The sequence below is a fragment of the Lygodium microphyllum genome, chromosome 14 (assembly GCF_053477565.2).
Source record: "Lygodium microphyllum isolate KBCC chromosome 14, Lygodium_microphyllum_v1.1.10, whole genome shotgun sequence".
Lineage (NCBI taxonomy): Eukaryota > Viridiplantae > Streptophyta > Polypodiopsida > Schizaeales > Lygodiaceae > Lygodium > Lygodium microphyllum.
Genome location: NC_141148.1, coordinates 84,316,173 through 84,460,351, shown reverse-complemented (window position 1 = coordinate 84,460,351; position 144,179 = coordinate 84,316,173). Strand labels below are relative to the sequence as shown.

Sequence of the window (144,179 nt, the reverse complement as noted above, 5' to 3'; positions counted from 1 at the left end):
GGAAAGACTATTAGCTTTACAGAGCTTAGAAGTAATACAGAAACATCATAAGGCATGGCATGATCAGAACATTAAAATATGAGAGTTTAAGGAAGATGATTTAGTTTTATTATATTAAAGTCGCTATTACAAATTTCCTGGAAAGCTCAAAATTTGTTGGTTAGGACCTTTTAAGGTTGTTAAAGTTTATGATAATGGTTCTCTTGATGTACAAGATATTAATGCTAAAAATGAGAAATTTAGAGTTAATGGACTTGCCCTAAACATTTTGTGACTTAGTTTAGTTAGGTATAGTTAGGTTAGTGGTTAGAATAAACCTTTAACTAATCTATATTTGGATTTCTTTTCTTTTGGGGGTTTTTAATGGGATGCAAGTATAGCTTTTCTGTAGATGGATGTGTTTTACCCTTGTTTTGATGCTAATAGCTCTGATCCTATTCATATCGGGCTTTATAGTATTCCACATTTTCAAATACATGGCAAGTTCTTATATGCACTAAGAGGAGAGGCATGTTGCGGTTCTTCTTTTGTGATCATTTTTTGTTTGCAATACCATCCACCCTTTGGTTGTAGGTAGTATCAGCAACATCTTTATGTGCATGCACAACTCTTGTGTTGGCAGTGTCGTACATACTTTCAATGCTATGGTACCACTGTAATGCAGGATGCTATAGGTTACACTTATCAACGCCACGATTATGAAAGTGTCTTCTCAGTTGAGCGTGGTGTTGCTCAGTCTAAGGTGGGTAGAGAGCAGCAAGAATTTTCCCGATATCAAGCTGTTGTTTACCGTTTTACTCCATCATATTCCGATGATCGAGTAAATGTTAGTTGTCCCTGTTGGGATTATATATGTTGGTATATGGATACGACTGAGGGCTACCTATGTTTACTAGTGGTTAGGATGTTTACCAGTGGCACCTATGCCCTATTATGACGATGCAACTACGGCTTGACTTCATGATGTGATGGAGATTTTTAATGATGCACCTTATAGCCGGTCTATAACATCTGATGTGTCTACATTGGAGGCTATTCATGAGCATCCTATATCTGATGGTTTAGTTGATAAGCTTGACTTAGATAGTGTGGATGATTTTGGATCAGGGTTATTATTTGTAATAGAAGATCTTAGGGAGTTTGAGGATCTTATTTTATATCTTCTGTTTTCTTAGAGTCTTTTGGGGTTCTTACTCTATTATTTGTAATAGAAGATCTTAGGGAGTTTGAGAATCTTAGTTTATATCTTTTGTTTTCTTAGAGTCTTTTGGGGTTCTTACTTTATTCTACATATTTAAAAAAAACATACCAAAAAATCCTTTTTATAAAAAAAAACTTTTGGTTTGTTGATACCTTTACATTTTAAGTTTTAGCACACTTTACTTTAGTTAGTCTTCACATGGTTAGGCAGTTAGTTGCATGCACGATTGGGATACTCCTTCAATGTTGGGAGCTCATTACAAGGAAGTTTGACTAGATGGCCAGTTTCTAAAGGAGTTTCACTCTTTATTGATCTAACATATTAATGTTTTAGTGGTTAGTGGTTGAGTTCTGTGCAGGTTTGATGATTGTTGCAATTTGTAAACCACTATGTGTTTATCTTCGCATTATTTTGGAGTTGCAATATCCATGTACATAATAGGTTGTTTCATACCTAATCTATCTATTTATCTTCATTTGAAATAAGAGAAAGTTAAAAATATAACTTGATGGAAATCATTTAGAGTTTTCCAAACCTAAATACCTACAAAAGAAACACCAAACTTAATTTTTCAAACACAAATAAACTGAAAAATATATAACCAATGTAGTTTATATGAGAGTCCACCCACATGGGAGGGGACTTAGCATCAGGGAGTGATTAAACAGGAGGTGATAGTTGTGCATGACATAGTGAATTTCATTGTGTGGAAGTATGATTAGGAATCCAATAGAGTTTTTTTTTCCCTATCTTTTTGTCGCTTTTCTAGCAATATGTGGGGTAGCTGAACATTAAGGTTCTCTCCATGAAATTTTGACTAGGAGTAGCGTGGACGAGAGATGCTAAGCTGATGAGTCTCTTTACTGTATCATTTTCCTAGTCCGGGTGACTAGTATTATGTGCTAGATTAGATTCCTCAAGCAAAGTTGTTAAGTTGAAATGTTTGACCATTCAATTAAGTGATGCATTCTTAGCCTTTTAGTTGATCCTTAAAATTTTTTTCTATATATTTATTCTTCGAAAGACAAGGAAAAGAAAGAAGAAAAAAAAAACACCTTGAGACTATCAGGTTAAAGAAAGATAAACAAAAAAAAACAAAACACCAAAAGAAGATAACCATCGCCTATGAGGTCCTGGTAGGCTATAGGGATTTCCTTGACGAGTGTCTTGTGTCGTCCGATGCCTTGCATCTCTTTGGGGTGGGACCTTTTGGAAAGGAGAATAAATGTATATACTCTTTTGGCATTGAAAGAAAGGCACTACTATTTTTTTAAAAAACAAACAAACAAAAACTTTGGACAATTGGAAGTTAGGGACCATTGACTGGTTGTTCTAGTAGAACATGGAGAGTTAGCAGCTAAACCATAAGGGTCCTATTTGGTGTCATAATATTAGTTTTCTTTGTTTGGGTTCTTTGTTAGTCATGGACTTTATCAGTGAGGCTATTTTAGAAGCAATATTCTTAGTGGTATAGTAGTGTGGCATTTTCTTGCCTAGAGGGATTAGTGTTGTTTAGCAACTCTAGAAATCTTCCTAGCTGGTATATTCTATGCGTTGGATGAAGCTATGTTATGCACTTAAGTGGGGAGAGTGAGTAAGGGAAATGTTAGTCTGCACAAGTTTTTATATAACTTCACTGAAATATTTGTTTTGTTGGATTTATAATATGACACCAGTAAATGTTTTTCTATCTTTTCAGTGTCTACTAGTTTTCCATGTGTGGTTTTGCAATTGTTGTAGCTGTGCTCACGAGGACGCTTCGCAATTAAGTGATAGAGAGTTTTTTTTTTTTGAGGTTGCATAGCAATGCTTGTGGTAGCTGTGTTTGCGATGCTGGATGTTCGTGATGTAGCTGTGCTCGTGAGGACACTTCGCAATTAAGTCGGGAAGAATGACGACACCTAGAAACAATGCCTACTATTGCAAAAAAAAAAAAAAAAGCAAAATTGTACACAATTGGCACATTGTTACCACCTTTTTACATTCATTTAATGTAGATGCGGTGCTCCTTGTCGCTATTTTTGGAGGACGTGTCTCTGCACTCCAAGAGATGCCGATACAAGGAAGTTCTTGTACGAGAGGAAGATGGAGTGTAGTGTTCTGGCCCTTTTGAGCATGAAACAACTATTGAAATACATCCGCAAGAACTAAGTGTAGAACCTCCAATATCTAATTGTTCAGAGGCATGCTTACAAACGATAGTTTATAGATCTGATAACAAAGACAACTACATTTACTGTTCAACTGAGTAAATGGTTAAAGAAGAAGGTTTACATCATTTCTAGAAACACTGGATTCGAGGTGAGCTAGTTATTGTTAGAAATGTTCTTGTTGGAACCAAGGGAAATAACCAAAAAACAAATTTTTAGCAAAGACTAAGTCTATGAAGGCTTTGGACTATCTTGAGTGGTGTCAAGTAGAAATTAATATCCACTTTTTTTTTTAAATAATCAAGAGGGACGAATGTACAAAAAAAAAGGTTGGCCTAAAATATTGAAATTGAAAGACTTGCCCTATGCAAACTTCTTTGAGGAAAGACTTCCACGGCATGGAGCTGAGTTCATTAGTGCATTTCCTTTTCATGAATACATGCACCCAAGCATGGGATTATGAATTTAGCATCTAATCTTCAAGAGTATGTTATGCGGCTAGATCTTGGCCCTAAAACATACATTGTGTATGGTATGGAATTGCTCCATGAAATAGCTTAGCAATTATGAGAGCTTAAAGGGGGGAAGTCATATATCTAGTGCAAGTGTTTTCATAGGGGTAATTACCTTGTGAAATCTATTCATAATATAAAGAAAATTAAGCAAAACGGTTATATTTTTTGTGAATGATTGAATGGGGGTGGCAAATACAATACAGAGGGGTGTGAATGAAGAAGGAGGAGGCGTGATCGAAAAATAGTGCCTTTTGGTTGCAGGAGAGGAAGCCATAGTTGTCTAAAAAATTGAACCCTACTTGGAGCTTGTATCGATTCTTTTGAAAACTGGATGAAGTAATCAAAGCCTGTAAGAAGCTGGGAAGAATAAGGATTCAATGTGCAAATAATATTAATGTTATGCCATGTCACACTGACATTGGTATAAAAGAAGAGGACATGTATTTTTTCTTATCTTTTTGACACATTAATACATTACTATCCTTCTCTCTCATCTTGCTCACAACTTCTATGGCTTCTTTCTCTTTTATGTCTTTCTCTCTCCAATTCTAGTCTCTCTCTCCTCGTCACTCTCTTTCTCTCTCTTCCTGCAATCTTTCTCTCTCTTCTACACTCTCTCTTTCTCCTCTTTCTCTCTCTCCAGTCCACTTCTTGACAAGTGGTATCAAAGCTTTGGTCTTTGGTCCATTTTTTTCTTCTATTTTCACTCCTATTTTTCTCCATCAAAATCAATTTCAGACAAGTATTGGACAAGATAGTGACTAGTGGAGCGTTGCAGACCATCTAGATTAGTAAGAGACTACATTTGGAGATCTCCAAGGCTAGATATGGCAACAGGATGCTAAAGTAGCAGGTCGTCATCAAAATTTCATGCAATTTGGAGGTAACAAGGCTAAATGAGAGTTAACTGGGCTTAGTTTGGGGTTAAACTGTGGTTACTTTTCAAAAGAGGTCTTTCTTTCCTCTTCTTTCAAGCTTTGGAAAAGCTTCCATTGAGTTGTTTAGCAGAGATCTTCTCTTTCTTCACTGGTCCTTTCTCCTCTTCAATAATGGCATGCATAATGGCCTTCTAGGCATTAAATCCAACACGTAGAATACCATCTCCATGACAATATGAACATCCATGTGTGCAGGACAACAGCCCGAATTTTGTGCTAATTTTTCCAGCCCTGTTCTTTATCAATCTTCAGTAAGTATTCAACACTAATGCTTCTCAATTATCTTTGGCATTGTTTACTTCAACTCTCTTATGTGCAAACTCTCAAATGAGGCTATATTCTTCATCATTTCACTCTCTTGAAACCCTAGATGAATAGTCCATGGGCAGCCATGAAAGCTTCAGCCCAAGCTTTCATTCTTCAACAATTTCTTGAGGATTCTTCATCAATTCAGCCCGTAGTACCATTTCAATGAGGATTCTTCAACAAATTGCAAAGTTTTTAGCTCATGGTGGACATTGGAGTTCATATTGAAGCTTTATTTTTGGGCTTTCCTGCAAGAGGCTTGAATCTTTGGTATTCAAGTGTTCAAGCAAGCTCGGGGCTTTGATTCTTCATGGACTTGATCACATTGGAGCTCATATGGACTGATTTCATGGATATTTCAAGCTTTATGGTGGATTCATGGTGGATTATGGGGAATTCTTTCATTAATGGAATTGAAGCTGACATCTACCATCCTCTTCAAGCTTAATTAAGGTATTTCTCTTGCTTAATCTCTAAAATCTCTCAATAATCCACTTGCTAATGCTTTTCCACTTGTTGATGAGAGATTATTGATCAATTAATTCTCTGAATTTATCAATAGATCAGAGATTAGTATTATTCCTATCAATCTCAATCATTTCATTGAATTTCAGCATTGATTCAATCATAATCTCATCATAGGAATCATTTGCCAAGTTTGATGCATAACCTTGATTTGTTTAGTTGAATTCTTTTGCCCAAGCTAAAAATTTGTAAAAGGATAAGTACACGCAATCAATGAGTCACTAATTTGCATCGGTAACCCTCATCCTATCCAAATTTTCAAGAATTCATCCAATTGCATCTCATGAAAGAAGCTGAATGAATATTTCAGAAATGCATTTCATGTTGGTTGATTAGAATAGAATCCCATTGCCATGTTGATATACCCACCAAGGAAAAAGGTGGATGCCAAGGGAGATAGTGGGACAAAAGAGAGGTGACCCTCCCTCACTATCGAAGATCCCGAAGGGGTGCAACCAACTAATCCGAGGGGAACTTTGTCCACCTCCCAATGATTCGGAGCCCGTGTAGGGAGCATGTCATGCTATTTTATCCCTCACACAGGTACAACAAGTAGATAATTGAAGATTCAAGTGCTTCCAAAGGCTCAAGTACCTTCAAGAGCAAAACAAGGTAAAATAGGGACTTTACAAGACACTACAGGGCATTTACAGTTCCTTACAGGTACAAACTTCATAAATAAAATACAGTTGCAGGTACTACATGGTACCCACAAGTCCTACTTAGTCTTCTATAGGGTTTGGTAGCCATTTGGGTTTACTATTTTACCTTACAAGGTGGAAACAGGGCATTCACTGATTAAAATAGGGTGCAAGTCTGGACAGTTCAGACTCAAAGATTGAGTTGCATAATTTTCTATCCTAAACATGTTATAGCGTGCTATAGCTCATCTTGAAGAGGGCATTCTCAACTTTGATTTGAAATAAAAAAATTTGGAATCAGAGTTCCCTGGCCCAAGTTATAGCCATTTTTCTGACAGGGGGTACTGCAAGACTACACTATTATGGCAGGGCATAAATGTGAAAATAAGGTCCAGGATGATTATCCTCAACAAATTAGAGATTCTATGTTGGAGAATACACCCCAAGAGATCCCTATAGAGCCTCAACAACATGGAGAAATTAGTGCACTTAATAATACCTTGTGTGCACATGAACAAAGGCATCAACAATGTCATATGGACCTATTATCAAGAATGGAGCAAATAGTTTTATCTACTGATCAAATGAAGTCTTGTATTGAGAAATTAGTGGATTCAATGACTCAAAGAAAGGCTTCTATTGACAACTTGGTGGAATCTAATGCTCAAATTATGGCTCAATTCTCCCAATGGATGAAAATGCAAATGGGATCTAAAGAAGCGAAGGAGAAAGCTTGTTCAAACAGTGAGCCTTCAGTTCCACTTCAACCACCTAACCAAAATGGTCATGGTCATAGAATTATTGGACGAAGAGGCATCCCAAATAGCCAATATGAAGTAGGAGATACTTCACAAAGACATGATGACTATTTGGGAAGTTTAAATGGAGCCAACTCTCAAGCTTTTGAGATGAATACTCAACTTCCTAGGGGTCCTCTACCAACGGGAAGATTGCATAGTGGTTCTCAGTCACCTATTGGGAGATTTCCATCTCATTTTGGAGGTTCAATGCCTAGCACTCATGATTAGTCTATTTTGGGACAGTAACCATTCCATGAAAGAGAGCTGAAAGACAATACCATTTTAGCCAGGTTCAATGGTTAGTCATCTTCACCATCTAATTTAGAGAAGTGGACCTCTAAGATGGAATCTTACTTTGACATATTTCCCAAAACTGATGACATGAAGATTCATTTTGCTTCCTTGCATTTGGAAGGATTTGTGCATACTTGGTGGAGGTATATAAAAGGGGAAAACATACTTGTAGAGAATTGGGAAGCTTTCAAGGCACTTATGGCTGAAGTATTTGTTTCCCCTCTTGAAAAAGAGAAATTGGCTCGAAGATGGTATGGTTTGGAGCAAAGAGGCCTAAGTGTAAGAAAGTACACTAACCAATTTCTCAATCTAACCATGTATGTAGAGAGCATCAATGATGAGGCTAAGCTCCACAAGTATATGTATGGCTTAGAGCCATCTTTATCAGCTGATGTCATGGCACAAAACCCTACGTGTATTTTTAAGGCTATTGAGCTTGCGGAGCGCTATGGAAGGAAATATAGAAGAGAATCTTCATTTCAGCTTGGTTTTGGACAGCCAAGGACTATTTTAAAACAAGGACAGATTGGTAACATTTATGGTAGCAATCATGTGCCAAATGGGGGCTTAAGAGTGCCAATTTATGCACTGTTCAATGCTTCAAGTCCTCAAAGCAATTTCAGAATAGCAAGCAGTCCTAGAGTTGACTTCAAACAAGGGGACAACAAGCCTAAATCCATTTCAGCCAACATGAATCCTAAGTCTATCTCTATGGATCTTTACAAAGAAAGAAAGGAAAAAGGCTTATGTTTCAAGTGTGGAGAAAAGTATATACCTGATCATGCTGCAAAGTGTGTATACAAAAATGTCAAACCCAAGCTTCAGAGTATGTTAGTCTTTGAGGATCTTGAAGATGAGATTGATGAAGCTAATGCAATCAAACCTAATGCTGAAAATGATGATCTTGAGGAAGAAGTTGGGCAAGAGTATTTTTATGATCCAGGCAACTCTTTTTGGGCTCTTTTTCTTTTGATCCAGGTGGGAGTGTTACTTTTGACCTAGGTGGGACTTATGATGAGCCACTTGTTGCCACTAGTTATTCCATTTCCATGGATTCTTGGACAGTTTCTAAGATCCCTAATGCACTTTGTATGAAGGGTAACATTCATGGAAAGGCAATGTTCACTCTGATAGATAGTGGCAGTACACATAGTTTTGTGAATAAGTCCATTATGGACAAGCTGAATTGTATTCCCAATGATTTATAGCAGCCCATTAGAGTTTAAGTGGCCAATGTTGAAGAAGAAATGAGCACATAAATATAACCACAGGTTTCTTTACAACTGGCTGAAATTTTTGAAGCAAAAGTAAAGCTGATTACTTTGGAAATGGCGACTGTAGACATTGTACTCGGTTGTGATTGGTTGATAACATTAGGCAAAATCACTATGGATTTCTCACAGTTGTATATGGAGTTTATCTTCAATGGACAGCTCATCCATTTACAAGGAATTCCTAGTAGATCATATTTTTAGCTTATCACTATTCAATAACTCAAAAGGGATTACAAGAGGTGTTCACAAATATTTGTTTTGCATTTGAATAAAGAGATGGAAGATCAGCCCAATAATTCAGAAAGTCATTTAGCCTTGACAGCTCTTCTTGAGGAGTATAGGGATTTGTTTGAGGTGCCTACTTCATTGCCTCCCAAGAGAGCACTAGATCACCCTATTGATTTGGAGCCCAACTCAAAGCCAATCAATAAGCCACCTTACAAACTATCCAAATGTGAGCGGGAGGAAGTAGTTAAGGAAATCAAAGAACTTCTTGAGATTGGATTCATTGAACCAAGTTCTTCACCTTATGCATCTCCAATTTTGTTAGTAAAAAAGAAAGATGGATCTTTCAGGATGTGCATTGACTACAAGGATCTTAATAAGATCACAGTGAAGAACAAGTATCCAATACCTAGGATTGATGATTTTCTTGATGAGCTCAAGGGGGCTTGATTCTTTATGAAGATTGATTTGAGTCAGGGTATCATCAGATTCGCATGAGAGAGGGTGATGAAATCAAGACTGCTTTTAGGACTGTGATCGCAGGCTCTACCATTTCTTAGTGATGCCACTTGGGCTTACAAATGCTCCAGCTACCTTCCAAAGCCTAATGAATAAGATTTTGCAGCCTTTTCTCTTTTAGTTTGTCTTAGTCTTCTTTGATGACATTCTGATTTACAGCAAGACTCTACAGGATCACTTGTCACACATGAGGAGGGTTTTTTATGTATTGAGACATCATAGGCTTTTTGTTAAGGAGAAGAAATGTTATTTCATGCAGACTAAAGTGGAATACTTGGGACATATTGTCAGTGAGAAAGGGATACAGGCTGACCCTAAGAAAGTGCAATGTATAAAAGATTAGCCAACACCTACTACTACTACTTCTCTTAGAGGATTTCTTGGTCTATCTTCATTCTACCGTCAATTCATCAAGCATTATGCGGCTATTGCAGCTCCTTTGATTGACAGGTTGAAGAAGGAAGCTTTCTTTTTTGATGATCTTGCAGATAGTAGCTTCAACCAGTTAAAGGGACTCCTTACTTCTACTCCTATTTTGGTATACCCAGATTTCTCGAAAGAATTTATCATATAGTGTGATGCCAGTGGCAAAGGCATTGGGGCTGTTTTGTTACAGGAGCATGGAGCGATTGCCTTTGAGAGCCGTAAGCTTGCAGATAAAGAAATGGCCATGAATGTTTATGACCAGGAGATGACTATTTTTCATAAAACAAAGAAATGGCACCATCACTTGTATGGCAGCCGATTCAGAGTCTAAAGTGATTATAGGGTTCTTACGTATTTCCTTACTCAATCCAATCTTACTCCTAAGCAGTGTAGGTGGGTAGCTACATTGCAGAATTATGATTTTGACATCACTCATACAAGGGGTAAAGACAATATAGTGGCTGATTCTCTTTCTCGTAGGTGGGCTTGCAAAGTTTCAGCAACAATGACTGAGTTCAATATGACTAAATTGAAGAACTACAGGAGGCTTATCTTTTGGATGAAAAATTTATAGCAAGGTCTCATGGAAGAAAACTCGCATTATCAGCTTAAAATGGCCGTATTTGGTTAAATGGCAAGATTGACATTCCTTCTACCTCTTATTTTATACAAAAAATTATGGAGGAACCACATTCTTTGCCTTTAGCTAGACAACTTGGAGTTTTCAAGACCTATGACAGGATCAGCAAAAGTTACTATTAGAAAGGGTTGTGGAAAGATATCAAGGACTTTATCATGAGGTGTATGCCCTTGGCAGCAGAATAAGGACATCACCCATAAGCTAGGTGGTTTGTTACAACCATTACTCATTGCTACATGCAAATGGATGCACATTACCATGGATTTTATTATTGGCTTACCTACTACCAAGAAGGGATGGAATAGTATATATGTGCTGGTGGATAGTCTCGCCAAGGCAGCCCATTTCATTCCAACCAAGATCCAGTTTACTGCTTCTCAAGTGGCTGGAGCAGATTTTTAGACTACATGGATTACCGCAGGTGATTGTTCATGATAGAGACTCAAAGTTCATGAGTAACTTTTGGCAAGCGGTATTCACATCTATGGGCACTAAATTGGCTCCATCTACAGCCTATCATCCACAAACTGATGGACAGATAGAAAGAGTTATAAATGGTTGGAGACTTATCTTCTCCATTTCTGTTATGATGTCCCAAATTCATGGGATTCTTGGAACTTACACTTGACTGAGTTTTCCTACAACAACTCTATTCGTGCTAGTATTGGAGTTTCACCCTTTGAGGCTATATATGGCTATAAGGTGCCCTTTCCCACAGTCATCTTTCATGAAAGAATTAATCCTCATGGGAAAAAAGAGTTGGAAAGAATGCAAACCATTCTTCAGCAATGTAAGATGAATTTGAGGAAAGCTCAAGACCAAATGAAGACGTATGCCGATGAGAAAAGGTGGCCTTTAGAGTTCCAACAAGGAGAGTTGGTCTTATTGAAGGTGCCCAAGTCTAAGTATTCCACTTTGAAAGATGGATCTAGTAATAAGCTTGCTCACATATTTTATGGTCCCTATCGGATCCTAAATCGCATTAGAGACTTGGCATACAAATTGGAGTTGTCCTCTTCCACAAAGATTCATAATGTCTTCCATGTTAGTCAACTTAAGCCTTTCTATGGCAATCCAATTGATACAATTGATGAGTTGCCACCTATTGATGAAGAAGGTCTTATTCACTACATCCCAAAGGCTGTCATAGGTCAACGTGAGAATAAGCTTCGATCTCGTTCTATCATGGAATATTTGATCAAATGGAGAGGTTTACCACCTGGGGAAGCTTCTTGGAGGCCTGATTCTATATGGGATGAGTTTCCTTTCTTAAGAGACACATTAGTGGCTAAAGCCTATTGACTATGGAGCTAGTTTTGATGCAGACACGGTCAAGACAGCACGTTGTTTTAGAATAGTTTTTATTGTGCTTAATTTTCACAATTCAGCCACCTACATAGTCAAAGTACTCTTCAAGAGCTACGTTTTGACATGTGGTACGCCTCATTTGGACACTTCTACTAGAAGTTATAGCAGATTTGGTCCAGTAAGGTTTGTTTACACAGCAAGCTATCTACTTCATTTTGAGTTCGTCACTTGAAGATTTTATGGATCCATATACTTTTGAAGCATTCCTGATCATGTATATAGCTGAGGATTACTCTGTTCTTCCATTTTAGTCCATATATCGGTCATTTTTCATTCATTTTCCCATTTGTAAAGCTGTAAAAGACAGAGTGGTACTCTATTCTATCCATCCTTTTCTAGTCTTTTAAGTTTGTTTTTGAGGGCAAAAACCTTTGGGATGGGATGGATTGTAAGAATTTGGGAAGAATAAGGATTCAGTGTGCAAATAATATTGATGTTATGCCATGTCACATTGACATTGGTATAAAAGGAGAGGACATGTAATTTTTCTTATCTTTTTGGCACATTAATACATTACTGTCCTTCTCTCCCATCTTGCTCACAGCTTTTATGGCTTCTTTCTATTTCATGTCTTTCTCTCTCCAATTCTAGTATTTCTCTCTCCTAGTCACTCTCTTTCTCTCTCTTCTTGCAGTCTTTCTCTCTCTTCTGCACTCTCTCTTTCTCCTCTTTCTCTCTCTCCAATCCACTTATTGACAAAGACAAAGGAAAAGACGAGAAAGAGGCTTATGAAGATGAAGCTTTTGGTGCCGACGAAGAAGATTTTGTCATTGATACCTTCCTTAGATGCCTGCTACTACATAATCTTGCTAGAGAAGTCCTTCATGTGATGTCCGATGATGAAGAGGCTATGATTATTCAAGCCATTCTCATTGCTCAAGACCTAGACTCACCACAAGCAGAAAACACAGGAAAGGAGTAACAGCATTCAAAGAAGAAGTCACAGCCTTTGGGGGATCCCATATGTTCTAATATGCAGTAGTATACATCGCCATGATGCTAGTAGTGCAGCGCCATTGCCAAGAGGGATGTCCTTGGCTCAATTCTGATTAGAGTGTGTATGGGATTATCATCGGTGCCTAAGGTGAGCGTTTTCGGTAGTGGAGGCTACTCATACTAGGGGTTGCTTTGAAGAGGCATTGGAAGACCATGGTGATTATCAAAGACACTGGCTGCCTTCAGAAAACCCATGCTTGGATCAAGAGGTTGCAAGACAAAGCTTCCTGAAGCTAGGATAAGACTTTTAGACCCTCCTTGGCATAGATTTGAGTTCAATTTCTCTTCTACTCCTCCATCGCTCTCCCTCCCCTATAATAGCCAATTCCAAGCTTCAATGTACCCACCCAAACAGAGATTACAGGCTTGGAGAAGAACTTTCTCCCCTCAAATCACCCTACTTCACCCGTAATTTGGTGAAGGGATGGGCCAGATATGCAATTATTTCTCTACTTCTCTATAAGTCGTCGACTATGAAGAGGGCATGGCCATGGGTTTAAAGCTTTTAATTAAAGCTTTATAGCTCAAAGCTCTTAAAGGATGTTCCTATCGTGATAAGTCAATCACTTAGCTAGGAAGGCGAGGAAGTAAAAAGAATGATGATCTCGTGTGCGAGACAACTAGGCGGAAGGTAGATCTTGGCGAGACTGCAAAGGACACAGCCTTCAAAAGCGCAATTTTGATTCTTATTGTCAAGTAAGCATCTTGTCTCATTTAACAAAAATAAATGGTGTGACATGAATATTTTCCCAATTTAGAATTTTTATAAAATTTCTTAAGACTAAGTTTCTATGCTATATAGTTGTTTGTATTTATGTGGGTCTAATTCTATTTTTTGAAAATAAAAAATAGCCAAAAATGCTTTAAAATGGCATATATCAATTTTTATAAACTTTTTGGTTGCATAACTATGAGTTATAATATTTTTCCCATGAAGTCTATAATGCCAAAGTTTACTTAAATGTTTTGATAATATTTGGAGATCATTTAACATGTTGGAAATTTTTAAAATGGTTATTTTTTAGTAAAAAATTCAATTTTCATTTAAAAATTTTATGTTTTGCATCAATAAAAATTATGATCTTTCCATGGAGAAGCTGAAAGTCAATTTTTTTATGTTTTAGTCAAATTTCCAAAATTAATAATAACAAATATAATGAAACAAAAGTATAACTTGGAAGAGAGAGATAGAGAGAAACCACAAACTTGGACAATAGTTGTAAAAAATTGCCCAAATGACGAATCCTCGCAAATAAAACTGTACCAAGCAAACCAAAACACCAACAAAGAGCAAACTAAAACATTAACAAAGATCAATCCTCGCAAACAAAATTGTACCAAGTAAACCAAAACACCAACAAAGAGCAAACCAAAACATCAATAAAGAGCAACATAATAAATTAAAGTGCACTAGGCAAATAGACCTACCATCTCTCTCTCTCTCTCTCTCTCTCTCTCTCTCTCTCTCTCTCTCTCTCTCTCTCTCTCTCTCTCTCTCTCTCTCTCTCTCTCTCTCTCATAACTAACCTACACTCTTTCTAGCATAAATAACAAATAAACTAATAACTAAGATAAGCTAAAAATTAAATCAGCTAAATTAAATTTTATTATTCTATCACCATCTCTCTCTCTCTAACTAACCTACTACCTAACTAACTGACTAAGCTACCATCTCTCTCTCTCTCTCCCTCTCTAACTAACTAACTTACATAAACTTACCGACTTATTATTAATAAAATTACCAACAAAACTCTCTCTCTCTCTCTCTCTCTCTCCAACTACCTACCCTACTAACTAACCAACTAATGCAACCAACATAACTAACCTAAGTCTCTCTCTCTCTCTCTCTCTCTCTCTCTCTCTCTCTCTCTCTCTCTCTCTCTCTCTCTCTCTCTCTCTCTCTCTCTCTCTCTCTCTCCAACTACCTACCCTACTAACTAACCAACTAATGCAACCAACATAACTAACCTAAGTCTCTCTCTCTCTCTCTCTCTCTCTCTCTCTCTCTCTCTCTCTCTCTCTCTCTCTCTCTCTCTCTCTCTCTCTCCAACTACCTACCCTACTAACTAACCAACTAATGCAACCAACATAACTAACCTAAGTCTCTCTCTCTCTCTCTCTCTCTCTCTCTCTCTCTCTCTCTCTCTCTCTCTCTCTCTCTCTCTCTCTCTCTCTCTCTCTCTCTCTCTCTAAGCTACCTAACTAACTAAGCTACCATCTCTCTCTCTCTCTAAGTAACCAACTAACTAACTTACATAAACTTACCAACTTATTATTAGTAAAATTACTAACAAAACTCTCTCTCTCTCTCACCACCTGACTAACTAATCAACAAAAAATAACCTATCACTAACATAACCTCTCTCTCTCTCTCTCTCTCTCTCTCTCTCTCTCTCTCTCTCTACACTAGATAGAAAAAGAAAGCTTGCCTACCTAGCTTTGGAAAGTGTTTCCCCATAGCCATGATCATGATGATGATGGCAACCTAGGACTCCCTCCCTCCCTCATGTGTGTGTGTGTGTGTGTGTGTTTATGTGTGTGGAAATGCAAAAGCTTGAGGGATGAAGCAAATGCCTTTCATGTGCTCTATTTTCTAGTGGCTGCTCAAATGAGTCATGAGTTGATGTAACACCTAGCAAAAAGGAAGCAAGCGATAGGGCCATTCTATGCATGGATAGAGAGAGAGAGAGAGAGAGAGAGAGAGAGAGAGAGTGTGTGTGTGTGTGTGTGTGTGTGTGTGTGTGTGAGTGTGTGAAGGAGAAAAACAAAGAAGCTGCAAGCCCACCCTCTTTTTTGCAAGATTTCTATATGGTGCACAGATCGGATACTGTATGTGTGCGTAGTGAGTGCCGAAAGGTCCCCAAGAATAAAAGAACTCTACTTTTGCACAAAAAACAAGAGAGAAGACTTGCACGACATGAAGCAAAATACTAATTGGGTACAATCTGTCAGGATTGTGGGAGAGAAGGAAGGAGTCTCACTTGTAGCTTTCTTGCTTGCACAATGGGGGAATACACACAAAGATGGAGGCTAAAAACAGTTTTCCTCTTCTTAGTTATGTAAGCCAAAAGAACTCAAGTACATAGAAATAGAAGAACCCTATATATGGGTCTCAAACCAAACTCAACTAACTAAGGTGGTATACTAATTGAGCCATGAACTAGAGTAGATAAGGATAGTTGTCATCTAGCTATTATTCATGGGCGGTGTACCAACCGCATTTGCAACTGACAAGTCGGTGACATAAATGCACAACAGTCACCCTGGCATATCACGAGTGGAGCTTGATATCTCAACACTCCCCCTCGAGCTCAATCCCAATTCGTGCACACCAAGCGGGTCTCTGAACCTGGCAGCTTCTCTGCGCCCAATGCCTTCGTAAATATGTCAGCTACCTGATGCTCTGTGCTGACATAAACTAGATCAATAAGACCTAGTAAAACCCTCTCCCGCACATAGTGATAATGCACCTCAATGTGCTTTGTTCTAGCATGATAGACTGGGTTATTTGCCAAGTGTATACTACTCATGTTGTCACAATAAATGACAACTGGCCCATCTGTAGGCTGATGCATATCATAAAGTAGCTTATGCAACCAAGCTACCTCACATGCAGCCATTGCTGCACCCCTGTACTCAGCCTCTGTGCTCGACAAGGCAACTGTAGGCTGTTTCTTGCTGCTCCAAGTGACTGCAGCACTCCCAAAAGAGAACACATATCCACTGGTAGATCGTCTATCAGAAATACTACCAGCCCAATCAGCATCAGTGTATCCATGCAACTGTATCTGAACCCCAGTCTCATAAAGTAGTCCATACTGCAATGTGGACTTCACATACCTGAGTATGCGTCTCACCGCATCCAAATGCGGTTTCCTTGGAGCCTGCATAAACTAACTTACCAATCCAATAGCATAGCTCAAATCTGGCCTAGTAATAGTCATATAAATCAAACTTCCTACTATGCGTCTGTACATAGTAGGGTCTTCCAGAAGCTCACCTGCATCTACGCTCAGCTTCACATTCTACTCCAAAGGAACTGAAATAGACTTACAGCCTGTCATCCCATATTTGGACAGCATGTCCAATCCATCCTGCCTCTGCAAGAGCCGTATCCCACTTGGTGATCTAATCACCTCAATGCCCAAGAAATAACGCAGCTCTCCCAAATCCTTCATCTTAAACTTCTGCTTCAATAGCATTTTCACATGAAGGATATATTCATTCACTGTCACCTGTCATAATCAAATCATCAACATAAATGACAAGTAGCATAATACATTTCTCTATTTTTCTCACATAAAGTGAGAAATCTGCCTTGGAAATCTGAAAGCCAATAGTGACAAGATACTGTCCTATCTTGTCAGACCATGCTCTAGGTGCTTGCTTCAAGCCATACAAGGCTTTCTTCAACCTACAAACAAACTCACGATGAACAGCATGCACATAACCTGGTGGCTGCTCCATATATACCTCTTATTGCAAATCACCATGCAAGAAGGCATTCTTTACATCCATCTGATGTAAAGACCATTCCTTTGATGCAGCCATAGCAATGACTGCTCTTACGGTTGCCATCCTTGCAATCGGACTGAATGTTTCTTCATAATCAATGCCATATGTTTGTGCATACCCCTTGACTACTAATCTTACCTTGTATCTGTTCACAGAACCATCTGCATTGTGCTTCACCTTATAAACCCACTTACAACCAATTGCATTCTTACCTTTAGGCAAAGGTACCAATTCCCATGTAGCATTTGCTTCCAAGGCATCCATTTCTTCATCCATGGCTTTCTCCCATTTTTCTTTTCCCATGGATTCCTCAAAAGAAGTGGGTTCTGGTTCCTGTATCACTTTGACCATATAGGCATAGTGAATGGCTGTAAATCCATCATATTTTAGCCTGTCCACAGGATACCTAGCTCTGGTAGACCTGCGCAAAGTAGGTTCACTCCCAGGTGCTCTCAAAACATCCCTGGTCTTCCTTACTCCAGGTGTAACAATAGAAGGAATACCCAACTCATCATCAATGCTTTGTTCTGAGCCACTAGATTCACCATCCACATAAGAGTGACCTGCATTCACATCAAACATGGGCTGATCTACCTTCTCTTTTCCTTTTCGTGAAACCTGCATACCGCTATCAGCATTGTTTTGAGGAGATTCTCTTGATCTCAATCTGCCTGCCCATGGCGAAGAATGTGAACCACTGCTAGAGGACACTCCAGGTCCACTAATATTTTGTGACTGCTGCTGTGAATTCTGTGCAGCATTACCATTTTGTGCATCTACATCATCAATCACATTTACTGGTTTATACCAGCTACTCATCTCATCAAAAACAACATCTCTGATCACTGTAAACTTACGAGTAGAAGGGTTATAGCATCTATACCCTTTCTGCTGCAGAGAGTAACCAATAAAGATGCACTTCTCAGCTTTTGGATCCAACTTGGATCTCAACTCATCTGGCACATGAACATAGGCAATGCAACCAAAAATCTTCAAATGAGAAATATCTGGTTTCCTACCAGTATACCTCTCCTCTGGAGTCATCCCATGTATTGCTGCAGTGGGAGTCCTGCTCATTATGTAGACTGCTGTAGCAACTGCTTCAGCCCAGTAAAAATCTGGCAAGTCTTTTTTGTTGAGCATAGCACGAGATACCTCTCCAATATGCCTGTTTTTTCTTTCTGCAATTCCATTTTGTTGTGGGGTATGACTCCATGAATATTGCTGCTTTATGCCATGCTCCTGCAGGAACCTTGCAAACTCATTTGAGAGGTACTCTCCCCCTCCATCTGACCTTAGGCATTTTATTTGCATGCCTGTTTCTTTTTCAACCATAGCTTTAAGAGTTTTGAAATGCCCAAATACTTCACTTTTCTTTTTCATAAAATACACCCAAACTTTTCTGCTATAGTCATCAATAAAAGTGACAAAATAATGACAGCCTCCAAGAGATGCAGCTTTAGTAATCCACACATCAGAGTGGATTAATTCCAATGGCTTCTTACTCTCTTGAACATGTCTAGGAAATGGTTTCCTTGCCTGTTTTCCAAATTGACAGGCTTCACATACCTTATGCATTTCTGCAACCTTGAATTTAGGCAATCCTGCAATAATATTTTGGGCTTGCATTGATTTAAGTCACTGTACATTAACATGACCAATGCATTTATGCCAGATATCAATATCTGCAACTACACCGGTCCCATGTGCAAACATTACTGCACTCAATTCAGGCATGTCTGCATCCAACGTAAACATTCTACCCTTCTTCTTTCTTTTTGCTATCAAGCGACCTTTATTTTTCATATCCTGGACAAAGCATCCATGAGAATTAACTCTGACCTGCAAGCCCTGCTCAACCATTTGACCAATAGAAACCAGGTTCTTGGTGATATTCGGGACATGAAATACATCTGACAGGTATTTCTTTTTCCCATCCTGCATAGACAAAGGAAATTTTCCAATCTGCACAATAGGATGTGTAGTATCATCACTAGTCTCCACAAATCCTGGTTTTTCCATTTTCCTTGCATCCTGCATCCATTCTGCATGACTGTCATGTGGTTTCATGCACCTGAGTCAACATACCACACATCATTTCTTTCTTCTGCACTTGTCACAGAATTGGTCATGTGCTGCATCATAAACAAATGCTCATTTCTGTCATCACCCTGTCTGCTAGAAGATGCATAATTCCCTTGTTGCAATTTTCCATTCATGATGTCATTCTACTTTTTATAGCAGTCTTTAGCCATATGACCCATTTTACCACAGTAGTAGCATTCAACATTGTTGTTTGCATTTTGGCCTCTTTGCCATCCACCACGACCTCTTTGGCTCCCCCTGCCTCTAGAGTTACCATGTCCTCCTCCATAGGACTGGTTTTCTTGAGTTTGTTGCATATTATGATTTCTACCATGGCCTCCAGATCGACCTCCTCTACCTCTGCCTCTACCTCTTCCAGCATTTGACTAGAAGACAGCTTCTTTTGAAGTTCCTCTTGAAGAAGATGCACCACCGTTTCTCTGCTCCTCAGAAATTAGAAGAGCAATCAACTCCTCAAAATCAGGAAATCTTTCACGGACAGAAATGGATGTTCGGAACTGTGCATAATCCTTTCCTAGACCATTCAAGGTCACAGAAACTAAATCATCATCTTCCACTGGCGACCCAATGGAAGCAAGTGCATCTGCAATCTTCTTCACCTTCATGTGGTAGTCATTGATGCTCATACTTTCTCTTTGCACATTGTGCAACTCTTGCTTGAGCTGCATTTTCCTGGCTTGCGTATTTGTGCTATACATTTTTTATAAAGTATCCCATGCCTCCTTTGGCATACTTGCATCTTGAATATGCATAATCATAGAGTCTGAAATGCTGATAGACAGCCAGTACATAACTTTCATGGCTCTCTCATGCCATGCTTTAAATGCCTGCATTTGCTGTTGATTGGGAACATCAGGAAGAACTGGTTCTTCTTCATTTCCTGCAACGAATTCCCAATATTCTTTTCCCATAAGGAAATTTGTCATTCTAAACTTCCAAGCTTGAAAGTTGTTCTTGTCAAGCTTTTCAGTGACAATCTGTGAAAGAGAATCAGACGCCATTACAGAACACTGCAAAAAATTCTGTCACTGCAAAGAACACAGCTTCAACCTCACAAGGGCAAATCTGCAAAACTGACAAAAGTGGTATTTGACCACACAGTCACTTCCTAGTGACGATTTTGCATCAACAGGCAACAAGGATGATTCTGTAACTCCTAATGTCTCTGCGCACAAGCATACGATGCAAATTCTATTGTAACTTTTCACCAACCTGTAGAACAGTGGTCGCACAACATAAAACAAGGCCTTTTCCTGAGTGCGTGGAGAAAACTTCTGCCTCCAAAACAAGCCTTGAAATGGCCTCAAATAAAAAAAACAGAGCAACCAAGGGCTAAAGCCCTTACCTGCAGCATATACTGCCCTCTTGCTATACCGCGAAGGGTGTCTCAATCTAAGACAATGCACTCTTGCACTTTCCGGCTGTGCTACCTGCAGAGACTTGCTCCCAAAACAGAAAAATGAAAGCAACACTGGTCCTCTTACCAGAACACCGCGAACTTGGTTTGCTTTCTTGAGCTCCTTACCACGAACAAGGCTCTGATACCATGTTAGGATTTGGGAGAGAAGGAAGGAGTCTCACTTTTAGCTTTCTTGCTTGCACAATGGGAGAATACACACAAAGGTGGAGACTGAAAACAGTTTTTCTCTTCTTAGTTGTGTAAGCCAAAAGAACTCAAGTACATAGAAATAGAAGAACCCTATATAGGTCTCAAACCAAACTCAACTAACTAAGGTGGCATACTAACTGAGCCACGAACTAGAGTAGATAAGGATAGCTGTCATCTAGCTATTATTCATGGGCGATGTACGAACCGCATCTGCAACTGACAAGTCGGTGACATAAATGCACAATGGTCACCCTGGCATATCACGAGTGGAGCTCGATATCTCAACACAATCTCCCCCCATACCTTCTATGAGCGCTCTACAAAGCATGTATTTGATATATTATTCATCTCCAAGCTCAAAAAATAGCCCAATTTACAATTAGCACGCTTTAGCTTTTGTGTTTGATTTTGTCCCACTAAAGAATTAAAGCTATTCGGCGCCCAAAGAGTTGGGCGGTGCCCAAATACAATGTCTAATAACAAATATTTAAATCGTGCGCCCATGCACATACAAAATAATAAATAAATATCAGGCGCTTCAATAAATAAGCGCGTCAAAATAAATATTGGCGCCACGCCTAATATGCACGCCCATCAAAAATGATAATTTCTTCTAAATAACTTGAATACACGCTATCGCCTAGTGCTTCCCAACACCATTGCTGCCTGCTCTACACATTAACTGAAACATTCACAATTGTTAGAAAATAATAAAATTAAATCGACAAAAGTGAATACCTAGCAGTGTCTTTAGCTACAAAATAAATAAATTGGTTAGAACTCAATCCTAACCTTAATTTATTACGAGTGTGCACTCTAAACTCATAAACGTCTATTAATTTAAATATGTATTTTGCGGAATCACCTACTATGGAATCACCCACTTGCACATTAAATTAACAAGACGCCCGAAAAGGACAGACGTCCCCATCAACTTTTTGCACAAGGAATCCACCTTGTGTATGAGCCCCGGTAATAAATAAAATGTTACGAAATCCACCGCAAAACCTCACAGAATCCACCATGGAATATGCCTCCTGGCATCATACCCCCAGGGTGGGATAGCAATTGTCCTCAATTGCTATTAGCTCAATGTGGAGCCCGCAGTGAGGGATAAGCACTTAGGTCTCAAGCGTGCATCCATTGGGCCTATTCAACAGGATGATTTTTTAAACTTAACTAGATATCTAGAATATCTACGGCTAGTTCTAGTGGTCATAAAGTCAATATCTAGAATAGTTTCAAGCTCAAGGATTTCAGTTTCTTCTTCTAGCAAAGGAGGGTTTTCATAAACAGGATGTACAGGTAATTGGTCTCTAAAAGGTCGTAATAAACTGATATGAAAAGTGTTGTGGATTTTTCAGTGTTGTGGTAATTCTAGTTTAAATGCATTGTCATTGATTTTGTGAATGATCTTGAAAGGTCCATAAAATCTAGGGGCTAACTTCACAACAGGGTGTTTGTCAACACTTTGTAATCTTCGCTTTTCAATACGTAACCAAACATAATCATCAACTTTGAAACTCATAGCTTTTCTTTTCTTGTTGGCTTGTTTTGTGTATGATTGCTGGGCTTTAGACAATCATATCTTTAACTTCATAAAAAATAGTAGCATGCATGTTAGCAATATCATCAGCAGCTTGAACTTTGTTTGACAATGATGTAACAGGTGTAGGTAATCTATATCCATAAATAATTTCAAATGGTGCTTTCTGTGTAGCTGTATGTGGTGTGTTATTGTATGCAAACTGAAGTAAATGTAAATGTGCATCCCATCTTTGTGGTTTTGAAATTGTGTATGCACGCAAAAGATCTAAAATGGTAATGTTAGTAGCTTTTGTTTGCCCATTTGTTTCAGGATGAAATGCAGATGAAAAATCAATCTTTGTTCCTAAATTAGCAAAAAAAGTAATCCAAAAATTATTGCAGAATCTAGAATCACGGTCAGAAATAATAACTTTTCGCAAACCATGATGAGTGAAAACAGTTTTCAAGAACAATTGAGTAGCTTGAGATGCAGTTAACGTTTTCTTGCATGGAATGAAATATGCTTGTTTGCTAAACCTATCGACAATAGTCCAAATCATGTCATGATTAGCTTTAGTGTTAGGCAAACCAGTGATAAAATCCATTGAGATTTGTTCCCATGGTCGTTCTGGAATTGGTAAAGGCATTAATAAACCATATTGTTTACCATGGCGTCGTTTAACTCTTTGGCAAATTAAGCATTCAAATACAAAGTTAGATACATCGGATTCCATGTGTGGCCAATAAAAATCTTCAATCAGTGTACGCAAAGTAGAAATTATTCCTCTATGACCTTGGTATAGGGGACAATGAATTTCATGCAAAACAAATGATTGAAATGGAACAGTTACACATAATCTTTTTTCATAAAACATAAATCCATCAGTGTAGGACAATGAATCAATGGGAATCCAATTATTTGCAACTAATTTATTCCAATCAGCTTGAAAAGTAGGGTCTTGGTCATAAGTACCTTTCATAGGGAGAAGAGAGTCAAAAGATATCACAGAAACATTATGAATAGTCGGTCTTCTACTTAAAGCATCGGCAACAACATTTTCTTTTCCAGGTTGATATTGTATGAGTGGATGAAAACTTTGAATAAAAATAGCCCATTTAATGTGTCGGTCAAATATTTGTGTTTGACTAAGGAGATGTTTAATGCTTTGTTGGTCTGGTTTGATCATAAATTCAGATCCCATTAAATAGTGTTTCCATTGACGTAAAGCTTCTACTACAGCTAGAAATTCCTTATTATAGGTAGAATACTTAAGTTCGGAAGGTTTAAGTTTGCAGCTAGAGTAGGCAATGGGATGAGAATCTTGCATAAGGACTGCTCCTATTCCAGATCCACTAGCATCAGACTACTAGGAAAAATGGTCTATTGAAGTCAGGTAATTGTAATACAGGAGCATGAGTTAAAGCATGTTTCAATAAATCAAAGGACTTTTGTTGATTATCAGACCAATGATGCACAATGCCTTTCTTTAATAATTTTGTCAAAGGTAATGCAAGCAATGAAAATTTTCTCACAAAATTTCTGTAAAAGCTAGCAAGACCTAAGAAAGAATGTAATTTGTGCACATTTTTAGGTATGGGCCAATTCAAATTTGCTTCTATCTTTTTAGGGTCAACTCTAATACCTTCAGATGAAACAATATGTCCTAGATATTCAATTTGTATTTGAAAAAATTCACTCTTTTCAAGATTAGCATATAATTGATTCTCTTTCAATAATTTGAAAACCAAAGATAAATGTTCATAATGCTCGTTCTCATTCCTACTGAAAACCAATATGTCATCAAAGAAAACAATGACACAATGCTGATGCTTCAAAAATATGTGATTCATCATACGATTGAATGTGGCTGGTGCATTAGTTAAACCAAAAGGCATAACAAGGAATTCATAGTGTCCAAATTGTGTTCTAAATGCAGTTTTGAATATATTAGATGTGTCCAATCTTACTTGATGGTATCCACATTTAAGATCTATCTTGCAAAAATTTGCAGATCCTTGTAGCTTGTCCATAAGATCATCTACCCTAGGAATTGGATATCTATTCTTAACAGTGATCTTATTTAGGGCACGATAATCAATGAACATGCGATATGTATTGTTTTTCTTCTTTACTAATAGTACAGGTGCACCAAATGGAGAACTACTAGGTCTAATGAGTCCTCGGGTTAACAATTCTTCAATTTGGGCTTGAATTTCTTTCTGTTCAATTTGGTTATGTCTATATGGTGCTTTACATGGTGGTTGTGATCCAAGAATTAGGTCTATTTTGTGATCTTCAGGATGTATAGGTGGTAAGCTAGGTGGTAAGTCAGCAACAAAACAATCTTGAAATTGTGAGTGCTTAGGATGCATTTGATTTTCTTTAGCTTTAATTTCATTCACCCATATTAAATAAGATTTGCTACCTTTTCGTAATGCACGTTTAGTCTAAGTATGACCAAGCAATGAAAAATTATCGAAAGTGCGCATACCATGCAATGTGATTTGTTTCCCATTAGAATGAATCTTCATTGAATGTGTGAAATAATCTATATCGGGATTGTACTGATGACGCCAAGGCATTCCTAAGATAATGTCACTAGATTGCAAAGGCACAACTAAGAAATTTCTACGTTCAACATAATCACCAATTTTAATTTCTAAGTCATGCACTTCTTGTGTTCCATTGTATCTAGTGCCTAAGAATGCAGCCTTAATGCGATAATGTGTAGAAACAGTATGTAAATTCAATTATTTAACCAATTTTACAGAAATAAAGTCCTGTGTGCTCCCCTCATCATGTAAAACAATCTTTTCTTTACCATGCACAAGCCATTTCATTGTTAATAAAGAAAGGGATTTGGCATACTTAGTAAAGTATTTGAAGTAGTACCAATATCGTCATTGTCTTTCGTAAAATCTGGCATTTCTTCATGTTCTTCATCTTCTATCGCTCCCAAATAATTGATGTGTATAGTTGGCTTTTTGGTTTGACAATTCACCGCTAGATGTCTAGGTTGATGACATTTGTAACAAACTATGGGTTTGACTTTAGATACATTATTGGTAATCGCAAGAAGTTTAGGAATGTTGGGATTTGGCTGGAGAGATGGCTTAGGGTTTGGATTTGTGTTTGATGGTAAAGCAAGTGGTCGTGTCCAAGATTTATGGAATGAAGATGGAAGGAAACGATTTTGATTGAATCTTCGAAAATTTGAATTGAATTGTTTTGAACCAAAGTTACCATTAGTTTGAAATTGTTATGGTCGCTTCTCTCGTCCTTGAATTTTGTCTTCAGTGTCATGGGCCAAGGAAATTGCATCTTCGAGAGTTGTTGGCTTGAACATGTTGACCTCCGCATAAAAATGTCCAATTAAGCCAGACATAAACTTGCGTTTATGGGTTGCCTCAGGTACATCTTCAAGCATTCGTAGTTGCAATAAAGCATTTCAAAAACTCTCGGTATATTGTGAAATAGGCTCACGATCCTTCTGTTGCAGAAGATCCCATTGTTTGATTGTTTTTTCGTGGAATTGGGGTGGAAGGAAATTCCGCAAAAATTTTCTTTTGGAAAGTCTCCCAAGTAGTAGGACAATCAATGCTCTTGCGGACAACAGTCCACCATAGGGATGCTCGGTCCACTAGATGATTAGTGACACACTTAATTTTGTGTTTCTCAGCATATTGTTCTTCATGGAAATAATCATCAAATTGATTGATAAAAGCAAGTACAGCCTTTCCATCGCGTGACCCATTGAAAGTACGAAATTTGAAATTTCTTTTACTTATCTTTGTTTCTTTCCGAATAGATTGCGCTTCAAGTGTTGCATCGATCATACGTCGTATAAGATCTTAAGATTGCAGTCCATCTTGGTCGGCTGTAGATCGTTGCAGATTGGCCAATTGAGCTTGCAAGGTTTGACATTCTCTTCGTTCCTCTTGAAGCTGCATCATAATCAAATCCAGTTTTTGCTCCATCGTTGGTTTGAGTAGGTCACCTTCAGCCATAAAATCTTCCATGGTTTGATCGGACATCCTGCAAAATTTCAAAAGACCTCACACACTCGAAATCTTATTAGCGGGATGAGCGTAGCTTAGAGTCGGGTTTACAAGGCTTATTTCTCTCTTTTTTTAAAATGGCTTTTTTGTAGTATTTCTCCTTTGCGGATGCGGAATTTGATGTCACGGTTGTTTTCCAAGAAGATAATTCGTGCGTGCAGACTGCGTGTTGCAAATTGTTTGCTGGAATCTGGCTCTATCACAGGTGTGAACAGGGGCTTGCAGAGAGAGTTCAAGACGAGTTCAGGATTGACCCAGTGTGAACGCCTGCTAAGGAGGGATTTTATGATTGACTTTGAAGCTTTAGGAACCTTAGAGTATTAAGCTTTATTTAAAAAGCTTAAATTTTTTTTCTGAAACGAATCGGAACAAGAAGACGTTGACAAAGGAATCGGCGCCTAGGAGTACACACCGCCGCCGTCGTCGCTGAGATTTAGGAATTAAGCTTTACTAAAAAGCTTATTAAGCTTTGAAGCTGAAATTCACTTATCTGTTTTCTCTGGTCTTGAAAAAAAAAACGTGTTGATGAATAAGCTTTCCGCGTGGTCCTCTGCCTGTAGAGGCCGGTCCTTCACGATCCAACAGTGTAGCAAGGGGTTCTTCACTGCCAGGAACACGCTGGTATTGACGGATTGCCGCGTGACTGACTGTAGAGCTCGATTGTTCTAGGAGTTGCGTCTTCACGTGAGATGGTAAGCGATTGGAAGCTCTCGATCTCAGCTTCGCTTTGATACCACTGGTGCACAGATCGGATGCTATATGCGTGCGTAGTGAGCGCAAGAAAGTCCCCAAGAACAAAAGAACTCTACTTTTGCACAAAAAACAAGAGAGAAGACTTGCACGACATAAAGCAAAAGACCAATTGGGTACAATCTCCCCCCATGCTTTCTGTGAGCGCTCCACAAAGCATATATTTGATATATTATTCATCTCCAAGCTCAAAAAATAGCCCAATTTACAATTAGCATGCTTTAGCTTTTGTGTTTGCTTTTGTCCCACTAAAGAATTAAAGCTATTGGGTGCCCAAAGAGTCAAGTGGTGCCCAAATATAATGTCCAATAACAAATATTTAAATCGTGCGCCCATGCACATACAAAATAATAAATAAATGTCAGGCCCTTTAATAAATAAGTGCGTCAAAATAAATATTGGCGCCACGCCTAAGATGCACGCCCATCAAAAATGATAACTTCTTCTAAATAACTTGAAAACACGCTATCGCCCAGTGCTTCCCAACGCCACCGCTACCTGCTTTACACATCAACTGAAGCATTCACAATTGTTAGAAAATAATAAAATTAAATCGACAAAAGTGAATACCTAGCAGTCTTCAGCTACAAAATAAATAAATTGGTTAGAACTCAATCCTAACCTTAATTTATTACGAGTACGCACTCTAAACTCATAAATGTCTATTAATTTAAATATGTATTTTGCGAAATCACCTACTACGGAATCACCCACTTGCACATTAAATTAACAAGATGCTCGAAAAGGACAGAGATCCCCATGGACTTTTTGCACAAGGAATCCACCTTGTGTATGAGCCCCGTCAATAAATAAAATTTTACGAAATCCACCGCAAAACATCACGAAATCCACCTTGGAATATGCCTCCTGGCATCACTATGTGCTTTCCACCCCCCTCATAAGGGCTTTATGGCTATACCATGGTGTTGCTACCAGAAACACCTATATAGGGAGTAATAGTGACTTTGAGCCTTGCTTAATTTCCACTCTATGTGTGATTCCTTATACTCAATGGCAAACTCTCACATGTGCAGCATCACGAGGGTGTAGTCCCAGGATATGCCTATGTTGTACCGTTTCTTTTATTGAATATACAAGAGTATACCTTGCTATCACATATCGTTTTACCTTTTTGTGCCATGTTGAGTGAGTGACTGAGTGCAGGTGCATCCCCCCTGCTTGCAAAAGGTCGATGATAACGATGTCAATGATAGCTTGCAAAGGTGGTTGCTTTCTCTCTCATCCCTTGAACCTTCTCGCTCTTTTACTACTTTCGAAATAGAGTTGTTATGAACGTTGATGAAGACGATGCTTTTCCATATGAACATTGATAGGAACGCTAATGACAACGAATGAAATAGAGTTGCTATGAATACTGATGACGATGATGCTGCAACAAATGGTGGCGTGGAGGTCCAGAAAAAGCTGCAAGAAAGGAGGAAAGCTGGAAATAGAGCACATGGAGAATGATGACGATAATGCTGCTACAAATGGTAACCTAGACTTCCAAAAAAAAGTCACAAGGAAGGAGGAAATGTATACAAGCAAGTGGCAAGGCCTCAATTAGGATCACATCATTAAGCTAAGGCTAAGGTATCTTAGCCACTCAAATTGACTTCGAATGGAGAGAGAGAGAGAGAGAGAGAGAGAGAGAGAGCTGCTCGTGCTGCCTTTGCTCACTTAACTCCCTTAGGTCCCTTAGCTCCCTTGTGCATGCCTTTGCTCCCTTTGTTAGAGAGAGAGAGAGAGAGAGAGAGAGGAGCAAAGAGACTACTTATGTTTCCATTTGCTCCCAATCATGAGCAATCACCCCTTGCCACCTTTCTACCGTTTATAAACGAACAATTCAAATTTGGTTTGGTGGTGTGGGAGCCAGACCTGGAAGCTCTTTGGTGCTTTGACGCCTTCCAAACGTGTAGTTCAAATAATAAAATAGTATAGGTTAATCAAGATTAAGAGAATTTACAAGTGGCATTGGGATGAGTGAAAATTCGTAACTAGGCCAACGTGGTATTGTTATCTTCTTTTCAAGAAATAAAACTTCTTCGCTCGACCAGCGTGTTATTATCTTAGTTTAATTCGAAAGAAAAGATTGGGGGAGGCCTGCCAACCTGTGGATACTCCTCAACTGAACAGAAGCCATGGCCATGAGGATAGAAGGCCTGCAGGTTTCTCTCACATGCTCCTCAGCATCATCACTGCACCATCCGGGCAGAAACACTTCCTCCAAATTCATTAGCTTGCATCAGCCAAGAAATTCTGTAACATTTCTCCCTCGCCGGCGTGCTCTCGGTGAGTCCTGTGTGTGTGACATTTGCCGCGAGTTCACGCTCTGCATTTCATGAAAGTTTTGTCATCCTCACGAGGTTATGCAAGCTCTCTACAACCAGCATCGTCCAATCTATCACCTGCTCGTCAATCTCTCTATTCGCAAGTGTCCGCAGAGTGTTGCTATGGATTGGCTGACCTTTAGATTTTTAAAAATCCTTTTCTGCACCTTTGTCGTTACTCACTGCCATAGTTAAACCTCAGCTATGGGTGTCCATCATCATATTTCGCCCATGGTGTCACTATGTCCGTCTCAGCTGTTGCGATAGTTTGATTTGTTAAAATCTGTTCCAGCTCGGTGCTGTTGAATATTCATTTTGACCATGGCCAGGGAGCCTGTTATTAAAAAGTTTTGACCACAGGCATATTTGCAATTTCAAGCAATGATTTTAGGATTGGAACTACTATAGAACTTGATGGTGCACCATGGCGTGTTCAAGGTATGGCCTCGTTATTTTCAGATTTCGCTCTCCTTTTAACATCTCTGAAATTCCTCTGAATGTCTAATATGATAATTATTGTAGAATTCCTGCACGTGAAACCGGGTAAGGGTGCTGCATTTGTTCGGACAAAACTGAGGAACTACGTAACTGGTAACACTGTTGAAAGGACTTTTCGAGCTGGAGAAACGGTACATCTCTGCAAAGGATTTGACTTGCAAGGGTATCTGCTTCAGAAGTGTCATTTTCTCACTTGTTGGCTAATACTAGTTTCCCTATTTTAATAAATTTTATGCCCCTCATTTATGTCCGGTTCTAACAAACCATGCCACGCAGCATGATTGTAAAAATTCTGTTAATACGCCAGAGCCTGTGAATAAACCTATCGCACCATTCACTCTGAGAAGTGATTGCACATAGTCACTAGTGGTGCTCTTGACTCAGCTATCTGTGGGGTCTTCTGTTGCATATTCTTTTGGTGTGTGTCAATTCAGTTGCACTTCAGGTAAAGACATCCAATAAATGGATTTTTCTACACTAATTGTGACAGGACCCTAATTAGATAACTTAAGAATGCCTCGGGTGTGTGTGTGGGAAGCTGGTGGGCGGTCTCCCCTGATGAAAACATTCTATGGATGGGCGGATCTGATTATTTTGGTAGCTTCTCAAGGAGTTTAGGTTATAGAGCTAAGATGTTAACTTTCCTAGGGTCCAAGTCTTAGATCCTGGCATAGAACCATTTTGGAGGGCTGGCGTGAGACTATGTGAAGAGGTTAGATATCCTCCTCCCCCTTGTTTTTGACTTATTTAATATGCGAGAGCCTATGAATACACCTATCACACCATTCACTCTTAGAAGTAATTGCACATAGTCACTAGTGGTGCTCTTGAGTCTTGACTCAACTGTTTGTGGGGTCTTCTGTTGCATATTCTTTTGGTGTGCGTCAATTCAGTTGCACTTCAGGTAAAGGCAGCCAATAAATGGATTTGTTTACACTAGTTGTGATAGAACCCTAATTAGATAACTCAAGAATGCCTCGAATGTGTGTGTGGGAAATTGGTGGACAGTCTCCTGCGATGGAAACATTCTATGGATGGGCGGACCCGATTGCTTGGGTAGCTTCTCAAGGAGTTTAGGTTATAGAGCTGAGATGTTAACTTTTTCTAGGGTCCACGTCTTCAATCCCGACATAGCACCATTTTGGAGGGTCGGTGTGAGACTATGGCCCATGTGTAGAGGATTGACGTCCTGCTTCTCCTTGTTTCTCACTTTCATTGAAACAAGTGTGGTGGTTGTTGCTTGGAGTTTTGATTTATCACACAAGTGGCCTTATGAACTTGACACTAGAACGCTGTTTAGATGACCTCAATTAAGTCTAGGAACTTCAGGTTGATCTTTGTGGGTCAAGTTGGGTACTTCCCCTGTGAGGAAGACCTAGAAGCTATCTAATAAACTAAGACCATGCATTTTATTGGATTCGAGTGGTGTCACTTAGAATACGCAATTGGGCGACTACCAAATGTTACACCCTTGGTTTTTCCAAGTAAGTATATGTCAAGGAGAGGTCACTTGGCTATAGGGCAGTAGCCAAGTAGACAGCAATCAAAAGCAGGGCGCTTTGGACTGATGATGCCGTGGCAGCAGTGAATTGATGGCTGAACTTGCAAAAGAAGGGATAAAAAGAGTGGTTGGGTAGCGTCCTATTGATAGATATGGATCCTCCCAAAATTAGGGTTTTGGCTTATGGGAAATAGAAACTTTGGTAATCTTTGAGTTTTGGGCCTGTTTTAATGAGCCATTGAAGGTTTAATGTGTAATGCATTGTTTTAGCATAATACTAGGCACTTGCTTCAACCCTTCATTACCACTGTGTTTTGCTGCACATGACTTGTACCAGCCATTCTGGAGTTGTCCACTCCTAGGTGATTGCTGCTAGGGCTGTGTTTGGTGATCAGCCTTGTTGTAGAGCTGCTGGTGTCATCAGATCTGCTAGCATTTGGTCATTTACAGTGTGTGTTTGCTGCCTGCAGTTGCCACCCCAATCACACATTGCCTCCAACAGCTAACGATTGCTGCATTGTTGCTATCAACTTCATTAGAGTAGTCTTCTTCAGTCTCAGCCATGCGTTTTGAGACAATGCAGCCTGCACTGCTGTTTTTCAGTCATTTACAGCAGCTGCCTGCTTCAATTCTAGATCTGTTTAGAGTACAATGCGATTCCTCACTGCATAAGAAGACATGCTCACTAAATTTTACTACAATTGAGAATAGGGACTTCTAGAATTCAATATCCCTGACCAAGATTTGACTTTGGTACCCCATTGGCACCTATCCATCACAACTTTTGCAAAGCTAGGATTATTTGTTACCGCTATTGAGGGGGGTATGTGTTAAGCCACAAACCATAGCGGTTTAGAAGCATAAAGAAGATGGAAGGAAGAATAAAAGAGAACCAAAAAATGCTTTGTATATTACTTTGCAAAAGAATTTGTACATTATAGACACCCTCTTTTGGATTACAAATACTTTTTTGATAACCCAAAGCATTCACCAACAATAGACAAGTAGAAGCTTTAAGGAAGAAACCCTATATCCAAACTCCGAGGAGTACACTCTTGTCCCAAACTTTCTTCAACTTGTTTTCGCTTTAACTTTCTCTTCGGAACTCAAAATATGGTTGTCTGGGCACTCAAATTGACTGGAATTGAAATAGTACTAACTAGACTAATTGCTAACAACCATGTGGCATAATCCATTGTAAACTCTTGTCAGAAGTGGTGCAATAGTGGAAGCATAAACATGTGCTGAAATAAACTGTTGAACACAAGACAAAAGAAAAGAAAGAGATAACACAATATAGATGAGAACTTAGATGTATGCTCAGGAAATGGAATCCATATACCAAGACATGAGACAGTATAGATACAATGTGAGTCACCGGTTGTGGAGGCACTGGCACCTGCTCTCTCTTTCCACAAACTGTCAAGTGATGAATGAATGTGGAGGAGAGAGGCTGACAATAAATAGGGCAAAATAAATGCCTAAAATATGACAGGTCGACCAACATTAAATGCTGGTCGACTGGCTACAAACAATGGCAAATAAAATGCCTAAATAATCTCTGATGCCAGCCTACTGAACCACAAGTCCAGACTCAACTTGACTAATCTGCTAACACACTCTCTCAAATCATGGGTGATCTGATACAATACAATATACAATGATAATGTCGCATCATAGTACACACAACAATGTCCATCATAGTAGAACCATGGATACCCAAGTAGTGGGTGCGCAAGCCACCACCAAGGTGCCTTGGAGAGAACCTGATGTCGATGTCGATCGTACCAGCTAAAGATAGAGGAGATCATAGCAGCTCTCAATGTATGCCAACAATGCCTTTGATGTAGCACACGTGACCATCTTGTCACCAATGCCGTAGGGTAGAAATGACCATGGATTCCCTTTCTTTGGCCAAAGTGTCCCCTCGTGCAAGCTCCAGACGAAAGCCACCCGCTCTCTTTGTCAAGTAATCAGCCCATCATGAACCTCGATGTCAATCCCAGCTCTAGGATTGGTACCTGCTAGACTTCGGTCGATGCGTCAGGGATGTCCCTCTCTGGATCCTGTGCATCTGTATAGAAATATAGATGAGGCGCGGCTGCCCCATCTCACCACCCTCTCACACTCCCTCTCTGGCACTGGAGAGTCGTGAGGGATGACTGCATCACCACCACTAGAAAGCAGCCGAGGAAGGGGCCACGAAGCCCTTCCCATGATCCGAAGAAGAGGATCCCTTTCGCGCCTTGGACTTCGCCTGGGTCGGAGGATTGGAATCGGAATCTGAGGCAGATGATGACTTGTCGGAGGAGTCCACATCCCGCTTCGTCTTCTGCTCCTTTTTCCTCCCGGAAGCCGCTAACTCTTTGCAGTCCTTCCTTAAATGACCCTTCTTGCCACAGTGGTAACACTGGGCCTTCGACTTCTTCGTCTTCGAACCCCTCTCTGAAGCTACAAAAGCCTCACTGGAATCTCCATATAGTGTAGCATCAGTGGATGTGCAGGGAGCGGTCATCTGTAGAGGATTTAGAAGAGAACTAGAGAAGAGAAGGGATTTGGAGCAGGAACACAGCCAAAACACGGGCATAGACTGCAAAAAACAAGAGTTCACATATAGTATAACCCAAAATCTGATCAAAATAAGACAAAAGCTATTGAAAAAAGTCAAGAAATCAGTCAAAAACTGCCAAAAACAGCAAAAACGGCGTGATAATGTAAGCGCCCAGCTAGAAGGAGATGCTGAAACATCAATGGAATCCATATACCAAGACATGAGACAGTACAGATACAATGTGAGTCACCGGCTGTGGAGGCACTGGCACCTGCTCCCTCTCCCTAGAAACTGTCAAGTGATGAATGAATGTGGAGGAGGGAGGTTGACAATAAATAGGCCAAAATAAATGCCTAAAATATGACAGGTCGACCAACATTAAATGCTGGCCGACTGGCTGCAAATAATGCCAATCCACAATAAACAATGGCAAATAAAACGCCTAAATAATCTCTGATGCTAGCCTACTGAACCACAAGTCCAGACTCAACCATGAGCTGACTAATCTGCTAACAACTCTCCTATCCAACAAGTTTGTTAACGTGAGAAATAAATAGGGAAATCGTATTTGTGCAGATTTCACCAATTCCTTGTATAATGCTAAAACAATGTGCTTCCCAAAGCAACAAATGTCACAATTGTAGTCACAAGTGCCAACATAGGGAATGGAAGCTCATTCCAAATTCCTTTTGATGCAGGAGATGCATGGGTTTGACTCATTGTAACCTTTGATAAGCCACAAATCATGTTGTTACAAGCCTCCTTACAAAGGTGAAACTGATCTACAAGCCATCACAGACAGAATTGCAAAAATCGTCCTAGAATAGTCAAAGAAGCCACTTTAGGTAAAATGTGTTGCTTTTCTATATTTTTTGGTTTAGATGCCTTGTAGTACTTAAGATAATTCCTTGTGTGTGTTTATATCCACTCAAAATTATCATTAACTTAATAGAACTCAATAATGGATTTCAGACTATTTTGGAGACTAGTTTTGAACCTAGAAAATTTGTCAGAATCATGTGTAAATATCCCATAGGCATATATTTGGAATATGTATATGGATATCTTTTTCTTGTCTTTCCTTCTTTGAATGCATAACCATACGACATCCATTCCCTCTAAATATGCACATTCTCTGGATGGGCCACAACTACCCATCCCTCTAGGATAAAAAAGCCATCTCATCTTCACCCAAAGTATCATGCCCATAGTTATACTATTGCAAGCATCATAAATCCAAATCATGGTCATCCTAAAAAATACATAGCTATTTGAAGCACTACCACCTAGATCATAAGGCAGCGAAAACTCATACATCCCAAATAGCATGTATCTCTTTGCATCCAATCTTGGCAATGATAGGTCATCAAACCTTTACAACATCCCAATCGCTATAAATCTTCCTAGGTCATATGGCATCCCAAGTTTGTATGTCGACTCATACCCTTCTTTCTGTTCTTCATTTGTGTCAATTTGCTTATCTTCCAACAGGTTCTCCACTTCATAGGCCTCTTATGTATCTCTTTTCTTGCATATCTTGATTCTCTTCCCTGCCTTGGGTACTCTCAAGTCAGTCTCAATCATCTCAATCAAAGCATATGTTGCACGCAATAATTTATATCCATTGGACTTAGTTCTCTCTATCAAGAAAATTGTCCTATAGGGCCACCGTATAGAAAACTATACATATCTTTGATGCGTAACTCGGATCACCAAGCTTTAAAAAAGTAAAATGTAGGCCTGCTTGCGATCTACAACTTTGTTAAAGACACCTGGACCGAATTCCAAAGATTTTCAACCTCTAAATTTTTTTGTGCAACTTGCAACTGTTCTTTATTGCATGCAGTCCCATTCAAACATCAACCTTCCTAACCTTGCAACGTTTGCACATGGACCCGCATGACAACCAAAAATTTTTAGGCCTCTTTTGAGACATCAAAGCCCATTTTGGATGCATTGGTAACCATTAATTCTCTTGCAGTTAGAACAATTTTTGATCACTTCAAATTTGCCCTGCTTATCCACTGCAGTAAGCTACAGCTATATTGTCCTCTTGGATCATAGGGTATCAAAGATCAAGTCCAAGTGACATATATCTAGCTGCATGCTGCTCTTTGGAATCAATAGAACCTCTTGGATTAAATGGTAGAGGTAACCCATTGAATATATTATAGCTTGTGAATCCTCTTGGATCATATGATAATTGCAAGGTTTCTAGCATTACTTTGGCAGTGTGCTCAAATTCTTGTAATCCATATAATCCTTTAGCACATACTTAAAAACATACTTTCCCTCGGTCCAATATCCAAGTCTATAACACAAGCAAAGTAATGCCACTCCTGTTGAGCTAAAAAGGCATTGGCCTGACTTAAATAGCCCCAAAACACACTTAATTAATGAAGAAATCTTATTAATTTAAAAAGAAACGCGATTCTAGAGAGTAATCGTGTTCTACATGCAAAACCCTAACTTGGATACCCCAAACTTTCTATAAATAAGTTTGCAGGCCATCACTTTGCCTCAATCTTGTTTTCTGTAGGTTTCAGGAGTTGTATCTTTGTTGCCTATACCCCGTTGGTGGAGGATATTGTGGTCAAACATTCCTCTTGCTATATGCTACCATTTGATGCCTGATTCTAGCCTTTGTCTCCGTCTGTTGGCTGTCACTATCACCTTGGAGCTGTCATCTAGTCCTTTGGAGCTATGTTTATTGCTGTCACTACTTGTTGGAGTTGTCACCATCAGTCTCTAGTTGTCGTTTGGTCATTTTGCATTTGTGTTTGGTGTTATCTCTCTTTTCTGTGTGTTGCTTGGCTTCTGGTGGCCATGTTCACACTTATTTGCTGTCACCCAGTTTTTCTCTCTTCTCAAGTACTTGCACTTATAGTCTTTGTCTCTTCTCATTGCTTGTTTGCATTAGATCTAGCCTCCTAGGCTGCCTTTGTTGGTGTTCGACTTAGAGAGGTTGCCTTGTTGCATTTCAAGATCCGTTTAGAGTACGACACACTCTCCAACTCATAACCTTTGCTTTAATGCCAGAGATACGAGAGTTCAAGGTTCTGTATTCACAGCATAAAATGTGTTTGCTACACGAGCATTGTATATTCAATATTTATTCACTTCATTATTCATTATGTTTATCGTCTCTGAATTACCCGAAACCTAATTGTATTCTGTGTTATCAGTTTGTGCTTTGTTGTACGATTGGTTTTGTATTTTTTGTGTTTAGGGTATTTCTTCACATGGTATTAGAGCTAGATACTCTTTGAGAAACCTTGGCCTTTGATTGGAAAGCTCATCTGTAGAAGCAAGAATAATAGAAGAGTTAGATAACTTCGAATGCATTTACACTACTGCTCCAGTCTCCACAACAAAACATGGATAGGAACATTTAAGAGTGGGCCTTAGGGCTTGCTACTATCTAGTATTCAATTTGACATAGGCGAAGAACCATTGCAATACCATGTAGTCCAAAGACCATATCAGATTTCGGTCATTAAGTATGATCTCATCCTTATACACAGGGCTCAATAGGAGGTTGAAGGTAAGCTTGAGTTATCTCTTTTAGATTCAGTGCATAGAACTAATGATCTTGCAGGACCTTTAGAATCTCCACTACGGACTACACATCCGCAAGTGGAACTTGGCTTGGATTACACTTCACTTTCATAGTACTTTTTTTTTCCAATGCCAGGTATGAACCCATTATGTTAGAATCTATACCAATTGATTCTGTATTTTCTGTTGGATCAAGGGATGCTCATTAAGAAAGGACTCTTCGAAATAACCTTTGGTTTGTGAGTAATGAGAAAGACATGTATTTCTTAATGAACTCAAAACTAGGTAAGAAGCTGAAAGAAGAACATGCAAGTATTCATTTTCTTTCTTTTTCTTTAAATAAATTTGTTTCTCATGGTCAATTTGGAGTAGGTACATCTTCATCCAATGCATTTAATGGACAAAAAGAACCAACCATGTTTCCTACAACAACATCTATTACTAATCTATTTGGGCTCCCACCCATCCCTACCTCATCTTATGCTGCACCTTTTTTTCCGCTTCCTTTAAGTGCGTTACATTTATCACCACACACCACACACCACACACCACACTAGGGGATTCCTTTTACTTAGGCACAGCCTTTAGGATCTTTATATACTCGTTTTCAAGTAGTGTACATGTGATGGAGGCTCAACCTCCCACATCCACACTTTTGGGTTATCCCTCTGGGAGTGGATGCTAAACATATTGGAGTGTGGATTATTTGGTACCGTAGTCCCTCCGGGAGTGGATGCTAGACATATTGGAGTGTGGATTATTTGGTACCGTAGTTTGCTATTATGCTATTACCTAGTGGACCATTTATTGAGCTAATAATGCATTAGCTTTACTTAAATAACCCCAAAACTTGCTTAATTAATTAAGAAACCTTGTTTATTTAAAAGAAATGCGATCCTAGAGAGTTTTTGTGTCCTATAAGCACAAACCCACTTGGGAGGGGCCAAACTTTCTATAAATAAGTATGCTGCCCTCCATTCAACCCTTAATCTCGTTTTTGCAGATTTAAGGTGTTTCAGCTTGCTGCGCACACTCCGTTCGCGGAGGACATCTCAACCGAAGATGTCCATTGTTGTCTACATCAGTTGGCGCCTATTTTTCAGCCTTCTTCACGCAATTTGGAGCTGATCACCAGCCACCAATCAATGCCTCTGATTTGGAAGCATTCTGTCCCTTTAATTGTTCCTCCTGGTCCAAGACCGTAGGAACCAACTCTTTCCACCAAAGAGTCGACTCCCGCCCTGAAGCAATAAGAGCGGAATAAAAAGTACCGAATCGTGGTGGCAACTGGGATAGTAAGGTGATCGCCATGTCTTCGGAGGAAACAGGCTTCCCCGCATTTTGAACCTACATCTGAAGTTGTCGAAGCTTATTGATGTGTTCCCGAAGCGAAGAAGACTTATTCACGGACAAAGTCCACATCTGCACCTCCAAAGAAACCTGCTTGCCTTGATACGATGCGCAGCCCTCCTGCTCGCCCTCGAAACCTGGAAACACAGGCTTGTGTCGTGCTGAAATCTCCTCTTCAGATAGGTTCAGCCCTCAGTCAGTCCATCTTCACTGCTCTGATACCATGTCAAAGTGCAGCGATGTGGAAGCGTAGGACAAAGACTGAGAGAGAGAGAACACAGAGAGAAGAGAGAGAGAGAAAATGAGACAGTGTAAACGTAGAAAATCTGCGGTGTAGTATGCTGTATAAGAGTGCAGAAATACACAAGGGGGCAGAGGAAATATCTCCGTATGTCTCCGACTTGATGATCTCGATCTCCGTCAGTCCGAGCACAGTCTGTGTCAGCCAATAGATCTTCAAGATCAGAACTTGAAATCACTGAAGAGTGAATGATAAAGTGTGCCACAAGAACCGGCTATTAAATAGCCAGGAAATAATAAAAAAACAGCATCAGGTCGACTGCATTAAATGCAGTCGACAGCAGAAATCTGGCCGACTGTTTAGTCCAAGTGTATTGCTGATGTGGCACCTCCTTTGCTATACTGCACTGACTGTCCAGGAAATGACTGGCTAATAGCATGAGGAGTGATAGTGGTGGTGAGTTTATCTCCCACAAGTTTTCCGAGTTTCTACTAAAGAATGGCATTTCTCGCTAGCTCACCTCTATTAACTCCCCGTCTCAAAATGGAGTCGTAGAGCGTAGGAACTGGACAGTCATGGAATATGCTGTTCGCCGCCACAGAGCATCTTGAGCGCCATTAGGTCAAGGCTGTTAACACTTCGGTGTATATTCTCAATTGATACCTGATTGTGGCTCTTCCTAAGAAGACCCTATATGAGGCATTTTTTGGCTCTCGGCTTGTCATTTCCCACTTTAGAGTCTTCGGATGTCGTGCCTACACACACATACACGCTTGATAAGATAGGAAAGTTCACTTTCGGAGTTGATCTCCTTATTTTTGTTGGATATTCCTATGAAGCGAAAGCCTATCGTTTATTCGATCCTCCGATAAACAAGGTGATTGTTAGGAGGTGATTTTTGATTCTATTCCTTCTTTCACATCATCGGAGATCGTGCCTCCTGAGCCTAGTGGTCTACTTCCCGCTCTTGACATTCTTGCAAATTCTTCATCTCCCAGGCCTCCTCCGCGAGACCTGTTACCTCAGTGGTACCAGTAGACCATGCGGGATTCGGGGATCCTACCATTGGATTTCACTCCGGAGGGACCTAGAAGATTTGCCTAGTTTGCTTCTCAAGCTTCATTTGCGTCGTTGTTTACAACTGATTACATAATGCATTTTGAGCTGGATACATGGCAGGAGGCTCTTCAGTACCCTCAATTGGGAGAGGCCATGGAGAAGAAGCTAGAGTATTGACCGATATGAGACTTGGACATTGGTGGATCATCGAAGCCACAAGAAAGTCATCGGAACAAAGTGGATATTCAGGACTAAGCTAAAAGTTGATAGGACTTTATATAAGTACAAGGCTCACCTTGTCCTGCAAGGGTTTCGACAAAAGCATGTCATTGATTATGAAGAGAACTTTGCTCCTATTGCGCAGTTGACATCTTTTTGGTTGCTTCTCGTGCTAGCCGCTCACCACGGTTGGCCGATATATCGGATGGATGCCAAGAGTGCTTTCCTGAATGGTCATTTGGAGGAGGAAGTCTATGTGGAGTAGCCATTGGGATTTTCTTCAGGGAACTCGAGGGATAAGGTATTCCGCTTGCAGAAAGCTCTTTATGGGTTGAAGTAAGCACCGCAATCTTGGTTCCATCGCGTGGATGAGTTCTTACAGACTTATGCATACCATTCTACCCCTTATGACCCGAACTTATATGTTCGATCTACTGCAGAGGGGGTTAGCTATATCCTGCTATATGCTGACGACTTACTCATGACATGCTCAAATTTTGCTGTCATAGTGGACATCAAGGTAAAGCTTAGTGCTAAATTTGAGATGACAGAACTTGGTTTGTTGTCTTATTTTTTGGAGATGGAGATATTTCGTTCTGGGGGATGCGTTTTTGTGTCACAATAGAAGTATACACTTCAGCTAGTGGAATAGCACGCTTCGGATCAGACACAGCCAGTGGCCACGTCTCTTGATCCTACTATCCACTTGTCGAAGGATACCATAGACTAGCCCTTCGATGCACATACCTATCGCTTTGTTGTAGGAAAACTTCTTTGGTTAATTCACACTAGGCCAAATTTAGCTTACTCAGTAAGTATTTCACAACACCTAGGATGTCACATTGGATTGCATGTCTTCATGTGTTGTGTTATTTACGGTGTACTTATTCTTATGGCGTGACATATGGTTCTAGTTTATGTTTGCAGGGGTACATTGATTCTGATTGGGCAAGAGATCTTGACACTCGACGTTCCCATGGCGGCTACCTCTTTACCTTGGACACGGCTTCTATTTCTTGGTCTAGCCGTAAGCAGGAGACGGTGGTGGCTTCCACGACTGAGGTTGAGTAGCAAGCTCTCTTCGTTGGCATCATCGAGGCCATCTACCCGAGGAGTTTATTGGTGGCACTTCATTTCGCATGCGACTCTCCCACCGTTGTCTACCGAGACAACCAGAGTGCCATTGCCCTTGCGGGCAATCCGATCATTACACCATGGATGCGGCATGTGGGAGTTCACTTTCACTTTTCTAGAGAGTTGGTTGAGCTAGGCACTATCCGCCTAGAGTTTGTGCCTACATCCGACAATTTTGCAGATATTTTGACCAAAGCGGTCAACCGGTCGATTCTTTAGTACTTGTTTCCCAGGATCGGTTTGGGTACACCCTCCCCTACTTCTTCAGCTTAACGGGGAGAGGATGCTTGTCTCTTGCTTTTCCTTTCAATTTGAGAGGGAGACAACTTTTACTCTTGCCAGTGATAGTGATGATGCTTACAGTTTTTTAGACATTCATTTATTTATTCTTCTGTATTGTATTATGGACATTTGTAACTTCATCTGCATTGTCAAGATGACATGATTGTAAAAGGGTGCTTGGGCAAGTGAACAATTCCCCTGTGAGGGTACTGTCCAAGTGGGACTGTTGCATTGCCTCTTGCGTGAGCATGACATCTTGCATCTTCCTTTGCATACCCCATGCATTGACATTTTGTTCATGTAAACATGCAAGTGTGTGCATTTATCCCTTTTCAGTTTTTTGGAGTGGTTGACTCTGGATCCACCATATTTGTGGCCTTGCCTATGGTAGTCTCCAAGGCAGTTTTTCCTTAGCTTACTTGCTTGCTTTCCATATTTGCTATATTCGCACCTTAGCCTTATTCTTCTTCACCTACAACCAGTAATGGTAGGGATAGTATGCTTGTTTTGTAAAGGTCTTAGGTCTGACCATCCTTTATCATTCTCCCGTTTGGGGCACGGATACTCAATAGGATGAAAACTGATTTGAACCCCCACTTAATGCTAAATCTTTAAAAAAAAAAAAAGAGAAGTCCATAGCTGATTCCATCCGCCTTTGTAGGGCTTGGTAGGCCACTTGGCAGCCGACGTACACCCTTTGTTCGATGCCTTGTCCTCTTTGGGGTGATCACTTGGGCTCCCTTGGTAAGATAACCATCGCCTTTGTAGTCTAGGCCACTGGGCAGCCGCGTGCGCCCTTTGTCCAATGCTCTGGCTACTTTGGGGTGGGATGCCTTGGGATAAAAGATCTTTCTCGTGGTACCGTTGTTGTGCCTAAGAAGGAGTCTTGAGCTAAAAATACATTAGCTTTACTTTAACAGTCCCAAAACTTGTTTAATTAATGAAGAAACCTAGTTTATTTAAAAGAAACGCGATCCTAGAGAGTTTCTGTGTCCCATAAGCACAACCCCACTTGGCAGGACCCAAACTTTCCATAAATAAGTATGTTGCCGTCCATTCAGCCCTTAATCTCGTTTTTGCAGATTTCAGGTGTTTCAGCTTGCTGCCCCACCCCCGTTTGCGGAGGATATCTCAGCCGAAGCTGTACATTGCTGTCTACATCAGTTGGTGCTTGTTTTTCAACCATCTTCACGTAGTTTGGAGCTGATCCCAGCCAGACAATTGCTGTTCCTGCACCAACTTGCTGTTGTGCAGCCTGCCACGTCATCACAGCCCTTGTGTTTGATATTGCAGCTGTCGTATTGACAGTTTTCTCTCTTCTCTAGTTGCTGCTATCTCTTGCAGGCTGTTGCCAAGCTGTCTTGCCCTGCATTCAACAGATTTTCTCTCTCCTCTACTGTCGCCCACCATCTCTGCCTGCGTTTGGCAATTTTCTCTCTCATTAGACCGCGTTTACTGCACATTCTCTCTCCTCACTGCTGTTTGCATGAGATCCATCTTTTCACTGCTGCGTTTTCAACATCCAAAGGTTGCCTTGCAGTGATTCGGGATCCGTTCGGAGTACGACATACTCTCTAGCTCATTATCCCTGCCCTGATTCCTGAGATACAGGAGTTCGAGGTTCAGTATTTATTCACTGCATAGTGTGTTTACTGCATGAGCATTGTATATTCAGTAGTTATATGACTTCAGTTATTTTCTGTGTTCATTGTCTCTGAGTTACCCTAACCCTAACTGTGTTCTTTTATCAGTCTGTGCTTTGTTGTACTATTGTTATTTGTGCTTCTATATCAGAGTATTTCTTTACACCATCAGGTCATTATGTTGTGTCTCAGCTGACATTTGGACAACACTATTCTGTCCTAGTACCTTCACCTCCACCTATGGTACCATATGGACCTAGGTCAAATTCGGTACCTCTACATCAATTGGCACTCATTAGACATCAGCAGCCTATTTCTGTGTATCCACCATTGCCCCCTCCTCCTCCTTATCCACCACCATCACCACCATTTTATTCTCCACCCTACCCTATCTATCCACCTTCACAGACACCTCATGGTTCTAGCTCCTCATCCGTCAAGCATGCTTTTAATGACAAGACTCATTTCAATGGGTCAAACTATACCACTTGGTCAAACTTGATGAGGCATATCTTAGATTCTCAGAACCTATGGGATTTAGTGTAGGGATTGGAACCCCAACTTGATTCTACACTTGTTCCATACTAGGTTATCCGCTCATGAAAGGCTCGCAGAGCCTTCGCTATTGTCAAGCTTATGCATGGCTTATTACTTGAGTTTCACTCTTAGCTTCGGCATTTCGACTTAGCATTCAAGCATTGGGCACACTTGATTGACTGCTATGTGGCTCGGGATAAGACTCATTGCATTAGTTTGGATCATGAGCTCCAAAACCTTAAAATCATAGACAAGGATGACTTGAAAAATCAAGTTAGCTAAGTATGGGTGTCTCCTTGCTGAGTTCTTAAGTATTGGGCCTCCTAAGTACTTTGACAATCAGATTACCGTGTTTCTTAACAATCTACTAAGAAAACATTTTCATTTTGTATAGTAGGTGATTTCAGAGTCTCAAATTCATAATACGTCCTCGATAGAGAGGGTTGTTGTTGCATCTTCTTAGAAGGGGCAGTAGGGCAAGAGTAAACAAAATTCAAACTCAAATCAAAATCAAAATCAAAACAAGGCTAGTGAATCCCAAGGAACCACACAATCAGCTCTTAAACTTGGTCGGTAGAATGTACCTAAGAAAAATAGGCATTGTCAATATTGTCAAAAGGTTGGCCATTATGACGATCATTAATCTAAGCAAGAGGCATACAACCAAAATCCAAGAATCAGACCTCGACATCCCATTTGGGTAATTCCCAGTAGGGGAAGTAGGGTGGTGGCAACCTTTAGTAGGAGTAGTGGCGAGGCCAAACCCACATTGCCACGGTCAAGCCATCATAGTTAGCGAACTACTCAACTCTAGAGTCTCGTTCACATTTGTAAGTTGCCTCTCAACGTGGTGACTGTAGAGGCCCACTCATCACAGTTGAGCACATCTATACCTGTTTGACTTGTGGACAGTGGAGCCTCCATCACAAGACTCTCTCTTATAGAGGACATTTTCATTTCTCGAGTCCTTGCAGCTGGGAGAGTTTGTGTAGGAAATAACTCCTTGGTTAAGATTCAAGTCAACTTGTCCGTTCAGTAGCTTTGCTAGTTGGGGCGAGCAATTTTCGTCACAGTGACTATAGTCGAGATTCTAGACTCTTAGACAGGTTTAATAATTGCTCTCAACAAGGTAGAGCTTGATGGCCTTTAAGACATGACCCATTTTCTTATCGAGTAGCCGACCACCGATGATTCCGAGTTCTATCGCTTCCCGGCTTTGGCTACCACTCAAGAGCTCACGGACTTTGAGCGTCTTTGGCGTTTTCGCTTAGGACATCTTGACTATGACTCTCTTTATGAGCTGTCAAGGGATGGTTGAGGGCCTTCCACGCCTAAAACTAACATGAGAGGTCTACAAAGTATGTTAGCTAGGTAAGTAGCATCGGACACCCTTCCCTTAGTAGTCTACCACATGTGTTGTGGAACCCTTTAGGTTCATTCATGTAGATCTTTGTGGTCTCACGTCCATTGCCACCTTGAATGGTGTGATGTACTTTGTTTTGATAGTGGATGACTTCTCTAGATACATATGGGTGTATTTCCTCAAGCGTAAGTTAGATGCCTTCCATCGGACACCCTTCCCTTAGTAGTCTACCACATGTGTTGTGGAACCCTTTAGGTTCATTCATGTAGATCTTTGTGGTCTCACATCTATTGCCACCTTGAATGGTGTGATGTACTTTATTTTGATAGTGGATGACTTCTCTAGATATATATGGGTGTATTTCCTCAAGCATAAGTTACTCGTGTTCATGATAAAATGGCTGAAACTTTTTCCAATTCAGACATCAAGAGTTTGATGGAAATCAAACGGTTTGATGATCATGGCTTTGACCTTTGGAAAGACCGTATGCAGGGCATTTTGTTCCTAAAGGATTGTGAGGATGCTTTGCAAGAAGATAATCCTGCACTAATGTCTGATGCAGATTGGGCCAAAGTAAACAAAAAAGCTATGGCTTACATTAAGATGGGTGTCACTGATGACATCTTGATTGACATTAAGAGTTTAGATACATATGCAATATGGGAGAAGCTGAAAACTACCTATGAGATCACCACACCTCTAAATCGGGGGCATTTAGTGCGCAAGTTGGTGAATATGCGACTGGATGAGTCAAAGCCTGTAGCTGAGCACTTGAGTGCATTTACAAGGATTCTAAATCAATTCAAAGATGTAAATTTGGACTTTCATGATAAGTTGAGGGTGATCTTTTTGATCATGACACTGCCTCACTCTTGGGAGACCTTGGTGGTTTCACTCAACAATAACCCCAATCTCTCATATGATGGGGTGAGGGGTTCTATCTTGAATGAAGAAATTAGATGTATGTCTAGTGGAGAAGGCAGTAACTCAGCTTATAATGTAAGAGGTAGGGCTGAAAAGAAAAATGCAAATGCAGGACAGAGAAATAGGAGCAAGAGCAAAGGAAAGGAAAAGAGTGACATTACTTGCTATCACTGTGGTCGAAAGGGCGACAAGAAGCCTGATTGCATGTATTAGAAGAAGGAACAAGAGAGAGAAGAATGCAGGAGATAAAAAGACGAAGGAAGATAAGATAGATGCATCTGAGGCAACCAAAGGCAAAGAAAAGGCCAATGTGGCCTCTAGTGTGGTCATAGAGGAGCTTTCAAATACAGAGGTTGATGTATTATGTGCAGTTGATTATGATGCCCTTGTATGTCACACGTAGGATACGCAGATTACCAAGACTGATGTGATTGATGCATTCTTGTCAGTTGATGATGGTGTCACTCAAACTTGGATTGTAGACTCTAGTGCCTCTTTCCATGTAACTACTTGCTTGGAGGGTTTTGCTATGTTCAATGCAAGCAGTTATGGAAAGGTGTATCTTGGAAATAACCATGCTTGCAGCATTGATGGGATTGGTACTATACACTTGTCTTTAGACAATGGTCAAGAGCTTGGGTTGAAAGATGTGAGATATGTGCCTGGCATTAAAAAGAGTTTACTCTCTGTTGGTCAGTTTGATTGCATGGCTACACCACACTGTTTGGTGGTGGTTTGTGCAAAGTGAAAAAGGGTTCCATGTTGATTGCTAAGGGACCCAAAAGGGCACTTTGCATTGTTTGCGCTGTAAAGCCTTGAATGACAAGTTTCTTGCAGTTGCTGAAATTTGCAGTCACTTGGAGTTATGGCATAAGAGATTAGGCCATATGAGCCAAAAAAAACTTGATGTCCTTACCTCTTTGCAGAGGGTTGATGGAAAAAGAAAAGACTCTAAACTTGACTTTTGTAATGAGTGTCAGTTTGGAAAGCAAATAAAAATTTCCTTTTACTTTGGTGTCTCTCATAAGTCCAATGTCGTGACTTAGTGTATTCTGATGTATGTAGTATGCCCGTGAAATTGTTGGGTGGTGTTGCATATTTTATCTCCTTTATTGATGACTATTCCAAGAAGATTTGGGTATACTTGCTGAAAAAGAAAAGTGAAGTGTTTGCTATTTTTAAAACTTTTCATACATTTGTGACCACTCAGATAGGTAGAAAGTTGAAATGCTTGAGAACTGATAATGGGGGTGAGTTCACATCGACTGAATTCAAAAGCCAACAGCCCAAAAGATGACGTGGAAGCAAATGCTATGAAGGGAGTCCCTTATGCATCAGCTTGTGGCTCTCTTATGTATGCTATGGTTACTACTCGTCTAAACATTGCTCATATAGTGGGAGTTGTTAGCAGGTTTATGTCAAATCCTGGCAAAACACATTGGGAGGTTGTCAAGTGTATTCTTTGATACCTTAAGGGTACACAAAGAAAGTGTATTTGCTATGGGCAGGGTGCACTTAGTTTGCGGGGTTATTGTGATGCAGACATGGTAGGTGATTTGAATACTCGTAGGTCCTCCAGAGCGGGTATGTCTTCACAGTTGTTGGTGGAGCTGTTTCTTGGTGTTCCAAGTTGCAGAACATCGTTGCACTGAGTACCACTGAAGCTGAATATATATCAGCTACTGAAGCTTCTAAGGAAACTATATGGTTGAGCAGACTTGCAGAAGATCTCGGCATGTGTATGGGTACTGCAGTTTTGGGATGTGATTGCCAGAGTGCTATGTATCTGGTTAAGAATGCCATGTATCATTCACGCACAAAGCATATAGATGTGCGATATCACTCCATTAGACAGATTTTGGAAGATGGTTAACTCACATTCACCAAGATGAAAATGCAAGACAACCCTACAGATGTTTTCACTAAAAGTCTAAGCAAAGCTTAGCACGAGCATTGCATACGACTAGTGGGAGTTGGCTAGTTAGAGGTCCACATCGGACCTTTAAGTGGGCGGTTGTTGGGATAAAGGCCCTGTTTAACCCTTGTGTATAGTACATGCACATTATACATGTGAATGCACCCTTACGTGCCCTAAGTATAAATACATTTTATTCTTTGTGTACGAACACATTGTTGGTACACTCTTATCGAATTGTACTTGACTCTGCTCTTTTTTTTTTCCGTAAAAGGTAATTGTATTAATTACGAAGAAGGTATAAGTTTTCATGATTACAAGATACACGATGGGTCTACCCCATCGTGTGTAAAGAGGACACTATCTCTTTACAAGAACCAGATGACCTAAGAATTACAAAGTCATGGCAAAGACGTAGAGGAAATTGCCATATGCCAGGGATGTAAGTCCTCCCGAGAGAGCATATCAGAGTGCCAGAGAAGATCTATCTGCCAGTACAAGAGACCCTTAAGCCTAGCAATATGCCGCTAAACATTATAGGCAGAATAAAAAAGAAAAGCATTTTGAATGGTCCAGTTATGCCAACAGCCCCAATATCGCAGAAAGTGAAACATGATCTTCATATGTGGCTGTGTCGGTGTGGGGTATTTGGGCTGCACAAAAACCCAATCAAACGGGCGTAGCACTCAACCAACTACCGCTCGCCAAACGGCTAACAAGAATGACCAGATTTTCTTAGCAATGGGGCAAGAAATAAATTGATGACGGGCGGATTCCACACTGGTGGTGCAAAGAAACAGTTGCCGTTGGAGATTTGGCGCTTGGAAAGGGCTGAAGCAAGCGGAAGACCACCAATCCTCCTCCTCCAAAGAAAGACCTTATATTTGAAGGGTGTCTTGTTCAACCAGCCGTCCATCACAGTTGCCCTCCACCATGACCGGGATTTACGCAATCCCCATAGAGTATTAGCTTTAGTAACCAGCCATTGATGATCTTTAATCAGAAGATGATACACCTAGTTAGTTGAAGCCTTTTCTAAATTCAGCCGGCCTACCAAGTCCCAGTCCTGCCAGGGACGATCCGAAGCAAGGGCAGGAAAGGGGTGTCTGCTTTGAAGCACCATCAAAAGCTGTTCCCATAAATGCCTGTATCCACGAGGGATCGTGAAAAGCCTTCTAGCTGTACGAAAGGATATCAAGACATTGCGATTGGCAAGGGTGGCATCCGTAACTGAAGTTAATCCCAAACGTGCCATGCGGTTGAATTTTGGTCGAAGCTCATGTTTACCTTCCCACGAAAGCAACCGCGAGACTGCCAATAATTCCAATTAAAAAGAATTAGTAGCCAGGCAATTCTCTGCTGGATGCCACTGAGCCTTCCGAAGGACCAGTCTCCAGGAACATACCAAATGGGCAAGCAGGGATGAGGAAGAACTGGAGAACCGAGAATCAGCATTAAGAACGTGCCACCAAGAACTCCGGATTTGGGTATTACCATGCAGAAGCCCATGATCCTCTAGAAAATAACGGGCTATAACGACCCACGGATGATGATCCAAGCACATGGCGTGGAAAAGAGACCAACGGAGTGCTAGTATATGAGTTTGGGCATCTAAAATAGCCCCTCCACCCATGTGTTTGGGGGTGCACACATGCGACCAAGAAATCCAGGAAATGCCTGCATGCAGGGAATCCTTCTTCCATAACATGAAGCGAATAGACTGAGTAATAGCGTTCAGTGTAGTAGCAGTCCAAGGCAGCAATGGCAAGAAGTATGCGAGCATTGGCAACATAATTGTCCGGGCTACTTTGAGGCGAACATGGAAGGGCCAGGCCTGAGACTTCCAATACAGAAACTTAGCCGACAGTTTCTGTGAAATCCACTGTAGTAGCTGCTTTGGGGGAACATCAACACCCAAAGGGTACCCAAGATGCCTGACAATGGAGCCACGGGGAATAACCATACCCTGCCTGTCCAATGACTACAAATCCGACTCCGTGCAGCTGAGAATGGCTGATTTCAAAGGATTGATGCGAAGACCGGAAGCCTGACCAAAGAGAGCCCAAACATCTAATGCTTTGCGAAGGTTATCCTTGTCCGCACGCAGAATCATAAAGCTGTCATCAGCCAAGGATTGACTAATGAAGTGTTGTCTAGAAGGAAGCGACAATCCAACCAACTGAGTAGAAGCTGCCATATGAGATAACATCGAAAGAACTGGATGAGTCGCAAGGGCAAAGAAGAGAGGACTCAAAGGGCACCCCTGTCTGACAGAGCGGGCAAGGATAAATGGCTCGATAACGCCGCCATTCAGCATGACTCGCGAAGACACCGCAGCATTGATGGTGTAAATCAGACGAGACATCCGGGCACCAAAGCCCATAATAGACATAAGTTCTACAATGAAAGACTAGTCCAGATAATCAAAAGCCTTTTCCAGGTCCAATTGAATCAGTACGACCTCCTGATTAGAATGTTTTGCATAATCAATCGCCAGTTGCGCATTTAATACATTGTGCAGAATGTTTCGGCCCTTAATGAATCCATATTGGAGAGGATACACAATGGCAGGAAGATGCTTATGGAGCCGATTCGCCATTACTTTGGAAAAGATTTTATACATAGAACGCATCAAAGAAATTGGGCGCCAATGTTTCAACATAGACGGCGAAGGAACTTTTGGAAGCAGTTTAATAAGTCATTCTTTCCAGGAGGAAGGCATGATCCCCGTTTCCCACACCTGCTGAAACAGAGCCGTCAATGGTTTTGCCAATTGGGTAGCAAAAACCTCAAAGAACTCATTGGTGAGACCATCCCAGCCAGGACTTTTATCCTTGGGCAAGTGTAACAGAACATCCATAACCTCCGCCTCACAAATATCTGTCTCCATAGTAGCTTGCATGTCCTGCGGAACCTGATTGCGGACCAGATCATAAAAAACTGAACGGGCATGAGTAATTTGGCCTGAAGGGGGAGAAGTGGAACCAAGAAGGTCGATGAAATAATTCCTACACATATTGGCAATAGTCTGGGGATCAAGGACCATTTGACCTTCTGCATCCTGAAGTCTAGTCATATTCTCTCGAGCAGGAGAGGCATGGAGAGCTCGAAAGAACTTATGAGTCTGACAAGCAGTATCTTGCAAAGTCTCCGTCAGATGTTGCAATTTGGCCTGCTGATAAGGTTTCAATTGAAACTCTTTAATAAGATCGGCCACAGCCCACACGCATTGCCAGTGACAGCAGAAATTCATCATGTGGAGTGTCCACTAGCAGTAAACGAACCAAAGCCAACAGGTCCTCCGCTGCTTGTCGACGCCGGCGACAAAGAGATGCATGATGGATCCCATACTGCTGAGCCACCCGCTGCACATTAGAGAGCAATCATTCAAACGAAGCAGTGCCCTGAGAGGAGAAGTCCAATAGGAATCTATCAATCAATTGCTGCATATAGCCCTGAAAGATTGCATGCTTCAAATAAGACAAGTTGAAACGCAAAGGAAGTCTCTCTAGAAATTTCTTATAAGGTGCAATGGGTTGTGCTAGTAGCTCAAGCTGTAGAGGGAAATGGTCCGACAAGGCATATTGCTGCAACACTTTCATTTCAAGCATCTCAGGAAGGAAATCATCATTCTGCATGATGTATATGCGGTACAACCGCGACCATGTTGTTGCATACTGGGCAGAATGGTAAGTAAACCCTGTAGAAGAAGGGTGTAGCCAAGACTAGAGATCTTGCTTAAGAACGGAAAGAGCCAACTCATGCCACATACGACTTTCGGGCGCGTCCATTACCGAATGCTCTGATGTGGACTGCGAAGAATTGACACACACATTGAAATCCCCCATCAAAAAACCCCGTCTGCCAAGTGACAAGGAAGTTTGCAAGGTATGCCAAAGCTCCCGGCGAGATAAAGGATCATTCGGAGCATAGAGCCCAAGTAACCATAAGATCTCTCCTTCGAATAAAATTTCAATTACCACAAAGTGGCCATGCACATCATTTTCAATAAGAGCAGGCTGATATTTTTCATGGTCAATCATGAGCACACCAGAATAATGCATGGCATGTGTCCCTGCATAGAACAGACGAAAGCCATGGCAATCCACAACTTTACCTGCTTCTCCGTGACTCTTGTGCTCAACAACACATAAAACATTCCACTGATTCTCATGCAAGACAATCCACATGGCATGTTGCTTGTGACGAGAACAAATTCCTCGCACATTCCACGTGGCTATTTTCATGTCTATTCAAAAAGAAAATCAGGTACGAGGCACGACTTGCCTCGATTTGACCTTTTTTGCAAGAATATCCAGGACCCCCTCATCCAAAAAATCAGCTAACACGATAAAAGAGTTTGGACGACCAGATTTGGAGGTAGACGGCATATCCGCTGTCTTGGGGATGGAACAGGGATAACGACGATCCCATGGGGTAATGACGTTACCTCTAGTATCAAAAGCCAGCTTAGCAGGTGGACCCTTCGGACCATCCGAATACACTCTCCTTGTGGGTTGTTGACGGGGAGCAGCGGAAACCATAGCAGGAGCAGAGTGTTCTGAAGACAACATCTCTTTCCTGCGCATATAAGTACGCATGGAATCTTGTGAGGCAGTCGGCACAGTATCCACCATGCTAGCAACAGGCGTGTTGCCTTTTTTCCCGTGTACATTGACCCAGTCATTGGCATGGGAATCCAAACCCGAAACCTGTTGTTTACCTTTATCCAACACTTTAGATGGCTGGGTGGCATCCTGGGACGGAGCATCACACACCATATCTTACATGGGCAGCGCAACATGCTCAGGTTCTGAAGTGTGGGGCTTCTATGGGCATTCAGCCATAAAATGCCCCAATTTACTACACAAAAAACAATGTCCTGCAAAGTTGCCCCATTTCAAACGAAAGTGTAAAGGATGCATGCCAGAGCAATTAAGACGTAACCACGCAGGCCTTTTCCTGGCAGTGTCCCATAACATACACAAATGGTTACGATTGACAGCCCTCAGGCTTGGGGGGACCAGAACAGTGCCCACAACGGCCATAGCGTCCTTTAACAGTGGCCAATAGACAGCTAGACAGTTTTCCACTTCAACCCAGACAGGGCATTCACATTGCAGCAGACGCTGAAAATCTGCCATTGGGCACCATGGTACAGCATGGACTAGACGGCGATCTAAGAACAAAGGCAGTTTAGACAGGAGAACAGCACGGTGCGTCTGAGATTTCAACAACACCTCAAAAAAACCTCAGGGCCCAACAAAAATCTCTTCCACACATTCCCCTTGTAACAGACTGTGCAGCCACTGGCGAATACGGGAAAGCTGTGGGATCTGACCAGTGAAGAAGAGAATCACGGCGCGTTCATAGAACACTGAAAAGGAGCGCAAGACATTTTTCGGGTCCACAGTGGCCTCCAGAACATCTTCAGTTGTAGAATCATAAAAGACTTCTTGATTATGTTGAACATAATCACCAAGCAGAGTGTTGGCAAACTCTAGCAAATGCTCCCAGTCAACCTCCTGAGAGTCCACAGAATCAGAAGCAACTTGAGCATAGGACCGATCCTGATGATCCATTGTCTCTTCCGAAATATGCTTGGTGCGTTTGCCTGCAGGCTGGAAGTCAGGACCAGGAGGCACCTCTTCTGTGCACGGAACCATATCCTCTGGTTCCTTGGTATCGGAATCCGGACCAAGAGCTGCCACCGTTTGGTCTATAAAAGCCAGATCCAGACCAGCCATATTGTATCACTGCGTATGCCGGTCCGAGGCCGAGTGAAGAGTTGCACTCTCTCTCTCTCTCTCTCTCTCTTTCTTTGTACAGATCAGTGGGCACTCTGGCCGAGACCCTGTCTCTCTGACAACTGACGGGCGTAGGGTTCCACAGCAGCTGGACGCCTCAGCAGAAAAGGACATGCACGGGCAGGCTGAGCCGTGAACATCAGCACAGACGAAGGCAGCGGGGCGACTGGTGACGTGGCAGCGCGTTCGGGCAGGGGACAGGACGGGACAGGCAGCGGGACACGGGACAGAAGGCGGAACAGGAGACAACAGCTCTCTCTCTCTCTGACGCTGCAAAAGAGGCAGGGACGATTCAGACCTGGCAAGCACGTGTGGCGTCGGCGAAACCTGAGCCTCCACAGGTAGGCGGCCGCGTGCAGACGGACGTTCGGGGGCAGAAAACGAGGACTCGCAGGCAGAAAACGACGACTGGAGCGCTCTAGGGTTTCTGCTGGCGGCGCAGGGACAGGACGTGGATGGCAGGCGAAGATAGGCGGATCTGTAGGCATCGACGGTGCGGACAGGACGTGAACGACAGACGAGCAGAGGCGGAACGTCAGGCGTCGACGGTGCGGACGCGAACGAGTGGTGAAGACAGGCGGGTCTTCAGTCTTCGACGGTGCAGGTCGAGGCGACGGCAGGGCGTGCAGTACTAGGCGATGGCAGGGTGTGCAGTACTAGGCGACGGCAGGGCGGCACGAACCGGCGGCACCATCGCGCTTCTCTCCGCTCTCTCTCTCTCTCTTTCTCAGGTCTCTCTCTTTGACTTTGCTCTCTCTCTCTCTCCCCCCAGCCAACACACTCATACTCACTCGAACTTCCATCTCTCTCAGCTGAGCTCCCCAATAGTCGGATGCAGAGAGAGAGGGTAGGACATGCACCTTTTCAGGAGATGCCATCAATGCCAATTGGAGACTGGAAGCCTTGGAAGAATATAACAGGAAAGAGTGATAGGATGGTGGTCGGTTTGAATCCTCCCGAACCACATGATCCCCTATAGTATACACATCGGCCATAGATGTCCTTTAGGAAATACTTGCAAGAAAACAGAGAAGATACTGCAATTGGATTGTCCTCCCCTTGTATGGGGTTTGTCGATATGTTGATAAGAGAGCAATGTAGACGGGGAGTATCTGAGGTGAGAGAGACAACTTGGAGCCAAGCAAAGAGGGGAAGATCTGCAAAATGCAAATATGGCTGCAATAAATGCAGTCAAAATAGGTCAAAAACTTGTTGCACTGCCAAGAAAGAGGCCGCTTGGCAAAGAGAGACTGTCCAGTAGAAAAATACAGCAAAGGAAGGCCTATCTATCTGTAACAAACAGGCCACCCAGCATAGAAAGGTGCCACCCAGCCTCGAGAAGGCAGCTGTCCACAATAAATGATGGCACCCAGGTCTGAAAACTGCCCTGTACAAATTGCAGGTCTGCTGATCTGACTTGAGGTCGCCAATCAGGTGAGAAATAGGTCTCCCAGCCAGCTATGATGCTACCCAGTAGAGAAAATTGCTGGCCAGCAAGAGGAGGGTGTTGTCTGCCTGAAACACAGGTCTAAACCTGCTGCATGTGTGCAGGGAGGGGGCGGGGGCTTCCTGCAAAATGCGAAAGAACAGACCAGAAAATAGACCGCCCAGCCTGAATAATGGCCGCCCATCACTGAGAGGAAGTGCCCTATTGCAAAACGCAAGGTGTTGATGCCAAACACAGCCTGTTGTGGGCTGGAAACAGGCCGCCCTGCACTATTGGATGTCAAAAGCAGGGACTCAACATGTGTGGATGGCACCTAGTTGGTTTGGTTGTGGACAGCATGCTCCTCTTTGAGATTTCTGGCTCCCACGCATGGCTCTGGTACCATGTAAGAGTGCTCAACGGAAGGAGGAAAGCGAACATGGAGAGGAGACAAAGAGAGAACATAGGAGAGAGAAGGAACAATGTGATTGCAATGGCTGAAGCTACAAGGCTGCAACAATCATCCCCAACACGCATTTATATGCGTTAGTGTTGGCGCTAGACAGTAGCAGGGGGATGATAGAATGTGGAGGGCTAGTTGATCACGAAGGATCCATGATGGATAATGAAAGTGGGAGGGCAAGCTGCCTATATATACGCCAAAAAGTGGCAAAACCTTAAATATGGTCAAACCCTTAAAAATGGACAAATGCCCGAAAAGAAATGCACTAATGTGCCCTCCATCTAAAGTGTTTAAAACATATAAAATGAAAAACAAATACAATGTCAAAGCTTCTAATGTCCTCATCTGACTGAGACAGAGGCTCACAGTTAGGAGATGACCACACAAGAGACACATGATTGCTAACAAGTGTGTGGTGCACGTGTCAAAGAATGTAGGTTGGCTTGCTAGGCATTGATATGTTGGCAAAGTGTGTGGCTACTTGAGAATAACGAAGGGAACTCCCACCAATGTTCCAGCAATACTATTCGTTTGTGCACTCCAAAGTGCTTCCAAATTCATTCACTAGCTTTAGTGTTGCATTAAAGCTTTGGTAGGGAGCTGGAGATAGGTGGACTCCAAATTCTCTTGATTATTTCAGATCACCAATACGAAGGGTTCTTTATCACAGTAGCCTTCTAAGAAGAGCTGGACACTTTAGGTACATTTAATATGGATGCCCAAACATTGTAGGTGCATTTAACCTTTGAGTTTTGGAGATGTTTAATGAGGTGAAAAAGTGGATCAAGGCTAATTAAGCCTTTGTTGCTTAGCACCTACCACAATTTTTTGGTGTTAGATGTGCCATTATAGAGGGTTTGAGATTGGAGCAAAGTTTGAGGAATAATGTTTTTGTGTTGGTGTACTTGTTTGGCACTTTTAACCAAATCCTTGCTGCTTGTAGCATTTCACAGAGTGTGTGGCTTGCTAGTTTGTCAAACTGTATCTTGATACTAACACCTATAAACTAGCGGTTGAGGTATGTGAAACAGGATGTCAATTAGGCATGCCTGATGTGAGATTGTAGCTCTGGAGCATATGGTTGGGTGCTAAACTAGATATGCACTCGTTTCTGCTCGTATTGTTTTATGCCATATGGGTTGTTTTGGTGATAAGAATTGGTGATTGGGAGTGCACGCAGCTTGTTGGATGTATAATAGTGCTATGTGCCTGCAACATATCTTGTTGGTTGCACTACTACGTACCTTAGTTCTTCATAAGGGTGTCACAATTCAATATTGCTCTGGAAAAGACATTATAAAACTGAATATATCTCTTTCTACATCCTTTCTCTCCTTGTCAATTTTGCTTGCTCATACAGATGAAAAGGTTTTGTTTGAATGTCATATCTTGACCTTTGGTGGATTTGACTTCATGTAAACTTGTGTATTGCTGGGTTAGTCCTCCAGTGTGAATGACCTTCATTTTCTCTGTCTTCATATACCTAAGTTGATTTGTGGTGCTTTGCTCTTAAATAAATGCATACTTTGTTTCAAATATAGACATGGTCTGGAATCAGGATATTCTTGCTGCATTGACTTGTGGAAATTCTAGGTTCAAGAAGCGAGGGTTGACAAGGATGTGAAACAATTCACATACAAAGATGGGGAACAATTTGTTTTTATGGATATGGTATGTCTCATAGCGTATTTTGCATTGATATTGTAGATAAAGTTTTTGTCTCAAGGTTTTTGGTAGCAGTTGCTTGGCAAATTCCAACATTATTCACTATTTCAACCTAAAATGTGAAATTCTTTTGGAGTAGCTGCTTAGTGTAACCAAAAAGGAGCTGCCTAAGAGGTATGAAGAGGACTGCAGCAGCCAAAGGGGCTGCATTTCTATGACAAGCTCTGATAGTGTTGCAGCAGCCAAAGGGGTTGTGTGTTTGTGACATATTGAGCCTATTCAAATATGGTGGCAGTTGACAGCGGGTGGCAACAACTTCCAAAGGAGCCACATCTTTCAGAAACGTGACATTTTGAGTCTGGCCACAGGTTGGTACAGCTGAGAGAGGGTGGTAGCAACAGCTAGAAGAGCTGCATCTTCAGTGTTGGGATAGTTGGAGTTTGTTTAGAAGCTCTTGAGGCATGATAGGGAGGCAGCCAGCTCATGGGTGGTGGGGTCCTTGAGTAGGCATATGACGAGGATGTTCTTACAATAGCCCTTTTTGCTTGAAGTGGAGGCATCTACTTGAAGCTTCTATAGAGATAGAATGTATTTAGGAATCCACTGTAGTTTAGTAGAGTCTATAAGGGATCCACACTTGATTTATGTCAGATGGAGGAGTTGATTTCAGTCTAGGAGGTATGGTGTTTGATTATATTTTTGATTGTCACAGCAAATGGTACTTGTGTCTTGCATGCTTGTTACTTTTTCAAAATGCCATTTTTAATGGTCACATGCTTGAGGATGCTACATATGGCCATGTTTTAGAGGATTTGTCACAACTCAATAGAAAAAGAATTCAAATTTTAAATTACAATTTTTGTATTCAATAACAAATTTGTTTGTGTCCATAGTAGTAGAAGTAGGACCACTTTGTAGAGTGGTATAGTGGACATTATTTGCAAGGAAGATAACATCTCGACCAACGGTGTTGAGGGGGGTATGTGTCAAGCCATAAACCGCAGGGGTTCAGAAGAATAGACAAGTTGGAAGGAAGAATCAAAAGAATAGACAACTTGGAAGGAATAAAAAATACTCTGTATATGACTTTGCAAAAGACTTAAGGCACTGTGGACACCCTCTTGGATTACAAACACTCTTTTGTTCGCCCAAAGCATCCACCAATAGCAGGTAAGTAGAAGCCTTAAGCAAGAAACCCTGTATCAAAACCTTGAGTATAGCAGTCTTGTTCTAAACTTGTTGCAACTTGTGCTCTAACTCACTCCTTCGAACTTAGCATATGGTTCCGATTGGAATAGATCTGGTCTACAAGGGTACATAGGTAGATTTGTGAAAATCGTTTCAGAATAGTCGAAAAAAGCTACTTTTCCTAAAATGCGTTGCTTGTTTGTATTTTTAGACTTGGATGCCCTATATCACTCAAGATAACTCCTTGCATGTGTTTTATATCCACCCAAAAATGTCATTAAGTTAATAAAACTCAATCACGGATATTTAGACTATTTTTGAGACTAGTTTTGAATCTAAATTTTTTTGAGGATCACGAGTAAGTATCTCATAGACATCTATATGGAAAATTTATATGGATGTTTCTTTCTTGTTTATCCTTCATTAAACGTGTAACCATATGACATCCACCCCCTCCAAACCTACACATCCTCTGGATAGGCCACACAGTGTAGTCCACCTAGATCAAAAAGCCACATATGTGTTTCCCAAAGTATCATGCACACAATCATTTTGCCACCGGGATAAAAAATCCAAACACTTTTCATCCTCACAATCATGTAGCTAATCCCACCACCTCCACCCGGATCAAAAGGCATCAAGAGCTCAGACATCCCAACTAGCATGTGTCTCTCTGTATCCAACCCTGGCAATGATAGCTCATTAAACCTCTATAGCATCCCAATCCCTATAAATCCTCTTGGATCATATGGCATCCCAAGTTCATATGTTGACTCGTACGCTTCTTCGTCTTCTTTATGTCTGTCAATCTACCGATCTTCTGCTAGGTTCTCCACTTCATAGGCCTCTTCTGCATCTCTTTTCTTGCATATCCTGATCCTCTTCCTTGCCTTGGGTACCCTCAAGTTAGCCTCAATTATCTCTATCAAAGCATATGTTGCATGCCATAATTTACATCCATTAGACTTAGTTTCTCTCTATTAGGAAAACTGTCCTACAATATCATCCTCCTTGATCATAGGATATGAAATGATCAAGTCCACACAACATGTATCCACTATCTTGCTCTATGGAATCCATAGGTTCTTCCAAATCAAATGGTAGAGGCAACCCATCGAACATATCATATCTTGTAGATCCCCTTGGATCATATGATAATTGCAATGTTTCGTCTTCTTTTTACAAACAACCCTCAACTTACATCCACTCAACGTGTGTGTGGTGATCTTTTTGCATACGGTGTGAAATCGGGCTTTCACTTTAGCAATTTGCTCTAATTCTTATAACCCATATAATCCTTTAGCATATATGTAAATCATACTTCCCCTCGGTTCAACATCCAAGTTTGTGACACAAAAAGGGTAATGTCATCCTCTCTAGATTTGCAATCTGCACTGAAATCCATAGTATATATCTTTGTGTCTGAATTGGGAAAAATATATTCGAAAGTCTCTGGCACTAATTTACAAAATAAAAATTTTGGCAACTGACGAAAAGTGTGAAGATATGCTAGGCTTTGCACTGAGGAAATACATCATGCACGACCGAGACTGAAACACAAAGACTCAGATAGAGACAAGTAAAACTCAAATACAAAATGCAAAACGCAAAACGCAAAAACTCAAAACTCAAACACAGAGAGAAGAAACTTTGAAGTGAACGAATGCTATAAATGAATGTAAGAGTGTATAGAATGCCCAAGGGCAGAGCAATGTAGTGTTGGAGAGTGACGTCTGGCGAAGACAGATTTCAAGTGTAGTAACTACTAGTTGGAGACGAGAGATTGCTGAATAATGAATGGCAGTAGGTTGGTCACCAAAACATAGCAATCGGAGGCTGAAATCTAGTAAACGTACTAGTGTACCACCAGAGGAAGGCTGAAAACTGATTAGCCGAGGTAGAGAACTGTTAGCTGACAATAGGAGAGGTGTTTGTTGGTGTAGATTGCATGTTGGACAACAAAAACGTAGGTACTGCAGTAGTCCCTTGGTGGGACAGATGGCAGTAGCTAAACGCAGGCTTGTTAGGTGCTATGATGACACAATAGATGGAGACCGCCAAACAACAGGGTGATGATTGAAAACAGGCCGCCTAGGGTTGGATAGTGATGGATTGTAGTCAACGATGCTTGGACAACAGATGGTAGGTGGTTGATGGCTGAAATTTGCATGGTAGAGTGAGAAACCGGCACAAAAGGATAAGATTGAATGATGGGCAGCTCATCTATTTATAGATGTTCAAGGGTGTTCCAAAAAATTAGGGTTTTGGGAGACTACTGAAACTCTCTCGAACCATGCACTAGATTTGTGTTTTTCATTAATTAAGCATATTTTAGGGCTATTTAAAAATGGTAGTTTGCTATAAAGCACATTTTAGATCAATGTCCCCTCTCAGGCCCAAAATTGTGCCTCAATGGGAAGGCTCAAAATGTTTATCCAAAGGTATGCCACCCCTAAGTAGTGTTGGGAATAAAGGGCCATCGTGCCTTTTATATGTGCATGGGTGTGAACACACCCTTAGCACAATTGTACTTTCACACACACACACACACACACACACACACACACACACACACACACATATATATATATATATATATATATATATATATATATATATATATATATATATATATATCTATCTATCTATCTATCTATCTATCTATCTATCTATCTAAAAAAACCTAAAGAGGTTCACTCGTCATTGTACCCAACAAGTTGTGCTTAATCTCCTCTCTACTTTGCACACACACACACACACACACACTCTCTCTCTCTCTCTCTCTCTCTCTCTCTCTCTCTCTCTCTCTCTCTCTCTCTCTCTCTGTGTTGTGAGAAAGCATTGTGTGTCTCCATCCTCGCGCTCTTTGTCACAACAAACTAGTATCAGAGCTCACAGGTCATGCACGCTTTCCGGAGTTGGCACCAATCGTCAGCATTTGGCAGGTGTAGGAGAGGTGTCACTGGCGAGGAGGAAGTGTTGCAGGGTTGTAGGCGGGCAAGTGCTACAAGAGTCCTAGGCGGGCTCGATGAGTAGTAGATGGCAGTTTGCAGTCGTCACCACAGGGCACACGATAGGTCGTGGATGGCAGGTCAGGCAGTTGACGTGCGGCGACTGGATGAGACGGCACACGACGATCTTTTGATGACAGACGGAGGCGAGGGCTTGCAAGCGACTGGACGGAGACGGGCATGTGGCGACCCGCACAGTGAGTCAACGGAACCCTCCCCCTCGGTCACATTTTTTTATTTTTCTATTTTTTCTAAAAAAATCAGTTTTTACCCCTCTTTCCTGATGGGGGTTTACGAGCATAAGCACAGAGTTCAGATTTGTGCAATCTTGGCTTGAAAATTTGGGGCTTTTCCCGGATTTGGGGATTGTGATGCAGAACAAGACCATTTGTCTCAGAAATTGCAGGAATTTGTGACATTTTGCCTCCGACATTTGGGGTTTTTCATGTACATGCAAGAATTGGGCTGAAATTTACCCAATTTCTCCACATTGATGCACATTGGACCTCGTGTAATTCGGGGCTTTTGCTGTTTGGGCGAAATTTGTGTGCCATTTGGTCATTTAATGTACATGCGGGTTTAATTCCATGCAATTTGAACATCTAGCACTTGGAAAAATTTGGGGGTTTTGCTGAAATTGCTCTACTTTGGCAAAATTGGTCTATTCTATGCATGTTAGAGACAGTGTAGATGTATGGTTGATGCTTTGAGCACAAAAATTTTGGGGCTTTTGACAGTGCGTGTCAAATTTTGTGCCCGTGGGTGCATGTACAACAGAAATTGCAGCTAAAATTTGGGACTTCTCATGTAATGTGATGTATTGTCCTTGGAACAACTGTAATTAGTTGTGGAGTGTTGTAGCACAAGGTTTGGTGCTTCTAAAAATTTATTTGCAGGTCTGAAATTTCTGCTTTTATGTGGTCATTTATTGTTGGTTGGTACTTACTTGTACCTTGGTCACTTGTGTGATAGTTTGGGCTTGCATTTGCTGAAATTTTTGGTCACATTTGGGCTGGAAATCATGGCTGATAGTAGTGACAAGAGTAATCTCATGCACATTAAGAAGCTTGAAGGAGCACATAATGTTGCAGTTTGGCAAAAACAGTGCTATAGTATCTTGTTGCAGAAGAAGTAGCCAAAGCCGATTAAGACGGGCAAAGCCCGTAGATATGGAACAGGAAGATTGGGATGAGTCAAATGAGCTTGCACGCTCAACCATTGAGCTATCGATTTTTGATGCCTTGCTGTTAACATTGAAGGTTTGAATTCTACCTATGCTATTTGGACTCAACTAGAAGAATTGTATGCGCAGAAGAGTGCCACAAGCAAATTTTTTCCGGTTGAAAAAGCTTATGGATTTGCGTATGAAAGAGGGTACAACAATGTCTACTCACTTAAGTGAGTTTAACTCCATTTTTAGCCAGCTGGTTGCCTTAAAGTTCATGATTGATGAAGAATTTAAGGCTACGTTTATTGCTTTGCACTCTGATAGAGAGTTGGGATACATTCAAGACTGCTATGAGCAATTCTAATGCAATCCTTTTGTATGCTAATGTAGACAGTGCCCTACTCATGGACCAAATGAATCGGCAGAACAATGCATCCGGTAAGTCTTCTAGTGCTTTGCATACTAGGGGCAGATCATAGTAGAAAGGCAAATCTGATAGCAAGGGACGCAATAAATCACGTGGTAAGGATGTTGAATGTCATCATTGTGGCAAGAAGGGTCACTTTAAACGTGACTGTTACAAATGGAAGAAAGAGAAAGGAAAAGGCAAGAAGACAAATGATAGCAAGGAAGAGAAGAAAGAGAGTCAGCCTAAGAAGACCAATGTCAAGATTGAAGAGGTAAATGTAGTCACTCATGACAATGACAGTGGGAATGATGTACTCTTTGTCTCTTCACACTTTAGTACACATGCTTTACTTGCAGATATAGATGATGACATGCATACTTGGATTTTAGATTCTGGTGCTTCCTTTCATGTCACCCCTCATCGTGAGTGATTCTTTGACTATACAGGGAATTGACATGGTGTTGTCCATATTGGGGACAAGTATGCATGTGGCATTGCAGGTATTGGCATTGTGTAGTTGCAGTTTGTCTTTACACTTCAGCATATACGGCATGTATCTCAGCTCAAGAAGAGCTTGATTAGCACAGGGCAGCTAGATGATGATGGATTTCATACCACCTTTGGAGATGGGAAATGGAAGATCTGTAAGGGATCTAGAGTGATTGCCAGAGATTGTAAAAGTGACACCTTGTATCCTCTCCGTGTATTGAGTGTGAGTGATCATGTTGTTGCCGTGACCGAGCAGCCAAGTATTTCTTTGTGGCATGTCCGGTTGGGACATATGAGTCAAACTGGAATGAAAGTGCTTTCTCGTTTGGGTTACTTGCCTTGTCTTCGTTATGCTGATTTTGAGCATTGTAATCATTGTGTTTATGGTAAACATGCACAGACTTGTTATAAGAAGTCTCTTTCATTGAAATCTTCTTCTCTAGAGTTAGTATATTTCGATGTATGTCAGATGCTAGGGTTGTTTTTAGAGAGAAAGAAATACTTTGTAACCTTTGTTAATGATGCTATACAGAAGGTATGGGTTTACCCTATTCGTAGCAAGGGTGAACGGCTTCACATGTTTAAAAAATTCTTGGCATTGGTTGAGAATCAGACTGATAAGACACTTAAGTGTCTTCACTCTAACAATGGTGGGAAATATGTGTCCAAGGCCTTTCAGGCATTCTGTGACAGCAAAGGGATAAAGATGGAGCTCACTGTCCCTCATAATTCACCCCAAAATGGAGTTGCAGAGCGTATGAATCGGACCATACAGGATTAGGTCCGTACGATGCTGTCTCATGCTGCATTACCCCATGGTTTTTGGGCAGAGGCTGTTATGATAGCCGTACACTTGATTAATCGGTCACCAAACAGGTCTTTCGGGGGGGGGGGGAGTTCCCCAAGAAGCGTGGTCAGGTAAGCTATCTTCGTATGCACACTTGAAAGTGTTTGGCTGCGAAGCATTTGTGCACATACATAAGGAAAAAGACAACAAACTTGAGCCAAAGTCCTGTAAATGTATTTTCCTAGGATATGGTGATAAAGGTGAAATGGGGTATAGATTATGGGATCCCGAGAAAAGGAAAGTAGTATGCAGCAATGATATTATCTTCCAGGAAGATCGCATGCATAAACAGCCCGAAGAGATTGAGGAGGTCCGTAGGGTTGTATTCCGGGAAGAAATACCTTTTGGACAACAAAATGTGCCCACTCTACAGCAACAAATACCTGCTGTAAATGAACCTGCAAATGCAGAAAATAATGCTGGAAATGATCAGCTAGCTATTGCCCATATTGATGAGCCACTGGATGTGCAGGAACAGCCAGGATAGCAAGCTGTTAATGCTGATTTGCAGGTTGAAATGCCAGGACAACAAGCTAAAAATGGAAATTTGCAGGCTCAACAGTCAGTAAACAATGATCATTGGGTTTAGAGATCGTCTAGGGCTACTAGACAACCTGATAAATTCATTCCCGGTGCAAACAATGTGGTTGATTGTCATGTTGATAGACTGTGGTGAACCGTCTTGCTTCAAAGAAGCAATGAACAGACAGGACATTAAGAAATGCTATAAAGCCATGTTGTCAGAGATGGAATCTCTTGACAAAAATGGCACTTGGGACTTGGTGCACTTGCCTAAAGGGCTGAAAACTCTTCCATGCAAATGGTTTTACGAGATGAATGTCACTTCTGGTTCCTCGCCAAAGTACAAAGCAAGATTGGTTGCGAAGGGATACAAGCAAGAACATGGAGTTGACTTTGATGAGATCTTCTCTCGTGCAGTCAAGATGACTATATTAAGAACCATTTTGGGCTTGGTTGCAGTTGAAGATATGGAGGTCATATAGATGGATGTAAAGACTACATTCTTACATGGTGATCTGCATGAAGACGTATATATGCAGTAACCTGAAGGATTTGTGGCAAAAGGGAAAGAGAAGATGGTATGTAAACTCAAAAGGAGTTTGTATGGGTTGAAACAAGCACCAAGAGAATGATATCATAAGTTTGATACATTTATGCGGTTTCAAGGTTTTCATAGAAGTCAAGTGGATCATTGCTTGTACACCAAGAAGGCCGCAGATGACAGCCTGATTATCTTGGCTCTGTATGTTGATGACATACTGATTGTTGGGAGGGATACTCATGCCGCGGACTCACTGAAGCAAAGTCTTCATGGCAGCTTTGACATGAAGGATCTTGGTGATGCAAATCACATTCTTGGCATGCGAATACTCAGAGATAGGTCAAAAGGATTACTCTATCTATCTCACTAGGAGTATCTCTCCAAGGTTTTGCAGCATTTCAATATGGAGGGGGGGAAAACAATTTGGGTTACATTGCCTCCATATGTGAAACTCGGTGCAGAGGACAACCCTACATCTGATGATGAGAAGGCTAAAATGACCAAGACACCATATGCTTCAGCTGTTGGTAGTTTGATGCATGCTATGGTTGCTACACGTCCTGACATTGCCTTTGCAGTGGGAGTGGTTAGCAGATATATGGCGAATGCTGGTAAAAAGCATTGGGAAGCAGTGAAAGGTATTATGAGATACCCCAAAGGCACAAAGGATTTGTGCATCTGCTTTGGAAAGCAGAAGGCATCTGTCGTTGGCTTTATGGATGTAGACTATGTTGGTCATGCGGAGTGTAGATAGTCCACTTGTGGGTATGTGCTTACTTTCACAGGAGGAGCAGTCTCTTGGATTTCTAGGCTACAAAAATGTGTTGCCTTGTCTACTACAAAGGCAGAGTATGTGGCTGCCACTGAGGCATGCAAGGCGGCTTTATGGCTTTTACGTATGGTGGGAGAGCTTGGAATCACAGAGTTACTTGTTCTCCATTGTGATAGTCAGAGTGCTATCATGCTAGCACGGAATCCCATCTTTCATGCAGAGATGAAGCACATATAGGTGAAGTACCACTTCATTAGAGATGTACTTGACATCAAGAGCATTGAGTTTGTCAAAGTGCATACGGATGATAATCTTGCAGATCTTCTCACGAAGGGTCTTCCAGTAGAGCAGTTTGCTCATTGCCGACAGATGATAGGAGTTGGATGGATATATGTATTTCAGCTTTATGCATACCTAGGCTTAGCTGATTCTTTTCTCCTCTTAAGGCACATTGCCTTTAGGTGGGAGGTTGTTAGGAATAAAGGGACATTGTTCCTTTTATGTGTGCACAGGTGTGAACATACCCTTAGCACATTTGTACTTTCATATATATGTCTATCTAAAAAACCTAAAGAGGTACACTCGTCATTCTACCCAACAAGTGCTGCTCACTCTCCTCTCTACTCTGCACTCTCTCTCTCTATCTCTTTACTATGAGAAAGCATTTTGTGTCTCGATCCTCACGCTCTCTGTCACAACAAGTAGCTAGGGCATCGGACAAAGGGTGCACATGGGTTGCCCAGTGGCCTACCAAGACTACAAAGGTGATGGTTATCTTACCAAGGGAGTCCAATTAGTCACCCTAAAGAGAACAGGGCATTGAATAAAGGGTGCACATTAGCTACCCAGTGGCCTAGCAAGCTGTATAAAGACTTACGAAATCACATTGAACTTTTTCTTTTGGTGGGGTGGAAAGTTAATTTTAGGAGTGGCAGTTGATTAAGTGATAGTGACCCACAAGACAAGAGAATGGATGATATTGAGCTAGGAAATGCATTCTATGCTGATGAGCCACTATACAGTCCCAAAACATGGTTAATTTAATGCAAACCCTAAAACGGGGTGCGGTTCAGTGAAACCCTAATTCTGGAGGATCCATCCTCATCTATAAATAGATAGGTTGCCCCCATTTAGTCTCAATCTCTTCTGTGCAGGCTCTCACACAGTGGAGCTTTTGGCCATCAGTCTTCTACTATGTGGTTGTCCAGCCTTCACGAATGCTGCCACTCTCTGTCCATCAGCCTTGTAGTGCCCTAATGCCTTCCTCTTGGCTGTCACTCACTACCTGGCGCCCTTCTCTCTGTTGTGTTTGACCCTACTCTTTATCGCTAGTATCTTCACCATTATTTGTCTTCTATGTTTGCACCTCTAGTGTATAGGCAATAGTTGGTAACCCATCTCGCTCATCAAGTGACCTTTTGTTGTTGCGTTTGGATCTCTCCATCACCTAGTGGTAGCTAGTGACATCACTCCTCTTGGCAACACTCCTCCTGCTTACGTTTGGTGCTCTAGGCCCTCCTGACACTTGCGTTTGCTGATCCTCTTTATCCTACACTTCGATTGACAGCCATAGAATTGGGATCTGTCTCTGGTGGATGTCACTCTTCGACACATTGCTCTGTCCTTGGGCACACTATATACTCTTAAATTCATTTATAGCATTCATTCACTTCGGAGTTGTGTTATTTCTATCCCTTCTTTTGTTTGTGTTTGAGTTTTGAGTTTTGCGTTTAGGGTTTGAATTTTGCTTTCTGTGTCTGTGTTTGTCTCTTTGTACTTTCATCATACACTTTGGGTTTCCCTCAGTGCAAACCCTAGTGGTACCTGCACACTCTTTTTCATAGATGGTTCACTCAACACATCACAAAAGAGTACAAGCTTACCCAACCACTGGACAATGTCGATGACAAGGGAAAGGTGATGAAGTATCATGCGAAGAAGGATGGTGGTGTAATCTGCCGATGGAAACAACTTGGGTTCTGTCTAGTGGTGCTTTGCACATAGGATACCGATACATAGAATGCTAGATGTGGAGGGATGCTTATCCAACAAGTAGCACTTGGACAGTGTCCCTCGTGGGAAATTTATTAACTTGCCCAAGCGCCCTAATACAAAGATGATGAGATCATGCATGCATAGAGAAATGTACAAGAGGGGGAAGTATGGGCAAATCCCTCCAAATGCAAGGAAGCAAAATGAATCTTCATGTCATCAGTTTTAGGGAATATGTCAAAGTAGGATTCCATCTTAGAGGTCCACTCCTCTAAATCAGATGGTGAAGATGACTGACCATTAAATTTAGCTAGAACAATCTTGTGCTTTAACCCTCTTTCATGGAATGGTTGCTGTCCCAAAATAGGCTGATCATGAATACCATGTATGGAACCCCCAAATTGAGACGGAAATCTCCCAATAGGTGGTTGAGAACCACTATGTAATCTTCCTGTTGGTAGAGAACCCCTAGGAATTTGAGTATTCAACCCAAAAGCTTGAGAATCTGGAGCATTTGGAGGCTTCATTGAGCATACTAGAGAGAGCACTGATCGTCAATGTGATGAAGATTTGCTGAATACACCTCCATGCTACATCATGTGTTTGCACCTTCTATCCAAATGAATCCCCATGTCTGCAAATCAATAAAATAATCACTATTCAACTGATCTACAGCTTGCATACACACCTTGGAAGGTACTTGAAGGTCCTGAAGTGGCAATGCATTGATGGAATCTCAGTTTGAAGATTACGCATAGGTACATAAATTTGGAATAGAGAATGAACTGCTTTAAATAGTGAATATACAACATACACTGGATCTTGGTTGAAGCATTGAAGGTATCTGACATGCATTCTTGGCTCCATTGAAGTATAGATACATCCTGGAAGACATATGTATTGTGACTTATGCATTTGAGTCACAATTCTTGAAGAAAATACTTAGATTTGGAAATATATGATAGGCTGAAAACTGTCATAAAATTGTGGACAGCAAGTACTCATTGGTCCTAAAGCATTACATAACATCTTCTGTCAAATGTATGACATGACATATGTATATTGAATGTCTAGAGGACTGAGATGAGCATTGAATGCTCATGAAAGTTGATGTTTGATGCTAGAAATAAATGTATTGACATTGTCTTGGCTGGTTACAAATAGGGAATGCATTCTATGACATTGTCTATTGAAGACATATTGAAAGCTTGTAACATTTGTTTTATATTGTCAAAAGCATCTCCCAATTCTATAGGTCCTGTAGATCCTAGAGGTAGTGCTGAATCTTCTATCTTGTCGTAGCTTAGACATAGCTTTTCACACCGGATTCACCAAATGTTAAGGGGGGTATGTGTAAAGGCATAAACCACAGGGGTTTAGAAGAATAGAGAAGATAGAAGGATGAATTGAGAGAATAAAAAATACTATGTATATTATTCTGCAAAAGACTTTGTACATTGTATACACTCTCTTGGATTACAAACCCTTTTTTGATAGCCCATAGCATCCATCAATAGTAGGTAAGTAGAAGCCTTAAGCAAGAAACCTGGTATCAAAACCCTGAGTATACCAGTCTTGCCGTGAACTTGTTGCGGCTTGTGTTTACTCTTTCTTCTTTGAACTCAGAATATGGGGGTCTGAGTACTCAAATCGATTGGAATAAACTTGATCTACAAGCTTACATGGACAGCTTTGTGAAAATCATCTAAGAATAGTTGAAAAAGACACTTATATAAAATGTGTTGCTTTTTTGTATTTTCAGGCTTGAACGCCGTGTAGCACTCAACCTAGAAAAATTGTCAAGATTATGAGTAAGTATCTCATAGACATATATTGGAAATATTTATATGGATGGTTTTTTTGTTTTTCCTTCATTGAATGTGTAACAACACGACAACGGTGACCTTACAGGAGATAGTATCATAAAGGCAATAGCCTTGGGGGTGCTCTGGTTGTAGCAATGATGATGTGAATCTTGGACTTAGAGTCCAACTTCTCCCTTTTTGACACAAAGGGCTTTCTTCCATGAAAAGTCTCGTAGGGAGTCGTGCTAGAAATAATTGTGATTAGAGAATGGTTGTAGATGTGAATCATAGTGGACACAGCTTTACCTCAAGGAGCATGAAGTAGCCCACGATGGTGGACCATCTCCCATACTATGTTGTTTAGTTGCTCTACCACACCATTCTCTAATTGTGTGTCAACACTAGTATACTTTACCTGAATGACATGAGAAGAATAGTATTGCCGATACTTGTGGGAGGTAATGTGCTCTCACAATCACAAGTTTCTCGAGTTCACAGAAGTGTTGAAAAGCCTCCAAATATGCAAACTCCTGTCGGCATCCACTACTAGAATGTTGCTCTTCTTGCGGGTCTCTCATGAGGTCATGGCTAGTGAATATCTTTGCAAAAAAGACTGCATTTGTCCTCGGAACCATTACTGTTCTAAATGTTGACCTGTAGAGTGGTCTTATGTTGGAGCTCAGTTGGGAATGTGCAGCAGTTCGAGAGAGAGAGAGAGAGAGAGAGAGAGTCTGTGTGTGTGTGTGTGTTACGAAAAAAAAGAGAGAGAGAGTGTGTGTGTGAAAGTACAATTAGATTTGAGTGTAACAACAATGTGTTGGTACATAAAGGATAAAATGTATTCATACTTAGGGCATATTAAGGGTGCATTCACATGTACAATTGAATCATGTGTGTACTATACACGGAGGTCAAACGGGCCTTTATCCCAACAACCTCCCACTTAAAGGTCTAAAGTGAACCTTTAACCAACTCCCACTAGTCGTATGCAATGCTCATGCTGAGCTTTGCTTAGACTTTTAGTGAGAACATCTGCAGGGTTGTCTTGTGTTTTCATCTTGGTGAATGTGAGTTGACCATCTTCCAAAATCTGTCTGATGGAGTAATATCGCACATCTATATGCTTTGTACATGAATGATACATGGCATTCTTAACCAGATACACAGCACTCTGGCAATCACATCCCAAAACTGCAGTACCCATACACATGCCGAGATCTTTTGCAAGTCTGCTAAACCATATAGCTTCCTTAGAAGCTTCAGTAGCTGATATGTATTCAGCTTCAGTGGTACTCAGTGCAACGATGTTCTGCAACCTGGAACACCAAGAAACAGCTCCACCAACAAGTGTGAGGACATACCCGCTGGAGGCCACCTACCATGTCTGCATCACAATAACCCTGCAAACTAAGTGCACCTTGCCCATAGCAAATACACTTTCTTTGTGTACCCTTTAGGTATCAAAGAATACACTTGACAACCTCCCAATGTGTTTTGCTAGGATTTGACATAAACTTGCTAACAACTCCCACTGTATGAGCAATGTCTGGATGAGTAGCAACCATAGTATACATAAGAGAGCCACAAGTTGATGCATAAGGGACTCCCTTCATAGCATTTGCTTCTACATCATCTTTTGGGCTGTTGGCTTTGCTAAGCTTAAGGTAAGGAGGTAAGGGTACCCCAAAAGGCTTAGCTTCACCCATGTTAAATCTGTCTAGTACTTTTTCAATGTACTTTTCTTGAGATAAAAATAACAATTTTTGCATTCTATCTCTACGAATCCTCGTGCCCAAAATATGCTTTGCATTCCCCAAATCTTTCATGGAGAAGGCTGATTTCAGCTGATGTTTTAGAGCATCCAAGCTAGTCTTTCTTTTCCCAACTAGCAACATATGATCCACATACAAAACAAGCATGATGGGGCTGCCATCTGTATCCTTTTCCTTGTACAAACAATGATTTGCATGGCTGCGTGTAAACCCATGAGATAGCATAAAAGTGTTAAACTTTTTGTATCACTCCCATGGTGCTTGCTTCAGCCCATACAGGTTGCGTTTTACTTTACACACCATCTACTCTTTTCTAGGAACTACAAAGCCCACGGGGCTGTTTCATGTAAATTTCCTCATCAATGTCACCGTGCAGGAAAGCTGTTTTTACATCCATTTGGTACAGCTCCAAGTCCAATACAACAATGAGAGCAAAAAGCACATGTAGAGTGGTCATCTTCACAATAGGTGAGATGACCTCTTGGAAGTCAATCCCTTCCTTCTGTGCATACCCTTTAGCCACCAGTCTTGCCTTGTATTTGGGTTTTCCATCAATTGTCTTTACTTTGTAAACCCATTTGTTTGGAAGAGGCTTCCTTCCTTTGGGCAATGACACAAGATCCCAAGTATCATTTGTATATAGAGATTTAATCTCTTCCTGTATAGCTAGCTCCCACTTATTATTGCTCAATTCGCATGACTTGGCCTCTTTGTATGTAAGAGGCTCACCTTCATTTGTAAGTAGTAGAAAATGCAAGGAGGTGTCAAACCTATGTGGTTGCCTTCTTACCTGTGTAGATTTGCGTACCCAATGATCAACATTTTTAAGAATTGGGTCTACATCTGGAGGTATGTTATTTTCAGCAGTTATTGGCTGCTGTAAGTCATTTTCAGTATGCTATTTATGCTGTACAACACCTTGATTTTCATTATCAGCACCTGCATTTTCATAATCAGCAAGTCTATCTTGTTGTCTATGACCTCCTTGTGCTCCTATTTGCTGTCCATCATCATCTGGCTCAAAGATAACCAGCTGATCAATCCAAGGACCTTGATTCTTCAACACGCAGAAAAAGAAGGGAAGGTAACCACTTCAAAGTCGAATTCCTGAAACAGAAGGAGCCATCTCATCATTCTTCCCTTCACATCCACTCTATTCATCAAGAAGGACAGGGCCGCATGGACCACAGAATTTGAAATGCGTCGATAGTAGGTAGTGTTGAAACTTCTCCAAAGGCAAACACCATCGCCAAACACTCAAGCTCCGACTCATGTATGCACCAATAGTGCAAGAGATGGAAGGGATTTTGAGCTACCTAAGACCAAAAGGTAATGGTATTGGATTTGCCTATGGTACAGCACCATGAGGCTCATTTTTTGAAGTAATAGGTGGCTGCAAAATTTTGAAATTTGACCTTTTTCATACCTTCATTAGAGGCTAAAGTATCTTTCAGCAATTTTGCCTTATGGGCTGAGGTAACCACACTCTGTAGCCAAATTCACCCTGATCACCATAGCCCATGAAGATACCTTTGGTGGATTTTTGGTCAAGTTTGTTCCTCAGCTCATGGTTAGCATGCACAAAAGCATCATAGCCAAATATGCTTAAATGGTCATATAAGGCCGATTTGCCAGACTAAACCTCCTTAGGGATGCCATTATTTAAGGACCTGATTGGAGAGCGGTTGCAAATGTGAACCACGGTTTTGAGCACCTCTCCCTAAAATTCATGAGGGAGATTAACAATGGACAGCATGCACTGCACTCTTTCACATAAAGTCCTATTATATCTTTCAGTCACCCCATTTGAAGAAGGGTTGTAAGGAGCTGTAAGCTCCCTCTTAATACCATGCAAGTTACAAAAGGACTTGAATTCAGTAGATGTGAATTCACCCCCATTATTAGTTCTCAAGTATTTCATCTGTCTACTTGTTTGAGTGGTCACAAATGCATGAAAAGTTTTAAAAACAGCAATCACTTCACTTTTCTTGTTTAATAGGTATACCCAAATCTTTTTGAAACAATCATCAATAAAGGAGACTAAATATGCAGCACCACCCAACGATTTCACGGGCATACTACATACATCCAAATGTACTAAGTCCAAGACATTGGACTTATGAGAGACACTAGAGTAAAAGGAGGGAGCGAGAGAGAGAGAGAGAGAGGGGGGGGGGGGGGGGGGGGAATTTCCCCTTGGAGGCTTCCAAGCTTCCCCTTTCTTTTTTCCCCTCTTTGAGAGGGTTCTCACGATCGATTTCCTTCCAGAAGGAGTAAACTCTCTTGTAGCCTGGATGCGTAGCCGTGAGGAAAAAGGGGAACTATATGATGCCTCCCAAGCGAAGTAAGGTCCAATCGAGCACGTATCCTGCTTCATTCGATGGAGCTGCGGGTCAAGGAACCGCGATACTTGGTAAGGAGGTGCGTCCCATAAATCTTACTTTGATGGGAACTCTTAAAAACGTAGATAGACTTCATTGGGAAGGGAGAAGTATTTTGGCAAAAATTTATGATAACTAACCACCAATTGGGTTGCATTATTCAATCATGTTGGAAATTGTGTTTTATTGCATTTTGGCATGTCTTAGAATGAACAACTTGTATAAAATTTTACGTGTTGGTGCACTTTGAAATCAAGGACTTCATTGATTGTGTTCATAGCGCATTGGATTTATGCACTAGCGTTGGCATGCTTGGGTGGTAAAAGAAATTGTAAAAAATGGATTATCAGAACGATAAAGTACAGTCATCATTAGGCGGAAATCATACTTTTTGCATTGCGAAATTTGCAAAATTTGAAAGATAGGTGTAAGGACTTGAATCAAGTTCATGATGATCATGGGTTGCCACGAAAACGGTTAAGTATGTTTCGGTTGTTGCAATACTAAGCCGAGTATTAGGCTCCCGTAAACCTTTAAAGAGAAGTAGCTCGCATTTGCATTAGGCTTGATAACTTCATGTCCCATGCACAAAAGAAAAATACAAGTCTCTATTTATGTTTGGCATAAGTGCATTGAAATGAATTCCCAAGAGTAGAAGCTCCGCATTGCATCATCGTCCTAGGAAATACTTGCATCTAGATTGCGTGGCATCATGGTTAGTTTCTGTTGCACTGCTAGGGATTCATCTTAAAGATAGTTATAAGATGCGCATATGGAGTGCTAAACTTAATTGCTCAAGGCAGTGCAATAAGATGAATCCTATAGATATAAGGATAGGGCTTAACTCGACTTATTTAGTGTCTAAAAGTAAATGAGTCAAACTATTGTTACATTCATAAGTTGACCTTGAGATAGGTGAATCACTCATTGGTCTCTATTCTACATCTAGCCGCGATAAAACCAAAACAACCTTGGAGATATCGCCTTTAGCCATGATACAACTCGATGTTAATACAAGAAAACTCGAGTGTCGTTTTTCCAAGACAAGAACCTTGGACTAAGGGCCAATAAGCTAGGATAGCTACCATCCAACAACTATCGGATATAAATCCAATTGCATAATTGCTCTCTCCTATAACATAGGAGTGGGGTCGGAAAGAAGGTATTCTCTATCCCTCGTAGGATATTGAAAACTGATGCCAAGGCAAGAAGAACAAACGCTAAGCGTTAAAGATAGGGACTCCACCTTAGCAGATGTCCTGAGCACTCGCCTGCTTCATTGTTTGTGCCTGTAAATTTAGGAACACCTCTTGTAAAAAGATTGTATGACCCCAAACTCATAAAAGAAATGGGAATAATGAATTAGGTTGATCTTTTGGAGGGTGTGCCAAACCACCCCCCAGCTCGCCGCTAATCCTAACCAAGGGGGTTCTAAATACCCGTGACGGGAACGTGGACCGAACCTGCCACGAGAGGTCTCTCCGCAAGTTGGTTTGAATGTAGGAGGTTGCTTGGATGCCGGGGGGGGGCTCTGGTTGTAAATTCCCTGTCTCCGGGTCCTACTCAAACGATCTGCACGACTCGAGATAGATTCTCGAGGGTCCTTGTTACTAGTGCAAGGGCGGAATCTTGGAGGAAATAAGGTGCATCGTCATGGATTGCGATATTGTCCCTTTTGAACAAGACTTGTATCTCAGTTAAGATGCTAATATTAAGTTTACTTCTAAGGAACCTGTCTGAAATTGTCTTTGTGTCATTGCCATAAGATTACGTAAATGAACCTTGTTTTCTAAAAGGCTTAATGAAGGAAGATGATTTTAAATGTCGCATATAAATGTAATAGGGGCTAATTAGATAACTAAAGTATGCCTATGGAGGGAAGCGGGTGGGCGGAACCCCGACGTGTCCGCCCTACGGCAGGGTGGTTGCAGAGAATTGGGAGGCTTTTTACAAGGTTTTATCGTTGCTTGACCTTTAGGCAGCGCGGGGTTAGATTCCTGATTCATGCCGTTTTAGGGGACCGGAATGGGATTATGCCTTATGGGTAGAGAGGTGGAGCGACGCATCCCTCTTGTTTCTTATTCTCCTTGAACCAAGTGGGGTATGGATCTGCTTTGGATTGGGTAACTCCATGTAAAGTAGAATGTCCAGGACCCAACGCTAGAATGCTGTCAGGAGACCTTGACCACCAGGGACTCAAGTTTTAGGTCAATCCTAGTGGTTTCGGCTGTGAACATTCCGTTGCGAGGTGGACTCAAGAAACCCTAGGCGACAAACCCCGTGACATTCCATGTGAGTGCTGGGCGGCAAGGCTTAGATTCCTTTCTCGATGGACTGCCAAAATGTGCTTGGACAGCCAATGGGCGGGCACATCACTGATTTAGGCTCATCTTCATCCAAAAGAGTACTAGCAAAAAACATATATTTCCTCGTCACCAATAAGATGGCTTGTATCAACGAAATGTCCCCCTCTTGTATATCTAGCACTGGAACTTGTACGTTGAGGCAAAGGAGCATCCATATGACTCTCTTTAAGAGTCTATAATAGCCATAGAGGGACTGTTTTGGCTGTATATATAGGAGCCATTTCTTGCACAATTGCATCATCTATTGTTCTTGGAGAAACATGATCAGTTGAGGCTGATTTTGGGCAACTGGGGTAGGTTCAATATGTTGTAATGCATCTGTTTCTGCATTTATAGCAAGCGAGATCCCAACGCAAGTGGCAAAGACCCTCAAAGTCATCACCATTCTCATAGGTGGCTGCCATTTCAAACTGATCATGGGAATAGGCTGCATTTTCACCAAAAATGACATCTTTGCCAAGAGAAACCTTTCGAGTATGAGGATCATACAAATGATAGCCTTTGCTCTCTGAACGATATCCAACAAAAATACATTTAAGTGCCTTATCATCTAGCTTCCCATGAAGTTCTTTAGCAACGTGAGCACATGTTGTACATCCAAATACTTGAAAGTAATCAACCTTCAGTTTCCGGTCATGCCATGTTTGAAAAGGAGTGATCATCTTAAGTGCCTTTGTCACAGCCCTATTAAGTACATGATTGGCACATTCTAGGCCCTCAAGCCGAAACTTATGTGGCAGCCCTTTACGTGTTAGCATACATTTGATCATCTCCAGGAGTGTGTGATTTTTTCTTTTAGCCACTTTATTTTGTTGAGGTGTCATCCTCATAGTGGCCTAATGTGTAATGCCATGCTCAAGCAAGAATGTCTCAAATGCACGAGACATTCTCACCCTTGATCCATGCATAGGGTTTGCACCTTCAAACTTGTTTTTGCTTCCAATTTTACAATGAGTGTTTGAGGTGCAAATACATCAAATTTGGCCTTCAAACCATACACCCAAGTGTATCTACAATAGTCATTGATAAATGTAACAAAATACAAGTGCCCACCAAGTGCTCTCGTCCACAACAAGAGGCTAGTTAACTCCATGAATGTGAGGGGTGGTTGTGCCCCCATCAAAGACAAATTCAGTCAAGTGTGAAAACCAAGATAAGACTTTGGAAGAGAGTTTAGGGTGATATTGATCATCTCCTCATCAATCTTCACCTCATCAATATTCAACAATTGCTCTCCCAAATCATGAATCTGCGTAATGTGATTTGTCATAGTATTACCCTCATCCATGTGTGCATTTGCCAATTCCCTTCTGAAGTAAGAGATTCTAGTCTCATTGCATGTTGCAAATCTTCGCTTAGGTACATCCCAAGCTGCCTTTGAGGTCTTACATGATCGGATACGAGATATATTTGCCCTCTTGACTCAAAGAGCAACCAAGGATAAGACATGCATCCTTAGAGTCCCATTTCCTTTGTTCTTCCATAGGAGGAAATCGGAATGTGGGTAGCAGTAGGGGCAGCTTGTTGTCCTCTAGCACCCTCTTTGAGGTGTTTGAGGTGCAAACCCTCCTGGTCTACTTGAATCCCCTGTCACAAAATCTTAAATAACCTTGGCAACAAGCAAATTGCGCACCATGAAACTCCACAAGGAGTAGTTGGTGCGATCCAATTTATCCTCTTGAGTGAGGATACTCAAAATGTTGCTATTGTCACTGTGACCTTGTTGAGCCATTGTTGCAATAAAGTGCACAAATTGCAACCAAACACTTCCAAGCTGAAGTGCAAAATGTACTCGCACGTGTACCAAGATCCCAACATGGAATAGATTATGCAATCACAAAATTGCCTCAAATGCAAAATCTGCCTGTAAATGCCTTGAAAAGTGTGCCAAAACTGTTCAAAACAGCAGCACACTGCTCTACCTCGAAATGTGTGAAAAAAAAAAGGTCAATTTCAGCAATTTAATGCTGTGAATCCCCAAATTTACAGAAATTTCTTAGCCAAATCAAATCCAAATGACAATTGAATGCTGTTGCTGCACCTGTGTGCTGCCTTGGGATGCGTGCCAAATCAAATATTTTCTCAATAGAATTTTGAGAAATAGAACAAATTTTATACTTGCAACCTTAGAATTCGGTATAATGTCGCCTTGGGATGTGGGCGGACAGCAACTAGCAACTAAACTTTGCCTCGGATGTGTATTGGACCCAAAAATCAGAAAAGCCCTAAATTTCTTGCACCAATGTTGAAGAAATTGTGTAATGTTGGCAATTTTGGTGGAGATTCATGCATAGGAGCTTGAATTGGGCAAAAGCCTCAAATTTTCTTGAAGAAATTTAAGGAAATTTTAGTAATTGGAAAAGTTGATTGAAAACTCCCAAATTTCTTAGCATGGAGTGTGAGAAATTGAAAATTTCTTTGAAATTGGGGATTAGATGAGAAAGATGGATGAGAAATTGCAATTTTTTTTGAAAATCCCAAATTTTGAAAATTATGGTTTTTGTACTTTTTTTCCAAATTTGCAGAAAATAGCATGTAGGGTTGAGAAAATGACGAGTAGGGATGAGAAAATGGTGGGTAGGGTGGAAAATATCACAAGCAAGGCTGCGTGCGCAAGGCTATATGCAAGATTACATATGAGATTGCATGCATGTTAGAAATAGTAGCAACTCCTCCAAAAAAAATAGTAACTTCTCTTCCGAAGCAACAACTCTTGCCTCCAAAACAGCAGCTTCTCTTTCTCTGTTGGCTGATTGCACTTCGCATGGGCGGCATTGGTTGAGTGGTGGAGAGATAGAACCCATATGTCTTGCTTTGATACCAACTATTGGAAATGGAGAAAGAGAGAGTGAACACAACGAAATCACAAGATGCAAGTGCTAGAATGATTGAATGAAAATACAATAGGTCTTAAGTAAGTTAGACCTATCCTTACTCAACTAGAGTTAATTTAACTCTAGAGTCTAGTGCCACTACTTTTAAAGTTCTAGATGCACTATACCTTGACACTTTAACAACTGTCCACACCACACAAATGACATTGGACATTGCTTATAATTGACCCATCCTAACAGATACTTCTCTATAAGTTCTGCATCCACCCTATTCATCTTGCTCTAGTATTTCCCTCCTTAGCTTGATATACAATGCCTCTATGAGCTTGGTCATGCTATTAATTTTTGGGTGATGTTTTCTCTCCATTTTTTAATTTTGGTGTTAAATCTCCATTGCAAGTTATCTGATGCATTTTTATGTTGTAGAAGTGCTAAATTTTGCGATATTTCAAGTCCTTGATAAGAAAGAAAGAAATATATATTCACGTCTTTTGAGGCCAAAATTGGTCTACGAGACAAAATCATATACAATGTTGATTGTTACCAGGCACCAAAGTGCGATGTGCCAAAAGATGATCAATGTTATATTGTGAAAAGAAGCTGAGGTGATATACAAGACAAAATAATATCCATGTAAGGTTACAACAGGAGGACGAAGTAGTACATACCTAGCCGTGTAGCTAAGTAATATACGAATATCTAGTTTCACCTGGCCAGGATTGGGAGTGGAGTATGTCATACATTCTTGATGAAATAGTATTGGGGTAGAATTGAGACCGATTGTATTGGTGGTTAGAATGTTGCTTTGATCTCCTCAGCTTTTTGGATTGTCACTCCTCTTTGTGCAATTATTCTGTGTGTGGTTACTATTTGGTATGGGGATTCCATTGTTGGGTGTAAAGGCCCTTTACGTGCTCTCCCATGTACATATTACTTCACACATGTGAACTCACCCTAGCGGGTGTAAGTGTACCGTACCCTAAGTATAAATACATTCTTTTATTCTTTGTGTGTACCACATTGATACACACCTATCCGTTGACTCTCACTCTCATACTCTCTCATTGTTTAGCACCGAGGTGTGCATGCTCTCTCTGCTTCTGCTCGTGCTTATCAAACTGGTATTAGAGCTCAACGGTCCAAGCTGGTAGACGTGACAAGCAACACTTGTAGTTGATAGGCACATGCAACACTCAAGAGTCGACAAGTGTAGGTAATAGCCAGCACTCATAGTCGACAGGTAATAGGCGATAGTCGCAACTACAGGTGAGAGGAAGCAGTCGCAGGTGAGGGGAAGCAGTTGCACGTGAGGGGAAGCAGTCGTAGGTGACAGGCGACAACTTCGCGATAGGCGAGAGGATAGTCGACAGGCAATTTGAGAGTCGACAGGGGATAGGCCCAGTCGATAGACGGTAGTGGGGTTCCAGGCCACGTGATTCACGGGTTGCACGATTGGCACGGAGGGTTGGATGGATTGAGGAAGGCTAGACGGGCAGGTCAACGGCCCTCTTTAATAAATAAAACATTTTCAGTTTTATTATTCCTTCTCTTTTCCGAAATTTGGGGCTTTTGCAGAATTCGTGAAATTTCTGCAACATTAGCCCGTACTTGATGCTCCGGAAGACTTATTGATGCAATTTAGATCCACTGCAGAAATTTTGAGGATTTTCACATTGGTGATGTATTTTGAGTCATTTTGAGACTGGACAGTGAAATTTGCAGGAGACTCACTGTTGAGTGGGAGTCTCTTGAGTTTTGGATGCTTCAAATGTTGAAAAAGGGCAGCTTCTCTTGTACATGTATTGCTGAATACTCACTATGCAGTGAAATAGTGGTAAATATAGCATTTGGGTAATTGCTTTTGGGAATTTTGGTGATGTATTACTGAAGTGGGAGCTGTCCTTAATGCAAATGTGTCAGTTTTGATTCATGTATACACTGTAATCAGTACTTGAGACTGAAATTGCAGCTAAACATCTGCTTCTTGGACACCTTGGAAGTACAAGAGTGTGTACTTGCTGTTACAATTCAACAACCTTGCTATTGGCTGAAAGCATTCAGCCCTTTATTGTAGTTGTGTATTTCTGAAGATGGTTGGTAGTCCATCTACGTCTGACACAAAGAATCTCTTTGAGACTCGCAAATTCGATGGCAATGGTTTTCATCTTTGAAAAGATTGTATGTAGGATATACTCTTTCCAAAGGATTGTGGTGATGCTTTAGCAAAACATAAGCCTGTTGCTTTGTCAGATGAGGATTGGGCTAAAATGAATAAAAAGGCCATTACTCACATTAAAATGGCCGTCACAAATGATAACTTGCATGATATAAAGGGGCTTGATACTGCCTATGTAGTTTGGGAGAAACTCAAGGCTACTTATGAGAATACAACTCTTGTCAATCAGGTACATCTCATGTGAAAGTTGGCCAACTTGAAGCTTGATGAGTCCAAGCCTGGCTCAGAGCATTTGAATGCTTTCACTGGTATTTTGAGTCAGTTACAAGATGCAGGTTTGCCAGCTTTTGATCCTAAATTGAGGGCTCTTGCTCATGACCTTGCACGATTCATGGGAAGCATTGGTTGTGTCATTGAGCAATAACCCCAACTTGACATTTGATGGTGTGCGTGGTTCTATTCTAAATGAAGAGATTAGACGCAATGCAAGTGGGGAAAATAGTGGATTAACCTACAATATAAGAGGAAGAACTGAAAGAAGATATGATACTGCAAATAAAAACAAAAATCGCAGCAAAAGCAAGGAAAAATAGCAAGATGTAACTTGCTATCAATGTGGTCGCAAAGGGCATAAAAAGCCCGATTGCAAATACTTTAAAAAGGAACAAGAACATAAGAAGCATGCTAATGCAAAAGGAAAAAAGAATGACAAGGATGGTAGCTCTACCCCTAAAGAGATAGAAAAAGCAAATGTGGTATCTAGTGTTATTATTGAGAAAATAGTAGATGATAATGATGTTGATTTGCTGGTTGCATTTTTAGATCTGCTTGCTATGACAATGGAGGACATGTATATCACTAAGACAGATGTGATAGATGCCTTGTCAGCTCATGATGGTTTGTCACAATTGTGGATTGTTGAGAGCGGTACTTCTTTTCATGTAACTCCATCTTTGGAGTGTTTTTCTACTTATGCAGAAGGTAATCTTTAAAAAGTCTACCTTGGCAACAATCATCCATGTGATATTGAAGGAATGGGCACCATACACTTGGCTCTAGAAAATGGTCACGAAGTGATTCTTCACGATGTTAGGTATGTATCTGGCATCAAGAAGAGCTTGCTTTCTATTGGGCAGCTAGACAACAAAGGTTACTTTACTACTTTTGGTGGTGGTATGTGGAAAATATAGAAAGGATCTATGCTAGTCATTAGAGGTGGTAAAAAGGGGACTCTGTATTATCTCTACTGCAAGGCACTTCTTGGAAAGTTTGTTGCACTTGTTGAAGTACAGTCACACATGGAGTTATGGCACAAGCATCTTGGACACATAGCCAAAAGGGTTTGCAAGCACTTTCTTCACTTGAAAGAGTTGATGTGAAAAACTCAAAGCTTAACTTTTGTGATGACTGTGTTCTCGGTAAACATGTAAAGAGTTCATACTCTTATCGAGTCTCTACGAAGGCATATATCTTGGATTTAGTCCATTCTGATGTTTGCACCATGCCAATAAAAACCCATAGTGGTTTCCGTTATTTTGTGTCTTTTATTAATGACCATTCTAGGAAGCTATGGGTCTACTTGCTTAAGCGGAAAAGTGAGGCACTAGATGCTTTTAAAAGGTTTTATGCATTGGTTGATACTCAAAAGGGCTTAAAGTTAAAATGCATAAGAACAAATAATGGGGGAGAGTATGTATCTGAAGAATTCAATAAGTTTTGTGATGACAATGGGATTAAACGAGAGCTTACAGCTCCTTACAATCCATCATCTAATGGTGTGGTTGAGCAAATGAATCGCACGTTATGTGAGAAGATTTAGTGTATGTTGTCCACAACTAATCTCTCGCAATCGTTTTGGGGAGAGACACTTTAAACCGTTGTGCATATTTGCAACTGATCTCCACACCGTGCACTTGAAAGTGGCATCCCTGAAGAGGTTTGGTCTGGCAAACTTGCTTTATATGACCACTTAAGGGTCTTTGGTTGCGAATGCTATGTACATATACGTGTTGATAGCGCAACTAAACTTGACATGAAATCTCATAGAGACATCTTTATGGGTTATGGAGATGAAGGTGAAATGGGCTATAGAGTTTTAGTTCCAAGCATGAAAAAGGCGCTACGCAGCCGAGATGTGGTATCTAATGAGTCAAAGCTGCTGAGAAATGTCACATCTAATGACTCCGACAAAAAGGAAATTAAATTTCAGCATGATCAGTTACTTGAGCAGTCATTAGCCATTGAAAATTAAGCTCCTTTTGATGCTAATTATGATAATCAGCATATCATTATTGAGCCAGATGAATATGGGCAGCAAGAGGATGCTCAACATCAGCTTGAGCACCAAAATCAGCATGTTGAAAATGAATTACAACAGCCTGAAATTGTATTAGAGCAACTTGAACATGCAGTTCAGTATCCAAACAATGAGGCCATTGACATTCCCTTGGATGTGAATCCATCACCTGATAACACAGATCATTGGGTGAGAAGGTCTACACGTGTAAGAAGACCTATATAAAGATTTGATCATTTTTTGGACTGCATTTTGCTCATAGATGAAGGTGAGCCTCTTACGTATAAAGAGGCCTTATCATGTGAATTAATGAAAAAGTGGGAGCTAGCTATGGAGGAAGAAGTGAAGTCATTGTATCCGAATGATACTTGGGATCTGGTTACATTGCCCAAGGATAGGAAAGCCATTCCTAACAATTGGGTCTATAAAATTAAATGTGTGGATGGCAAGCCGAAATGCAAAGCTAGACTTCTGGCTAAGAGCTATACACAAAAGGAGGGCATTGATTTGCAAGGAGTGTTTTCTCTTGTTGTCAAAATGACCACTCTTCGAATGTTATTTGCCGCTGTAGTATCTATAGATCTTTAACTTGATTAGATGTTAGAATTGCATTTCTGTATGGTGATCTGGAAGAAGAGCTTTACATGAAACAACCCGAAGGCTTTGTTATGGAAGGAAAGGAGCATTTGGTATGTAAGGTTAAGAGAAGCTTGTATGGTTTGAAATATGCTCCTAGACAATGGTATAAAAAGTTTAATGCCTTCATGTTCTCACATGGATTTAAAAGGAGTAGTGCACGTCACTGCTTATATATTAAGAAGGCTGATGATGGAAGCCTTATTACACTTGTGCTTTATGTGGATGGTATGCTTATTGCTGGTAAGCATAAAAGTTAGATTAACACATTGAAAAGATAGCTAGATTCAACCCTTTCCATGAAGGATTTGGATGCAGTTGGTAACAGGAGATAGAGAGCAATAACTCTTATTTCTCTCACAAGAAAAGTACATCAGCAAACTACTTGATTGTTTTTCTATGACAGATGCTAAGCCTCTTAGTGTACCTTTTCCACCTTATCCTAAGCTTAGCAAAGCAGATTGTTCGAAAGATAAGGCAGCCAATACTATGAAGGGTATTCCTTACGCTTCAGCTTGTGATTCACTCATATATGTTATAGTTGCCACTAGACCTAACATTGCTTATGCAGTGGGAGTTGTAAGCAGGTTCCTGTCAAATCCTGGCAAAGCACATTGAGAAGCAGTGAAATGTATCTTAGGGTATCTCAAGGGCACACAAAGAAAATGTATTTGCTATGGCAAGGGTACGTTAGATTTGCAGGGGTATTGTGATGCAGACATGGCAGGTGACTTGGATACTCGCAAGTCTACTAGCGGGTAATTCTTTACATTGACTGATGGGGCAGTTTCTTGGTGCTCTAGATTGCAAAAAATAGTAGCACTCTATACCACTGAGGCTGAATATATTTCAGCCATTGAAGCTCCAAAAGATGCAGTTTGGCTTGGTCGTTTGGTCAAGGATTTTGGGTTGCCCACCAAAACACCTATACTTAGATGTGATAGCCAGAGCGTTGTATGCCTGGTTAAGAATGCCATGTTTCATGCACGTACCAAACATATTGATGTTCGGTATCATTTTATTAGGTAGGTGTTGGATGATGTTCTAGTCACCCTGACTAAGATCAAATCACAGGATAAGCCTACAGATGTTCTCACTAAAAATCTTGCAAAGGCTCAACATGAGCATTGCATTATTGTGGGAGTTGGTTAAAGGTTTGCTTCGGACCTTTAAGTGGGAGGTTGTTGGGTGTAAAGGCCCTTTACGCTCTCCCGTGTATATATTACTTCACACACATGAACTCACCCTAGCAGGTGTAAGTGTACCGTACCGTAAGTATAAATACATTCTTTTATTCTTTGTGTACCACACTGGTACACACCTATCGGTCGACTCTCACTTTGACACTCTCTCACTGTTCAACACCTCGATTGATGTGCATGCTCTCTGTGCTTTTGCTCGTGTTGATCATTCGTGACAAGTTTGAGGGGGGTGTCTCCTCCAAGTAGCATGGGGTATCTAGCTTGGAGTGTACTATAGGCTTTGCATTTATAGATGTAGTGCTCCTTGCTCTCCACCTCCTCTTGGCATAGTTTGTAGATCCACTCAGATATGGGAATGTGGGCTGCCCTCCTAGTTTAGATCTCAAGTTGATGACGGGATACCTGAGCTGACCAATGGCTACCTGCATCTCATGTGACATGTATACGTCTAGGTATCTAGGTTTGTCATTGAAGCTATCTATTGTAGTCCTCCTAAAGAGGTCCCTATAATACGACATCTTCAGGGGAAGGGGTTGTTGGGGTGAAATCCATGTATGTTGTATGTGCGGTTGGTAAAGGTCTTGTTGCATGACCAAGTTCCTGTTAGTGTGGGAGAGGTGTATGAAGGGGGAGTCAGGGTCCTACTGAAATGAGGGAGGGCGGGTGGGAGGGTTTGGTCCATGTCAGTCCCATAGCTTGTGAGACATTGCTCGACTTGTACATACCATGAAGTAGTTAGCGTGTAATTTGTTAGTCAGTCATATCTCTCTTGGTTGTAAGCTCCGTCAGAGTTTGACGGAGATAGAGGAGCTCTTATTGTTTCGGCCCAGTCTAAGTGTGTGCATTTCTTTTCCTGTGTGTCTAGAATGCATTCACATTGGCACCAATCATTTGTATCCCAATCTAGATGTGTGCATTTTTTTCTGTGTGTGCCTAGAATGTGCCCGTCGCATTGGCACCAACCATTTGCATTTCTTTTTCAGTGGTTGGGCAGCCTGTTTTTTGTGCGAGACAGCGGGTGGCCTGCATTGGAGTTTGTGCCAGCATATCCGTTTTGGCCAAGAAGCTGGTTGGCCAGCATTAAATGTGGCCAACTGCTGCATATTTTTGGCCTACTGTTCAGGTTTGCAAGATTTGGCATCTTAGGCTATTTATAGCGAGTCCCCACTTCTTGTCATCAACCTGATCCGCAGCCCTCACTGATGCCTTGGGCTGTGTGCAAGGACTGAACATTCCATCATCGTGTTCAGCCTTCCATTCAGATTCACTGCAGATTATCACTTCATTCTCTTCTCTTTAGTTGTCTCTCTCTTCTCTTTGTGTTTGTGTTTCTCTTTTGTTGCACACTCACATGGTATCATTGCCCTAGTGAGCATGTTTAGGTTTCCACAAGAGGAGACCACATCTAGGTTGCTGTTTGGAGCAGATTTGTTGCAAAAAATGCGATCTTATTGCTTTTTTCAGGCCTTCTACCAAGTGTGCGGAACATCTACAATGTTCCTTCGTAGGGTGTAGTGGATTTTCCCTTTGTTTAGACATCTAGATACCAAAACACACTTTCTAGTGTGATTGCAGGTCTACTATAGAGATGGAGTACCACTGGTTCAATGCGTTTGATGAGTGTGATGAAGAAACCATCTTTTCCTTTGAAGATAGGCATTCTCCCTAGTCTGATCATAGCCTCATTCTGAAAGGGGATATCTCTCTAACAGGTCTTGAAGATTGGAGCAGCTTTCTCCTCTCCCCACTTCTTTACATGTCTCACATTGGGCCTGTCCTTTAGGCGCTTTTATTGCCATGACACTTTTTGTACAATTGTCAGTTCTTCCTTCCCTACCCAAAGAAGATTGACTCGACAGGTTGAACAGCTTCCTTTGGTCATGCAAAGTGGAGCGTATCCTCGATACCTTTGATATTTGGGATTTTGTCACTCCTATTCCTCAACTTGTGGAGGATCCCACTATTGGTTCTAATATGGACCAAGCAACTCTGTGGCATCAGCTCAATTCACAAGCTCGGTCCTCTCTTTTTACGAGTCTATAGGATGCTGTCCTTGTTCATGTATGTAGGTTGTAGATGGCAATGGAGGTGTGGATGAAGCTCTCTTCCCTCCACCATCAGAAGACCTTTGCCCACTGTATTACTCTTGAGAAGAAACTTAGAATGCTTTCCATTGATGACTCTCCTTCTATGAAAGATCACATCAACAAGATGGAGGATATGCAGTGTGAGCTTGCATCCCGAGGATGGACGATATCTTCAGAGGCCATGGTGATGGTTCTTCTTACCTAGTTTCCATCTCCTAAGCACTGGGGAATAAGAAGGCAAACAACAACAAGAAGTAGGATGAAAAGAAAGATGAGAAGAAGTCGAAGCCTAATTGCCCACACTTTGGGAAGGGTACTCATCTGAAGGAGAAGTGTTTACAAAAGTACCCCCATTTGAAGGCAAAAGAAGGTCCCAAGGATTTGAAGGCTACCCCTACTAATACTACCAAGTCAGTCTTTGTTCATTTGTTTAAGGGTGAAGTTACAGTTGTTGCTTCTTCCATTGAGAAGAGCCTGGCTCGTTGACAAGGGGCATCTTCACATATGTCTTATTGACAGGATTGACTTTAGGATCCTTGTTTTATTTGCAAATGTCTGGAAGTATTGGGCACAATATTGCTATGTGCAATGCTTACTGCTTGTTACTGCAATCCAATTGTATATGTTCACTGATGTGATATAGTATGTGTAATGCTTACTGCTGTGTTACAGTAATCCAACTGTATGTGTACCACTGCATTCACTGCATCAATGTTAACTCCATCACTGTTCACTGATGACTGTTCATGGTTCAGACATACATTGCCGTTCATCATAGGGTGCCGTGCACAGGTTTAGACATGCATTGCCATTTAGCACATAGATTCTGTGCACAGGTTTCGGACATGCATCACCAACTTTAAGGTCACTACCTGGCCTGCATCATTATTACAGTCCTGCCTGTGTCACCACAACTTGGATCATGACAGTCTCACACAATCCATATGAGACCACTTTCCAAGCGAAGTTCAAACTACCGTACAAGTTTCAGTAAAATGCAGTTCTAGTCTGTTGCATCAGACAATCTGCCTCATGGCCAGTCTCATATGACCTGCTGTGTCACACTGGTGCTGTCTCAGTCCTAAGTCAAACCTGCATTCATTAGGAGACCTAGACATGATTGTTGCAGGTCATGTCTGTTGTAGGCATTGACAGACGTCACTATCTACAGATATCAGCCTCTTAGTCACGGCAGAATCCAGCCAAGAGCCTGAGTCATGTCTCAGTCATGCCAGCATCACGCCTCAGTCACGCTAGCCTCAGAGGGTCCATGCCTCAGTCACACCAGCATCATTGACAAGCAGTGTGTATGCATCATTGGCATCACACTGGCAGAGATATATGCTAGATCCAAAGCATAAATCAAATCACACTGATAGAGAGAGGTCACACACACACACACACACACACACACACACACACACACAGGATTTTGTGTGCTGTGTTTTGGTAGTCTTTTGGCTTCACTTATGATTGCTATGATTTTCTTTGGCTGGCTAGAAGGCCTGATGTAAATATTCTCATTCAATTTAAGCTTCTTCCGGGGGGGGGGAGAGAGAGAGAGAGAGAGAGAGAGAGAGAGAGAGAGAGAGAGAGAGAGAGAGAGAGAGAGAGATGGTGGTCTTCCAACTGGAGAGGTGCTGCATGCCCGAAAGATCTCTGCTGGTCGTCGTGTATTTTGCACTACATGTGATGAAACATTGCTTCATCTTTTTGCGTGTTGTCCAGTAGCGCGACAAATCTGGTGTTTTGACTCAGCTCTGGATAACAGCCCGGTCATGGATTATGGGAAGCTGCCCTCCGTGCCTTCTTTGCATTCTGATTATTCCTACTTGTTCTAGTTCCTTAGATGGACTGCCCTATGGTATATTTGGCGAACTCGGAATGCCTTTCTTTTTGATTTGGTCTCGGGCATCCATGGTCATGTGGCCCGTATTCGAGGTTTAGTGCTATGGCTGATTTCTTCTATGATATCAGCTGACCTGGTTCTTCCTGACATTGCTGCCCATTGTTCGCTCTACAGTCATAGTCCTAATAGTCTTTTGTCACTTTCTTTGAGGGCCTGATGGCCTGATGTAACAGAATGTAAACACACAGAGAGAGAGAGAGAGAGAGAGAGAGAGAGAGAGAGAGAGAGAGAGAGAGAGAGAGAGAGAGAGAGAGAGAGAGAGAGAGAGAGATTAGTGAGAGAGAGAGAGAGAGAGGAGAGACGTCGATGGCGCCTGCTCGCGACCTCCTGTCCCGTCGTCATCTGTGGCCTGGTTCCCCCTGCGTTCCGCCGACATAGGCCGTCGCCCGCCTGTTCGTCCCTGCCGTCGCGCGCCTGTGGAGTCCCTGCCGTCGCTCGCCTGTCTCGTCCGCGTTCGTGTCACTCGACTGGCTCCGCAGCGCCGTCCTGCTCCTTTCCGGGTTCCCTTGTGCCGTTTTCTTGACCACTCCAGCTGCCACGCCGGCCCACGCCCGTCAGCTTTCGCCGACGCTGTTGTCCGCAGGTACGACCGTTTGTTCGCCTCCCTTCTGCAGAGCCGCCCGGCGGCGGTCAACCCTAAGCCACACAGTCGTCAGCAAGGCAGTGTCTCGCCCTGACTGCTTGCTGATCTGCACGGCGTACAAGAGAGAGAGAGAGAGAGAGAGAGAGAGAGAGAGAGAGAGAGAGAGAGAGAGAGAGAGAGAGAGAGAGAGAGAGACGTGTCGCCCCGTCTGCAGCCGCCCTGTTTCCCTGCCGTCGCCTGTCACCGACCTCGTGTCGTCACCCACAGGCTCCTCGCTTGCATCTGGCAGCCCGTCAGTTGCGCCTCCAGCCCTGCTGTCGCCGGTGTGCACTGCGGGCTCTGCGCCTGGTTCACGCCCGTCCGCCTTGTGCGTCCGGCCTTTTGCCCACGCCTGAGGTTCGCCCTCGCCTGTCGGTCGCCCCCCTCGCCTGTGCGTCAGTCCTCCTTCGAGATCAGCTCGTCATCCAAGATGGCTGGATTGGATCTGGATTTCATAGACCAAACGGTGGCAGCACTTGGTCCAGATTCTGATGCTGAGGAACCGGAGGATATGGTTTCGTGCACTGAAAAGATGCCCCCGGGTCCTGACATCCAGCCTGCGGGTAAACGTACCAAGCATACCTCGGCAGAGATAGGTGTTATTCAGGATCGCTCCTATGCGCAGGTTGCTTCGGATTCTGTGGACTCTCAGGATGTGGACTGGGAACATCTGCTGGAATTTGCCAACACTCTGCTTGGCGAATATGTTCAACATAACCAGGAAGCCTTTTCTGACTCTGCACCTGATGATGTTCTGGAAGCTACCGTTGACCCAAAAACTGTCCTACGATCTTTTTCGGTGTTTTATGAACGCGCTGTGATCCTCTTCTTCACTAGTCGAATCCCGTTGCTTTCCCGTATTCGCCAATGGCTGTAGAGTCTGCTACAAGGAGAATGTGTTGAAGAGATTTTTGTTGGGTCCCGGGGTTTTTTTGAGGTCCTCTTGAAAACTGAGATGTACCGTGCTGCTCTCCTGTCTAAACTGCCTTTGTTTTTTGATCGTCGGTTGGTTCATGTGGTTCCATGGCGCCCGATGGCAGATTTTCAGCGCCTGCTGCAACGTGAATGCCCTGTGTGGGTCGAAGTGGAAAATTGTCTGGTTGTTTATTGGCTGCTATTGAAGGATGCTATGGTCGCTGTGGGCACGGTTCTGGTCCCTCCCAGTCTGAGGGCTGTGAATCGCAACCGCTTGTGCATGTTATGGGATACTGCAAGGAAAAGGCCTGCTTGGTTACGCCTCAATTGCTCTGGCATGCATCCGTTACACTTTCGTTTGAAATGGGGCAATTTTGCAGGCCATTGCTTTTCCTGTGGACAGTTGGGGCATTTTATGGCAGAATGCCCAGAGCAGCAACACATTTCAGATGCGGGCCATGTTGCTCCGCCCATGGAAGATATGGTGTGCGATGCTCCGTCGCTAGATACTATCCATCCGCCCCAAGTTCTAGCTAAAGGTAAACAACAGGTTTCGGGTCTGGATTCCCATGCCACTGATTGGGTGGAAGTACGTGCAAAAAAAGGCAACAGGATTGTTGCCGGCATGGAGAGTACTGTGCCTACTACCTCACAAGATTCCATGCGTACATATATACGCAGGAAGGAAATGTTGTCTTCCGAGCGCGCTGCTCCTGCTAGGGTTTTCTCGGCCCCCCGTTCTCAGCCCGCCAGGAAAATGTATTCGGATCGTCTAAAGGGTCCACCTGCAAAGCTGGATTTTGATAACAGAGGCAACGTCATTACCCCATGGGATAGGCGGTATCCACGTTCCAACCCCCAACAAGCAGCTATGCCGTCTACTTCCAAATCTGGTCCTCAGAACTCTTTTGCGGTGTTGGCGGATTTCTTGGATGAGGGAGTCCTGGACATTCTCGCCGACAAAGTCAAATCAAGGCAGACTGTGCCTCGTACCTGATTTTATTTTGCATACACATGAAAATCGCCACGTGGAATGTGCGAGGAATTTGTTCTCGACACAAGCAACATGCCATGTGGACTGCCTTGTATGAGAATCAGTGGGATGTCCTCTACGCTGTTGAGCACAAGAGTCACGGTGACGCCGGAAAAGTTGTGGATTGCCATGGCTTTCGTTTGTTCTATGCAGGAACACAGGCCATGCATTATTCGGGTGTGCTCATGATTGTACATGCCAAATATCAGTCTGTTCTTATTAAAAATGATGTTCATGGCCGCTTTTTGGTGGTTGAAATTTTATTCGAAGGGGAAATCTTATGGTTACTTGGCCTCTATGCTCCGAATGATTCCTTATCCTGCCGGGAGCTTTGGCAGACGTTGCAGACTTCCTTGTCACTTGGCAGACGGGGCTTCTTCATGGGGGATTTCAATATGTGTGTTGATTCTTCCCAGTCCACATCGGAGTACTCGGTCATGGATGCGCCGGAAAGTCGTATGTGGCATGAGTTGGCTCTTGCTGTTCTTAAGCAAGACCTCTGGTCCTGGCTACACCCGTCCTCTACCGGGTTTACTTTCCATTCGGCCCAGTATGCAACAACATGGTCGCGGTTGGACCGTATATATATCATGCAGAATGATGATTTTCTTCTTGAGATGCTCGAAATAAAAGTGTTGCAGCAATATGCCTTGTCGGATCATTTCCCTCTGCAGTTCGAGTTGCTTGCACAACCCATTGCACCTTTCAAGCAATTTGTGGAGAGACTCCCTTTGCGTTTCAACTCGTCCTACTGGAAGCATGCAGTTTTTCAGGGCTATATGCAGCAATTGCTTGACAGATTCTTCTTGGATTTCTCCTCTCAGGGCACTGCGTCATTTGACAGATTGCTCTCTAATGTGCAGCGGGTTGCTCGGCAGTATGGGATCTATCATGCCTCTCTTTGTCGGCGCCGTCGACAGGCAGCGGAGGACCTGCTGGTTTTGGTTCGCTCTCTGCTGGTGGACACTCCGGATGATGCATTTCTGCTTGCATTGGCCATGCGGGTGGCCGATCTTATTAAAGAATTCCAGTTAAAATCGTATCAGCAAGCCAAATTGCAACATCTGACAGAGACTTTGCAAGATACTGCATGTCAGACCCATAAGTTCTTTCGAGCTCTCCATGCCTCTCTTGCTCGCGAGAATATGACCAGACTCGAGGATGCAGAGGGCCACCTTATCTTGGATCCACAGTCTATTGTGCATATGTGCAAGAATTATTTCCGTGACCTTCTCGGTTCCGCTTCTCCACCTTCAGTCCAAATAACTCAGGCCCGTTCGGTTTTTTATGTTCTGGTCCGCAATCAGCTTCCGCAGGACATCCAAGCTACTATGGAGTCAGATATTGGTGAGGCAGAGGTTATGGACGTCTTGTTACACTTGCCCAAAGATAAAAGTCCGGGTTGGGATGGTCTCACCAATGAGTTCTTTGAAGCTTTCTCTACTCAACTGGCCAAACCATTGCAGACTTTATTCCAGCAGGTGTGGGAAACGGGGATCATGCCTCCCTCATGGAAACAAGGACTTATTAAACTGCTTCCAAAAGTGCCTTCGCCATCTAAGTTGACACAGTGGCGCCCAATTTCTTTGATGGGTTCAATGTACAAAATCTTTTCCAAAGTAATGGCAAATCGGCTCCATAAGCATCTCCTTGCCCTTGTGCACCCTCTCCAGTATGGTTTCATTAAGGGCCGAAATATTTTGCACAATGTTTTGAATGCCCAATTGGCCATTGATTATGCCAGGCATTCTAATCAGGAGGTAGTACTGGTTCAATTGGACCTGGAAAAGGCTTTTGACTATCTGGACTGGTCTTTCGTTGCTGACCTTATGTCTGCTATGGGCTTTGGTGCTCGGATGTCGCGTCTAATCTACACCATTAGTGCTGCGGCGTCTTCGCGAGTCATGCTGAACGGAGGTGTTACTGAGTCATTTGTCCTTGCCCGTTCCGTCAGACAGGGGTGCCCTTTGAGTCCTCTATTCTTTGCCTTGGCGACACATCCAGTTCTTTCCATGTTATCGCATATGGCCGCCTCCTCTCAGTTGGCTGGACTGTCGCTTCCTACAGGACAGCACTTCATTAGCCAATCTCTGGCGGATGACACCTTTATGATTTTGCGTGCGGACAGGGATAACCTTCGAAAAGCATTGGATGTTTGGGGTCTCTTTGGCAGGCGTCAGGCCTTCGTATCAATGCGCTCAAATCAGCCATTCTAAGTTGCACGGAGTCGAATTTACAGTCCTTGGACTGGCAGGGTCTGATTGTTCCTCGTGGCTCCATTGTCAGACATCTTGGATACCCTTTGGGTGTTGATGTTCCCCCAAAGCAGCTTCTACAGTGGATCTCTCAGAAAATGGTGACTAAGTTTATGTATTGGAAGTCTCAGGCCTGACCCTTCCATGTTCGCCGCAAAGTAGCCCAGATCATTATGTTGCCAATGCTCACCTATTTCTTGCCATTGTTGCCCTGGACTACTACGACTCTGAATGCTCTTACTCAGTCTATTCGCTTCATGTTATGGAAGAAGGACGCATTGCATGCAGGTATTTCCTGGATCTCGTGGTCGCATGTGTGCACCCCCAAACGCATGGGCGGCGGAGCTATTTTAGATGCCCAAACTCACATGCAGGCACTCTGTTGGTCTCTTTTCTGCGCCATGTGTTCGGATCATCATCCATGGGTCCATATAGCCCGTTATTTCCTTGAGACCCATGGCCTTCTGCATGGCAATACCCAAATCCGGAGTTCTTGGTGGCATGTTCTTAATGCTGATTCGCGGTTCTCCACTTCTTCTTCCTCGCTGCTTACTCATTTGGTATGTTCCTGGAAACAAGTCCTTCAAAAGGCTCAGTGGCATCCAACGGAGGATCGCTTGGCTACCAACTCTTTTCAATTGGAATTACTGGCAGTCTCGCGTTTACTTTCGTGGGAAGGTAAACATGAGCTTAGACCACAATTCAACAGGATGGCACGTTTGGGCTTGTCTTCGGTTGCGGATGCCACCCTTGCCGGTCGTAATGTGCTTATATCGTTTCGTACAGCTAGGAGGCTTTTCAGGATCCCTCGTGGATATAGGCCTTTATGGGAACAGCTTTTGACGACGCTCCAGAGCAGACAACCCTTTCCTGCCCTTGCTTCGGATCGTCCCTGGCAGGATGGGACCTACAAGGCCGGCTGAATTTGAGCAAAGCTTTTGCTAACCAAGTGTATCATCTTCTGATTACAGATCATCAATGGCTGGTTCCTAAAGCGAATGCTTTATGGGGATTGCGTAAATCCCGGTCGTGGTGGAGGGCAACTGTGATGGAGGGCTGGTTGAACAAGACACCCTTTAAATATAAAGTCTTTCTTTGGCGAGTGATGATTGGGGGTCTTCCGCTTGCTTCGGCTCTTTCCAAGCGACGAATCTCCAATGGCTCCTGTTTCTTTTGCACCACTACTATGGAATCCGCCCGCCACCGATTTATTTCCTGCCCCGTTGCTAAGAAAGTCTGGTTATTTTTGTCGGCTGTTTGGCGAGGGGTGGTTGGTATCACCCTGCGTCCCTTTCATTGGGTTTTTGGCCAGCCCAAATACCCTACTCCCGCCCAGCCCCATATGAAGCTCATGTATCACTTTCTTCGATACTGGGGCTGTTGGCATAACTGGACCATTCGGAATGCTTTTCTGTTTGACTCTGCCTACAATGTTCAGCGGCATATTGTGAGGCTTAAGGGCCTCTTGTATTGGCAGTTAGCTCTTCTTCATCGTTCTGATTTGCTCTCCACGGAGGACCTCCGTCCCTGGCATATGGCAATTTCCTCCGCATCCTTGCCATGACATTGTAACTTGTAGTACTTAGAACCTTTTCACATGATGGCTTGGATTGTCGTCATGTATCTTGTAATCCAGCAAATCTTGTATTTTTTTCGTAATTAATACAATTACCTTTTACGAAAAAGAGAGAGAGAGAGAGAGAGAGAGAGAGAGAGAGAGAGAGAGAGAGTTTTTTTTACGAAAAAAAAAAGAGAGAGAGTTTCTCGGATTTACGAAAAAAAGAAGAAGAGAGTTTCTCGGATGACCTGATCGTCTGATGTAACAGAAAGTAAGAGATATAGAGAGATTGCTGACCTGATGGTCTGATGTAAATATTTACTACTTAATTCAATTATCTTCACGAGAAAAAAGAGAGAGAGAGAGAGGGTGTGTGTGGAATTTTAACTTGCTACTATCATTTAACACCTCTCTCTCTTTGTATAGACGACATTTGAGGAATCAAGGCTTACTGAAGCAGATCTTGCAGACAAGAACAAGTGGCTGAAAGAAGGAATGGACTGTAATGTTCTTGCTTGGAATGGACGGGTATGTTTATCAACATCCACCCACATAATGAGTGTGCAAATATGATAAACGAGGCGCAAGTTGCAACCTAGTTATCTTCTTGTAAATTGTGAAGTGCATGTTTGAAGCTTTTTGAAACATTTATTTTAGGTCTCATTAACTTGCAGTCTGCTCTTAATTAACACTGCTTAAGCATGATTAATAATTGGTCAAAGTCGGCATGCCCTGAAAAAATGAAAAAAATTAATTATGCTTAATCATGAAAGAAAAAGTAGACGGTACAATGGAAAACTGAAGACAAAAGTGTCCACTGCTGGCTGGTTTCTCAAGTGGCTAGTATATCTAGTGTATGAATAATAAACAAATGCAGGGGTGGGAACAGCCACCACATATGAGCCTCTTGTCATTTCTTATGTGTTTAGAAATTACGATCTCATTCATTTTGAGAGTGTATGGTTTTTCTGGTTAATCTATTGTTTATTTGTTCTCATTGGATTGAATTTATTTTAGCTCATAAGAGCCAATGATTCAATCTGTATTTACAGTTTTACAAATCTTATTTCATATTTTCTCAGTGATATTAATTTACTGTTTCACATTTGTCTGGCTGATTTCATGAACTATCAATATGACAATTTTTTTCTGGCCAAAACAAAATCAAATGACCAAACAAACACTACATATTGCATTACACAATTGCACTGGCAACTAGATGTCTTTTGCTCTTCACTCCTGAGCCCTTTGTTAACATAGGGCGAGGATGCAGGGTGAATCTAGCAAGATTCCTCAATCAACAGTCATTGCTGATAATGGTAAACAAAGGGCAGCACTGGCCTAGGTGGCTCCAGAAGGCTGCAAACGCAGCAGACAGAGGGTCACCTGATGAAGGGTGCTGAACATTGTCGCTTGGGCAGCAGGATGCAAAATGCAAGCACACATAGTGATGCAGAGGGAGGAGAGTGATCAGCCACTTGATGGCTGGGCAGGTAGGATGCCGAATGCAAGTAGTTGGAGGGGGTGAGGATGCTGGGCGATGGCAGATCAGCACCAAACACAGCAAGAGGAAGACCTTCAGATAGTGGGCAGCAGCTCCAAGGGGAGTCATTAGGAGTTGGGGCAGCAGGTGGAGTGGCAGCAGTCGCGAAGGCTGGATAGTCATACATGGAGGGAGACTGATGGCTGACATTTGCACAAAGGGATGGAGACTGAATGGGGGCAGCCTTTTATTTATAAATATGGATTGACCCTTCCAATTTAGGGTTTCACTAAAACTGTCTTGAAGTGTGCATTGTTCTTTGCATTTTTTCATCAAGTAAGCATGTTTTGGGGCTGTTTAAGAGGCTAATCAGCATGTAATGCATCTTTTACCTCAAGCCCCTCTTAGGCCCACAAGAGGGCTAGAAAGAAAGGTCAACCTAGGTTTTTGCCCAAGGTGTCCCATCCCAAAGTAGCCAAGACATTGTACAAAAGGTGCACAATGGCTGGCTAGTGGCCTACCAAGACTACAAAGGCGATGGTTATCTTAGCAAGGGGGTACAAGTAGTCACCGGTGATGAAGTAAAGGTGGTGTGGTGTACAAATTGTCGGTGGAAACAACTTAGGATCCATCTAGTGGTACTCTGCACAATGAGTATGCTACATGCTGTGAAGTGCTTATGCAACAGATGCCACTTGGAGAGTGTTCCTCCTGAGAAAATTGGTCATTTGCCCAAGTGCCCTTTACAAAGATGATGAAATCATGCAATGCAAAAGGAGGGGGATGTAACAAGGGGGGAGGAGGAAAAGGCCGATGTTGAAAACAAGTGTGGAAACCTGTAGAATACCAAGAAGAGTAGCAACCCCCTCTCAACCTTGGATGTTGATGTCAAAGGGGGAAGAAGAGCCGGATATCGGTCTTTGTGTGGTGTCGGGAACCATGATGTGAAGAAGCATCCCAATTGGATGAACAAGATAGAAGTGACTGCCATGATAGCATCAAGAGAGATGCTGCATGATTTGCCTCACCAAGGGAAGCCTCCATGTTGATAGAAGAGTAAAAATCCTAGAATGATAAAACCATGAATGGAATTGGGAGAGTGCGAATGGAAGGGGACCCGAACACATAGACAAAAGAATAGATAGAGACTGCAAGAAAAGAAGAAAGAAATCTGCATTGAACAAGGAAAGAATGCTGAATACAGAAGGAGCACTGATCAATCCCTGCACGGAACCCACAGTGTTAGTGAGGGTACTAGATCAGGCTGGTGATGATGGCAGCATTGGAGATAGAGAAAGGTGATGGTGTCTGAGCGTGCACTTACCAAGGAAGAAGGAAGATGATCTACCAAATGAATGGGGAAGACTATAAATAGCCAAATAACCCCAAAACAAGCCGACCAGTAATCTGGGCAAAAAGGTGACCAGCCAACATTTAAAGCTCGTAAAAATGCTAGATGTGCTTTGAAAAATCTCAGAAAATAGTGGACAATGTCTAGTAGCTAAGGCACATTAAAGCATGCAAAAACTGCTCAGGAAATGCACATAAAATCCTTATGTGCAAGAAATCTTCTAAGTCTTAAAACTGGCTGTAAGAAATCTTTGATATCTTTTCCTATTAACTCAAAAAAACTAAATGTAATTGAAAAGCTAATAAAATGACTAACTAAACCGTTTCTTATTCTCATTAAGATGAACATTGGGGCTAATGAAAGGACTAACCAAACGAAAATTGTGTTTGAACTATACAAGTCCTCGAACAGTGGAAAGTAGCTACAAGATCACAAAGGATTCGATGTAGATGGTCCACATGGAGGAAAATAACTGTCCCTACACAAAAAAGGCTGCATTTGCTGAAAACAATGATGCAGAAACTTTTCGCCTACAGATCTGGTCAGTTGCGTGCTCCATTGAAGTGTACGTTTGCTAATGCAGGCACTAGTAGTCAACAAAACATAGGAAAGAGGGGAGGAAACAGGCCGCTGCAGGAGAATTGGCTATATGGTATCAAAAGGCAGATTGATGAGGTGTCTAGAGTAGTCTAGGATGGTTGTCTACGCTTTGGAGTGCTACAACTCCACACAACTCTGTGTCCTCTCGTTTGGCTTTGATAACATGTGAGAGTACGCAATTGAAGGGAACACAAACATAGAGACAAAGGAACACAAAGAGACTCCGAGAAAAGAAGAATGCTAGATGTGCTTAGAAAAATCCCAAAAATAGCGGATAATGTCCGCCAAGTGAGGCAGACTGACATATGCAAAAATAGCATGGGAAATGTGTATAAAATCCCAATTGGAGGAGAAAATGCATTGAAAGACAGTAAAAAGACTGCTCTAGAATGAGCTATCTCCTTTGTCAAAACAAGCGATAGACAGGTCTGAGCTCCTAAAGTGGTCGTTTGACTGAGACTAAGGTTTGTTGGTAGGAGATGACAAGGCATGACAATCATGACTACTAAGAGAAACGATGCGTATCCCAAGCGTCTAGCCCAAGGAGTCGACTAGTGCTAATGTGCATATTAGCCCTGCAATGAAAACAAAACCTTGCAAAAGAGGCACCAGTGTATATTAGCCCTACGATGAAAACAAAACCTTGCAAAAGAGATGAAGTTATGTAAGCACAGAGGTTAATAGTGAGATGCTCAAAAAAAAAAAAAGGATAATTGAAGAAACAATGCATTGATGCAAATGGGTATATGTGTGTGAGTAAATGTAGCGGATGACTTAAGAATTAAAATTTAAGGACAAAACCCTATGGGCCTAAATCAATTGCCTAAAGACCTAGAGTGTGAAGATGGAGATAAGCTAAGGATGTGGCTACCATCACATATGCTTACTAACAGGGCTCTGCCAATGAAACGCTTGATGAGGGGGTGAGTTAGTCCTAGATGGAGGTGAATGTGAAGTGGATACATAAAGTGCAATGGGATCAGAACTAGCAGACCAAATTGCGAGTCTCTCAGGGGCAGTGAAAGAGATTGTTTGGCAAGGCTGTCCATGTGTCACATATTCGGTAGTTGTGGGAGGCGAAGGAGTAGATGGGGCAACAGCGGGAGGCATAGCCCCACTGGACTGGTCAATCGGAGTGGAGGTAGTCCCAATGGTTAGTTGTGGTTTTCTAGGTGGAAGACCTAGGGCCTTGGTACGACACTCCTCGTTCTCATGGCCTAGTCTTTGGTATTATATGTGTAAAACCTATTTTTTTAAGGGAGTTGTTGCTAGATGGGTTTTTTTAATTTGATTCCGTTTAAAGAAGTGAAAGCACCTTGGGTTTTGCTTGCCTTCGCATCTTGTGAGTTGTTGCCATTTGTTGGTTCTCTCTCTTGAAGAATAGGCAACCAACCACCTTTGCTTTGATTAGGCTCTGTGGAGGCTTTCTTGTGGACATGATTGTGCATCCTTGCGTAACATAGGAACAAATACTTGGACTTATAGAAGGCTAGCAATTTAGGTAGAAAGATAATGTGCTGGATAAAATGGAAATATTTGTCAGGCAACTTATTCAAGAAGAATGTGACGTGATTGTCATTTGACTTCAGGAAGCCAGTAGTGGCAAACTCTACGAGTAACCTCCAATATTCAAGCAACTTGATTTTATAGAACATCCCATTCCTTAATGGAAAATTGTTAAAGATCAAAATCGAGATTGATACAATAAGTACGATTCCTTGTTGCATAGCAGTCATCAATGAGATGACTCCAATGCTTCGGTGTGAGGGAAAAATGCTGTAATCGAGAGGGGAACTCAGGAAGCAACCCTTGTATTACCTTTAACATTGGTTGTGGCATTGTGGGTTCTCCATTGATGGATCTAATTATGGTGAGATAATCGAGGGTTTGGCATAGGATCTAGACCAATGATGAGGTCCCAAAGTCCTTGAGATTTAAGCACTTGCTGCATGAAGTTTGACCAAGTGGTAAAACTTGACTTGTTAAAATGAGTCTTATCCATGAAGGCATTCTTGGCCATTGCAACACGAGTGGTAGTGCTAGGAGATGGATAAGGTGTGTAATGAGGGTAGGGTGGATAGGGCAGGGGAGTGGAGTACACTTGGGGAATAATCCCAGAGTGCCTACCATGCATACGAGAAGTGCACACAGTGGATTGTTAGAATTTATCAATTCTGGGAAGTGGCTATATGTTTTGTGTGGTGTGAACACTTTGGTAAGTGTCACTTTAGTGTGTTGACCTAGTATCTTCACATTTAAAAGTAGTGATACCAGGGACTAGAGTTAGTTAGCTTAATTGTAGTTAGTTGGTGGAGGGTTGGTTAGGTCAATCCTTGACCTAACTTAGATTGTACTTTCACTCTATCTTTTGAGTTTAGCAAGTGCACACTACTCTCTTGCTTTAGCTCACTCACTGTTACTAACTTGTTTCTCTCTTCTTCATAGATGATTTTGATTTTCTCACATTTGGTATCAGAGCATCCCTTGCGTGGGTTTCGATCAACCACCATTGTCGGTGCTGCTTTGCCCAAGGTCTTGCTGCCATCAGCCTTAGTTCATTTGAGAAAGAGCTCAGCTGCTTGAAGCCTCCAGTTGGTGCCTAGCATTGCTTGGTCCGTCATCTAGCTGTAGAGTTGAAGCGGAAGCAGATAGAGAGAGAGTAGAGAGTAGGCGCATTAATTGAGGTGCTCAATGATCCAGAACTGAATAGTGTTGAATAGTGAGATAGAGTGTGAGTGAGTCGACGGATAGGTGTGTACCAGTGTGGTACACACAAAGAATAAAAGAATGTATTTATACTTAGGCTACGGTATACTTACATCCGCTAGGGTGAGTTCATGTGTGTGAAGTAATATATACATGAGAGAGCGTAAAGGGCCTTTACACCCAACAACCTCCCACTTAAAGGTTTGAAGCGAACCTTTAACCAACTCCCACAAGTTTAATGCAATGCTCATGCTGAGCCCTTGCAAGACTTTTAGTGAGAACATCTGCAGGGTTATCCTGTGATTTGATCTTAGTCAGGGTGACTAGAACATCATCCAGAACCTGTCTGATAAAATGATACCGAATATCAATATGTTTGGTACGTGCATGAAACATGGCATTCTTAGCCAGGCATACAACGCTCTGGCTATCACATCTAAGTGTAGGTGTTTTGGTAGGCAACCCAAAATCCTTGACCAAACGACCAAGCCAAACTGCTTTTTTTGAAGCTTCAGTGGTGGTTGAAATATATTTAGCCTCAGTGGTAAGAGAGTGCTACTACTTTTTGCAATTTAGAGCACCAAGAAACCGCCCCACCAATCAAGGTAAAGATGTACCTGCTAGTAGACTTGCGAGTATCCAAGTCACGTGCCATGTCTGCATCACAATACCCGTGCAAATCTAATGTACCCTTGCCATAGCAAATACATTTTCTTTGTGTGCCCTTAAGGTACCGTAAGAAACATTTCATTGCTTCCCAATGTGCTTTGCTAGGATTTGACATGAATGTGCTTACAACTCCCACTGCATAAGTAATGTCAGGTCTAGTGGCAACCATAGCATACATGAATGAACCACAAGTTGAAGCATAAGGAACGCCTTACATAGTACTGGTTGCCTTATCAACTTTTGGGCAATCTACTTTGCTAAGCTTAAGATAAGGTGGAAAAGGTACACCAAGAGGCATGGCATCAGCCATAGAAAAACGATCAAGTACTTTGCTAATGTACTTTTCTTGTGAGAGAAATAAGAGCTGTCGCTCTCTATCTCCTGTTACACGCATGCCCAAAATATGTTCAATTGCACCCAAATCCTTCATGGAAAAGGCTGAATTCAGTTGTCTTTTCAATGCATTAATCTGGCTTTTATGCTTACCAAAAATAAGCATATCATCCACATCAAGCATAAGTATAATAAGGCTTCCATCATCAGCCTTCTTAATATATAAGCAGTGATGTGCACTACTTTTAAATCCATGTGAGAGCATGAAGGCATCAAAATTTTTATACCATTGTCTAGGAGCGTGTTTCAAACCATACATTCTTCTCTTAACCTTACATACCAAATGCTCCTTGTATAACAAAGCCTTTAGGCTGTTTCATGTACATCTCTTCTTCGAGATCACCATGCAGAAATGCAGTTCTAACATCCATCTAATAAAGTTCAAGATCTATAGATGCTACAGTGGCAATTAACACTTGAAGAGCGGTCATTTTGACAATAGGGGAAAACACTTCCTGAAAATCAATGCCTTCCTTTTGTGTGTAGCCCTTAGCCACAAGTCTGGCTTTGTATTTGGGTTTGCCATCCACACATTTAATTTTATAGACTCATTTGTTAGGAATGGCTTTCCTATCCTTGGGCAATGTAACCAAATCCCAAGTATCATTCTGATACAATGATTTCATTTCTTCTTGCATAGCTAGCTTCCACTGTTTCTTTAATTCACATGATAAGGCCTCTTTATACATAAGAAGATCACCTTCATTTGTGAGCAAAATGCAATCCAAAGAGGGATCAAATCTTTGTATAGGTCTTCTGACACATGTAGACCTTCTTACCCAATGATTTGTGTTATCAGGTAATGGATCCACATCCTAGGGAATGTCGATAATCTCATTGTTTGGTTGCTGAACTGCATGTTCAGGTTGTTGTAATACATTTTCATGCTGCTGTAATTCATTTTCAGCATGCTGATTTTGGTGCTCAAGCTGATGTTGAGCATCCCCTTGTTGCCCATATTCATCTGGCTCAATAATGATACACTGATTGTCATAATTAGCATCAAAAGGTGCTTAATTTTCAGTGGCTGACGGCTGCTCAAGTAACTGATCATGTTGAAATTTAACTTTCTTTTTGTGTGAGCCATTAGATGTGACATTTCTCGGCAGCTTTGACTCATTAAATACCACATCTGGGCTGCGTAGCATCTTTTGCATGCTTGGAACCAAAACTCTATAGCCCATTTCACCTTTATCTTCATAACCCATGAAGATGCCTCTATGAGATTTCATGTCAAGTTTGGTTCTGGTATCAACAGGTACATGTACATAGCATTCGCAGCCAAAGACCCTTAAGTGGTCATATGAAGCAGGTTTGCCAGACCAAACCCCTTCAAGGATGCCACTGCACGATGTGGAGATCGGTTTCAAATATGCATAATGGTTTTAAGTGCCTCTCCCCAAAACGATTGCGAGAGATTAGCTGTGGACAACATGCACTGAATCTTCTCACATAATGTGCGATTCATTCACTCAGCCACACCATTAGACGATGGATTGTAAGGAGCTGTAAGCTCTCTTTTAATCCCATTGTCATCACAAAAGTTATTGAATTCTTTAGATATATACTCTCTCCCATTATTTGTTCTTATGCATTTTAACTTTAAGCCCTTTTGAGTATTAACCAATGCATAAAATCTTTTAAAAGCATATAATGCCTCACTTTTTTGCTTAAGCAAGTAGACCCATAGCTTCCTAGAATGGTCATCAATAAAATACACAAAATAACAGAAACAACTATGGGTTTTTATTGGCATGGTGCAAACATCAGAATGGACTAAATCCAAGATATATGCCTTCGTAGAGGCTCGATGAGAGTATGGACTTTTTACATGTTTACCGAGAACACAGTCATTACAAAAGTTAAGCTTTGAGTTTTTTACATCAACTCTTTCAAGTGAAGAAAGTGCTTGCAAACCCTTTTAGCTATGTGTTCAAGATGCTTGTGCCATAACTCCATGTGTGATTGTATTTCAGCAAGTACAACAAACTTTCCAAGAAGTGCCTTGTAGTAGAGATAATACAGAGTCCCCTTTTTACCACCTCTAGTGACTAGCATAGATCCTTTTTGTATTTTCCACATACCACCACCAAAAGTAGTGAAGTAATCTTTGCTGTCTAGCTATCCAACAGAAAGCAAGCTTTTCTTGATGCCAAGTGCATACCTAACATCATGAAGAATCAATTCTTGACCATTGTCTAAAGCTAGGTGTATGGTGTCCATTCCTTCAATATCACATGGATGATTGTTGCCAAGGTAGACTTTCCCAATGCTTAAGTTGAAAAACACTCCAGAGATGGAGTTATATGAAAAGAAGCACCGCTGTCAATAATCCACGATTGTGACAAACCATCATGAGTTGACAACAAAGTATCTATCACATCTATTTTTGTGATATACATGTCCTCCATTGTCATAGCAAGCGGATCTCAAAATGCAAATAGCAAATCAGTATCTTTATCATCTACTATTTCCTCAATAACATCACTAGATACCACATTTTTCTTTTTCTCTCTCTTTAGGGGTAGAGCTATCATTGTTGTTTTTCATTTTGCCTTTTGCATTAGCGTGCTTCTTGTGTTCTTGTTCCTTTTTAAAGTATTTGCAATTGGACTTTTTATGCCCTTTGCGACCACATTGATAACAAGTTTCATATTGCTGTTTTTCCTTGCTTTTGCTATGATTTTTGTTTTTATTTGCAGTTTTATTTTTTCTTTCAGTTCTTCTTCTTATATTGTAGGCTGATCCACTATTTTTCCCACTTGTATTGCGTCTAATCTCTTCATTTACAATGGAACCACGCACACCATCAAATGTCAAGTTGGGGTTATTGCTCAATGACACAACTAATGCTTCCCATGAATAGGGCAAGGTCATGAGCAAGAAGATAGCCCTCAATTTAGGATCAAAAGTTGGCAAACGTGCATCTTGTAACTGACTCAAAATACCAATGAAAGCATTCGAAAGCTTTGAGGTAGGCTTGGACTCATCAAGCTTCAAGTTGGCTAACTTCCGCAGGAGATGTACTTGATTGACAAGAGTTGTATTCTCATAAGTAGCCTTGAGTTTCTTCTAAACTACATAGGCAATATCAAGCCCCTTTATATCAACCAAGATATCATCTGTGATGGCCATTTTAATGTAAGTAATGGCCTTTTTATTCATTTTAGCCCAATCCTCATCTGACAAAGCAACAAGGGTTTTACTAAAGCATCATCACAATCCTTTAGAAAGAGTATACCTTGCATACGATCTTTCCAAAGATGAAAACCATTGCCATCGAATTTGCGAATCTCAAAGAGCTTCTTTGTGTCAGACGTAGATGCACTGCCAGTCATCTTCACTAATACACATTTGCAATAAAGGGTTGAATGCTTTCAGCCAATAGCAAGGTTGCTGAATTGTAACAGCAAGTACACACTCTTGTATTTCCAAGGTGTCCAAGAAGCAGATGTATTAGCTGCAATTTCAGTCTCAAGTACTGATTACAGCATATACATATGAATCAAAACTGATACATTTGCATTGAGGACAGCTCCCATTTCAGTAATACATCACCAAAATTCCCAAATGCAATGATCCAAATGTTGTATTTACCACTGTTTCATTGCATAGTGAGTATTCAGCAATACATGTACCAAGAGAAGCTGCCCTTTTTCAACATTTGAAGCATCCAAACCTAAAAGATTCCCACTCAGCAGTCAATCTGCTGCAAATTTCATTGTCTAGTCTCAAATCGACTCAAAATACCTCACCAATGTGAAAAACCGCAGAATTTCTGCAGTGAATTTGCTCCAACTGCATCAATACATCTTTCCGAGCATCAAGCACGAGCTAATGTTGCAAAAATTTCACGAATTTTGCAGAAGCCCCAAATTTCGGGTTCCAAGAGTGCACAATTTTCAAGAAATTGGCTCAAACAAGCAAAAATTTCACTTGTATTTGAAAATCCCCAAAATTTCTGAGACCGTGCACTCAATGTTTGCAATTTATGGATGAGGAGTCACTAAGACATGTGTCTGGCACCAAATGTGGGAAAAGCTGCTCATGGAAACTTGGGGCTTTTCCCACATCCAGCTCTTCCTCCCGTGGTCAAATGTGCTGTTGATCCGCCTGATTGACGAACGTCACTCCGTGCAGCTGTGTGACTTCTCGGCACCCATTGCCTGTCGCGCAACAGTTAGCCGCGACTATTGTGTTGACCTGAAGATCCACAGCGCCGGCTTGATCCGATATGAAGTCGTCACTTGACCTAGCCTGCAGTCTTCGTGTGGCCTCCAGTCGACCGCAAGTCAGTTACAGTTGTAGTTGGTAGCATGAGGTTGCAATGCTATCTATTGTATTATAAGTGTATCAAATGGTTAAAATTTTGATAAACATAGGTTTAAATGGATCAAATTTTGATGCATATCATATGTAGGTTGATCTTGTGTTGTTTGTTTACTCAAGTGTAGCATGAGTTGGGATACTCATTGCCTTTCAGTTTGTGTAGCAATGCTGCATATCATTAGAGCATGTTTATGGAAAAATATGTAAAGATTGTTTGCTACACTTTCACTTTGTCTTCTTCATTAATAATGATTAGGCACCTTTATTCACTTATGCACACTAGCATTATTCTACACACATCAACACATAGCAATTGCATTCATTTGATAGAGTGTGTGAGCAAGATTCAAGCTGCTTAGTCACGAGGATTCAATGGTTAAGCATTGAGAAAGACTTGAGTAAGTATATCAATCTATACAAAAGATGAGGACCGATGGGTCAAGTCCCTAACTGAGTAGTACACTCATGATGATTAGAGGCTATAGAAATTAGTCCAAAAGGAGCTTATTTTATGTTTATGTAGTGTGCTAGACACCCTATGTTTGGCACTCCTACTTGCAGTTCAAGGTAGATAGTTGGTTGATTGGACTATAAGGGAATGCATTAGTCTTTAGAGAGAGTTCTTCTAGCTATAGCCAGTTACTCATAGCTGCAGGGCCATGAGCATGGGGACCGGCAGTGAGCTTAGAGTATGAGAGACCCACTATCAAGCCCATTTTAGGGCCCAACAAGTGGTATGTTTGCCAGGAGTCTTTAGGATTACCCTAAGGGCCTAAGATCTCTGGTGTACATTTATATATTCCTATTTTAAGGCAGAAGGAGAGGATGAAGGGGTCATTTCTAGTGGTTTGAAGTTTGTATGAAGCCTTCTAGGACGAGTAGCTCAACAAGTGCTAAAAATGACATCAATCCTTTGTGGATTGGCAAGGGCTATTGTAGGCCAATGGGCCATGTTATTAAATTTTTACCACACAGATGACCTCATGTTTAAAAGTTTTGAGGCATTGTGGATTAAGTCTTCTTATACATATCTTACAAATGAATCTAGTGAAGTGTCTATGGGGCATTTTCACTTCAAGGACGATCAAAGCATGGTAGAATATACAACTAAAGATAAGATTACACTTAGACCTCCAATGCATGATGGTACAATTCTTGACTTATTTCCACATCATGGCACTATTTGCAAGTGCAAGGGAGACCCCTTCTAAGGAAGGAAAAGGCATCAAGCCATAAGGCAAAGTTTTCTAAGAGGTAAAAGTTTAGCCTCATGTGAGCTAGCTACCCTTCCCACCCTATCTAGCAACACTATAACTAAGGAAGGGATTGATGCACATATATCTACGGAGGATGAACATAATGATCCCCATACCAATGTGCAAACCATTGCAAATGAAGTTATTACTATGGTACACACATCAAAGAATTTGACCTAATAGGTTATGATAATGGGTTTGATAAAATCCATTTCCTTTTGTGGTTCTCTAGTACCCTTAAAGGAGAAGCACAAGTGGTATAAAAGTCTACCTAAAAACCCATAAGCTGAATCCATGAGCTCTATGACTTGTTTCTAGATGAGTTCCAAAAGACTTTACATGTGGATCAAGTTATTAGGAATCTCTTAGCTATTAAGAGGCATGCTTATAGTGGCATAAAGTCTTATATAGTTGCCTTTGATGATTGCCTTAGGGTTTGACAAAGGAGGTTTAATCCATTACTTGATGATGCACTAAAAAAACTATTTTTTAATGGGATCATAGACCTCGATGCTATTAGAAATGTTACACTAAGTAATCCAAAAACCCTAGCCAAGGCAAAAGAACAAGCAATGTAGCATGAGCAGATTGTTTTAGCTACTTGGGAGAAATTTTGGAGTTTTCCCTATACTATACACATGCACAAAGAATTTTAGCACATTTTCCAAAGCAAGAAATTGGGAATAGTAGAGATATTGAAGATAAAAAGCTCCATGACAATTGCATAAGTTTTGTGCATCCAATTCAAGAGTTAAGAGATCCTTTGCATTATGGCAAGGATCTCAATCTTGGTAGAAATCATGTAGATATTACAAGACCTACATGTCATGAGCATGAAAGTGAGGTGAATGAACCATAAGAGGACCATGTGTTTTCCCAATGAGGACAATTCAAAATAGTAGACTACATGCTTGTAGTAAGACGTGTCCTTGGTCATCTAAGAAAAATAAGAAAATGAGGAGGATAATACGTTTGGGCTCCTCACCTCCATTTGGTTCTTACCATACACATCAAGTCTCATTGATAGAGAGTATGAATGATAAGAAAGGGAAGTCTATATTTATGTTTGGACAATAGACATTTTGGCCTAAGTATGTTTGGAGGCATAAAAGTCTAGCTAGAGAGGGTAGTGTTGTACCTAATGACTTGAAGGATGATCTAAGTATATACATGCTGGGAAAGCCATTGTAGCTTGGTTTCAAGCTCCTTGCAATGAAAGTGTCTAGGCGGAGAACATTGCATCATTGTCTAGGGAGGTATTAGTCCAGCCTTATGTAGAAATGTGCAAAGATTTTGTAGAAAGAGGTGTGGACTTGACAATGGTTTTAGGTCATGATATTGAAGATTATAAGCCTATTAATCCCATATATTGATATCTACCTAGAATAGTGGATGGAATATAAACTTTAGTAAAGAGGTATTAACTTGAGTGGGCCATCCCTTGGTCTAGGTTTTGTGCTTTAAGTGAGTTTTTGTGAATGAGGATTAAGGGTTTAGATCAGCATTGTTTTTTTGCATTTAGTGCTTTCTTTTTATATTTCATAAAGTGGCCATGGAGCTCTTGACGAGCCCTGGACTCGCCTTGCACCTGATCCCAACGGCCGCGGAGAGAGTTGATGATGGAGGTCCATAGCTCAGCTAGGGTCGCCTGCGCTGAAAGTCTCTCTCCGCCGAAAGTCTCCTGACACCGCGCCTTCCAGATATGGCCATCCAGTAAGACTCCCTATGATCTCCCATACCTCAGAGCGGTCTGTTGTGGGCTCCAGTACCTGGTGGAGGGGTAGAGCTTCCAAACCGACCACTGTGCACGATCCTGCCTCAATGATGAATATCGTGTCCTGCATCCCGGCCTCATACAGAAGGTGACGGCCTTGGCTGACTGCCTGCCAACAGAAGGCTCCCCATGAGATATATCCAAGGCTGGGTGCTGTACGGCGGAGGATGCGGCATGCTCCTCTCCACACGAGTTGCGCCTCCTCACATGACCAAAGGCAGTTCTTTGGGGTTTCCAGAGGCTGCTGTGCGCAATGCTTACAACCTCCCTCCTTTTGCATCTGGGCAAGCTAGCTTCCCACTGCCAAGCCTCCATGTACCACCAGCCATAAGAAGTACGATACCCTCCTTGGCCTCCAGCTATCCCATAGGTGAGGCCAGAAGGTCCGTCGGAACGGCTCCGTGATGCTATGCTCCGCCCAGTGCCTGCTACATGACAACACCCAATCCATATCCTCCTACATCAGTACGTGTCTGCCAATCCTGGCAATGTACTCTAGGAACTTGGGTGGCTTCATGGGGAGTGTAGTGGTCGGCCATAGCCACTCTCCTGGATCCCACTCCAGCTCATGAAGTGGTCTGCCCTCCCAGATCCAAAGGCGCCACTCCCTGAGCTCCTTCCAGAAAACATAGGGGTCCAATTGCCATGTCTTTCCCTGAAGGCCCACCACCCAAATCCTCCTTCATGAAAGGGCAGCTATCCCCTCATCCTACTACCCTCTGTCAAGGGCCAAACGCCCCCTCTCTTGAATGTTGAAGAAAGTCCCTTGCGGGGCGTTGCCTACTCTACTTGCTATCTGTAGGGGGATGCCTGCTGGTGAAAACGTGGCGGCCCATACCTCCCCAGGCTCTATCGGCACTCGTATCGGGGAAGCAAGCCACTTTGGAGGTATTGCTCTGTCTATCTCCCTTCGCCTCAACTCCACTCCTCTCTGGTAGCCTGAAACTCGCTGCAGCACCTCCTCGTCCACCATCCTGTACACCTTCCGCCATGTCCTGATGTTACAAGCCGGGCCGGTCTCCTAACCAGCCCACTGGATGTGGGGGCGCTCGCCAATCTGTGCCCCTTTCCGATCTTTTACTTGGGGGTTCCAGATCACCGGCTGACGGTCATCTCCTCCTGGCAACTTGGGGGGCTCTGGATTAGGGCCTTGCAGAGGCCCTGCCACACGCGGAGTAAGTTGCGTAGGAAAGGTGATCTGGGGGGGGGGGGGGGTGATTTGGGCTGAAGTGAAGATCCATCTCAGGGACGGCCTCCACTCACCGCCAAGCCTCGGTCTACAATCCTGAAGACCCTCTTGTGATAGGACCTTCCAGGTTTGCCCTCCCGGTGTGAGGCCGCGAACAACTAGCTTGCCCAAGAGGGCCTTGCTCTGAAACTCTGGGTCTATGATCCCAATCCCTCCCTCTGATTGATGCCGTATGATGATCGCCCATGCCACCTTGGTTCGGGAATCCTTGGAGCCGTCTGACCTGGACCAAAGGAAGTTCCGCACCAGGCGACGAAGCTGCACTACGCAAGATGAGGAAAAGCATCAACATGAGGCGATGTACCAGGCCGTCGCTAATAGGACCTGGTTAACCACCAAGGCTCGGCCGGCTAGCGAGAGACGAGCCGTGCTCCAGTAAGTCAGCTTCCTCCGAATAGAATCGAGGTCTGGAAGAAATTGTTGGGCGGGAGTGATGTCGAGTTCCACCTGAAACCCTAGGTACTGGACGGTTTGCCCTCTGCTCACTCATCTAAATCCTAGGTGGACGTCCCACTCCGTGCTAATGTTCGGGTCTGTGAGTAAACCAACCGACTTTCGCTAGTTGATTTTCGCTCCTGCTGCGGAACAGAACACCTCAAGAGCTAGCCTCACTCTCTCCAACATCAACTCATCGTCCTCTATGTAGAGTGCTGTATCATCTGCATACTTTGAGTCTAGCAACTCAGTCTCCTCTCTCACGGGAAGTCGGAGGCCACTTAATTTTCTCACACGGGACCTGAGGAAGTGAGACATTGCCTTTGCAAAGAGTAGGAACAGGTATGGGGCCAGGGGGCAGCCTCGCCGGACCGATCTCTCTAGCCGAAACTCCTCCCCTCGCCTACCACCTATGAGAACCCTGTTGGTGGCCGACCTGTAAAGTGCGGCGACCGAGCGAATCCAAGCCTAAGGGAAACCCAACCTTACCATGGTGCCCTCTAGGAAATCCCAGTCCACCTTACCATAAGCTTTCTTGAAATCCAAGTGTAGTATGGCTAGTCTCTGCCCACTGTGCTAAGCCCACTCTGTTGCCTCAAAGAAGGTGAATACATTGTCTAGGATACTCCTATCCTGGACAAAGCCTGCCTGTGTATCATGGATGATGTCTAGCAGCGCGGGGCGTAGTCGCCTACCAATCATCTTTGCCAGTGCCTTATAGGCCACTGACAATAAGGTGATCGGTCTCCACTGGGAAAGATCCAATCGGTCTCCCCCTTTTTGGGAGAAGATTGATGAGGCTTGCTGAAAGGCTCCCTGGCATCTACCCTAAAGTGAAGATCTCTTGGAAAGCCATCAGTAGGGGGTCCTTCACCACTTCCCAGTAGGTAGTAAAGAAGGCCTTAGCGAGGCCATCCTCTCCTTGCCGTCCTGTGTATGGAAAGCCTCCTCTAGTTCCTTCTCTGTGAAGGGGGCTAGGAGAGGGCATCCCATCTCCTTTGTGACAAGGGACGGGATGTGATCCCATCTTGCTGCCTACATCGCTGTCCTCTAGCTGAGGTTGTCTCTTGTTGGGAAAAAGGCGCCTGTAGTAATCAGTGGCAATCTCCATCACCTCGTCTGGGCTTGAATGAGTCCCCCCATACTGATCTCGAAGGCTGCGTATCTGCACACTTGAGCTGCGAGGTTGGTGCACTTGGAAAAACTCCGTGCACATCGTGTCCCTCTTCCGCGCCCAAAAAGCTGCTGAGGTGTGGAAAGAGAACTCAGAGCACTTGTCGTCTAGACTAGCAATGGCTGCTCGCGCTCTCACCTCCTGTGCGTGGAGGGTGGGGTCCCTTGGTGCCTCTTATAGTAATCTCTGTGTGGCTGCAAGGTCTCGCCGGAGCGCTCTCTCCTCTTCCCAGCTCTGCTGCCTGACATGTATGGCTGCCTCTTGGCAGATTCTGCTCGACTTGGCTAGGACCTCTGCAACCTCCTCTGCGATCCGGTCCCTCCTGCCCCACTCCCTAGTCTAGAGGTACTCTATCTGCCTCGTCACCTCCTCCCTCCTATAGATCGAGTCAGGGATCCGACAGGATCGAGTGTCTAGGGCAGATGCTGAGGGATCTAGTGTCAAGAGAACCGGGCAGTGATCAGACAACGTGGTACCTGCCAATCTGGCCCCCACGAGAGCCTTTCCACTCTCCTACATAAAACCTATCCAACCGCTCCAGTAGGACTCCACCTATCCGACTGTATCCCCAAGAGAAGTCCAGCGACCTCTCCCTCCTGTGGAAGGCAGGGTCTCTCCACGCGTCATGTGCATCTACTGCCAATAGAAATACCTCCCATGCCTCTTGCTGCTCCCTGGTCATGCCCTGATAGTTTTTGCCTTTGCCCTACTGGTCCTCGAAAGCATCCAGGTTCTTGAAGTCTCCTCCAATGATCTAGGAGTCCACCTCTGGGAGTCCATTCGCGATCTCCATCCAGAACCTGCTGCATGCCCTAACCTCTTCGTAGGGGCATAGACGTTGAGGACTGCCAGGCACGAGTCCCCAATATCCATTCTGATCCATAGAACCCTCCCAGCCACTATTGTCCCGTGGTCTCCTATGTAAGCGGTGACACTTGGGCCAATAGAGGTGCATACGCCTCCACTCTTGCCGTGGGCGCCTATGGCGTGCTCCCAGTAAGTGTGCGAACTGCCCGGGAGTACCTTCCCTACCCGCTGGGCTTGGGAGGGGGTGAGCTTGTGCTCCTGTAAAAGTAAAATGTCGATCCGTCCGGGGCAAGGGCAGGCTGTAGCTCCTGCTGAACAATCAACTTCTTTGATCCATGTGCCCCACTGTATTGGAGGCTATTCACATTCTAGGATGCAAGGTGTAAGCTCATGGGGAAACTTCTGACTGATTGAATGGACATCTGTTCGGTGTGGAAGCTGCTGATGAGGATGAGAAACTATGGGGCATGCAAGTACGCTTTGCCGCAGGTCTGGACGGCGAACTCCAATTCCCTATGGTGGCCCTCGACCGGATCATAGGGGTGATGGATGCTCGAGGTGGTACAATCAGCGCATCTATCTGCCAGACTGAGAGTCCTGACTCCGTGCACTGGAAAAAACGGGCTGCTTGTGCGAGGGGCCACTCGATCCCATCCCTCGGAGCCCTCCATTGTGGAGGGGCTCGAAAGATAATGCTCAAGTGTGGGACCTTGGCACCAGCCCACCAGTTAATGTCCATCATGCTACCAGGCCATTGCTGTGCAAACAATGCTTGTTCTTCTTGCCCCATCCACTCGGAGATGTGGTCCGCCACCTGACTCTTCAACTCCTCCTCTATCTGTGTCGTTGTCCAATCCCTTGAGTGAGAGGACTGAAAGAAGAAAGAGTAGTTTGGTCCATCTGGTGGTGCTAGTAGATGGACCTTGTCCCTCCTTGACTTGCAAACCACGAAGATCCCCAACTCTAGATGTAGTGGGAACACTCTGTGCTCCGCAACTCTCAAGTAGGATCATGGGCCACTTCGGAAAAACTCTTGTGGCAACATCTGTGCCTGTCTTGGGAAGGTGTGACGGGTGATAGGGGCAGATGAGCTAGTGGCTGTGTGGGAGGGGGAAGACTGCTGGTGTGAGGAGGATGTAGGCGTGTGTGGTTCATCCCCTCTTGTGGGATGAGCGGGCGTGGGTCTGGGGGGGATCACCTGCAACGGGTGCGGATCAGGGGGGATGCTCAGCAGGGGAGATGGTTGGGGGGAAGAGGGTCGAGGGATGGTGGGATGGTCGGAAGTATGTGGTGGGTGTTGGGGGGGGGGGGCTGTGGGCCAAGGTCAGTGGGGGAGCTTGGGAGGTGGTGGAGGGTGGGTGTGGGGGTTGTGGGATCTGAGGTGGGGTAGACTGTGGCGCGAGTGGTAGCTGTGGGGGACTGTGATCCTATCGGGTGGGACGGGCAAGGGGGGCTACAGAGTGCTCTGCCGAGGGGGCGTCGCTCGCCCTCCTGTGCCTTGCTGTCAAGGTTGCAATTGAGGCGCTGGTTGCGGCCCCCCCTGCCGTCTCCCTCTCTGTCGTCTCTGGATCCATATGAAGCTGTTGGCGTCCACTTATGGGCCCGTCGCCGGAGCCGCCTTGGCCTCGAAACGCGTACAGTCTGCTGCATGATGTCCAAAGTCATGGCAGCATAGGCACTGCCCTGGTTGCCCAGTCACAATGACCTGCTGCCTAAAGGAGTGACCTCTAGCCTCAATTTCTAGGAACTTTGGTATAATTTTTGTGTTTTTTACGGCCACTCATACCTTTGGGACTCTTGCAGTTGTCACTGCATCCGCGAAGGAAGCAGGGAGAACAATGCCAAAAAGCCGTCCAAAGTCCTCCACTAACTGGTGGTATTCTACGGCCAGTCCAGGAAACAGTAGGGTGACTGGATGTCTGAGAAAACTGTTGTGGAGCGCAAATGACTCCATTGTGAAGCCGCTATACCAAGGAACCATGTAGATGACCCCCTTCGTGGAGGTATAGGGCGAGCTCTCCACCAACTCACGGGCTGCGTCCGCAGAGGTGAGTCGAACCATGAAGATTCCTCGGCCCATTAGCACTGCCTCCAAGATCTGTGCTGTGCCAATGCGCTGCGTGGAGTGGAGCCAGTCCCGCAGCTGGGCTCTCGATGGGGTGTCCAACAACCTGACAAAAGATCGCTGTCTCTTTCAGCTCCAACTCTGTGGCCCGGACGGCCAAGAGCTGTTCCTCAGAGAGGATGATGCACAAGGTGTTTGACTGGGGGGCACTCGTAGAATGCGCCGGTGTCTGACCAGAGGTTTCCATTGCGTGTCCCACCTGAGGACCTACCACTCACGTTGCTGCGCTGTCGGAGAAGGGGGGGAGTATGTTGCTGCAGAGGAAGGGAGCAATTGGAGGGGAGGCGAAACGATGGCAAGGAGGAGGGGGGGGAGTGGGAGAAGCTTGTTTACACGGTGGGGGAAGTGTTGGACCTGTTGTAATCCAGCTCGTATCGAGGCCCGGGGGGGGGGTGCGGAGGGGCGGTAAAATAGATCCTCAGGCGAAAGGGCCAAATGGGGCTGCAAGGCGAGGGAGGCGGGGGCACTGTGGGGGGGGGGGGGGGGGTCAATTATAGGCGTGGGGCAGCATAGGGGTTTCCTAGCGGCCACCAGGGTGCCGCGGGGGGGGGGGGGGGGTGGGAGCAAAAGGAGAAGGAGCTGACGGGAAGGGGGGCGCAGTGCGTCAGGAGGGTGAGCAAGTGCTGCGCGAGAGGAGGGAGGAGGAAAGGCGCGATGGCAGGCAAGAGGGGGGAGGCATGATGGCGGGCAGGAGGGGGGGAAGGCGTGATGGCGTGCCAAGAGGGAGGGGGGAGGCACGATGGCGGGTAGCAATGCGACGGCAGGGAGCTTCGTAGCTCTCCAAGAGTTTTCAGGTTTTGGGGCTGTTTAAGAGGCTAATCAGCATGTAATGCATTTTTAAGCTCAACATCAGGACAAAGTCAAAATTAGGTTGCTTCTTTATATGAGATTAAAGAAGAGTGAATACAACAAGCTAGCATCGATAGGCAATCTTCTTCTTAGGACAACCTTTAGAACAATAAGCTAATGTCACTAGACACATCTCTCTTAGAAGAGCCCTTTAACCAGAACCAGTGTCTAGATTTCCAAGGATGAACAAAAAGAAAAAATGAGCTAGAGTTTCGTGATGTTTATTTACTCCCTCCTTTTAAAATTAACAATTTTGGTCAAGTATGATGTAAAAGTAAGGTTAGTAGGGATTTTGACCTACACATACTAGGAAATTCTATAAATTAGTGTGTTTGTAAATCTATTATGGTGCAACCCACTCTTCACAACGTGTCCCCGCTAGTTAGCCAAAAATCAATGTTTAATGAAAGAATTGATGCTACCTTTAACATGTTTCCTTGCGGCTATGGAAAATTTCCATAGCTGGAAAATTATTTATACACAAAAGTTGCAATATTAAAATACTTACCACTTGCATGTAACAAATTTGTTATATGAGTGTATCACTTAACTCAAGCTCTTCCATAGATGGGCCATGCGCAAGACTTGAGTGATAAAAAGTACATCTCAATAGAAGATTAATAACAACAAAAGGCACACATGCATATGATCGATGCTTGACGATGACTCCACAAGGATTGTTTTGACAATAGAGTCACACATGCATATGGTCGATGCTTGATGATGACTCCACAAGGATTACAACATGGTTGGCATAGCTAGCTCTTCAAGAATACATTCATACCTTACACATAAGCAGATTGATAGCACACATTATTTCTTGAGCTACTAGTAAGCTATCATAGTTCACAAATGAGTAGACTTGCATGCACTAGTTAGTTGTCACGTGACACATTTGTCACTATGAGTTCCCACACAAAACTTTGCTAGTACACATCATTTGCACATCATAGTGCAAAATGCATACATTCTAATATGTTGCGATGTACATTGTGTCATTACATAGTTAGGGGTAAGGTTTATGACTAATTGATATACAATATGTATGGAAAGCTCGAATCCATGCATACAAAATGTTGACAAAATAGCCTTTAATTGCGGGCAAAAAATTAGGACTTTGCAACATAGTCATTCTATATCATCAAGAGATTATTTTAAAATAGATATTGTCTAATGATCAAACTTATCACTTGGTAAGCACTAAGAGAAATTTAGTAATTTGGATGTAGTAGTTTTTAAATAAAATGAAACCATACAACAGAGTACATAGTGTCCAAAGTAGAAAAAACTTAATAGATATGTACATACTTGGGAACATGAAGCATTTTTTTGTTACATGCTTATTAAGGCTAAAGTTTTGTGAGGATATCTATTGATGGATCTGAAGTGGGAAAATGCGTTACTTTTTGTTTTCAGTTGTTAGCTTGGTCCAAGACTAGCTTGAGAGATACTACTTAGTCAGTTGCTTTTATGCTTTGGGAAAAGGTTTCTATGCATTGTGGCATTTCTTGGATTTCATGGAATCATGTTTGCACACAAAAAAGAATGGGGGGTGGGGCAATCTTGGATGTGAAAACTCACATCGTGGCACTCATATGGCCATTGTTTCAAGCTACCTGCTTTGTTAGCAGCCTTGGGTTTCCATCACATGCTTTTATCTTGAAGATAGGGGCATTGTGGATGGGAATATCAAAATACAGGGTTCTTGGTGGGATGTTCTCAATATTGAAGAACTTGTTACTCTTAAATTTCTATATTGTCGACCCACTTTATCTACTCATGGAATGTAGTGCTTCAAAAATTTGGTTGGCATCCAAGCGATGATTATTTGCATGTTTATTAAGGTTAAAGCTTTGTGAGGTCATCTATTGATGTGTCTTAAGGGGAAAAATGCATTACCCTTTGTTTGCCGTTGTTACCTTGGTCCAAGACTAGCTTAAGGGATATTACTTAGTTAGTTGCTTTTATGCTTTAGAAAAAGGATTCTATGCATCATGTAATTTCTTGGATTTCATGGAATCACATTTGCACACTAAAAAGAATGGGGGGTGGGGCAATCTTGGATGTGGAAACTCACATCGTGGCACTTAGATGGCCATTGTTTCAAGCTAGGTGCTTTGTCAACAGCCTTAGATTTCCATCGTGTGCGTTTATCTTGAAGTTAGGGGTATTGTGTATGGGAATATCAAAATACAATGTTCTTGGTGGAATGTTCTCAATATTGAACTTGTTACTCTTAAATCTTCTATATTGTTGACCCACTTGGTCCACTCATGCAAAGTAGTGCTTCAAAAATCTGGTTGGCATCCAAGTGATGATTGTTTACAAGCCAACTCTATGTAGCCTGTAGGTTGAATGGTTGGCGGTCTCCAAATTGTGCCTTGGGAAGGGAAGCAACTTGCTAGACTCAGGTCGAATTGAACGGTGCACCTTGGATTGATTTGTATTGCTGATGCAACTTTGCCTATATGGCAAGTCTTGATGTTTTTTTGGTTAGTCCCACGGATGTGTCATGTTTCCAGAGGATACCGTGACCTATGGAACACTATTTCAACATCCTTGCGTGATTGGTGGCCCTTCCTTGGAGTGCTTGTAGATAGTCCTTGGCAGGGTTGGAGACTTAAGGATGGCTGGGTTTTGAGTGTGCCTTGTTTAATTAGATTTATCATTTTCTTATTAAGGATCAAGATTGGCTAGCAGGTAAGGGCAATTCTAGTTAGAGTCTCAACAACAGTATGATATGGTGGAAATGAATGGTAATGGAGGGTTGGATCAACAAGACCCCCTTCAAATGCAAAGTTTTTATTTGGTGAATGTTGGTGGGTGACCTCCCTCTTGCTTTTGGGCTTTCTAGAAGCAACATCTCTAATGGTTCGTGCTTCTTTTGCACAAGTGTGGAGACACGTCGCCATTGCTTGATCTCTTGCTTGGTGGTGAGAAAGATTTAGTTCCTTTTGTTGAGATTTGCCACAGTGTGGTGGGGATTATTTTGCATCCCCGTGATTGGATATTTGGCAAGCCTAAAATTTCATATGTTGTGCAACTGCATATGAAAATTATGTTTCACTTTCTATGGTTTTCAGGTTGTTGGCCCATTGCATATGAAAATTGTATTTCACTTTTTGTGCTTTTGGGGTTTTTGGCATAATTGGACTACCTAGAATGCCTTCATTTTTAATTTCCATTTTGGTGTGCAAAGTCATATTGCTCATTCGAGAGTTCTTTTTCACTATTGCTTGATATTCTGTAGTATGCAAGTGTTTTTCATCCGGATGATTTGGTCTCATGGCATACAACAATTTCTTCAATTCCTTCACCGTTTGTTTAGTCCATTTGTGACTCTTGTACTTTTCTAGTAATTAATATAATTACAAAGAGAGAGAGAGAGAGAGAGAGAGAGAGAGAGAGAGAGAGAGAGAGAGAGAGAGAGAGTGAGAGTGTGTGAAATGATATATTAACTTCTACGAAAGGCCAAAATGACCTATGAGACCATGAGCTACAATTATCTGGGCAAAATATATATGTAGCACAAAGCAAAATAAGAAAGGAAACTAACTATAGCTATGTGTAAAACTTTGAGCTCTATCTAGTAACAATGAGCTCCAAATGGTACAGTCTCATGTGGGTATGGAGGACCTAGCTCTAGCCCGAGCAAGAATCCCCTGTATCCGCCTATGAAGGTGTCGTCGGTGTCTGTGCCGAGGCCTAGGACGTCTCGATCGGCTAAGCTGAGTGGCTTGATCAATCAGTACTCCTTGTTTGTGTGTAGATTGTAGCGGTGAGAGAGGCTCTTGTGTGGACTGTGGCTGTAACTGTATTGAAGTCTTCTGAGTCTCCTTTGCAAAGAAGTCTGTGAGCTGCATCTATGAAGGGCCTCGATGTCCTAGGGCAGTTGTACTCCTGAGGTGCATATCACGAAGCCGTTGTATCTCAAGAGAAAGAGGCCAAGGCATAGCTGATCGGTAAAATCCATGACTCTGGATAGTGGTCCAAATCCGTCTCTAAAGAGACAGTGGAAACGGCCACGGACCTCATAATACGCTGGGCAGCGGCATAATGCTCCTCTGTCTTTGGCTCTAATTGGCATATCTAGCATATGTGCTCCTCTGGTGGGATGGATCTATATCTGCTAGTCTCAATCTCTAGCTGATGTGAGGAGGTGCGCAACTGGCGAATAGTACATCTGATCCCATGGGAAAGGTGGGTGTCCATGTATCTTGGGCGAACAATAAATCCATCATCTGTAGTATGAAGGAAATGCATACGGTAGAAAGCCATCTTTGTCCCTAGTTCCTGCCTTGGCATCAACCATGTCCGCTTGATATCCAATTGGGTAAGATCCATCCTGATGATCTTGCGGATCTCCAACCTGCTCAGGTCAAGAGATGGTGCATCAAGGAAGTACTGGAAGGGGGGTAACTTGTCCATGCTAAAGCCATGAGCTCAAACCAGGCCGACATCTGTGCATACCAACATGAAGTATCACCCTCTCTGGCAAGCTGCCTAGAGGACTCAAGGACCAACCGTGCATATCTGTGTCTGGGTAAGTCCCATAGGCTATGTATGTATGCGACTGATCGGGTGAGGGCCTCTACCACAATCGGTGTAGCTGCTAGCTCGGCTTTGATGATCTTATGTGCCCGTGAGGCCTTACATATGATCATCCAGGATATCATGGACACTAGGGGTTTCTCCATCGACCTCCATCCATCATAAGTGCACCCTCATCTGCTACGGTGGTCAAGACTAGGGCCCCATATTTGTACTCCATAAAGTAGTGTGGATGTGACCAGTGTATATAAGAGCCATAGCTTGGTACGGGGTTCTTGGAATTGCACCTGTGAGCACATTCTCTCCAAACCGCCTAGTGTTGTGTATCCTCGAGTCAGTCTAGTGTTTGCTGCCTCTCGCATAGAAGAGGTGGGCCCTGTGAATAAGATTCCTAGGTATGTATAAGAATCCACATACTCCAACTCCTTAGATCCATATGTGAATTTAGGTGCTGATCTCTTGACCCACTATGGTGTAGTATTAAATACCATCACCTTGGTTTTACCAAGGTTCACTGAAAGCCCACTGTCCAAAGTATAGGAGTGTAGTGCATCCAAGTGTCTCTGTAGACCCTCTGGAGAGAGAGAGAGAGATTATTGGTGGAAAATGATAGTGATGAAAGGATGGTTGAATAAGACACCGTTCAAATGCAAGGTCTTTCTTTGGAGAGTGATCATTGGTGGGCTTCCCCTTGCTTCCGCCCTTTCTAAGCGGAGAATCTCAAGTGGTCTTATATGCAAGGTCTTTCTTTGGAGAGTGATCATTCGTAGGCTTCCCCTTGCTTTGGCCCTTTCTAAGCGGAGAATCTCAAGTGGCAACTGCTTTTTTTGTACAACCAGCATGGAATCTTTGCATCATATACTTTTTTTTTGCAAGTAAAATGTGACTGATTATATTACTCAAAAAAACTGATTATAACGGAGTGCTTATGCTCAGTAGACTAGCTGGAGCTAAAACAAAGTCACAATTACATCATGTATACAAGCCTCTCAAGGCAGTCTGGGGGGGATAGGGGCAAGAAGCCACGGACGGGGGGTGTATTGCCATCTGGGGCTGCCTGTCTGCATCACGAAGCGATGTGGCATGCTCCTCTCCACATGAGTTGTGCCTCCTCACATGACCAAAGGCAGTGCTTTGGGGTTTCCAGAGCCTGTTGTGTGCAATGCTTACAACCTCCCTCCTGCATATGGGCAAGTCAACTTCGCACTACCAAGCCTCCATGTGCCACCAGCCATAAAAAATACGATACCCTTCTTGGCCTCCAGCTATCCCATAGGCAGCGCCAGAAAGTTCGTCGGAAAGGCTCCGTGATGCTGTGCTCTGCCCAGTGCCTGCTACGTGATGGTGCCCAACCCATATCCTCCTGCATCAATACGTGTCTACCAATCCTGGCAGTGTACTCTAAGAACCTCGGTGGCTTCTTGGTGACCGCAGTGGCCGGCCATAGCCACTCTCTTGGATCCCACTCCAGCTTATCAAGTGGGTTGCTCTCCTAGATCCAAAGGTGCCACTCCCTAAGCTCCCTCCAAAAAACATAGGGGTCCAGTTGCCATGTCTTCCCCTGAAGGCCCACCACCCAAATCCTCCTCCATGAAAGGGTAGCTATCCCCTTATCCTGTTGCTCTCTGTTAAGGGCTAGATGCCCCCCCTCTTGAACAGTGAAGAAAATCCCCTGCGAGGCGCCACCCACCCTACCTGCCATCTGTAGGGGGATGCCTGTTGCTGAAAACCTAGCGGCCCGTACCTCTCAGGGCTCAATTGGCTCTCATATCGGGGGAGCAAGCCACTCTAGCAGTATCAATGCATCTATCTCCCTTCTCCTCAACTCTAGTCCTCTCTAGTAGCTTGATACACGCTGCAGCACCTCCTCGCTCGCTATCGTGTATACCTCCCTCCAAGTCCTGATGATACAAGCCGGACCGGCCTCCCAACCAGCCCACTGGATGTGGGGGTGCTCATCGCCAATCTGTACCCCTTCCCGATCTTTGACCTGGGGGTTCCAGATCACCGGCTGACGATCTATCTCCTCCTGGCAGCCTGAGGGGGCTCTGGATTAGGGCCTTACGGAGGCCCTGCCACACGTGGAGTAAGCTGCGTAGAAAAGGTGATCTAGGGGGGGTGATCTAGGCTCACGTGAAGATCCATCTCAGAGATGGCCTCCACTCCCCGCCAAGTCTCAGTCTACAATCTTGAAGACCCTCTTGCAATAAGACTTTCTAGGTTTGCCCGCCTGGTGTGAGGCCGCGAACAACTAGCTTGCCCAAGAGGGCCATACTCTGATACTCTGGGTCTATGATCCTAAGCCCTCCCTTTGACCGATGCCATATGATGGTCGCCCACGCCACCTTGGCCTTGGAGTCCCTGGAGCCATCTGACCCTGACCAAAGGAAATTTTGCACTAGGCGGCAAAGCTGCACTATGCAGGATAAGGAGAAGCACCAACACAAGGCGATGTACTAGGCCTTCGCTAGGAGAACTTGGTTGACCACTAGGGCTCGGCCGGCTAGTGAGAGGCGAGCGGTGCTCCAGTAGGTTAGCTTCCTCCGAATAGAATCAAGGACAGGGAGAAAGTGCTGAGGAGGAGTGATGTTGAGTCCCACTTGGAACCCTAGGTACCGGACGGTTTGCCCTCTGCTCACCCATCTAAATCCTAGGTGGACGCCCCAGTCTGTGCTAGAATCCGGATCTGTGAGGAAACCAACCGCCTTTCGCCAGTTGATTTTCGCTCCGACTGCAGAAGAGAAGACGTAAAGAGCCAGCCTCGCTCTCTCCAGCATCAACTCATTGTCCTCAATGTAGAGTGTTGTGTCATATGCATACTCTGAGGCTAACAACTCAGATTCCTCTCTCACTAGAAGTTGGAGGCCGCGTAATCTGCTGACACGTGACCTGAGGAAGTGAGACATCGCCTCTGCAAAGAGTAGAAACAGGTATGGGGCCAGGGGGCAGCCCTGTTGGGCCAATCTCTCCAGCCGAAACTCCTCCCCTCGCCTTCCACCCATGAGAACCTTGCTGGTGGCCGATCTATAAAGTGCAGAGACCCCGCGAATCCAAACATGGGGGAAACCCAACCTCACCATGGTGCCCTCTAGGAAATCCCTATCATAAGCTTTCTCGAAATCTGAGAGTAGTATGGCCAGTCTTTGCCCACTGTGCTGAGCCCACTCTGTCGCCTCAATGAAGGTGAAAACATTATCTAGGATGCTCCTATCCTAGACAAAGCGTGTCTGTGTATCATGGATGATGTCTGGAAGCATGGGGCGTAGTCGTCTACCAATCATCTTTGCCAGTGTCTTATAGGCCACAGACAATAAGGTGATCGGTCTCCAGTGGGAAAGCTTCAATTGGTCTCCCCCTTTGGGGAGAAGATTGATAAGGCGTGCCGAAAGACTCCTTGGCATTTGTCCTGAAGTGAAAATTTCTTTGAAGGCCATCAATAGGGGGTCCTTCACCACTTCCCAGTAGGTAGTGAAGAAGGCCTTAGAGAGGCCATCTTCTCCCGGGCATTTCTGCCCATCCTGTGTATGGAAAGCCTCCTCTAGTTCCTTCTTTGTGAAGGGGGCTAGGAGGGAGCGTCCCATCTCCTGTGTGACGAGGGACGGGATGTGATCCCAGACTTATTGTCTACATCGCTGTCCTCTAGTTGAGGCTGTCTCCTGTTGGAAAAGGCGCCTGTAGTAGTCGATGGCAATCTCCATCACCACGTCTAGGCTAGAACGAGTCCTCCCATACTGATCGCGGGGGTTGCGTATCTGCTCTCCTGCGGTGCGAGGCTAGTGCACTTGGAAGAACTCCCTGCACATCGTGTCCCCCTTCCGCGCCTAGAAGGCTGTTGAGGTGCAGAAAGAGAACTTCGAACGCCTATCCTCTAGGCTAGCAATGGCTGCTCGCGCGCACACCTCCTGTGCGTGGAGGGTGGGATCCCTTGATGTCTCCTGTAATAATCTTTGCGTGGCTACGAGGTCTCGCCGGAGTGCTTTCTTCTCCTTAGCTTTGCTGCCTAGCCTGTATGGTTGCCGCTTGGCAGATTCTGCTCGACTCAGCTAGGACCTATGCAACCTCCTCTGCGATCTTTCTCCTTTTGCCCCACTCCTTGGTCCAAATCTGCTCTATCTGTCTCGTCACCTCCTCCCTCCTACAGATCGAGTCAGGGATGCGATAGGATCGTGTGTCTAGGGCAGACGCTGGGGGATCAAGTATCAGGAGAACCGGTGGGCAATGATTGGACAACGTGGTGCCTGCCAACTGCTCAGTTTGGCCTCCACGAGAGCCTCCCCACGCTCCCACATAAAACCTATCGGACTGTTCCAACAGGACTCCGCCTAGCCGCCTGTATCCCCAAGAGAAGTCCAGCGACCTCTTCTTCCTGTGAAAGGCAGGGTCTCTCCAGGCATCGCGTGCTCCGACTGCTAGTAGAAAGGCCTCCCATGCCTCCTGCTTCTCCCCCGCCATGCCTTGGTAGTTTCTGCCTTTGCCCTACTGGTTCTCCAAAGCCTCGAGGTTGTTGAAGTTTCCTCCAATGATCCAGGAGTCTACCTTTGGGAGTCTATCCGCAATCTCCACCCAGAACCTGCTGCGTGTCTTAATCTCTGTAGGGGCATAGACATTGAGGACTCCAAGGCATGAGTCCCCAATGTCCAATCTGATCCAGAGAACCCTCCCTGCCACCATCGTCCCGTGGTCTCGTACACAAGTGGCGAGACTCGGGCCAATAGAGATGCATACACCTCCACTCCTGCTGTGGGCACCTATGGCGTGCTCGCAATAAGTGTGCCAGCTGCCCAGGAGTACCTTCCCAACCCGTTGGGCCTGGGTGGGAGTGAGCTTATGCTTCTGTAGGAGTAAGATGTGGATCCGTCCGGCAAGGATAGGCTGCAGCTCCTACCAAACAATCAACTTCCTGGAACCACGTGCCCCACTGTAGTGGAGACTATTCACATTTCAGAATGCAAGGTGTAATGTGACATTAAAAGTGATATTTAATGTCACATTAAGGTCATAAGTGTGGAATGTGACATTAAAAGGAATATTTAATGTCACATTAAGGTAAATTTAGGGGAACATGCACGAGAATGACCGTCCGGGCTCTTGGGCGCCCGAACGGGGTTAAGGGGAGCCTAGAGAGTAAGGGAGTCCAAGAATAGTAGGACTCCAGGAAGTTGACGGCTGGCAAAGAGATTAGCTTTGGGGGCCAGCACTTATCTAGGCGTGGTTGGGAGGTGAAGAACACTCGTGCTTCCATCATTTTCAAGAAATCGGTCTTCGTCATCTATCATTGGTATCATTTCAAGAAATCGGTCTCCGTCATCTATTAAAAGGAAAGAACAAGGGCAAGGGAAAAGAAAAACAAATTCATGTAGTGCAAACCTTAGAATTAAAGGGCCATGAAAAGTATAAATCTTTAGAGGTCTTGCACATGGATGTACAACATAAGTGTTGTATGTCAACTTCTTTGTGGCAGCCTACTTTTGGGCCACATGATTTACTTAGAGTACATGGATTGATAGTTGGAAAACGGGTTAGAGTCATGATTGATGACTCTGCCACACATAATTTTATAAATTATGCACTTGTCAAAAAATTGAAACTTCCCCAACATAACAGTGAGTATCAATATGTTGTTCGTATGATGCAAGGCCAAGACAATAAAATATGGGATACAATGGTATCCAATTTGGAAATCGAGATTCAAGGATATAAAGATAAGCTTGATTTCCAAATAATGAACATGGAAAGAGTTGATATTGCTCTAGGGAGGGAGTGGCTATGGGGATTGGAACCATCCTTAAAACGTAGCTATCACCATAATACACTGGAATTTGAAAGGGATGGTAAGACTTTTGTCATTCAAGGTGAACATGAAGTATCTGATAATCCTTTGCTGTGTTCTACTGAAGTTCAGAAGCTGATAAAGAAGGAAGTTTGTGAGGTATATATGCTATGGTCTCTTCCTGTACAGAATACTTTTACTTTCTGTAATATAAAGCAACAATTTTCTTATGTTTGCGAATTGAATGTTAATAATGAATTGAACAATTTGTTAGATGATTTTAAAGATGTGTTTCCTTCTGATTTACCAAGTGGCCTTCCACCAGATAGGGGTGAAATAAATCACCCAATTGATATAAATAAGGATACACACCCAATTTCAAAACCACCGTATAGGTTAAGTGAAACACAGCATCAAGAAGAGAGACAAATTAAGGATTACCTGGATAAAGGATTTATTCAACCTAGTAATTCACCTTGGGCTTCACCAATTTTATTGGTAAAGAAAAAAGATGGTTCTATGTGACTTTGTGTTGACTATAGAGCACTTAATAAAATAACGGTGAAGAATAAATTTCCTATGCCCAGAATGGAAGATCTTTTTGATCAATTGCAAGGGGCAAAATTCTTCACAAAGATAGACTTAAGATCAGGTTATCACCAAATAAGAATTAAGGCACAAGATATTTCCAAGACGGCATTTCGCACTAGATACGGGCATTATGATTTTTTGGTGATGCCTTTTGGCCTCACTAATGCACCAGCTACCTTTATGAAGCTGATGAATAGTGTTTTACGGCCCTATCTAGGACATTTTGTAGTAGTCTTCTTGGATGATATCTTGATCTTTAGTAAATCAAGAGAAGAATATTTGGAACACTTACAATTAGTATTCCAACTGTTAAGAACACATTCCCTTTATGCGAAGAAAACTAAATGTGAATTCTTTGCATAAGAGGTCAAATATTTAGGGCATATAATCTCGAAAGAGGGAATCAACATGGATCCAGAAAAAGCAAAGGCAATTATTGAATGGCCACCTCCACGGAACCTGGAAGAGCTGCAGATCTTCCTAGGTTTATCTGGATTTTATCGTAGATTCATTCGAGATTATGCCAAAATAGCTGTTCCAATGACAGACCAACTTAAAGGAAAAGGGAAAAGTTTTAATTGGGGAACAGACCAAAATGAAAGTTTTCAAAAACTTAAGGTAGCTATTGCTACAGCTCCAGTATTATTAATAGTGGATCCCAATAAACCATTTGTGGTTGAAGCTGATGCCAGTGATAAGGCAATAGGCGCGGTCTTATTACAAGAAGGTTGACCAGTTGCTTTTGAAAGCAAGAAATTAGATCGTGCAAAACAGAATTATTCTGTTTATGAGAGGGAGCTGTATGCAATAGTACATGCAATGAAGAAATGGAGGCACTATTTGTATGGTGCCAAACTTTTGATTTTATCGGATCATGAAAGCATTAAGTGGCTTAATGATCAACCAGATTTACATGGGCGTAAAGCCAGATGGGCCGAACTCCTCCAAGAGTTCGACTATGAGATAAGATATAGAAAAGGAAAGTATAATATAGTAGTTGATGCACTCAGCAGAATGCCCATCATTAATGAATTGAGTTTTACTTAGTTCACTTCCAACTTGCTTGAATCTTTAAAAGGGAAATGCCAGGTTGATCCGGCATATTCTAACATATGGGAAGCAATAAAAAATGGGGATCCAAATGAAAGTGCTTCTACTGAGGAAGGAATATCTGAGGATGTTCAACTAGGAAATGGAGCATTAGGGGTTGCTCAAACTGGATTCAAGTGGAAGAATTTTACCATTGATAATGGTTATTTACTCTACAAGGGTAGGGTATGTGTCCCGAAAGATATAGAAATAAGGCGCCTGATACTCTTTGAGTGTCATGATACCCCTAGTGCAGGACATCCAGGAGTTAATAAGACTTATAGTCTTATTAAAAGGCAGTTCTATTGGCCTGGAATGAATAAGGACGTCCTTGACTATGTGGTCAAATGTAATAAATGCCAGGTTAATAAAGCTGAAAAATTAAAAATGGGAGGACTTCTCAATCCATTAGAAATTCCTTCGGGAAAATGGGAGAGTATCTCCATGGACTTTATTGTTGCTCTACCTAGAACACAGAGGGGGCACGACTCTGTGTGGGTAATTGTGGATAGGTTAACCAAAATGGCTAGGTTTATTCCAACTTCAACTGATGTTAAAACACCAGAATTGGCTAGATTGTTCGTAGAGAACATATACCGATTGTATGGCCTTCCGGCAAATATAGTTTCTGATCGTGATAGAAAATTTGATAGCCATTTTTGGCGTGCGGTATTTAGGAAATTGGATACTAAACTTAGCATGAGTACGGCGGATCACCCGCAAACAGATGGGCAAACTGAAAGGGTTAACCAAATTCTTGAAGATATGCTTAGGGCATATGTAAGCAAAAGGCAAACTAATTGGGAAGAGTATTTACCGATAGCAGAGTTTGCATATAACAGTGCCAAACACTCTTCCACTGGATATAGTCCATTTATGTTGATGTATGGATTTCAGCCCAGAGCTCCTTTTGCAGTAGGATTGCATAAGGAAAAGGTTCAGACAGCTAAAGACTTTTTGGAGGATATGAATAGTATGTTAAAATTTGCTCAAGAAAATATTAAAAAAGTCGAGCTAGAGCATATGCAGATCCTCACCGTAGAGACATCTCCTTTGAAGAAGGAGAATTGGTCTATCTTAAGGTGCCTGAACAAACTAAAACTATGAAAAAGGGACATTGTCCAAAGCTTTCACCAAGGTATTGTGGTCCTTTCATAATACTAAAAAGGGTGGGAGAATTGGCTTACAAGCTCCAACTACCTATTGGTAGTAAAATACATCCAGTTTTTCATGTAAGCAAACTAAGGAAGAAGCTGGGTGATTTGGATAATCTAATTTTAAATGATGATATTGAGGAGTTATTCTATGACCAATCTAATCCACATGAACTAGAAAAAATATTAAATGTTCGTAATAGACGAACGAGGAATACTATTTATCAAGAATGTTTGGTTAAGTGGAAAGATTGTTCAGAAGAAAGCTCAACATGGGAGCGAGTAAGTACTTTAAAGAAAAGGTTTCCCGATTTACAGTTAGACCTTCCAAATATCGTTTTCGAGGACGAAAACGATTCTTAAGGGGAAGGAAACGTGACATTAATGTGACATTAAAAGTGATATTTAATGTCACATTAAGGTCATAAGTGTGGAATGTGACATTAAAAGGAATATTTAATGTCACATTAAGGTAAATTTAGGGGAACATGCACGAGAATGACCGTCCGGGCTCTTGGGCGCCCGAACGGGGTTAAGGGGAGCCTAGAGAGTAAGGGAGTCCAGGAATAGTAGGACTCCAGGAAGTTGACGGCTGGCAAAGAGATTAGCTTTGGGGGCCAGCACTTATCTAGGCGTGGCTGGGAGGTGAAGAACACTCGTGCTTCCATCATTTTCAAGAAATCGGTCTCCGTCATCTATCATGTAAGCTCATGGGGAAACTTGTGACTGACTGAACAGGCATCTGTTTGGTGTGGAGGCTATTGATGAGGAGGAAAAACTATGGGGCATGCAAGTATGCTTTGCCACCGGTCTAGACGGCGAACTCCAGTTCCCCATGGGTGTCCTCGGTCGGACCATAGGGGTAATAGATGCTCTAGGTGTGGTACTATCAATGCATCTATCAACCATGTTGAGAGTCGTGACTCTGTACATTGGTAGAAATGGGCCGCCTGTGCCAGGGGCCACTTGATCACATCCTGCGGAGCTCTCCACTGTGGAGGGGTTTGAAAGATAATGCTCAAGTGTGGGACCTCGACACCAGCCCACCAGTTAATGTTCATCATGCAACCAGGCCACTGCTGTGTAAACAGTGTTAGTCCTTCCTCTCCCATCCACTGGGAGGTGTGGTCCGCCACGTGACTCTTCAACTCCTCTATCTGTGTCGTCGTCCACTCCTCTGAGTGAGAGGAGTGAAGGAAAAAAGCGTAGTTTGGTCCATTTGGTGGTGCTAGTAGATGGACCTTGGCCCTCCTTGACTTGCGAACCACGAAGATCCCCACCTCTAGAGGTAGTGGGAACTCTCCGCGCTTCGCAACTCACAGGTAGGACCATGGGCCACTACAGAATAACTCCTGTGGCAACAACTGTGCTTGTCTCGGGAAAGTGTGACGGGCGGCAGGGGCGGATGAGTTGGTGGCTGTGTGGGAGGGGGAAGACTGCTGGCACGAGGAGGATATAGGTGTGTGTGGCTCATCGCCTCTTGTGGGAGGAGGGGGGGTGGATCAAGGGGGGATCACTTGTACCAGATAAGGATTAGGGTGTTGGGAATAAAGGTCTCGTGCCTTTTAAATGTGCTCGGGTGTGAACACACCCTTAGCACTTGTACTTACACATATATATCTATCTAAAAACCTAAAGGTACGTACTCGTCATTGTACCTGAAAACGTGCTCACTCTCTACTCTGCTCTCTCTCACTCTCTCTGGCTCTCATTGCGCGTAGGACAGTCTGTTTCGATCGTAGTGCCTAATCGGTCCCTACAAACTGGTATTAGAGCGCATACGTGGGCGATAGGACTGACGGGGGCGTGTAGCAGTGACGGACGGTTGGAAGGCGTGCGACAGGTCGTGGATAGGTGATAGTTACTCCAGGCGATAATTCCAGTGTGCATCTGAGTTGCAGGCAGGCTTGTGAGTAGAGGAGATAGTCGATTGGTGCAGAAGAGTGACGGGCAGTAGCAGTCGACTGGTGCATAAGCGCAGCGGGACAACAGTCAGTGGGATTGGTTCAGCGGATAGTAGTCAGCGGGGTGTTGACCAGTGGGTGCTGACGATGCGCGTTGGCAGGCGTGCGACAGATGGAACCATCAGCAGGGCTCACGACGACTCCTGGCGTGTAAACGGACCCGTCATAATTTCTGACAAAATCAAAATTTTTTTGAGATTCCTTGTGCCCACTGACGAGTGTTCATGCGTGGAGGCACAACTTCCGAATTTCGTGCAATTGTGGCCCAGAATTTGGGGCTTTTCCCGAATTTGGGGATCTCAACACAGAATTGGACAATTTGACTGAGAAATTTCAAAGTCGGTGTACATTTGCCCGGGAATTTTGGGACTTTTCACATTTTAGTGAAATTCTTTCAATTTCACTGAAATTAGTGCACGTAGGACTTGGAGAATTTGGGGATTTGTCGAGATTCGGTGCGAGCAAGTTGCAAAAGTGATATCTGTCTTAGAAATTGCAAGAATTTGTGACATTTTGTCCTTGACATTTGGGGATTTTAATGTACATGCGCAAATTGGACTGAAAATAACCCAATTTCTCGACATTGAGGCACATTGGACCCCGTGCAATTTGGGGCTTTTGCAGTTTGGGCAAAATCTGTGTGGGCATTTTATGTACATGTAGGTTGAATTCCGTGTGATTTGGACATCAACACTTTGTAAAATTTGGGGGTTTTATTGAAATTACTCTATTTTGGCAAAACTGGCTTGTCCTATGCATGACGGAGGAAATGTACATGTATGTTTGATGCTTTGAGCACAAAATTTCGGGGCTTTTGACTGTTAGTGTCAAATCTTATGCCCGTGGGTACATACACAACAGAAATTGCAGCTGAAATTTTGGGATTTCTCATGTAATGTGATGCACATGCCCTTGGAACAGCTGTAATCAGTTGGATAATGCTGTAGCACATGGTTTGGTGCTCCTGAAAATTTAATTACAGATCTGAAATCTGTGCTTCTGCGTGGTCATTTATTGCTGATTGGTACTTGTTTGTACCTTGGTCACTTGGGTGACAATTTGGGCCTGCATTTGCTGGTTTTTTTGTCACATTTGGGCTGAAAATCATGGCTGGCAGCAATGACAGCAGTAATCTGATGCACATAAAGAAGCTTGAAGGCACACATAATTTTGCAGTTTGGCAAAAATAGTGCTACAATATCCTGTTACAAAAGAAGCAGGAAAAGCTGATCAAAACCAAAAGGGCAAAGCTTGCGGACATGGATCAGGATGATTGGGATGAGTTGAATGAGCTTGCACCCTCAACCATAGAGCTATTGATTTCTGATGCCTTGCTCTTCAACATTGAAGGTTTGGATTTTGCATATGCTATACGGACTAGACTGGAAGAACTGTATGCCCAGAAGAGTGTTGCAAGCAAAGTGTATTGGCTGAAAAAGCTTATGGATTTGCGTATGAAAGAAGGTACAGCAATGTCTACTCACTTGAGTGAGTTTAACTCCATTTTCAGCCAGCTGGTTGCCTTGAAGTCCATGATTGATGAGGAATTTAAGGATACTTTCTTGCTTTGCACTCTACCAGAGAGTTGGGATACATTTAGGACTGCTATGAGCAATTCTAATGTAATCCTTTTGTATGCTGATGTAGAGAGTGCTCTACTTATGGAAGAGATGAATCCGTAGAACAATGTATCCAGTAAGTCTTCCAGTGCTTTGCGTACTAGGGGTAGATCACAACAAAAGGGCAAATATGATGGCAAGGGATGCTGTAAATTACGTGGCAAAGATATGGAATGCCATCATTGTGGCAAGAAGGGTCACTTTAAACGTGACTGCTACAAATGGAAGAAAGAGAAAGGAAAAGGCAAGAAGACAGATGATAGCAAGGAAGAGAAGGACAGTCAGCCTAAGAAGAGCACTGTAAAAATTGAAGAGGTGAATGTAGTCACTCATGACAGTGACAGTGGGAGTGACATACTCTTTGTCTCTTCACACTTTGGTGCACATGCTTTACTTGTAGATACAGATGATGGCTTGCATACCTAGATTCTTGATTCAGGTGCTTTCTTTCATGTCACCCCTCATTGTGAGTGGTTTTCTGCCTATACAGGGGGTCGACATGGTGTTGTCCATCTTGGGGACAACTATGCATGTGAGATTGCTGGTATTGGTAGTGTGTAGTTACAGTTTCAGCATGGCTCTGTCTTTACACTTCAGCATGTACAGCATGTACCTCAGCTCAAGAAGAGCTTGATTAGCACGGGGTAGCTGGATGATGATGGTTTTCATACCACCTTTGGTGATGGAAAATGGAAGATCTGTAAGGGATCTAGGCTTATTGCCAGGGGTTGCAAGAGTGATACTTTGTATCCACTTCATGTATCTAGTGTGCGTGGCCATGTTGTTTACGTGACCGAACAGCCAAGGGTTTCTTTGTGGCATGGCCGGTTGGGACACATGAGTCAAATAGGAATGAAATTGCTTTCTCGTTTGGATTACTTGTCTTGTCTTCGTTATGCTGATTTTGAGCATTGTGGTCATTGTATTTATGGCAAACATGCACAAACGTCTCACAAAAAGTCTCTTTCTTTGAAATCTTCTCCTCTAGAGTTAGTACATTCGGATGTATATCAAATGCCAGGATTATCTTTAGGGGGAAAGAAATATTTTTTCACCTTTGTCGATGATGCTACACGGAAGGTATGGGTTTATCCCATTCGTAGCAAGGATGAAGTACTTGATAAGTTAAGAAAATTCTTGGTATTGGCTGAAAATCAAACAGATAAGACACTTAAGTATCTTTGCTTTGACAATGGTGGGGAATATGTGTCCAAGGCCTTTCAAGCATTTTGTGACAACAAAGGTAAAAGAGGGAGCTAACTGCTCCTCATAATCCGCCCCAAAATGGGGTTGCAGAGCATATGAATCGGACCATACAGGATAAGGTCCATACGATGGTGTCTCATGCTGCATTGCCCTATGGTTTTTGGGCAGAGGTTGTTATAACAGCCGTTCACTTAATTAATCGGTCGCCAAACAGGTCTTTGGGGGGTGGGGGGGGGGGGGCATCTTCATATGCTCATTTGAAAGTGTTTGGCTGTGAGGCTTTTGTGCACATTTGTAAAGAAAAATGTAGCAAACTTGAGCCAAAGTCGTATAAATGCATTTTCCTAGGATATGGTGATGAGGGTGAAAAGGGGGTATAGATTGTGGGCTCCCAAGAAAAGGAAAGTAGTACGCAGGAATGACGTTATCTTCCAGGAAGATCGCATGCATAAACAACCCAAAAAGACTGAGGAGGTCCGTAGGGTTGTATTCTAGGAAGAAATACCTTTTGGATAGCAAAATGTGCCAGCTGTACAGTAGCAAATACCTGCTGTAAATGAATCTGTAAATTCAAGAAATGATGCTGAAAATGATCAGCCAGCTATTGCCTATTAAAATGAGCCATTATATGTGCAGGAACAGCCAAGACAGCAAGCTGCTAATGCTGATTTGCATGTTGAAATGCCAGGACAGCATGCTGAAAATGGAAATTTGGAGAAACAGCCAGCAAACAATGACCATTGGGCTAGGAGATCATCTAGGGTTACTAGACAACCTGATAGGTTTGTTCCTGGTGCAATTAATGTGGCTGAATATGTCATGGTGACAAACTGTGGTGAATTGTCTTGCTTCAAGAAAGCAATGGACAGAGAAGATAGCAAGAAATGGTATAAAGCCATGCTGTTAGAGATGGAATCTCTTGAAAAAAATGAGCGCTTAGTTGTTAAGCAAATAAACCTTGCAAGGTTGATCTTTGCTTCATATACTTATTTCCTTTCCTTTGGCTAAGAAAATTTGGACTGTTCTAACAAACATTCGGCAAAGCGGTTGTTCGTCTATTGCTGCACCCTTTGATAAAGTTTTTCCGAGGGCCAAATATCCCACCCCCGTGCAGCTACATATGAATCTCTTGTTCCATATTTTCAAATTTGGGGGCTGTTGGCATAATTGGATCACCTAGAATGCTTTTATCTTGGGCATCTGGGGACGCATAACCAAACTCAAGGGTCTTCTACACTAGCAATTAGATCTTGTGCTACATGCTGATCTTCTCCCAAGGGAGGATTTAGCTTGTTGGCATATGGCAAGGTCTGTTGCTTCTTTGCTGTGACTTGTGCTCATTTAATTATTTGATCTTCTGTAAATTGAGTTTATGCACAATGGCCTAGAGCCATCCTGCATCTTGTAATCATGTAATCTTGTACTTTTTTTCGTAATTAATACAATTACCTATTACGAAAAAAAGAAAGAGAGAGATGAATGGCAGGGAAGGCATGTTGTAGTAGGCAAGCGGAAGGTAGAGGCATCCATGGTTCAGGCACAAACAACAATGAAGGCGAAGGAGTGTGTGGAATGTATGGAGCCTCTTGTGAGATAGCCACCAAGTCCCATGCCAAGAACACCATGTTCTTGACGACATTCCTTAGTTGGGAATGCTTCCAACATTGGGACATTGTTGGGAACGGCAGTTTGAACATTCCCTTTGTTGGGAACACGTTTCTCGTTCATGTGTGTTTCGAAAGGGCGTTTTGCTGGTCCAAGGGCCCTTTTGCCTGTTCCATGTTTCTATGGCTGCCCCAATTTTGTGGATTAATTGAGTTGGAAGTAACTAAAGTAACAGATATTTATCTCTAAACTCTTTCATGACACTATATTTGGTTGGTTGTGATGTAAATATAAAGATTTCTGGGTCCTTTTTGGGTTTTTGCTTGAAACTTTGGTCTTTTTAGTGTTTCACCAATAATTCAATAGATGTTACTTGTACTCTCTTACTTTTACATCCACGATTTGGAAGGATCATAGCTGCTGTTCACATGATATTTGTATTCTTTTTAATTTGGACCTCCCCCTGCATGTGACATAGCCCTTTTTGTTTGTTGCCGTATTGCTATTTAAGAGTGTCTATTTTCTGACTGGTTGCTTAGGTAATAGACGTGGAGGTTCCTATTACTGTCAAGTTGCAGGTGGTGCAAACAGACCCTGGTGTGAAGGGCGATACGGCGCAAGGTACCTTGTCGATTTGCTGGAATTCTTATCGTCTTGTGTGTATATGATAGAATTAAGAATGTTTATTTTGTTTACTAACAGGGGGTACAAAGCCTGCTACTCTGGATACTGGAGCTGTAGTTAATGTGCCTTTGTTTGTAAACACTGGAGATGAGATCCTTGTGGATACGAGAACGGGGAATTACATGAGCCGTGCTTGAGTGGGAAAGGCTGTCCATTTGTAGGTCACATCCTTGTAAGGCTGAGTTATATTCGTTTGATTGATTTTGTTCTTCAATCAATCCATTCTATATACAAATTTTGTGGGTCAAAATTTTTATTCGACCCTGTCAAACAAAGATTTTGTAGAAGGTCATCAACCAAGAATGAGTATTATAGTAAAATTACTGAATTGACCCCTCTCTCTCTCTCTCTCTCTCTCTCTCTCTCTCTCTCTGTGCATGCCTAGGTGAGTGTGTGCATGCGTGTATGCAGCTTAACTGTGAGCTTCATTCCACCATTCGATTGTCGGTATAGGACAGTGCTAGATGAGTTTCTTGTGATTGTCACTCCCTAATTTACAGTGGGTTGAGAAAGAAAGAGTTAGCCTATTAGCTAGTTCGATGGCTAGCAAGTGGAGTCAACTGGTAGCCAGAGTGAGTTAAAGAGTGTCAGCCAGGGAGTTGGGTGTCAGATTATCTCAATGTTGTCACTGAAAGTGACTGTAAGCATGTGAATTATCTACGGTCAGAACTGGAAGACGTTCCTTCAATGTCTTGAAGTTTGTAGGAGCCATTGCTGAATTTTTTTGTGACCCAAAACGGTTCCTCCCACCGGTAGAGAAACTTGCCATCCTTTCTTTTATCAAAGGGATTGTCATATCGAAGCACTAAAGATCCCTCCTTGATGCTTTTATCTGTTAGCTTCTTGTTGAACTTTTCTCTACACTTCTCAGCTTCCTGGGAGTAGTGGTTGATGGCTTCTTCATGATCCAATTGTAGCCTCTCTAAACGGTGGGTTATGAAGGATGGTGGGAGGTGTCATGGACTATCGGTGTTCTAGTCGAGTGAACGAAGCAGTTGTATCGGCAGTGCATCCTGGTGTCTGCGTACCTTTGCTGGCTCCAAAAGCTTGTAATTATTCCTTCATTGGAGGAGGTTCTAATGCCTCTCTCTCTCTCTCTCTCTATATATATATATATATATATAATCAGCTAGTTTAGATTGAATGCATAAAGGGTAGCTCAGCATGACAAGAAATTGGGTACAATCTTCCTTCGATGCATAGGGAGGGATTTTTAGTATTCCCAAAACAAGTCCTTTTACAGTCATCTTCTACATAAAGCACATTATTTGTGCAACATGGATCTTGCATTTTAAAATTTAAATTTACTTTTGAGATTTAACCATTGGAAAAGTATATGTTTGTAACAAGAATAAATCTCTAAGATCAATAGATGGACATCATGCCTTCTCAAAGCTAGTAGTCGGTGATGTCCATAACATTTGCGAAAATAATATTCTAACGTCACCTACCAAGTAAAATCCTATGAAAAAATATCTCAGCCAATTGTGATGTCCATAACATTTGCGAAAATAATATTCTAACATCACCTGCCAAGTAAAATCCTATGAAAAAATATCTCAGCCAATTGACTAAGATCCACCTACACATGAGCTAATTGACTAAGATCTGCCGCCACATCTCTACACATGAGTTGAACGTTGACAAATACAAGTTAGCATGAGAATAATTAAATAAATAAAGGCATGTTTTAACATACTAGAATTATATATATGAAATAAATAACATAGTCATAAAATTTAATTATCAAGGATATTAGAAAGTGGTTAGATGGAAATGTACACACCCCAAACAATGAAGACATCTCGCTAACTTAATTGTCTATTTTATTAGTAGTTTTTGTTGGCAGATTAGTCAGCTAATGTGTGAATCTTTGCTATAGACGCTACAACATTTTATATAGTATTTATTTGGCATTTTTTGGTGCCCTTTTTTAGGGCTAGAGAGCATTTAATGCTAGTCAGTCAGCATTAAATGCTAGTCGATTGCATTTATTGCTTCTCCCATTTTATGCCTATATATTGCTAGGGCTTCTCCTCGTGTACTTCAGCCATCATTTGTGGATTTTTCTGGGGAGAGAGGATCCGGTGCCAGGGTGCCCACATAACCAGTGACTATTATATGATGATGTCTTGTGTTTGATATGGATTCCGTTTCTCGGGCATACATCTGAGTTCTCATATGTATTTGTGTTTATTCATTCATTCTTTCTCTTGTCTTGTGTTTCAATAGTTTATTTCAGCATGTTGTTTATGCTTCCATTGCAGTACCACTTATGACATGGTATCAATTTTCAGCTTTTGTGTTTTATTGCTGTTTTTAGGATTGATTTATCCCTTTGTTGCCTTGGTGACTACTGTCAACCTGATTGCGATTAGATTTTTGCATCCATACTCTGCGTTTTGATCAGCATATGTATCGTCTGCTTGTCCAACACCTCCTGTTGCCTGTGTTTTCCTCATCAGGCTGTTGGCGACAATTCCCTACACCTGTTTAGGCAGTGTGCAACCTGCGTTTTGCTGTTTACAGTACTATTTTGGGTTGGGCGATTGGTAGCACAACTTTTTGCAGTCTATGCTTGTGGTTTGGTTGTGTTTCCTCTCTTGATGTACCAGGCTTCTTCCACCATGAGGGCTCTTACTCTATATGGTTAGCTCTAGCAGATGAAGTTTGAATCCAAAGATACGATTCAATCCTTCCTCCTTCGTGTTATCCAACTCCAGGACTAGCTTCGCACTATGCAGTCTGCTCTATCAGAGACACATCTTGTTGCTAAGGTACTCTAAAAGCTTCCTTGGAAATTTGATGGAGTGGCGAATGCTTTACGGACGCAGACATCTACAACTCTTGTTACTTTTCTTCACATGTCCTCTATGCTACTTGAGCATGAGGCTACTTTGCAACTATAGGGGCGGTTTCCGTCACATTATGGAGGTTCAGGTGAGGCTCTTGTAGCTTTAGAGGAGTTCAAAGATGAAGAAGTGGAAGGCCCAATGTTACCACTATGGCAAGAAAATTCATTTATGGAAGGAATGCAAAGAGTTAGCGGATTCCCGAAAGAAAAAGGAGGAGAAGACGAAGCGGGATGTGAACTCCTCTGACGAGTCATCATCTGCCTCAGATTCCGATTCTGATCCTCCAACCAAGGCAAAGTCCAAGGCGCAGAAGTGATCCTCTTCTTTGGATTGTGGGAAGGGCTTAGTGGCCCCTTCCTTAGCTGCTTTCTAGTGGTGGTGATGTGGACATCCCTCACGACTCTCTGAGGGAGTTTGAGAGGGTGGTGAGCTAGGACAACCGTGCCTCATCTATACGTCTATACAGATGCACAAGATCTAGAGAGGGATATCCTTGAAGCATCGACCGAAGTCTGGCATGTACAAATCCTGGAGCTAGAATTGACATCCAAGTTCATAATGGGCTAGTTACTTGACAGAGAGCGGGAGGCTTTCATCTTGAGTCCATATGAGGGGACACTTTGGCGGTTCTGGCCGAAGGCTAGGATTCCATGGTCACATGTTCAGAGACATGTTTGGCGGATTGGTCTTGTATGTCTTGAGTGACATAGGTGACATAACACAGAGAGCTACCATGATTCTTCTCTATTTTCAGGTGGTACTGTTATGATCGACATCGCCGTTAGATACTCTCCGAGGCATCTTGGTGGTGGGCTGGCCACTCATTGCTTGGATATCCATGGTTCTTCTGGTGGTTCTATGTTGTATAGTTTATGATACCCCATCATTGTACTATTGTATTGTATCAGATCACCCCTGATCTGAGAGAGGGTGTTAGCAGATTAGTCAGCTCAGGTGTGAATCTGTATTGTAGAGGTTACAACATTATATGTAGTATTTATTTGGCATTTTCTAGTGCCCTTTTTTAGGGCTAGGGAGCATTTAATGCTGGTCGAACAACATTAAATGCTAGTTGACTTTGCATTTATTGCTCCCCCCATTTTATGCCTATATATTGCTAGGGCTCCTCCCCCTCTTGTGTACTTCAGCCATCATTTGTGGATTCTTCTGGGGAGAGAGGAGCCAGTGCTAGGGTGCCCACATAGCCAGTGACTCATTGTTGTATGCTGATGTCTTGTGTTCGATATGGATTCTGTTTCTCGGGCATACATCTGTGTTCTCATCTGTAAATGTGTTCATTCATTCATTCTTTCTCTTGTCTTGTGTTTCAACAGTTTATTTCAACATGTTGTTTATGCTTCCATTGCTGCACCACTTCTGACAGTTTCATCCATATAAATATCAATAAATTTTGATGAAAGAGGATAGCCATCATTGCCAAGTTTTAACCCAAGGAAAACTTGTATCTCCTTGAAACCATGCCTTATGCTATAGAAGAACCATTTAATGCTCTCATTTCTTCAATAATGCAAACAAGGGAGAAGCATTTAATGTGTCATCCCCTTGCGTAAGTGCCTTCTTACAGAAATGTGTATGAGAGTGTTTGTGACAGTGAGAGAGAGGAATCTTCCCTTACATTCGTGAGAACTTCCTCTTTCATTTCTATTATCTTGGAAGGATTCAGGAAATTCGAGCAATCGAAGCACCATTGGAGGCTACTCTTAGATCACAACTTCTTCTCTTCAAGCAAGGCTATAATAGTGAAAGGGAGTGCTACGTTAGCATTCTCATGGGAGTGTACACACTCCAAACAATCTAGACGTCTTGCTAAATTAATTTTCTATTTTACAAGATTACCTACTTGTGATTTTGTCCATATAAAGATCAATAAATCTTGATGACAAAAAAGGATAAGTATCATTGTCAAGTCTTAGCATGAGGAAAACCTATGCCTCCTTGAGAATGTGTCATGTGTTGCAAAAGTACCGATCAAGGTTCTCATCCCTTGAATAATGCAAACAAGGGAGAATCATTTAAACTATCATCTCCTTGTGTAAGTGCTTCCTTACAACAATGAGAGAGAGAGAGTGTGTGTGACATCGAAGGAATCTCCCCTTCATTCTTGAGGACTGCCACTTTCATTTCTATTCTCTTGGGAGGATCAAGGACATTGGAGTAAGCGAAGCACCATTGGACGCTATACTTAAATCACAACTCCTCTATGCACAAGGCTAGAATAGTGGAAGGGAGTGCCATGATAGCATTGTCATGGGAGTATATTGTCACTAAATTGATTGCTTATTACACATTCTCTATTTAATAAATTCATGTCAATAAATTAATGACTCACTTTTCTTTAAGCGTTGATGATGATCTAGCATGGCCATGAGACCATTTAGAGACCAGTATTCCTAGTGCATCACTTAATGGGGTGATCAGAGCACTGTGATGGTGATATCTAATATAGGCAGTACAAGTTATGAAGGGGAAAAGAAGTGACTGCCAAGTGTAAGAGTGTACACAAGAACCAATGAGTTACACATAAATGAAGATGGATTGAGTTTTAAGAAGAGAAAGTGCATTGGCATTGCGTATATGTATTTACGTGTGCATCCGGGGACACCTGGGAATATTTTACTTCTGTGTAATGAGCATTGCATTCATTTGGGGTCATCCTCTCCCCTACAAGTCAAGGTTTAAGGTCTTTTCTTTCATTAAGAAAGACGAGAGAGAGAATTCTCTAACTAAGAAAGATGAGAGACGTGATCCTTTGGAAGTGAGGAGAGAAGTGATTTTCTCTTTCTAAGGTCTAAAATGACACAAGCTTTTGTGTGAAATTCAATCTTAAGGTTGAGGCCCAAGGCAATCTAATGAGCTCTCCTTATCTATGACTCAAGGTGGTTGCATGGACCACAAGTTAAGAGTACAGTTTAAAAAGTTGTTTTTTGAAAGATCCATTTTTAAAATATCTCGCAATCGAAAAACAATCTCTAAACACGGGCCGCGTGGTTATCAGAGAGAGCGAGATCTACAACTTTCGTGTTGGACGTTTTTTCATCCAAACAATGCACAAAGATATATCTCGAAATTAGTGTTGCAGAGTGGAACAACCACATCTTGCATGAAGATCAACTCAACTCTCTCTCCAAGAAGAGAAGCTCTTGAAAGCCTATAAAAGAGGAGGCTCTCCTTGGGTGTAAGGGAGAGGTGAAGGAAGCATCACTTTGTATGTATCCAAGAGGAGAAGAGAATATG

At 42.5% G+C, this 144,179-nt stretch overlaps 1 protein-coding gene across 1 annotated transcript; it reads left to right on the top strand.

Annotated features, from left to right (window-relative positions):
- Positions 1-29,439: 29,439 nt before the first annotated feature.
- Positions 29,440-138,397, top strand: LOC148025791 (elongation factor P (EF-P) family protein). Its single transcript, XM_087692149.1, has 7 exons — positions 29,440-29,676; positions 30,075-30,152; positions 30,237-30,343; positions 57,779-57,856; positions 97,063-97,164; positions 137,925-138,006; positions 138,088-138,397. The coding sequence occupies exons 1-7, from the start codon at positions 29,526-29,528 to the stop codon at positions 138,204-138,206; spliced, it is 717 nt and encodes a 238-aa protein (XP_087548275.1). The 5' UTR covers positions 29,440-29,525; the 3' UTR covers positions 138,207-138,397.
- The last annotated feature ends 5,782 nt before the right edge of the window (positions 138,398-144,179 follow it).

What these genes read in the sequence shown, in the direction of transcription:
- LOC148025791 (XM_087692149.1), top strand. Translation starts at nt 29,526, where the DNA reads ATGGCCATGAGGATAGAAGGCCTGCAGGTTTCTCTCACATGCTCCTCA. An exon ending in CCCTCGCCGGCGTGCTCTCG is followed by an intron (nt 29,677 to 30,074) that starts GTGAGTCCTGTG and finishes TTTTGACCACAG; the next exon opens with GCATATTTGCAATTTCAAGC. An exon ending in AATTTGTTTTTATGGATATG is followed by an intron (nt 57,857 to 97,062) that starts GTATGTCTCATA and finishes CTCTTTGTATAG; the next exon opens with ACGACATTTGAGGAATCAAG.